This window comes from Micropterus salmoides, unplaced genomic scaffold, assembly GCF_014851395.1.
Source record: "Micropterus salmoides isolate LMB-PRFRI ecotype aquatic unplaced genomic scaffold, ASM1485139v1 Ms_hic_scaffold_2, whole genome shotgun sequence".
Lineage (NCBI taxonomy): Eukaryota > Metazoa > Chordata > Actinopteri > Centrarchiformes > Centrarchidae > Micropterus > Micropterus salmoides.
The window spans coordinates 19,804,499-19,923,810 of NW_024041150.1; the positions used below are offsets into that span (position 1 = coordinate 19,804,499).

At 40.1% G+C, this 119,312-nt stretch overlaps 1 protein-coding gene and 5 non-coding genes across 7 annotated transcripts; 1 reads left to right on the forward strand and 5 right to left on the reverse strand.

The window, feature by feature from the left end:
• Positions 1-53,109: 53,109 nt before the first annotated feature.
• On the forward strand, positions 53,110-118,953 carry LOC119913364 (meiosis 1 associated protein). 2 transcript variants are annotated; one of them, XM_038732775.1, is made up of 12 exons: positions 53,110-53,298; positions 56,072-56,335; positions 56,469-56,666; positions 69,843-70,014; positions 106,224-106,379; positions 106,900-107,059; positions 110,303-110,444; positions 112,271-112,334; positions 112,461-112,603; positions 114,612-114,727; positions 114,996-115,077; positions 116,810-118,953. In XM_038732775.1, exons 2-12 carry the CDS (start codon positions 56,072-56,074, stop codon positions 117,035-117,037), a joined length of 1,725 nt encoding a protein of 574 aa, XP_038588703.1. In that variant the 5' UTR covers positions 53,110-53,298; the 3' UTR covers positions 117,038-118,953. The 2 variants fall into 2 exon arrangements, with proteins under 2 accessions (XP_038588703.1, XP_038588704.1); XM_038732776.1 differs by having other exon boundaries at positions 56,472-56,666.
• trnaa-ugc lies at positions 57,359-57,430 on the reverse strand. The gene has a single exon. It is a non-coding gene; the product is annotated as a tRNA-Ala (tRNA).
• Positions 57,799-57,870, reverse strand: trnaa-cgc. The gene has a single exon. It is a non-coding gene; the product is annotated as a tRNA-Ala (tRNA).
• On the reverse strand, positions 58,664-58,735 carry trnaa-ugc. Its single transcript has one exon. It is a non-coding gene; the product is annotated as a tRNA-Ala (tRNA).
• trnaa-cgc lies at positions 59,130-59,201 on the reverse strand. The gene has a single exon. It is a non-coding gene; the product is annotated as a tRNA-Ala (tRNA).
• On the reverse strand, positions 91,531-91,602 carry trnaa-ugc. Its single transcript has one exon. It is a non-coding gene; the product is annotated as a tRNA-Ala (tRNA).
• Positions 118,954-119,312: the final 359 nt, after the last annotated feature.

Below are 119,312 nucleotides of genomic sequence, written 5' to 3' on the forward strand. Positions count from 1 at the left end.
TTGGAGATGAGGGCACTTCAGAAAATCCTAACGAGCGCTCACCCCTGACTTTTAGGTCGCTGGTATATTTATCAGTGTCATTGTGGAGGTCCAGTCTGGGTCAGTTACTGTTTAGACTGACTGCAGTGCATCTGGCATGAAGGGAATAAGGAGGATATTGAAACTTTGATTCAGAAAATACGATAAAATCAAAGTTTTTGAAATCTATCAAACTTCTCTGAGCTTAGCTCAGCTGCCCCCTTCTGGACAGGTGAAGCACAGGCTTAAAAACTAAACACACTGGAAAACACCGTCTGTAAATGGGGATTTTTGCCAGAAAAGGGTATCAGTAAATAAGGTGTTATGATAAGCAGAAAAAAGACTAGGCGAGATGCACAGATGCAATCAGATTTGATTGAAGCTATCAAAGCACTGGCACACACTGGTTCGAAATGAAACACAACATTTGCATAAATTGGGCACACAGATTGGCATAAATTAAACAGAAGCACCAACCAGAGAGGAGTATGGCCTTAAAGGGATTGCCACGGCTGCTTATCTGTCCCCGCACATTAATATTCAGACCCTGATGTAAGGAAGCTGCAATCCGTGACCCTGCACTACTTCAGTTAATGTGTGCATCAGTGTGCATGCCTCTCTATACATTGACACAAGTCTCCACAAATGTGTCCTTTTGACTGAACAGTATGTGTTTGCATGCTTGCGTGTATGTGTGCACATATATTATTTTTTTTTTTTACAAATGTGCATGCATGTGTGTCAGCCAAGACCAGACAGTGGGTTAGGTCAAAGGTTTTATATATGTCTATTTGCGCATGCGTGTCTGCATGAGTGTGTATGTGCGTGTGTGACTAATGGTTGGGGACCACTGGTTGAGCTGGAGGGATTGTTATGGGTGAAGAGGATGACAGAAAAGGAAATCAGACAGAGGAAAGAGATGGAGAGAGACAGACGAGCCACCACCTCCAGCAAATGTAATTATATGGCTCAGAATCACCGATCAGCTTTAGGCCAGGCGGACATGCACACACATGCATGTGGCCTTGCCCTTGTCCTTGAACATCAGGGCAGACAAAAGAGCGGGGACTTTGTTCAAAAAGGTGAAATTATTGTTTGTTGTGAAGTCAGTCCTGGGATTAAATCTGGACAAATGTATAGCTGAGGTAGGCAATTTTGCTGGGTAAGTGTGTGTGTGTGTGTGTGTGTGTGTGGGGGGGGGGGGGGGGGGGGGGGTCAGAAAAGGCCGGGGACTTGCCTTGAGGAGCAGAGGGGCCACATCCACTCTCACACACAGAAACTCATTTAGTTAACAGCTTTCATTTCCCTAATTAAACCCAAGATAGAGTGTACCCTGATTTTCTCTCCCTGTCTCTCTCTCTCTCTCTCTTTCTGCACTCTCTTACCTCTCTCGCCCCGACATCCCTGTTTGCCATCACACTTTCCACCTCTCCTGCTCCATCCGCACACATTCTCCTCCCTCCCTCTGTCTAAATCCATCCATCAAGCTGTCAGTTAAGGCACCACATGAAAGCATGGAGCAGATATCCTGTGCAGAACATTTGAGCATTTGAACCACAATGTCCGACTAAAACAGATTACAAGGCGAGTGTGGAGTCAATCCCCACCCTGTGTGATATTCACTACTTGGTGTTTCTATCGCAGCTGGCTGGTTGCCAACTGATTTACCCCCCATCTTTACCTCTGCTGAGGAGGAAATGGAACAAACAGCCCAAAACCTTTTCCACTAATCCTCCAACAATGGATTCTGCTGTTTAATTGAGGGCGGAGATGGAAGGGACGCAGGCAGTGGGTCTGAACGGCTGTACTGAGCCCAGGTAAGCCTGGAGATTAGGATCAACACTAAAGTTAAAGCATTTGATTAGTTTCTTTCCACCCAAATGATCCATGAGTGTGTTTATGTTTGTCCAGGTTACTCAAGATACACAGAAATATTAACTTACCACTAGAAGATGTCACAAAGTGGATCATATGTAGATAAATCAGTCATATACAATGTAACCAATAAATGGATTCAACTATTCCTGCTCAGAACAAGACATTGAGACTACCTCCCCTCGGTCATTGCATGAAGCATGAATTGTAATACAGGTGTTATTAAGGAGGGGATGTAGCTCATTGGTAGAGCGCATGTTTCGCGTGTATGAGGTCCTGTGTTCAATCCCCAGCGTCTCTACTTCATATCTAAAGAAGAATTCTCACATTGGGTGGGATTCTCAATAGGGTCATACACAACATGCAGGGGTCTCACCAAAAACTCAAATTTATCCTTCCACTGCCTACAAGATGAATAAAAAATAAATAATTGAAAGACAGACACTCTCTTGCAAAGAACTTACTATGTAAGAGCCTACAACTTCCTTATTTATCTGCTATCTGTATATAGAAACGATATAGTAAAACATGTGTGGAACGTCATTGTTAACACTATGGTTGAGTTTGGGTTGGATTTAGGCCCAAAATGGCTTGATAAGGTTTAGGTAAACATAACAGTATGGGTTAAAATGACGTTGAGGTTTGGGGAGCTTTGTCGACATGGTCACAAATAATAACCACATGGTCAAGGTCTATGAGCGACAGTGGGCGATTTAAAAAATCAGCAATGACTTACAGTTGAAAATAGGAGATGAACAGCTCTGTGTAGGAAGGGGGTTGGGAATCAAATTTTTTGTTGACCCATCCATCCAAACCTCCTTCCTACACAGAGTTTGTCCCTCTACAACAAAGTCACCTAACTACTAACCTACTATTTTAGAAGGCTAGAAGGCTTTGTCACTTCAAAGCAAACAAACATGTTGTTTAGGAGAACTTGCTGAAACTGATGCTGTCATTCTTCCTTGGAGGAAAGTGTCCTGTATATTTTCTAGCTTTGGACAGAACCAGGCACATACTGTACATGAAAGTGGTATGTTTTGCAGGTATATGGGGTGGGTTCATCAGTCTTGCTCAGAAAGGAGAAAAAAGGACAACCTCCACTTTGAATAAAGGTTAAATAGTCAATGCTTATAAGAGGGGATGTAGCTCAGTGGAAGAGCGCATGCTTTGCACATATGAGGTCCTGGGTTCGATCTCCAGCATCTTGACTATTTATCTGCATAGCTGCTGTCGTGCTTCCAATCCAGGAGAGATGCTCTTCTTCTGGTCACACAAGAAGTGCATGCACAGTTGAAAGGTGCTACAGTTGAGTACTCCCTCCAATGAGAATTAATTCTGAAGAACCTACAGTCGCATATTCACTGTTGGTTTTGGAAGCAATGGCCTTCATAAATCTTAGTTGTCCTTCAAATGATTTTCATTCAACAGACAAACTGGCTTTATGAATACAGTAATATGAAACCTGACAGTTTTGTGTGATGTAATTTAATCTTAAACTTTGCTCCTCATATATGTCCATCTCCTTCAACTCCACTCCTCTCATGCAGGTTATTTCCTTAAGCAAACACAGTACAGGGGTAAGATGAAATAAAAACGAGGGGATGTTTCTTTTGTTCTTATGACTATACAAGAAAAAATGATCTCATTGCTATGAGGTTGGCTGCTTATCTACCATCCCACCTTGTTTTCCTCCTGTGTTGTCTGGAAGTTTCAGATCCACAGAGACACAGAGCGTCCCTGTAACCATAGTAACACACTTTCACTCCTGTCTGCGTGCGCACGGTGCGAGAGGAGAGAGAAAGCTGCTGACTGAGATTAATCTGAGCAGTGTGAGGCATATGAGGGAGGGACATGATCTTAAAAAAGCATTTAACTCGTGGTAGAGAGCGAGTTAACAGTTTTTGTACCAAATACGTTGACTTTGACATTGACAACAGTGGTTTTTAATTGTTTTTATAAAAATGATTGCTAGAAACAACTCAATAGTCACTGAATATTGATAAGTCTCTGCCACCTATACTAAATTCTACGCCCTTGCACGCATGTCATATTGTATCTAACATAATTAGGAGCAACCAAAAAAATCATCATCTCATATCTGTCTTCTAGTGTCTTTAAATTCTTGGGTAAAAAGGCTCACAGCATTCCTAAATTTTATTTATCCGTCAACCTGTTTTATTTTCCTACATAACATGAACACTGACTGAGGCATCCAAGAAACATAGATGATGTTGAGAGGCTTCTCCTGTTACAGATGCACCTGCTGAGGCGTTGCAACATAATGCTTGACACAAGAGAAAAAGCTGCCTTGTATCATCACATACAGTAGGTTGTGTATGTTTTCAGTGCTAATAAATGTGTCTTAATCTGTCAAACATTAGCTCATTTGCAGGCACTTCTTTCATACAGTCATGTGGGAGAGCTCTGTGTGCGCTATCCTTCCCTGTGATGTGAATTAAAGATGTTCAAACAATGCTTACCAATTAATTATTTACATGTCATACACAAGTGCAATCTAGACAGAAAACACATGACTGCACACAGAGTAGACACACACATATCCATATCCTATTAAAATGCCCATTCTAATTAAAGGGATAATTTCAGCTATAATTAACCTCTATGTCTGTGGTGTAGCCATTCTTTAGTATGAGCTGAAACATAATCATTACCTTCATCCTTCAAAGAACCAAGAAGTGCTTCGTAAGATACACGTGCTACTATTCAATAACCACTTAAATTGAATACTTAACTTAATCATCTAATGCAGTGATTCTTAACCAGGGGTACTTTGCCATTTGCAGTGGCCAGAGGGTACGTGCAAATAAATTGACTTTGACTTTGAGTCAGCTATAACACCTGAACATTGTGTAAAGGTTCAGTGTGTAAGATTTAATGGTATCTAGTGGCGAGGGTTCCATCTGTCCAGTCTACCACTGTCCCCTAACCTTTCAAAGCGTGTAGGATAGCAACAGTGGCTGACGCAGCACAAAAGGTGTCTTTTCTGAGACAGCTGAGAGTGGCCAGTCAAGAAATGAGGTTTCTTCAGGTATATTTATTAAGAAATTATATATAGTTATTAGTTAGTTATTCTGTAAAACCATATGTTATTGTAACTTGGCCACTGACAAATAACATCGAAAATGTAAGCCAAGAGTGTGAAACACTGTCGCTGTTTCTGCCACACATTCAATAAAGTTTATACAAACATAGACATTCTTTCTGTAATAAGGTATCCTCTTCAAAACTGCCCACCATCAATAATATCTGGCCCGCAGCTCGATTATGGTGCTTTGATAGCGGCAAAACATATAAATTAATAAATGCTTTGATAGCGATGCTGAAATAGATTTCAGTCATTACAGCAACAGTTACTCACATAATCACTTCCTCTTTGGTGGTTTTGCTTAAATAAAAGCATGAGAAGCTTAGTTACTGTAATGCTTTATTTTGAGTTGAACTGAGCTTTTACTTTGAAAAATTTTGAATGACATTAAAAGAGTCTGTAGCCTGCTTGACACACCTCTGAAAGAGCCATCAGAAAACGTGATTCCCCTAAATGTCCCCTGCCTGGAGATTCTGGGGAAATGCAAAAGAGTCTGTAGGTTGATGGATGAGGATCAAACATCGAAACAAAAACAGTGCAGCACATGCCCTGATCTGAGAAACGTTTGCAGCAGAATCCATTTGGGTTCCTTGGGTTGTGAGTTCTGCACCACACTGAATGAGATTACCAAACAACGTATTGATGCCAGTCAATATTATGACTTGTATTGTCATCCACTATCTAATGGTCGAAAATATTGTTCTGATGCAGAACTTATTTGCAGACCCCTGCCGTATATTATTACTACTTCTTCTTCTTCTTCTAACTTAAGTATTCAACATAGTGACGAGTGTCTGCATTGCCTGAATTCTACCAGAAGTAGAACAAAAAGAACAGTGATGAAATCTGTAGCACTGTTTGTCCGTTTTCAGCTACTGTAGAAACATGACGACGCAACGTGACAACGTCCATGGTTATGTTTATTATGTAGGATCAAAAACATAGTTTTGGATCTTATATTGAATTTCTGTCAATAGATCCTCAGAAATATTACACACTGAACCTTTAAGAGGGCATAAGCACGTGAGCGGAGAAGCAATGAGAAACAGTTAGCAAAGAGTAACGGCTGAACAGTTTAAATAGATAACTAATAAACAAAATGGATGCATGGATAAAATAAATAGCTAAAAGTAATGGATAAATGTTCAGCTAAACATAATGAAGAAGTGGTTAGCTAAAAGTAACGGATTAAACAAAAAACCTGAGGCAGACACACCCACAAACCCAGAAAACTACTTGCATATCAGTCCTGTTGCGACAATGAGGAAAGAAAAGTCATAAATACATGTATCAGTCTCCTAGTGGCAAAGAAAGGTAAAATGTAATTACCCTAACCTAATTCCTCCTGTGTGGCATCCTGGTAGATTGATGCCACAGCAGATGGTGCTATCAATTATTGAGCCTGTGAAGACGACTCTGCCCTCAATCAGATTAAGTAGATTATGCCAACATCAACTCCCTTATGATCCAAACTCAGTTTCAACATAGATAAACAAGATGAGCGCCCCCCAATATCACAACTCCCCTTCTTTAAACAAAGTCCCACCTTTTCTGTCTTGTGACTAGTATCTATCTATCTATCTATCTATCTATCTATCAAGATATTCTTCCAACTGGTACTAAGTCGTTATCATCCTCTGGGTGTATTTGTGTGTGTTAATATATGCAATTTTCACATCTGACCTAAATACACTACACGTTGAGCTCTCTGAACGTTATCTGACTACATACCACGATGGAGTCACTGCCAACGTACTCAGCGTTCCACCCAACCCAATGCAAATGTCCCCTTAATCCTGTTAACCCACTCTAGCTGTGTGGAGAAGCAGAGAGAGTGTAGGAGAGAGCCCAGGGGCAAGTACGACATTGTATCCCTCCATCCCGCTGAGAACTAATTGAAGAAACAAGTGCTTGGTACAAAGTGAAGCTCCTCAGCTCACTGTGACATTAATACATGACTAGTGTGAAAAAAATAAAATGAAACAAAAATTACTCAGTGATCCGCAGCATGTAAATCTGAAAAACAGGATTGTGAATGTGGGGGTGAAGAGAAACAGGAAGCAAATTTTAACACCAGCTTACACTATGTTTAAGTTGAGGTTTACCACTTCTTACATAGTAAATCATCTAATCCACAGGCGCAGTACGTGAGGTCCAAGAACTTCATATACATGAAAAAAGGTCCTTTGAATCACTGCACTTGCAGTGGAAACAAAAGTGGATTAGACAGACAACATTTGCTATTAATTACAGCTTGTAAGATTTGTTTCATAGCGTATACAGCATATTGAAAACAGACTGAACTCAACAGATGTTTGTAGAAAAGCTTACAGTAAAATGGCAATGTCCTTCTGTCTGTCCGTCGGCAGTCCACCACTTTGGTCTAGACTAAAATAACAAACAACTTTTGAAAAGAAGCCATTAAATTTAGAACAGAAAGTCATAGTTCACAGACAAATCAATTTTATTTATTTATTTATAGAGTACAAATTCATAGCTTAAGTTATCTCATTGCACTTCATACAGAGCAGGTCTAGACCGTACGCTTTGTAATGTATTCATAGAAACCCAGCAATTCCCTATGTATCCTATGACCTACCTTTCTTCTAGCGCCACTATGAGGTTGACAGTTGTGGTTCCGGGTGAAATGTCTCATCCACTATTGGATAGATTGCCATGAAATTTGGTACAGACATTCATGTCCCGCCCATGACAAATTGTAATAATTTGGTAATCCCCTGACTTTCCATTCATCAAATCAACATTTCAAATTGTTCATCTCTACCTACAAAACTAATGATAACATGCTAACAGGCTAAAGTTGGTTTCCATGCAAACATTACACCTGCTGATGCTAGCAGTATTAGCACTGAGCTCAAGGACTGCTGTGCAGCGTCACTGAGCATGGCTGTAGAACACAAACGATGATCTTTTACTGGTTTTAGTTTAGTTAGTAATTTCAACTCATAATCACTATCACTGTATGACTGGGTTGGTGAAGGGTGGTGGGTCACAAGCTGTTTACTTATAAATTTGTGAGGGGATTAGGGGGCATTGTTTCTTAATGATAAAATCTGACCTTTGAGAAGGATAAGACAGGTCTGTTGTGTGCTAAGCTGTTCTTGACAACATGTTTTGCCCCTCATCAAGCTGAATAAAAGGGTCACTGAAAAGATGTGAGGTGGGTGGGGGCACACGCAGCAGTTAGAAGGTCTGCATTATTTACAGTGGGAATAAATGTACATTTCCGGGAAGAATGACATTCAAGATACACAGTAACACTATGGTAGATTTCATGGCAGATTATTTAGTTCAGAAACATGCTCACAAGCACAGTTTCCAGTGCTGGGAGATAAACTGCTGTGGGTGGCTGATAGCAGACAGATTTAAACCCTTTGCGCTACACACCACCACAGCTTTTGACTTCGGCTGGGGTTGCCTCTGTTTGCTTTATCACTGTGCTGCAATGTGGGCCCGAGCAGATGTGGAATATTCCCATTTGAGAGGCAAGAGATGCTTTGCTGAAAACGTTCAAGGTCTTTCAGTGTGAAAGCATTTATTGTTTGAGGGAGAAGAAAGCTGTGGCTGTACTGGAGCCAGAGCTGTAAAACTGTAGAGTCCAGCTTCAGTGCAGACTCTGATACCAAGACCAATTTTCTCCAAATGACCTGTGTTAACATTCTCCCCAGAAGTGAAAAAAAAATCCCACTATAGAACTTTGTTCATCCTAATAATAGAACAGATTTTTGTAGTCATGTTATCAGCATGTCTAAAAATATTGGCTTTCCCATCAGCCCCAGGTGTATTTAGTTTAGCGTGTTAGCAAGCTAAACTTGGTAAGCATTTTACCTGCTTGGGATCAGCCTGTTAGCACGGTTTGTTTGCATGCTGGTATTAGCATTCAGCTCAAAGCACTGCTGTGCTTCAGTACAACCTAAAAGAGCTGGTAGCATGGCTGTAGACCACATCTTGAACGGTATACTGCCTGTTTTGGTTTTACATTTCCATATGACAGCTAAATTCCTACATTGAGCTCCACATGATGTATGTTTTGGAGCTGTCTTGACTTTTTTGTGTTCAAATGCATCTGCTTAAAAAAATGTCCGTAAGCTCAAACATTTGTCTTCAAACACACTGTCAGTTGTCACTCAGCATTATAGTGAGAAGAAAGACTACAGCATTTTAAGCCTTGCACACTCATTTACAGAAAAAAAATCCATCACAGTGAGACTGTTTAAGATCACATTGGAGTAATTACACAGCAGCCAGAGCTGAAAGGATAAGAGATTATGATTATATGGAAGAAACTGATTATTTCATTCAGTTGATTCAATGGCTGATTACACAGAGTATACTGCTCTATAGATCACTGATTAAATGATTAACTGTGCATATGTGCGGCTGCTCTAATAATAATCCTCAGTCTGACATGTTTAAGACTAGCTAATATGTCAGAATGGCGTCCAGTACTGTAACTATTATTCATATCCAAGGTCATTATGTGTGTGTGTGTGTGTGTGTGTGTGTGTGTGTGTGTGTGTGTGTGTGTGTGTGTGTGTGTGGCGGCATTGAAGTTTTTGTTTTGTTTGTTGTTTAACATAAACATGGATGTCCATACAGTGTGAGTAGGCTCTTTTATGTTGTTTGAGGGAGACTGATCCTTGCCCTACTACTGTACTACTACTACTACTACCTACTGTAACATACAAGCTCATTAATATTGTATTAATAGTTTTTATTTGGGGGATCCAACTGAAGTAGATCGGCAACATATTCAGTTATGCAAATGAAAAATTTAAGAATAAAGATGATTTTACAGTAAAATAGACATTAATTATGTTTTGCAAAGCCTTTGATTTGAAGACTTTGGTTTGCGGAAATACAAAACCTTTGAGGCTTACACCATACAATGATTTGAAGGCTGTAATGTAGAGTAACATTTAGAGTAATAGATTTTTTTTACTATAAAGACACATAGAAAGCAACCTGCCCCCAGAAAGTTAAAGGTAGGCCTATTCTGTGAAGTTTTGGCGTTATGGTTATGAATGGGTTCCCGTTTTGTTGCATAAAGGATGCATATGCAAATCAGCAGTGCTTTGCACATTCCTACCATTTCTTTTGTGTTATTCCACAGCACGAATGTTTACAAGAAAACTCCACAAGGCACCTTTACCAGACTTTGAAAAGCCCAAAAAACAGAACAATGTGAATTTTAAAAAAGTGGATTATTTGATTGAAGGCTGAATTACAATACAGTGAATTTACTGGCGGCACAGGTGCTCAGTGGTAGTAGAGAACTAATCTGTCCGAATTGCTGTGTGTTGTTAATACTTATCTGCATACTGTTCAAGGATGCTTTCAGCAATGTCTTTCACTAAGAAATATGTTGTACCCATAATAATCAGTTTTGGGTTTATTAATCTTGCTCATAAAGGTTAACACATTAACACCGCCCCTCTCTTCATTTGAGGCATTTAAAGGCTGAATTATGATACAGTGAATAAAATTTCTAGAATGGGGATGTAGCTCAGTGGTAGAGGGTACACTTTGCCTGTATGAGGTTCTGGCTTCAGTCCCCAGCATCTCAATTTCATATCTACAAAGAGTCAAAATGCTAATCTGAGCTCTGTTTTGGACTGAATACTACAAGAACAGAATGCTGAAGGGTGTTTTATGTAAACATTCACCAAAGATCCTCGTACAACCTACTAAGGGAATGATCGATCAGCTTCTCTGGTAAGAAAGTGACAATGTAAAGTCCACATGACTTCTCGGCCTCAATAGCCTTGATTGGGATTAGTTGAACCCAGTTGTCCTCCCATCTTCACCAGATGCACTGTGGAGTGATGAATGCTTAGTAATATGAAATGTGGATTTTGTGTGATGTATTTTCTTGGATTCTTTGGTTATATAGGTTTGTCCCTGGGAGCCCTTTACTTAAGCAAATAAAAAAAGTGGGTTGAGATAAAGACAATGTCGGTGAGACTGAAGGAAGAAGTAGAAAGAGAGGGCAAGGAGTGAAGATCTGGAATAAGGACCAGAAATACATGGAAGGAGGTAAACTGGTTTGTTAGGCCCATGAAAATGAAATGAAAATGCTGGGAGGGATTAAAAATGTTAGGCTGAGAACACACTAACATCACGTCTATTAATAAAATTTATGGTTCAGTATTCAGCACATGAATATGGATTAATAATTTCATCAGGAGGGATGAGTCCAGCTGGGTGTCTGCTCACATGACAACAGCTCCTTCATTTTAAGCTTTTGCAACCAGGGGTAGAAAGAAGAGGTAATTAAAAAGGTAGATAAGGAGTGACAGGAGGACAGGAGGGAAGGGGAAGAAAGTGGCATTTGTGCCTCCCAAACATTTGCTGACTGACTAGCAGGAGAGGAAAGGCCTAAAGTTTGTCTAAGAGCTTAAAATAGATATAGCAAAGTGGGTAGAGCAAATAAATCATATGTTCTTTAAATACTGTATGAGATTAGAGAGTACATTATAGAACTCTAAGACCCTTTTAAGAAAAAAAGGTTAATTCTCCATGAGGACAGAGAGTTGGAGCATGTGGACAAAATTGTCATCAGCTGCTGCATTTTATGTGGCTGGGTTTTTATTATGTATCACATCTTTCTAACAAAAGGCATCCTGGCCAAAACCAGTGGCACGGAAAGCTGGTAATGATATATGGGAGAGCATTTAACACTGACTACCAGCCAACATATATTGTGTAGTATGAATATGTGACTCCAGTTGGTGTCTTATCTTGTGGGGGTCTCAGTTACCTGCTCTCACAGTGATCACAAAAACACTTTATTAAGTTGCTTCAGATGCTGTCGACTCATTCTGGAAACACACAGAGATGAAAGCTTGACAGCAACTACCCCTGGCTGCTGATGTTTGCGATACACCTGCCTCTACTGCATTGTGATGACAGTTTATCTCCCATGAGAACAAGCCTGAAAAGATTTTTCAGACAATGTCAGGAAAGATTCAGTTGTTTTTCTTCTGAGTGTATGAACACGTAGTTTCTCTGGGGTACATTTAACCTGACAGACATTGTTGCTGGTGTTGCCCCTTGGGCAAAAACTAGTGAGTATCAATCTGTTCAGGAGGAAAGGGGGGGAATTGTCAAGAAGTATTACATCAGTTTAGCCAGTCATTCTCTCCCTTGGTTGTCTCCATCACATAGACAGCTTCTCCTGAACTTTTCTTCGGGCAGAAATTGATATGGAGACATTCATGAATAGATTCATAAGTGCTTTCATAAATGCAGCTTTTACCCATATCTGATTTTTTAAAAAGCCAGTACAATGGTATAAAGCTGTGAAATTGGTTTGACTTTTCAAGATATGGTAGCAATACCAAGTTCCATACCCTTGCTTGATGAACTCCTTCTACTGCCTCTAACACTATATAGTTTTTCATCACGGCTCTGATGTCCTCTTGATCTTGTTTCACTCCCCTCAGTCAGTCCAGCTACTGAAAGCTTGTCTGTACCTGCTTCTTTCCCGCCTCCCTTCTTTCTTATCCACCCCACCTAGGTTCTGAATTCAATAAAACAGGGTGAAGAATGGCAAGAGATGAAAACAAACACTAAGCAATTAAATAAACGTGGATCAAATTCAAAAAAATTATTTACAGTAATAAATCTTTAACATAGGCTACAAGTTTCTAAAATCTTTTCTTCCACAGTTATAATGTCGTTCCACGTGATCAGAACTGATATGTGTGTGCTCAGATCTGCTCAGGTGTTAGACATATTGACACATAAACCCATGCCACAGACCCATGGCAGTAAAATTAGAAGCTATTTGACCCGATTAGACTGAGTAAAATTTGGACCAATTAGTCCAACTTGGCCCCAGGTTGGGCCTCTTTGCCACAGACCCACGAAGATGTCCTCTTCAAAGAGAAAGTAAGTAAAAGTGCCCTTCAAGCAGAAACAAGCAATTCTGGTGTTTTAATTACTCATGATGCCGGTCACACACAGTCATTGCTACAAGAAAATACCCATCTTCTGAATGCCTCCAACTATGTGTTAAATATTTGCTCCTGGCCTCACTCATTCAAGGTCTCTCCTGTATTCCAGCTTCCATTTGTCTCCATGTCATCATCCCTTCCTCCACCGCTCCTCCAAACGTGGAGTCTCTCCTATGCTTCTCCTTTGAGCTCCTTCAACTCCCTGAAGACAAACAGACAGGGAGGCAGGCTTTGGGGGATGGGGTGATGGTGGTACTGATGGGGGATGGAGGAGAGGGTGCGAGAAGAACAGTGTTCCCAGAATGTCAACACCCACACATGTGCACATGGACTTAGGCACACACACACACACACACACACACACACACATGCACTGGAGAACCAGCTCTATAACCACCTTACCCACTGGCACACACGAACACTCGCACATAACTGCTGCCAGTCTTTCCACCCAAAACCCCCTCTGAGGCCCCTCTGTGGTTTAATTGGTGTAATGATATTTGCATAAGGCTGTCCTGTTTCAGCTAACACACACACACACATGCACACACAATCCTGTTTTAATAGGCAGGATAATTGAATATGGGTCCCCCACTAGTGCCCTGAAGGGTCTATCTGTATATTCAGCAAAGGATCAGCACGCCATACGTTTACTTAGACAAATAGGAGAGCGTTTGCCACTAGCTCAACTGTTAATTATGGACTTCAAAGGTTAATAGACTTGACGGGAGCATTTGGGGGTCGTCATCTTATAGATGATTAAGAGAGGGAACATCATGTGTCCAAAAAAACTGAGAATGAAAAATATCCTGGACTTCATCGACCCAGTAACAAAGTTGTTGCTGGACCTTTTTTCATGTTAGAATCCATGCAAAATCCATGAAAAAAAAAAACTCTAATTAAAAAGCAAACATAATGAGAGCAAGGCTTGAAGTGGAAATCAACTTGACATTCTTCCCAAGAGTAATTTTTCCCCCTGATTATTACTAGGTTGCAGCTTAATGTGTGAGACTGCATGAATGCCTGCTTCTTGTTCAGAATGAGCAGCAACAAGGGCAACATAATTACCAGCTAAGCAATGCAGCCGAAGATGCTGATAAAAGTAGTTATATCAGACATTTAGTTGTTTTCTTTATAGCTGCAGTAATTGGAAGAAGCCTTGAGGAGGTCCATTAAAGGAAGAAATTATTCTATGGGTAATTAAATATCATATTGTACAGTATTTTTATATTTTATGATCAAATCAGTGCCTTTATATTACTTTTATTATCACATCACTCTACATCAGATTTGCTCACACAACAATATTCTAAGGTTGCATGCCAAACTCATTGTAAATTAATATATGTAATGTACATGACTGTAAACATACAGTGTAGTTAAAGGTGTCTTATCTCACTGTAATCTAATTCATGTTTAACACTGAAGTTTATATATATAGCTTCTTAAAAGCACATTTTCTTATCAGATTTAAACTGTCAACATTTTCATTGTCCAGTGGGTTTATACAGGGTTTCATATGACAGACACTCCATTCCTCCAATACACTTTACTTATCTGTTCATCTATTTAAGGAATGAAATTGCCACCATACTAAACTATTTAGTGCTTTCAATAAAAAGTGTAGCCTGTGAAGAAGGCCAGCATGTCTTTGAGGGTTTGATATGATGTCAGGGAACTTTCCGAAAGCACAGATAGGTTAAACACTCACGCAGCTAAAGGCTTTTGAAGGTGTTGGAAACAATCATACATTAGGCAGCTGAAATGTGGTCAAGCCACATGACGTCAGCAACAAAAGATTTTGCTACTGATGAATGGTAAAGACTTCCCCACCTTGACCTTTGCAACACCCACTTTAAAAGGTCATCAGCTACACTGCGCAGCTAATGAAAAGGAGTCAGCTAGCACCAAAAAAAGGCCAGCTTCCAGCACAACATAGCCTCCAACACAAACTCCACTCCACTTACACTCCATGTAAGGATAAAAAAAAAAAGAAAAAGAGTTGACTGAGTTGACTCTCATTCTATTGGACAGGTAAGCTAACATTACTGCAAAGCACATGAGAGTATTGTGATTTTGTGTTTTAGTTTGCTAAAGTTAGATAACATTAGCTTGTCTGCTAACGCCAACCAGTTGCTAGATACCTGTAATAACATAAAACTTTCTTAAGTGGACTACGTTGATTTATCTAAACGTCGCTGGCTAACCTTGTCTCGTTAGCTCACTAACGTTATCCACTGCAAGTTACTACAGTTGTATCACTTGTCACATTACTTCACCAGCTAATGTGATCCATAATACTGTTCTAGGTACCAGTATCATGTCAAAGAGATGATTTTAACTTGCAAAAAATGATTTAACGTTTTTTAGCTAGCTGCAATAAATAATGGTAAGCTATAATTATACATGAAGTGAATACAAAAGACAAACTTCCAGGATAATTTCAAAAAGTGGGGTCTTTAGAAAGAGACCCAGTAACGTTTCTTACCACGGTCTAACTGTGTGGCAACAATCTCATTTATAATAATTAGTTTAAAGTAACTGTTCCTTTTCATGTTAGTTCCCTTTTAATCATTTTAAGAGGTCTGAAGAGGTAAAACTAAAGTATTTCACAGAAAAAGCCAAAAAAAAAAAAAAAAAGGCTTCCTCTCCCCTGACTTTGTGATTTATGTCGTGTCCCCTCAGAATTATCTTATGAAACTTTGGAGTTGTACAAGACCCCAGGTTGGGTACCACTGCTCTAGTTGGCACTCACATTGTTGAACATGCTCATGGCTCAGAGGGAACATTGTGGGTTAACCTCTTACAGACTCCTGTCCAGGTTTTTCTCTCTCTCACATGTCCCTGCTAGCCTACATTACATACTGTACACACTGCTGGTGTATTACTTGCTTTTCATGCGAGTAATGTTGAGCCAGTGATACAGAAGCAAGAACATTTCCATTACTGTAAAGTACATGCAGTAAAACACCTTAAAGATTTTAATCCTACAATCAAGTTTCTTTGAAATGGTCTTAATAATAACAAATTGACATCCAATCTTCTGCACCTCCGTGATTTTGAAATGAGCTCTAATTCTGAGACACCAGTTTTACAGTTATTACTTTTTTGTTTAATTCTCAGAAACCTTTTCCTTTTTTGGCTTTGTTAACCACATCTCCCTTCCCCCCCTCTCGCTCTCTCTTTCTCTTTCATTTATGAACTCACCTCACCTACGCTATCCATCCCTCCCCCCTCTGCTCCTCCTCCTCCACCTCCTCATTTTCCACACACACCAAACCCCTCGCCTAAAAATGAAATCTGATTTTCCTTCTCTCGCTCCCTCTCTCTCTCTCTCTCTCTCTCTCTCTCTCTGTGGATGAGGGTCTCTGGGTCTTTTGTTCATCCACCCGCTCATGTGGCCTCCTCCGGTTGCCATGGCAACCGGGTGTATACATACTGTTGCTCCAGGAGAGAAATCGAGATGGAAAAGAGAATGGGATGCAGAAATGAGAGAGAGAGAGAGAAAGAGAGAGGGAGGTTATGAGGGATGAGGAGGAGTCAGAATCAGTGGAGAAAAAGAGAGAAAAGGACAAAAAGAGGTAGAAATATGGAGTAAGGAGAGAGGAGGAAAGGGAGAGAAAGGAAAGAGGGGACAAAAGGATACAGAAATGAATGATGCAGGAATGAGGAGATGCAGATATAATTTTCCTTACTGCTGAGCAGATTTTTTCCCAGCTCAGATTATTCTCCTCAGAATGAAATGACTCTCTAATACCAACCCCAAAACAAATTTATAGATGTAATTCCTATTTCAGTGTTCGGCAGTTCTTCATTTTCTTGTTTGGCAGAAGATAATAGATTTTTTTTAGATGTCAAGCAAAGTTTTAATCTAATCTTTTGTCCTGGAACTCATCTTGCATGTTTCATATCAGCGACTAATTGTAATACAGGAATAAAAGCTTACTGTGCACGTGGCAAAAGCGCTTGGTATCAGAGGGTCAGCAAAGTAACGAGAACGTAAAATGCAGAGAAAAACAACCCCTTTCTTTCTCATCTTATGTATGGGCTCTTTAAATACATGCTTTAAAGTTGTTTACACCATAATCAGATAATTACAAAAATCCAAAATGTGTAATCTAAATTGGGAAGAGGGGAGGGAGAGAGACATTAAAATAAATCCCTATATTCTTATATGTATATCTTAAATTGGATAATTTGCAGTAGAACATCTCATTTATGATAACACTGGGAACATAAAACACAAACGGGAAAACAATAAACGAGGACAACATGGAATGGAATTACGTTGAATCAGGGAGGAGAGAATCAAAAGGAGAAAAAAATGGATTGAGAAATTAATACAAGGAGAGAGAGAGACAATAAATATCAGCATCCTTGTCCGGGAAGCATCTTCCTCCACCCAGTTGTCTGTGTTTGCTGTATTAGCAGCCCTGTAGGAATCCAAACCCTGCAGACAAGCAGCCATCTGCCATCTTGGCTCCAGTCCAATGCTGCTCTGTGGAGCCAACATGGCACCCAGTCATTCAAAAGAATTACATTCAAAACTCACAGTCAAATAAGACATGTTGTAGAACATACTAAGACACACAGACTGACAGAAGCCTAACTAAGGGTCAATGACTTGCTGTACTAGTGGTGTGGAGAAAAAAAAAGTAGTTGCTGCATTTCGAGACACGCCTGTTAAAAGTTAGCTTTGTGTTCACAAACTGTAAAGGTTTTGCCTGTGAAGCTATTCAGATTAATATAGAGATGGCAGCTGTTACGACCCGGCTAGTTAAGGAGAGCAGTAACATATAATGGTGATTGGAAATGAGGTGGAATACGACAAATGTAAATATTCTGGTTAATGTCAAGTCAGGGTTCGAATTATAATCTGAGCTTCTTGGGGGTCTCTAACCTACTAACTAATGTTACTGGCGGAGATAAATAAAGAAATAAATAATAAGGAGAGAGAGATAGAGAGAGATGATAACTTATTATGTGATTGAACATTTCCCTCTCTCACACGCAAGCAAATGCACAAACACACACCCAGCAGTCCACTACTTGCCCCAGATGTCTTTGATATTGCAACAAAGTTTAAGTTTCAATAGCCTGAAAATTGCCATCAAAGACTACTACTCAAGGAGAGTCATATTTCCGCCCTTTCTGGTAGGTATAATATTAAAGTGTTATTATTTTATGCACTGTTGTCCGCCGGCAGCAATTATATCTAGCATTCTACTAATTGGAGGATGCATCAAAAAGCCAATAATACTAAACAAATAAGCTGCAGTCAATACAGAGTAATACAATAGCCTGAGATACTGTAGCTGTCTGAAAGTCCCCATTTGTCCTTCTTGGAAATTCCAGCTTGGAGGCTAACATAAGTGTTTTTTCCCCACTCAGCCCGAAATTAATCTTAGCTAACAGAAAGCCTCAACAAATATAAATTGTTAACACACTAAAGTTATTGGTGTCAGGAGATGATGTAGCTTGGGGACAGCAGCACTATTAATCAAATTACTGCTGGCATTTCAGACATGGCAGTTCTTTTGAAGAACCTCTCATGTACGCTAGGCTAAATGACTGACCTCCTGCCTGACTACATGGGATAGGACGCAGACTTGCAAATCATGTAATATGTCTGTGCTAGGTGCAAACACAATGAGCAAACATGCAATGCTGTAACAGCCGTGTCTAAGCAAGCAACCTGGCAAACGTTCTTTATATAGCAATTTTGAAAGCATTTGAAAAAAGATGGAAAGAGGGGGATAAAAGAGAGGGCGGATATGTGAATGTTAGGCTAAAATGAGATGGCTTCAGCTGCAGCCAACTTTTTCTCTAGATGACAAACAAGGACACGAGGTGAGCGTTAACGCTAGCTGACAAGTCTTTGGTGCAACAAGATGAACAGGAGTCCATTGGCTGGTTTGTGAAGTTGGGACCAGTCTGTATGAAAGGCTGGTGACCTGTTTATGTGGAGGATGATTGGCTGAGCAGAAAGCCGATAAGGGAATGATGAACAGCCCGAAGGAGAGACGGAGAAATATAGAGGAGCTATCGGTATCATAGTGATTAACTATGCCAAATGCACATACATGCACACACACAGAACTGTAGAGGGATCATGGCATGACTATCTGATCTCAGGCTAAGGCTGAACCATCCAGACTCATTGGCATCATTCCATCTCTCTCACCCACACACACACACACACACACACACAGACTCTCTTCTGGCTGTTCTCCATTATAAAAATTGCTACTCCCTCTCATGCATATACATACCCACATGCTCAGAAGTCACCAGTACATAACACTCTTTCAGAATGAAACGGTATAGAGGTTCATCCTGTTATTCCAGAAATATTTTAATTTTAATATTTAACTTTTCTGTTAGAATCAATACCAATTATAACTAGAGAATGAATTTTGAGAAGAAAATGCGGTGTGATTGCAGGCTACTGACTCGCAAAGCTGTGAATGAAGGAGCAGCTGAACAAGTATGAGAGGTAGGAACAGGGGGAGTGGTACAAGTACCTTGAAGTGCAGGAGGGAAGGTTGAAGGAAAATAAGACAAGACAAGTGTAAGCACAGAAATTAGCAGAAATGTGCTGAAAGAGGATGAACTTTCACAACGATTAAAGGAGAACAGTCTAATGTTTGAACAGAGTTGAAAATCACTTGACGAATACGCAAGCAGTGGAAAGGTTTTGACGGGCAGGTGATCGAATGTTAGGAGCGGTTGCTAAGTGGTTGCTATGGTGTTACTGATAGTTGCAAGGTTGGTACCAAGTTGGTGCTAGTTTCTTTTAATTATTAATTTCTCTGTTGAAGCCATGTATAATGAATAGATGTGAGTTGCTGTCTCCCTCTTCATCAGTCAGCACTGTGCACCTTCTTATTTTGTCCTATTATTTTGTGTATTTTTATTATACTATACTTGTATATATACTTAGTAATGACTTTGAATGACTATGATCATGGCACCTAAGGAGTTATGATCTAAAAGTGAAACTCCAGTAGCCTAGTTTGCAAATCTATGTAAAGTATTTGTATTGCCCAAATGCAAAAAAAGTAACAAGAGGAAAACATTTACTTATTCAGCAGAACATAGAGACCCACATTTGTCAAAGATCTTTATCCAATTTCTCTTCTGAGCTACATTATGTACACATCATGTTAATAAGATGTTATCAATCCTGCAGGTTTGAGTCTGGAGTTCTCAATGAAAGGATGTATTTAACTTTGGGAGTATCAGTGAAGTACTCAGATACTTTTGTCCTATATTCAAGATTTCACTTAACAAAGCAAAAGTATTACCAGCCAAATTTACTTTAAATATTGAAGTAAAAGTTCTTGTTGGGCAGAACAGTCCCTTTCAGAGAGTTATATAATTATATATATCATATCATTGGAGTATTGTTACTGACACTTTCAAACATAAGCAGAATTTTAATGCTACAGCTGGTGAAGCACATTTTAACTACTTTAGGACTTTAGTATAAACTATAGCGCAATATCACATTCATTCATTTCATCATATATAACTGGTAACGGTGTCAGATGAAAGCAGTGGAGTAAAAAGTGCAATATTTCACTCTGAAATGTAGTGGACTTGACATATAAAGTATCATAAAACTGAACTACTCAACTTAAGTAAAGGTAGGAGGAGCGAGAGGAACCTGATTTTTTTCACAGGTTATGTGTCAAGATGAAGTAACAAACAAACAAAGTTACCTACTGAACCTTGAAGTAAATGTTCTTTCCATCAAAGGAGAGTATCTCTCTCTTTACCAGGTCAGAGGGATTATATGTGTCCCGTGTCCAGTATCTATATAATCACAGATTACATGTGATTACACAACACACACAGACTTGTGTATCTACATAATCCAAACATCATTCTTCTGACATGTGGTGAAAGTCAGCAAATTTCAGTCGTTTGTCTTATGACTGACACTGAGACAGATTAATTCAGAGTACTTAATCACCTTAATAATAATTGTGTGCATTTGTGTATGAGCGTGTGAGTTTGTGTGTTGTTGCACTAATGCCTCAATCCATGCAAAATCCACAATATGTTAAGAGAGTTCACTCTTAAGTCAAATGCTGCATATCGATGGTACATCTGTGCGTGTAGACATCCATGAATCAGTGTAAGCATACATAAATTATGCGAGGATATACTGTTCATTATTGCACATTATGTGTGTGTATATATGTGTTAATATGTGTCCACGTCTCAGCTGGTGTCATGTGGGCAAACGCTGAGGGGGCAGTATCCCTCAAAGGGGATTGTCACATGAAATAGAGAGGCTGTTAATATCGCGCTGTATGCATGTGTCCCGGAGTGAGGGGTCTATAATCTGCTGGATTAGTGCCTGTGGATTGAGACTGAGATTAATTCAACACCAATCAGAGGCTCCTCCGGCAGAAAGCCATTAATGAGCGTGTGTGAGGTCCTGTGCTTTTATTAATGGCATGGTTCAAGTCCTAATCAGGACAGAGACAACACTGTATCTGCCCTCAGTTGGAAAAGCAGTCATTTTAAATTTGGCTTTAGGTGTCAGAAAAGGGGTTGGACCCTAATTTGTGATCACAATGAGTGGCCCTCAGCAGCTGTTTTCAGTACAAATAAATATATTTTGTAGCCTGCAGCCGAGGATATTGTCACTGAGATTAAGTAGATTCACCTCAACTGTCCAAATGTACTGTATGTGTGGCTCAGCATATTGATACTGGCTAAAAGCAACAAGAACAAAAAAACACATTGTCTGCTCCAGCTAAACAAGGCTTAGCATCGTCAGTACCTTCACTCTATTTAAATTGAAAGAAGAAGACGTTATTTTACTTACATGATGCAACCGTATAGGCTTTTTTTCGAGACAGGTCCAACTGCAGGCTGAAGCCTCAACGACACTCCGACTTAGAGAAAAAAACATAAGCAACGTCACTCAAAAGCACACGAGAGAGAGAGAGAGAGAAATGCCTGTTCCATTTTTCCTAACTCTAATAAGACAGGCCAACACACACACAAACACAATATTCTCATTCTTGTAATCAAAATCTTGCAGGAAACACACTCTTTTTTTACATAAACTATAAATCAGTGATCTAAAATGTTTTTAGAGGTTTAAATTGCTTACTTTCATTCTCAGGAGAAAAAATCTTTCTACATTTCAACATGGTTATTTTGCCCTCCTTTCTCTTACTTTCCAAATTTCTCCATCCTCCTCTACACACACACACACACACACACACACACACACACACACACACACACACACACAGAGCCCCTCCATTCCTCAGTTTTGACCTTTAAATACACTGTCAGGTTTTTTTTTATATCTTTGTTGAGACACAAACTAAATCTGAAATCGCCTGTGGGCTCCTGTTCACAATCTCACAATCAATGCTTTCTGACATTTAGTGGGATGGACGAGGGGGAAATGTGCGTACAAAGAGTGTGTGCATGCATTTTACTGTGTGTACAACCAGCCACCAGTAGGTAGACAGGTGAGGTCAGTTTTCCTCAGCTCACGTTCTAACCAATCAGGGTCGACCCTCATATCTCAAAAGTACCTCATTATTGCTCCTGAGACAGTGAATTTATTTTTACAAATACTGTGAACAGAAAATAACTTTAGTGTAAATTATTGTAAATCCAAGGGTAAATAATGTTATTTACCTATCTAGCTATAGCTTAGTATGTATTTGTTTAATTTGCTAATCTAACTAATGTGTTTTTTGGCCTTGTTGTTTACATAGACACACAAAAAAGATTACATTAATTTTCACTGTGAAAAGGCCTTACAGACAGCTGGGACGTGGAGGCAGAGCATGCTGCAGTCTACTCCTACAGCTAACTAGCACCCACAACTGTTTAGAACTTTTTTAAAGTGTTTTATTAAAAAACAGAAATTAGCAACAACAAGCACCAATTCATTGTAGATATGTGACTTTGGCAGGTTAGACAATCAATCAATTCAGCAAACGATGCATGAGTTTGGGGGCCCCTGGTGGCTGCAGGCCTCTAATCAGCCGCTTAGTTGGATTATAGGAAAGGTCAGCTCTGTAACCAGAAACATTTATTTATTAAAGTACACATTTCATAGCAACCTACCCAGTGAGACTGTAAATCAAACACAGCCTTGTTGTCACTTTCCTATTTTGTACTGCTGCTCTGTCTGCACAGTGCAATTTACGGGAGGCCAAGAATAATTTTCAGTCAAGTTTCTACACAAGGTGACATTGGCCGTTCAGAGGGCTGTCCTGAATGTTTGTTTTTATCTTTTAAAATGCACCGTCTATAAATAGTGTCAAGACAATTTCATGAAGCTGAAAAGCCATCTGATTACACACAATTATACACCGCCAAAATCAATACACAGCTGATCTAGCTACCCCAGCTAATGGAGGGCAAAGTAGCTGAAATTATTGACAGTATGTGTAGCAATAGTTATACTGTCAAACAGATGCAAAGGTGTTAGCACACAGGACCTATAGGAAAATTGAATGGGCCTTCTGAATAGTCAATAGAGTGTTAAAGCACTGCAGAGCCAACACTGTCAAAATCAACTTCTGCACTCACACACTCATGTACAGCAGTTTACAAATTGACAAGCTATGTGGTGTCCTGTGAATGAAGTGAATATGACCAAGTGTATCACACATAAACACACATTTCCTCTATGTTGCTGTCTGTCTCCTAATATGTGTGCAGACTGACAATCTAGTGCCTGCTTTCCCTTGACCGAAATGTTGGCCACACCGGAGAGTAATAATATACCAGCATGATTGAATGTCTATTCAACTGCAGAACTGTGAACGCCACTTCAATCAGCAGTCAACAAGGTCATCATCCCTGTCACGGTGGGTTCAGGACAGCGGCTTGTCAACAGTGGCTGTGATGGCTGCCCACACTGTCAGACGAATGAAGGAGATGATGAGGATGAAGGTACCCTCCAGAAATGACTATTTGTATCTCATGAATCTGATTTAGTCACAAATATGCATATAAAGAAGGTGCAGTAAGGATAATAAGTTGGGTAAGTTTACTTTGCTCAAGAGAAAGTTTGTGTGCTTTAAATTACTGATAATTTGTCTGCTTGATCAGAGCATACAAGGAGCAACAAAGACAGAGACTGAACGTTCGTGGATTTTAAATTGAAAATGTACCAAAAAAAAATACTGGTTTACCATCCAAGGATATTCCAACTGTGTACTGGTTCACACAGATACAGAAAGTCTGAAAAAAACATCTTCCAGAAAATGACGTGTATTTTTATTTTCACAACACAACCCAGTCTGCTCTTTCTTGGAAACAGTCCTCTGCTTGCCTCAGGCTGTCCTCAGTGTCTTTGTACATTGACCATTTAAAGGTCAGGATGTGCTCTGGGGTTGAGTTCCCTGAGGAAATCAAAGTGCAAGGTCCATTTGTATTGTATGTTTTACATAGTTGTATCTGTGCTTATGGAGGAATCTATAATAAGGGAGGTCGTCTGAACTGATAGTTAATAATATATAATACCGGTATAACGGTCTATATGCATTACATTGCACATAGTAAGAATGCATCTTAGTTTTTTCAAAGACTTAAAGGAGAACTACAGTTTTTACAACTTGGTGTTATTTAGTAGCTCTGACCAGGGGTGCTATGATGAAATTGTAAGCACCAGAGAAATTGCTGAAATCTCAGAAAACAGCAAGACTGCAGAAAATTGGTAAATGTGGCAACAAGCACAAGCAGTCAGATCAAACTAGTTGTCAAGGAATCGCAGGTTAGCCAGAAAGAGAAAAAAAAATTTAATCACAACCCAAAATGTCTGTCTTTTACATCCACCATTGCTTACAGCCCGAATTCCTGCTCCAACTTTTACCTGTCATACTTGTCGTAGTTGTTGTGTGTTAATTCACAATGCACAATGAGGAACTCATTCTCTAAAAAAAAGCTAATCTGGGAAAACAACCTGTATTATTGTGCTTTTGGCCTCAATGGGACCTCTTTATCTTGATGTTGCTGCTTTCTGAGAACTCAGCAATCGCTTTCATGAGTACAATATTACCAATACCGATAGAACCCATGGCCGGTCTAACTGAAATAAAAGTCAAGTTGTAATAAACTGTAGCTTTCACAAAGTCCTGAAAACATCCAATGAAATCTAACTGATGGAAGGTGGACGAAGCAGCCAAACACAGAATGATGATGTGACTCATTACCTCGCAAAATGTAAATTTGGATGGATTTGTTGGATTGGTGTGTTTGTCCAATCAGGTGAGGTAAAGCTTTGTGTCTGAGTGAAGGGGGATTCCTCAAATTGAGCCTCACCAGACCACAATGATTAAAAAGAAAAGTTGTTGGCTTTATAAATAGTGAACTGTCAGGAACCAAACTGTTAAAAAATAAAAATTTTGTTAACCCATTGGAAGACTTCCCTTAAATGTAGACAAAATAACCATGAACAGCAGCATTTGCTCTCTCTGAGAGTCTGCATTATTCTAAGATTTAATCTATTTAGAATTTGAAACACCAACTAATACTGTTAAAAATACACACATCTATGTTATGGCTCAAACTACATCCAAATAACAGCAAACACATAGGTTTCAAGGTATTAGTGCATGTCAGACAAATAAGCATACTGAGTCAAATGTCATCTGTCTAGACGGGAACAGAATCACCAAAACACAGTGGCAACCCAAAACCAGTCAACTGAGACACTGATGCCTTGAAGCCGCAATGTCTCATAACAATGGGATTAAAACAGCATTAATACCCTTGTTCAAAAACAACTCTCAAGCCTTTATATCCCTTTTTAAAATCCTCGATTCACCCCAAAAAACACTTTCCAAGTAATCAGCTGAAGCGCTGGCGCTTTTTATTAAAGTTCAGTGTTAAATACTGCTGTGATTCATGTTCCTTTTAAGAAAATTATGCAGTAATAGTTAGAAATTATATTTACGTCAAATTTTTATTGTCAACCAGACAGTCTTTCAGACAGTACGTGATCTTCTGCAAGAAGGATATCATTGCTTTTGCATGACACAGCAACTTAGTCATACTGACAATAGCCTCTACATTTCATTAATTCAAACACTGGCATAACCCATCTGAGCCTATTACTTGTTATTTGGACTTTCAATAGTATCACATTAATCCCTCTCACAGACCCAATTGTATCTCTCGCTCACATTGGATCAATGAGGTTGATTTAATTCACAGTCAGGGCAGTCAATACCTGTAACTAATGCTAATTTAGATGTAAATTATACCATGCAAAAAAAACATGCACAGTCAAGGTCAGTAGTGTAGGCTCTACCAAACTGTGATCTTGAAAATAAGATGCTCTGTATCCACACTCGAGGAGTTAAAATAAGGCCCATGTTTTTCTTTTGTTTAAAAAACAAATCTGGGAATATAACAGTCTGTTTTGAATATCAAACAATGAGTGGAAATTAGATTTATTTAAAAAATACATATAACTGTTATTAGTGTAATTACACAAAATTACATTTTAATAATACCATTTCCATAACAATTGAACTGTTGTTTTTTTCAATGGAATCTGGTGCAAAACCAACTGCTCACTAATTTTTCTCTTCACTTTCTCTTGCTGGGAACATTTTCTGAGCTTATCATCATGATAGCATCACTTATGGTCTTCACTGTAAAATAGGGGGATCCATGTCTCCTGGAAGGAAGAAAAACAAAAATTATCCTGGTTAATAGTGAGAGAAAATCCCTTTAAACCAATGTGCTCCGTTTAAAAATTGCACATATTTGTCCTTAAATAATCAAAGAAATCGATAACAAGGCTAAGAGTCTACAGCCACGTTAGCAGCTCTGTCAGGCTACACAAATCGGTGCTTTGAGCTAGATCTGCTAGCATGCTCCCAGTGACATTGCCAACATGCTAATGTTCATGTTCCTCTTAGTTTACATGTTCATTTTTATAATTAGCATTAAACACAGAGTACTACTGAGGCTGACGCGAATGTCATTAGTTTTGCAGGTATTACAGTAAACCAAACCAAAGTATTGGATAAATGAAGATTCAGACCCGATGAGGCCATTTTCACATTAAAGTCAAATTTCACACTGAGCTGGAAAAGCAGCTCTTACTGCAGTAAAAAAACTCAGAGATCCTCTTTAAAATACAAAGATGCACATAAAAACCAACAGTTCGCAGGATAGGTGCTGGTACCACTGGAGCCTCTGTGGTCACTTTAATTGATTAGCTGGCAAGGCAATAGCTAACACACACCATACTGAATTTGAAATAAATAAACCGGCTAACTCTGTCTTGACTGATTGTGTGTGTGTGGTGTGTGTCGGGGGGGGGGGTCTAAGCAAATCCTCAAGCTACCAGCAGTGCAACCCTCTCTGACCTTAAAACACGAGTTTAATTCCCAAAGAAAAGCCTCAAGTGTCCTGATACACTCTCCAACACACATACACACCACACACATGCAAGACACACTCTCTCCGGCGTGGGAACAAGCCCTCTTGACAGCAGACAGGAGAATGCTAAGGAGGGAGTGTGTGTAGGTGTGTGTGTGTGTGTGTGTGTGTGTGTGTGTGTGTGTGTCTCAAAGAGTGTTTGTACATTTTGTGTCCCTTCATTGCTTGCTCAGTCACCTGCATGCATTTGATCACGCATCACTTCTGCTGTGTGTGTGTGTGTGTGTGTGTGTGTGTGTGTGTGTGTGTGTGTGTGTGTGTGTGCGTTTCAAAGAGAAGCTCAGAGGACAGCCGTTAACAATGATATCACTTCGGCCTCTGTAAATCTCTTTCTACCTCCCACAGGGCGATGAGTGGTGGGAGTGAAGAGAAGAAAACAGGGGTGTCAGGAATGAAAGGGAAGCCTGTTATGTTGTGAGATGAGTGTGTGAGGGAGAGGAAGGGAGGGATGAAGGAAAAAAAGATCATAAGAAAGAAGCGCTGCTGTTGGCATGGTGCAAGCATGTAAATCAAGGTTGGAAAGGACAGAAGAGAGACTTCAACAAGAGATCAGAAGAGACTCTGACTTCCTGTGGTCTTTCTTTGTTTCTTTGACAATGTCTGAAAAATTACAGCTGTAATTTTGCATCTACCTAACAAGGACGTCAAGCAGATGTGTGAAATGTGACCACTATCTGTAAGAGCCAAAATGGAGGTAGTGTAACGTTGTTTTAGTGCAGGAGTAACAACTTTGACATGGTAAGCCACATACAGTTTCCTATCAAATGTCAATATTCTTTTGTTTAAAGAGAAAGGATAGTAAGCAAAGTACTTCTGGAGTCCCCTACATCCATTGGTGCTCTTGAAGGAGTGAAAAGTTTGTTTGTTTTTTAAAGGAAAAGGTATGCTTTCATCAATGGGTATGGTGTGGCATAGAATCCAATTCTAGACACAGAAGTGGATCGTTAGGTAAATAAAAATCATTACGCCCTTATACATATAGGCTAATACATTAAAATACACCAACCATGATCACAATCTCTGCCGATCCTTAAAACTCTAATCAATATTTTCATATGAGCAACGGATCAAATGACGACATGTAAGGAGTCGCTCACCGAGACAAATCCATAGAGAATTACTGCCCAACTCTGCAGCTGCACTCAGATAGATCTTTGGTGTTTTAGTGTCTTTCAGCTCATTGTTTCACAGCCTCCTGCTTTTTTGGTTCGGTCTCACCGCTCTCATCCAGGTGCAGTGGGCAGCTGGTTCGAGTAAAAGATCTGATAAATCAACAGTAAGCTACTTGGCCGCCACCGAACAGCAGACAAAGTCAACATTTAGATCTATTAGCTAAAGAGACAGATATTTCTCAAACAGAACATAAAGCAGAGTTCATATTTACACACATCAGGTGCACAAACAGATTCCAAAAGCTTCCAAATGCTAATGTAGCTCTATCTGCTGGGTGTGTTAACAGGCAACTATTTGTTATCATGTTCACCATTTCAATTAACCAAATGCAGTATTTTTGTGCCTAGACCTAACCAAACCTTAAACAAAGGTATCTGATCAGAAAACAGCCATATGAATAATTTCTTTAATGTTTATTTGCAACAGTTATAAGTCTAACTCAGATTCAGTAGGGACGCTAGGTCAGAAAACCCTTGTATGACTCGCATTGGAAGGCAAAGAGAAATAACACATGTTGTTGTTTAGTTTGGAGGACTTGTTGCCTTCTCTTGAAAAATTAGAAAGTCCTGATTTTTGCAGAACTCGGTAGCTTCCGCGTTCTGGAAAGGTGATTTAGCAAACAGAGAAAATGTCCTTGGTCATCCTTTCATTTTCTTCCCTTTTCCTCTCATCTTTGTCATCAGGAAAACAGCACACGAAGCTCCCCAAGAAGTGGAACAATTTCATTTTCTTTGGACAGACCACACTGATCCCCCACTCTCTCATTTCTACATTGTATTCTTTTCTTCTCCCACTTTCTCTCCACTCCACCTTTTCTCTCTCTCCCCTTCTTGCTCTCGCTCTTTCATGTTCAGATCAGAGAAGCCTGCCACTTATCACAGGAGTCTGGAGAGGCTTTCCAATAAAAGCTGGCGTTACATGCCTGATTTAACAGGGCACACACACACAAAGACCTCTCTATCTCTCTCTCTGACTTTCTTCATCACGTTCCTGACTGTAGGATACTATTTATTATCTTCCTTTTCCAAACACACTTTCTCCATACAGAAATAACGTCACTCCCTCTTGGACTCTCACTTTCTTTTGCACACACACGCGCACACACTGGCCTGCCTTTACTCTTGTTCTCTCACAATGGGATTAGTGGTGTGATTCCTCCACTCCTTTTAAGTGGGCACGCCACCAATCCACTTACGATAGACTCAGTTGAATACTGAAAAGAGTAAAGAGGAGAAAAGAAGGGATGAGGGAATTAGAGGATGAAAAAGGAAGAAAGATGAATAGGAGATGAAAGGACATGTGGCCGGAAGAAGAAATATGGAGTGAGGAAGAATGAAAATAGGAGATGGATATGAAAATCAATATTGTTTGTGTGTTTTAAAAATTAGAAAACACTTTTTAGAGACAAAATCTAACTCCATGGGAAAAAGACAGGATGGACAGATGCAAGGAGGACAGCAAAGAAAAGGAAGAGAGCATAAAAAAGAATTGGCGACAGAGTTATTGCCAGAGGTGAGGCAATCGCTGCACAACTCTAACAAGTGCACACACACACACATACACACACACACACACACGAGTGGACCTGTTGCCAGGGTGACAAGAGGTAGCAAAGGCCCCGCCCTCCCCGCTGTGTTTCACACAGTGATGTCATCGGTTGCCGCTGGCGCCGGGTGGGCCCTTGGCCAATAGGACAAAGGCACCGGAGGGCGCAGCCTGTACTTGTCTGTTGTTTTTTTTGCTCTCTCTCTCTCCCTTTTTCATTCATCAGGTGCTCTCTTGCCCGCCCTCTCATTTTCTGCCCCTCTTTCTTTTTGACTTATTCAACTCAGTCAGCGGGCGGCTGCAGAAGTTGAGGCTTTAGTTCTTTTACTGCTGATGAAGAATTTAGCTGATTAGACTGGCTGGGAGATTTTTTCTCAGCTGGAGAGGCTACAGCAATTGCTCAAATCCAAACAATGGTGGGGTAGGCCACTCTAATCTCCCATAAATATACTCCTGTCCAGCTCTGGGAAACCGTCTTGTCCTTTCTGCATAGCTTCGCAACAGCAACTGTAGCAGCAGTTTGCTAACCCACAACTTAGCTAACGTCAGCTGTGTCGTTGTTCACTATATATCATATATGGTATTTGTTGTAGTATTGGCTTTCTCCAGAATCAAATACCCCACCTTGAAGGGAAGGCTGTACATTTTGTTTGTTTGTTTTGATGGTCCATTCCCCATCAGAGCATTTTTAATTTTTCAAAGCAGGTTTCATTTAAACAAGACTTAAGCTGGACATACACTGTAGCCGGTTTCTGAACGGATTTTTGAGCCACACAACTAATTTTTTTGTCAGGCCGAAATTCAGCTTTGTCGGCAGTCAGATATTCGGATGAATTTCTGACATGTCAGAAATGTTGTTTGGCTGTCTCACAGTTGAAGCAGAGCCACAAGTCGAGTCCTCACTGCACCTGTGTGAAGTGGCAAACAGAGCGTCTGAAAGTGTTATGCAACACAACACTGTCAATTTAACAATCTATACAGTAAAATGTAGCTAGTATACCTCAAATGCTCTCTGCAAAATAACCAGGCCATACTGTCCACGTCCATGTAATACAACCGAAAAATCGAAAAGAATCATGCAAGAACAACTTCATCAAATATGCTACATTAAGAAATAAAAAAGTTTTTTTTCTACAAAGTATTGGACAAATTGAATGTTGAACTGATTATGAAACTAGATGAAAAGTCAGGGGATTACCAGAGTTTGCAAACATCATGAATGCCTCAGCAAAGAGATATTTCACTGTGAACCCCAAATGTCAAGCTGCTGGTGGCGAGAAAAAGTCAAGGGATCACCAAAGTCAGTAGCCAAGTTTCCATCCAAATGTAGTGCAGCTTATTTAAATGGGCATCTTTTTGTAGATCGTGTTTTGTGTTTACAAATGGTAATATGTATTTGTGACTCATAGTATGTGCATTTAAAATGATATTGACTTCAGTTTACCCCCATACTTGCGGTATTGCCGCGAAAAAGCATTTTCCCCATAGGCCACCATTATAAAAAGAAAAATCTGTAAAACTTTTGACAGAACACCTCAAACTGCAGTGTCAATTAAGACTCTTTATATTATGAATTTTTGATCCATGGAGGTTTTCTAAACATTCCTTGAGCCGAGAAAAGCAATATTTAAAATCTGTGACATAATAGCACTGTAAATTCTATGGGCTGAGCGGGAACTCACGGCCAAGAAGCTAGAAATCTTTTTGTGCCCTCTTTGTATCCAATATCCAATTTCTAATAATACATCCATAGTGCCACCCCTCTGTAAGCTTCCGGAAGTTGACCAATCAGAAGAAAGTGGGCTTTTAGGAAGAATGGCCTTAAAGAGACAGGAGCTAAAATAGCTTATTTCAGACAGAGGACGAACAGAGGGGTTGCATAAAGGGCCAGTATAAGATAAAGGATTGTTTTTGTGCTATGAGTCATCCAAAGCTACTCTGCGGGAGTCACAGAATAAAAATATAGAGCTGAAAACCTTTTGTGACTTCTTGTGGTTGTGTGATTAAAAGGTGATGACATTTGACTAAATGTAACCAGACCCAGTGCTGAATCATTTCTTTAGGGATGATCATGTGCAGTTCTTGAAGGACACATTACATATTTTTTTGATGTTCTGCTGATGGAGGCACAGCAGATGTTTTTATGGGCCATTTTGGAAGGCATTGACCAACCTATTTTATCTTTTACATGTATGAGGAGCCCTTGAAGTGAATGGAGACCAGTGGTTACCTGTAACAAAATCAAAAGTATACCCCATGTCTAAGCTTGGAAGTTCATTTTTGACCTTTGCAGCTGCCTTTTCAGAGCTAATAGTTTATTGTCTTCATTCATAACTGCATCTCTATTTAACCATTACCGCTTTCCTAATCTAACAGGGGGATGAAAGTGCTGCCTCACATTTGAAACAATATTTTCTTTGACTTCTAAACACACAGGCAGTCCAAGTGTTTTTTTCTTCTGACCACCCTCAGCATTTTCTTCATCCCTTCATCACCACCACCTCCTTAAATACCCCGTCATCACGATGGAGTCTGATCACCAAAGACTTTCCACATTCTTATATTTATTGCTTAACATGTCAATAAATTATTATTATTCACTCAGTCCAAGTTTCTCTTGAAATGGCAGTAAGCAGCAGTTATGATCTCATATGTGATATGTTGTCCCCTAAATTATTGGAGTGTGAATTTGACAGTTGGTGAGTAGTCTCAGCTCTCACACATTGTCCCTTTAATTGCTGTTGTGCTTTATTATATGTATTATTTTTGATGCAACCAAGTGAGAGGAAGCTGATTATATGTATGGAAATCTCATACCTAAAGTGCCTCTTCCATTTTCTTTTATCTTTAGAAGTTTGTTTCAGTGTCTGCGTGCTCCGGCTTTTCTATCTGGTTTATTCTAATATGTTTTTGTACTTGGCTTAACCTTGTTTTTTTCTTAGTCTTATGAGAATCTGTCCCCACTTTATACCACCAGACTTTATTTCCATGTGTTCCTGCTACTGTAATCACATTTTATTGTGATGAGTCTCTCCTCTGTGCCATTATCTTGTGTTTCTACCGTGCAGAAGGGACTACATCATCCAGAGTGTGTGTATATTGGTGAAAATGTGTGCGTACCAGGTCAGTGAATGGAGCCACTGGGGTGAGACTGATTGCTAATTATTGCATTGGATGTTTGTGGCATGTGGAGAGAGAATAAGATAATAGGAGGAGCAGACATCAGAGAGGGCTGTCTAAGGCCGGTACCTGACAAACACACACACAGACAAACCAGATCTCCTGCTCACCCACATACACTCTCCACCCTCTGTGAATTTATGGTAATAAAATATAAACTTTTCAGTGACAACCAAATGGGATATGACTATAGTTTTTTTATATGACTATAACTGCTCCGACCTCTAACAAAGTGTCCCAGTCTAAGAGGTTAAGTGTCTTAAACGCAATTGACCTGAACTTGAAAGACAGAAACTTAATTTTCAACAACATGACTCTCTTTTTCAAATGTGCAGTCCACTGTTGTGTAATAGGACAAACAAATGGTTGTTGACCCCGTTGACAGCCCCTAGTAACACTTTCCTCATCACTAAACAGAGGCAGGAAGAGGTATGGCCAGAGGAGACCCCTACAGGACCTTCTTCCTGTTTGAAAGGTAACAAAATGTGTGTGTGTGTGGGGGGGGGGGGGGGGGGGGGGGGGGGCATAACAATTATTGTGAGAAATCTCTAAACTGACAGCAGACCAAGGTCAACCTGAAAGTACATCCTGTCAGGAGACAAAGGTACTGGTATCAAATAGCCTATTTTGGCTTACTGGTTTTGTTTTTAGTCTTGAAGTGCTGTTGAAAAGGGGCTAAATTATGTGGTTTAATATCAGCAGAAGATATTCTCATTTCAAGCTTTTGGAGGTGTGCATAATTAGTCTAAGCTAATGGCATGGATAAAAAAAACAAAAAATTTGGATTTTAAAGGGACAGAAGCAGGCAGGCAGAGACGCAAAGGTATGACAGAGATGAGAAGCTAGCAGCACATGATAGCTACTTCATGTTGAACCGGGAATTCATAGGCTTTAGGCCTTTGAGTAGGGCTTTAAAACAAGACTATGTAACTTTACAAAGAAAAAAATAACACATTGTTCCTTTTGCAAATGAAAAGTCTGATTCTTAATCATTACAACTCACATTTTCTCAATTCCACACACTCATGGGTTTTGCTACTATAGCCTTACTTGGTGTGGTAGTAGTCACTGGCTATAAGACTCATCTGTACTTGGCCTACTTAACTGTGTTTTAGCAAACTTTTTTGTTAAAATATTCATAAAATACTTAGAATTAAAAGAGGAAATGAGGATAGGGTATGTTATTAGAAATAGCGATCACAATAATAAAAAGGGGTTGTACTTGTGAAAATATAGACGTGTTTGTTGCATAAAAAGTCATTTTAACAAATGAAAAAAACGGTGAAGAAAAACATAATTTTTCAGAGCTTTAAATCAGTTTGCTGACTTCTAATCATAGGCAGAGTGCATTGAATGAAATGATACATTTAACCTTATGTTCTCTGTATTCTGGAGGCAAGTGAAACCAACGCGATTATGTTATTTATTGCACAATCCCCGCTTTAGACGATGAATCTATACTGTGAGCATACTGCAGTCAAGACATACATGAAATATAACATTTGCTGGAAATAGGAATGTTTCACAAATCCTCATCCTGGCACACTGATAATGCTTGGCTGATAAAACGAATCTGACTCCCAAATTATCCAGAGGATCACATTACTGATTAAAACCACTTTGGACTGTGTAAATGAGATTAGAAAGTATTTTAAATAAACCTAAATTGATGCAAAGGTTTTCAAAAAGTTGCACAAGTCCCCAGTGCCTCTTTTATTACCAGGCCATATCTGATAAACAGACTTGCTTCAACACTTAACCACTGGTACAGGACTGACATGCTTCAGAGAGGATCTGGCCTGCTGAGGAGAGGCTGATCAATAGATAGGAAACACAAGAGATTGCATGTGCAAGGCAAAAAGTTTTTTTTATACCACTATCAATACCTTCAATAATCAACAATCCTTTTTTTCAATACCAGTTTTATAAAAAATACATTAGACATTACAGTACAATCACTCACACAAAGGAGAAAACTGTTCTTAATCTGCGCACTTAACTCAACCAGGATAACTGAACTAATAGAATATCTGTACAGTTTTGGACAATATAAAATATAGAAATAACTGTCAAAAGGAACATTAATAACAAACAGTATGACAGCAATATGCCATTGTAGTATAGAAGGAGAAGAGAATGACTTTGTAAGTGACATTTGTGGTACTGGGAAATAGTGGCAAATGTGAGACCTTCTAGTTTCCTTGTCCTAAAGAGCAGCCAGCCCAGGTCTGACAGCGTCAGGAGAATTTGTTTGTTCCATTTGACATGGAAGTCGAAATTTCCAAGTCGAAAATTTCAGTGGGAACGCACCTTAAATCAGACTACCAACTCGGAAAGTCAGGAGAACCTAACCAACCCCGACCTCAAAATCCAAGATGGCTGCTACTAGAATCAACAGTAGTGGAAGCTGTTGTAATTTACTGTTTATCGCACTTCTGTCATGGTTGGGTCTCATTAAATCAGGCATACACACAGTCCTGCCCAACTTACTTCTGTAGACACGTTGCTGTACACTTTGACAAAGCATCGGTATCTGACACACAAGGTACCCTTTATCTGTATGAAATGCCTGTTTAATATGTAGTTAACATTGTGGAATGGTCGCTATTTGGTCAGGTTGAGGCATCATAACTACTTGATTAGGTTTGGGAAAAGATCATGGTTAGGGCTGAAATAAGTACGTTACATGACATAAGTCATGTATGTAACTGTATGTAACTGTATGTAACGTAAAACTTTAAATAACTCAGCTTTTTGATTTCAAATGGCAGATGGGTTAAACTGGAGTTACTTGAAGGCCCATGGCTTGTCATACGGACACTGGAGGGTACGTTGTGCGTCAACCATTAGGAAGTTTGGGAAGACTCCCGAACGCTGGTCAGGAGTTTTTATTTTTCCATTTCTAATGTATTACTTTATGATCCTGTCACTGTCTCTGTGTCTGTCAGACTGGGACAAACTAATACTTTCAATATTCAGGGGGGATTCGAGGGTCCCCTCCAGACTTGGAATGATCCTTGTTTTTGTTGAAATCTTATTGGCACAATGGCGGGTTTGTATGACAAGTGCAACAGAGATGGTAAATATGGCCAAAAGAAAGAAAGAGGAAAAAGAAATGGGTGGTGCCAAAAAATAAGAATTAAGACGGAAAAAATGTTGCTTCTAGTGGCAGCGCCCAATTAGCGGACCTTTTCCGAGGTGGAAAGGTTGCTGTGGCAGGCGCAGATAAGGCAGGGCAGGGGCACAACTGGTGCACGATTAGTAATGGATTTATTATACACTGAAATGATTTATATATGTATTTATATATAGGCACAAAAGGCCTCTCCATCTCAAAGTCACAGGCTGAATTTCACTTCTAGTACATCCCTGGCATCAAATACAAATGCTTTGTCAAAGTGCCGGAATTTGACGCAATGATAACGAATGATAACGCGCTGCCATCGCGGCTTCAGGTTATCCCAGGAGAGGATATATTGTTGTCTGTTGAAAGGCAATTAGATTAGATCTGTCACCGCTTGACAGGAATCAAAGGCTGCAGACATGAAAACAATGTCATATGACAGGACTAGTGATACACTGCTGTGTCAGTATCTGAACCGCATCAGGAAGAGCAGAGTTCATTGCAGACAGCATTACTCATTGGGAAAGAGGGAAAAGGGTAAAAAAATAACGTGAAGAAAGGAAAAGAAACTACATATTGTGGATGGTTGTAAATATATGTGTAGCAGTGCTTATTTGGACTTGCTGTGAAAGGAAGTGCAATTATACAAATTTACACCATGGTGTTCATGCAAAATACTGACTCTAAAGTTCAGCTACTGGTTCCCAATGAGACCAAAAAAGTAGTACATAGTAAATGTAGTTAACATTTGTGTGGATTTGTGGTGAGATTTATGTCTCATCACAAGAAATTTTTTTCAGGGGGAGCACCCCTTGCCCCCCCCCCCAATTAATATTATTAGGTTAATAATTATCAGTACTAATTATAATAATCATAATAAATGTATTTATATGACCTATGATATTCAATAATTAAAATATATCTCAGTGATTTATAAAATAAAAAAAATAGTGAAATGGCAAGTGTAAAAGACAAGGTTCAGTTTACCAAATGGCATAACAAGTTAGCAACAGAAATTGAGACAGTTGATAGCGTTGCTGTTGGGGGGGCGGATTTCTGGGCCTGGCAACGACCCTCGTGTAACTGTTTAGTTGTGTTGTTTAAGTCATGTGAAGTAGGTCACGTGATTTACAAAACATACGTAGGTCCGGTTGTGGTATACTGTTACATGGTTCCTCCAGCTTCTAATGACTATGGGGACCTCATTAATAAAATGGAGATCAATTCTGATCTTTAGTATAACTGACGCAGAAAAGCACGTTTGAGAAGTTATATATAAAATCTTAGTCTTAGGAAAGTCTAGGCTTGATGTAAATGATTTTCCTGCTTGTCATGTAGGGATGCTTATGCACCCAAGCCTCTAGTGAACTTTGCATTAGCTTGATGAACAATGTGATAGGAATTATCACCCTTAAGCTACATGTTTGGCTTTGTTTGTCAACCCACTATTTTGTCCACTTTTTGCTTTTCTCTTTTGGACCATGGTTATTCTTGACTAAACCCTTCATTGTGCTAGCACTAAATAAGTGATTGAAAGGCAGGTGCCGTCAATTTTAAGTTCATTTTGGATTTATAGATCACAGGGTGCAATTGGGCTTCTGAGGATCTACGAAAGCAAGGTTTTTTCATGCTCAGTCTTTTTTATGAATCAAACGTAAGCATACCATTGGGAATCTTAAGACTAAGTACAAGTATGAATCTAAGAACAGTTTTATAAATGAAGCCCCTGGTCCCTGGATGCAGGTTTAGTTTTAAGCAAACACACATTACAGATGGTTGTAATCAAGGATCAAGGATGCATACCATTGGAGTCATGCACACACTGCCTCTTTTACAGAACTGGAAGTTACTGTAGAACACAGTACCAATAAGGTAGACAATATATCAGACTGAGTCTAACAAAGTCAGATGGAGGTTATTGAAAATTTATTGAAAATTTATTGCACACACAAATACATACTCTGATTTCCATGCTCTTGTAATTAAGACAAAATGCCCCATTAGTTATCCATTAATGACTGAGACAACTACATGTCCAATCAAGTGATTTTGTCCACTATTCATTTTTGGTTTCTATGGCAACAGACCATATTGAACCTCTCAACGCTTGATTAACAGTGAAGAGTGTGCACCATTATGTACTCAATTACAACGCACACCATCAATTGTTAACCTAGAGCAAAATTAACATGCTAACGTATTAATAAACACAAAAGACACATGTAATATTTTTAATCCAATTTATCTTTTAATTCAAATCAGTTCAGTTCTATTTACTTTGCTTTACTGGTATGAATGAGTATGGTTACAGTACATTTATAGTATCTAAGTGAACTGAAGGACACTTGGATTTTCGCTTGAGGAGTTGGTTGGGATGATGGTTAGCCTATGGGGCGGGACTTTGATGTGGTAGACCAGAGTTTCCATCCATATGGGACATATGTGGTGAGATTAAGGCAACAAAAAGACTTTGGTTAAGATTAGTGTCAGAATGTTAGTAATAGTGTAATAGTGAAACAGTAATAGTGTTCTTAGGTTCACAGATCCGGGGTCCAGACAGGGGCAGAGCAGGAGACAACAGGCAGATGGCGTGCAGCTGCAACAGGGATGAAACAGGGAAATACAGGTGGAGGGCCAGGACAGTGGTGCTGAACAGGAGCGGAGGACAACCTGGAGGTCGGACCAACAGGCTGAACAGGTCAGAAGGATGGCCAAGAATGCGATGACAACTACCGAGCCTCTCTGGATGCGAGCAAAGAGGACTGAAAACCTCTAGAGACTGGGCAGGAGGCAGACTACAAGACTGGAAACCAAGACCAGAGTCCGATGGCTGGAGCACAAGACCAGAAACCAGCAACAGGTCAGCCAGACTGTGGACCAGCAACAGAGCAGCAGGATTGGAAACTGGCAATAGGGCATCTGGGCTGGAGGCCGGCGACAAGGCAGCTGCTCACCAGGATCAGGGGAACTGTGCTGGGGAATGCTGCAGTTCTTGCAGAGAGTGCAACACAGGAGCCAAACTCAATTGTAGCTCAGCAGGGACAGAACTAGGTACTGCTCAACAAAGTCAAAGAATTGCTGCAGATCAGCAGAGTAGGGCTTTGCTGCGGTTATTTATGACGATAGTTTGACACCAATATAGCACATGAGACTTAATGAACTCATCCTGATGTGCCAATGCCAAAAAAGTTGTGACTGAGTGAAGTGAAGGTTGACAGGGCTGAGGTATGAAAGTTTGATAGAGAGCGAATAAAACAAGAAACCATAATCGGACTGGACATCAGGAACACAAACTGGCGCGTTTGATTATGCACCAGCCCATCCTATTCCTCAAAATCCATACCAATTCAACTGTTAATCAAGGTTTTGCAGCTGAAACGGTAAGACAGAAGACAATGGGGATAAGATAAGGTTCGGCTTTTGTTGAGTTATGTTAAACTTTTTAAAAAGTTGATGCACTCATCAATGTCACTTTTCATGAACCGACCAATCACAGCGTAGATGGGGCAGAAAAACACATAAAGGTTGATGTGCTTGATGCAAGATGCTTGCATGTTGATTGTTGCTTGAACCCCTCGCTGCTCCAGAGGCGTGCGACCTCTGACATGTAAGTCGCTTTGAATAAAAGCGTCAGCTAAATGAATAAATGCAGTAAACTTGTCGGAGGACATAGTTGAAAAAAACTCTACCAATGCAGTAAAATCGTTGGTTTAACTGACGGCCTTGCTACTCTGGTATTTGGCCTTTGTGCCCTCAAAAATATGTCAACACCATCGGCCATAGTGGCCTTGCCCCTATAGCGATGAAATCCCAGGCCTGCTTATAGTTAAACGTATCTTTCAAGATATGTATTTGCTGTTGAAAATGAGTACCATACCAACATACATTTTAGGAGACCGGCTTACACCAAAGTGAGCCAATTACACTTATAACTATCTCGGTCAGTTCAGAAATAAGTCAGTAAGCTCAGACAACAGAGACTGATCCAAAATATTGATGATGTTCTAATCATGCATACAGGGATGTGATAATCATGTTCTTCTATGTTAAATGTAAAATTTGTAAGACGTATAATCAGGATTTCTTTAAATGTTACCAAGCAGAAAAATAATTACCAAATACATGAAAGTACCTACAAAATAAATAAATCGAATATAGAATCTAGTATTCGATGTCTATGTCTATGAGTGGGGGAAAATACTACAGTATTGAAATACAAAAATGGTCCCACTAAACAAACTAAGTGATGAGTGCATTCTGGAGATTTTAGAAAGACTAAATAAGTAGAATAAGTCCTTATCTCTCCACACTCATTTTCTGTATTTCAGTCCAAGCAAGGTTATTAAAACTGGCCAATAGCATCAGTACCAAAGAGACCAAAGGCATTCAGCTCTATCTATTTTGAGATGGCTAAGCGCCTAGCCTAGTTTTTCTTTGGATTTAGCAGTTTTTGGCCCAAAGCAATTAGGCAAACTCACTAGCCCTGTCAGCAAATGCATTGAATGCAATCCTGCATTGAGAAATCACTGGGCAGATTTTCTACCTTTCTGTCTCCATTCAACATGTCTTTTTTCTTCCTTCTTTTTACTTCATTTTCTTTTTCCTCTTTTGATGAAATGACAGACAGAGCGATTAACTGCTGAAATCCAGGCCCCCTCACACACACACATACAGTGACACACACAAAAACTCAAATTCATCATTCATGTTTCATGTGAGGGGCGGTGAATAGTGCCATTTGGAGAGCCCAATTTCCATGACAACAGGTCTGAGGATTAGGGTGAAAAACTGTCATTCCAGAGCTATTGTCAGAGCACCTTGATTCAGAAGAGCACTTAAGAGCGAAGGGAAGGAGTAGAGGACGGGGGTGGAAGTGGAGGAAATTGGGTCGGTGGGAATGATCAAGGGAGATTCGGGGGAATAGGTAATGATCCTGCTGAAGATCAGTTTACCTCCATATCCTTACTCATTGTAAGTCACTATGAATTAGAGGTTAACACCTCAAATGTAAATGTATAGCAGTAAGATGTGAAAAGATGAGAGGGGAAGATGAAAAGAATCAGTGAAAAGAGAGAAGAGGTGGTGGTGCAGAGGAAGAAAAGGGAGGAAGGAGGAGGGGAAAGAGTTCATTACAACAGCATCCAAAACTGTCCCTCCAACAGCCCCAGCTTTCACTCTTTGCAAGGTGGTTAATGGTGCCAAAAAACCTGCACCATTGATTTCCAGTTTCCTGCCCTTGTGTCTTTGGTTGGTTTGTGTTTTGTGTTTTGTGTTTGCCGGTTGATGGCTCTTTGGTTAATGTATTCATGTTTTTACTGTGTTCTGGTTGTCTTGTTCTATTTTAACTGCTGCAAAATGTGTTTCCATTGTGGTGACAGTTAGGTAATTATTAAGGAGCAATGTGAAGTGAGTCCTAGAATCAGGAAACACATGTTATAATGTCAAATAAAATTTGAATTGACTTACTTTTTATTATCTAATTTGCCAGAGGGATGTTATCAGTCCTTGTGCTGAGAAAAAACATGCAAGTTGGGTCAACGCTTGGTCCGTTTTCCAGCAGAAACAAAACAAAACTTTCTCAAATAGTACACTAAAATGTGCTTCTGAAAACATTTGAGGCGGGAAATAGGCATTGTATTAACATATTTTGAATGATATTTGATCAGCACTGCCATGTGTATTAATTTATGACAAAAGTACTGAAAGTGTATGGTTATGTAATCCATAAATTAGAGTTCATGAAGTATTTTCTGTCTTTTAATTTTTATTTGTGTCAATCTTCTGTGTCAATCCTGTGATAACCTTCAATTACAGTAAATTGCTTTAAAGATCCCCTCCAGACATGTTATATCAAAATACTACATAAAAGTACTCTGCCTTTAATAATATTTTTTGTCTGATATAAGAACCTCATTAAAATTGTTTAAACTACAAATCTACCCCTTCTCCCTCATTGAAAAATCCAGAAACAATGAATATGCAGATATTTTCATTTAATTTCAACTACTGGAGATGTTTCCTACTTCACTGAAAAGACCATTCTCAGTGTAGGGGCGTTGGAGGTTTCCACATCGCAAGTTGTACAACGACTGGCTTCCTAACTAGTTGTATTGTCAAGAAATCATGTTTGCATGTGTGTATCTTAAACTCAGATTTAAGGTGAGCACGGAGAAAGTTTTTTCAGCAGACAAATATCAAAACAGTCTTTTAGTATCAAACTCTACATCATTCTGCACAATAAAGCTCAAATATCCAGGTAAAGTAACAACATTGAGGGTTGGTATGACAAGATCATCAGTCCTACAATAACTTAATGATGAACCAATTAACTAATTTTGAACACATATCTGACTTAAACATGTGGCAGTAATACCACTTACAACTGTGTCCTAAAAAGGACTGATGCAGGTAGGTGGAAGATGGAAAAAAAAACATGGTGTTCTTCTTCAAAACATAATATGACCATGAAAAATTCTCAGGTGCAGGTACATAAATCTCCAGGGGACCGGAGGCAGGTTAAAGGAACACCATGGCATTTTAAATTTCAAGTTTCTTTTGCTTCACCTAATCTTTCTTTGACAGAAGGATCGCCTCCCACAACTTTCATATTCACTTTCATAGCACAGCCAGAAACCACAATCACCTTGTGTGAGCATGTGGTTTCTGCTATGGCAGCTTGTCAGTCTTTCCCTTTTCTAAAGTTTATAACTGGCTTTATACATTTTGAAACCTATGTGCAAAAGCCTGTATGTATTTTTTTCATAAGAATCTGACAGGTTCTCTTACCTTGATCCATATGCTTTGCTGCTGCTCAGAACTGATTTCTTTCGTAATGCACGAATCTTCAACCTGCCTGTTAAAGGGATAGTAAGTGATTGTAATTCAACACACTTGTTGTAAAATTCAGCTAATACTTCTATTGCTAGCTCTCCATTGTGTGTGCGTTTTGTAAAAAAATCTGGATTTCCTACCCCGCCCAGGCTCTGTGAACAACAAAGAAAGTGGTATAGACCTTCGCCACAACATTGTTCCAGCCAATCAGCAACAGGCGGTATTAGCGCTCACTCACAGGAGTGATGGGGTGAGGGCGGCAGCGATGAGAGAGAGTTCTATACACCGGCACATTTGAACATGCTGGACTCCAGACACTGTGAAGTTGGAGAGATGGCCCAGAAACAGCCAAAGATGAAAATGTCAGAAGAGCATCAACAGAGAAGTTGGGATGATAATTGTAGTTATTGAAAAACAGGCTTAAATAAAATGTACTCACCAGAGAAAATTAACAGCCAATTCCTAATAAGCTTTTTCAGCAGCGCTGGTTAAATTCACACAGAGCAGCGTATATGAGTCACCTGACTGACAGGTTTCCATGGTAGCATTTTGTCAATTACAAGATAACCCTGCACTAAAGCATCATTGTCTTTTTTCCTCTATAGCGGACCATAATTTACAAAATGAACATCACGCTGCATTTACAGAAACTAGCGACTGAGACGGTAAACCCATTATGAAAGTTTTTACTGAGGTAATAAATCAGGTGAGAAGTAGCCTCATTTTGCTATTATTCACAAAGGGACCGGACGTCTCTTTGCAACCAATGGAGTTGCCCCCTGCTGGCCGTTAGAGAGAATGCAGGTTTAAGGGACTTAACGCAATCGCCTCACTTTTCAGACCCAGAGGTTCACCCTTGATTTCAACGCTGGAGAAACCTCAGAGATTTGAAATTTGGGAGACGGAGCTTCTAAGGGAACACTGAAGGTAGGGGTGTATATGTTAGGCAGTTGAGTTCAAAAATCAATCATCCTTCTGCAGAATCACTTTTTCTCTGTGCTTGTAATTCAGCACATTCTCTTCTATGATTCCCGGCTTGGAACTATGTTTGCATGGGTGAATGCAGCCTCTCTCCAATTAGCTGTTCCTGAGCTCCTTCTGCATTTAGCAGCATGTTCATTTCAAAACAACTGCTGTTTTTAAATGACTCTAATCAATACTTATCTAATCAATACTTTTTTTGTGTTTGCAAACTGCTATTAGTTAGTTAGTAAAACATTGCGCCCATAAGTAGTGCATTTCACAATACACGTACAAAATATCAATTGCCCTGTGGTCACAGAACCTAAATTGCATGGGAGAGACTGGTATTGCTATTCATTAGTATAAAATGGCAGAATTTAAGATGCAGAGTTTATGGACTGATCGGGTGCCTTGCAATTGTTAGAAATTATGCAAAAACGAATATGCGCACGACATGAATCTTTAAGTTATGATCAACAGGAGAACCAAGATTCATGAATATGTTAACAAGGACCCCCTGCTGGACACAATGGTCTATATATAAATAAACTGACACACAGCAACCTGATCATTATAGAGCCCCAAGGAAGACAGTGAGCTGATGGAAACACAGAGCGAGAGCAGTGACATCGTTACCATGATGTACTCAGTGTTTCGAAACACAAGAGCGAGAGAGAGCAAGAAATGACGTAGTCCCATGCACATGAAACGTACCACCTGGAAACTGCCTTTGGATACAAAATGTAATAACATCAGGCAGATCTGTCACTGGCATTGATTATGTAACAACCGATCATTATTCATTTTTGGTGGTTTTCTACACTTTGCCCCTTTCAGAAGGAAATGAAGAAAACACATACACAGGCTTCAAGTCATTAACATGTCAGGCCACTGCAGCTGACACAATCTATAGTCTATGCTGCTGCTTGTTCCTTTTCTGAATGTGGGATAGAGAGTCATAGGAACAAGAGTGAATTGTTGGAGAGTCACATGACACATCGGAAGATCCGATGAGACCATATATTGCTGTAACAGTTACTGTACAGAGCGATACTCTCTTTACTGTCCCTCTGCAGAGACCAGCAGGAAGTGCTTCCTGACATCTCAACATGCACATATTGCAAGAGGACACAATGAAGACCAATGTCCACTTTGTCATATATCAACAATGTAAGAGTCTTCCATGTTTGGGCCCATTTCACCACATGAAAGATGGTATTCTGAGCTAGAATTATGTTTTTGTACATGGTTTGTACCAGACCAGCCACTGTGATAACAGATGCTTGCATGGGTCAGAGTTGACTTCACTCATTCAGCATGCGGTCTGAGGAAAGGGGTGGACAGTTCACTAAAAATTAACAGTCTTATATAACATTTTAAATTCAGGCCTTTTTTTTGTACAGTTGACTTGGGGTCACATTTATTAATGTGGAGAATTACTATTAAATTACCTTTTGAGTCTGAGTGTGTTTGCCACGAATTCAATAGCACTGGATTAATACTGATGCAATCCTACTGTATGTCCATTTCATCTACATGTACTATTGGTCTGAATGTGGGAGTGAGGACTGAAATAATAACATTGGCACTTGGATCTTCAACTTCTTAGTGATTCAACATGCATTAATTACATTAAGCTTAAAATGCACCACATCACCAATTTGGTTATATAATGCTGATATAACGAGTCATAAGGATATGATAAAATAATTATTAAGAGACATACAGGACCTGACCTGAGAATAACATCATCTAACACATAGCATTAGCGCTAGAGATGTTGATGTTCGGTCCGAGATGAGTCATCCATGTTCACGAGAACTCTCTAAGGAGTTTGTTTTCCTCAAGAGAACATCACTCGTGTTCTAGTGGTACATTAGGAACACTGACTTATTGATGAGGCTGCAGTCACAAGATTATCAGCAGCTTCTGTTGTTTGGTTGACAATCTGTTTCCCCTGCCATTTTCTCACGCAGATGACGCAAAGCCTCTTCGAATGAGCTCACAGCAAAGATGAAACACCAGCTTAGCTCAGATGACACTAGACCTGCAGACCTTTCGAGGGTGTTGTGGTGACGCGGTGCTGGCTGGAAGAGAATCTGCCTGTTGCCATTTATCAGTTACATGTGCATTTGAAGTGTTGAACAAATGTAAGAGAGCTGCTTCACTAGGGAATGGGATGGCTGCAGACCAGCTAAAACTCAACATCCATCATCTCATTAGAGGGGGGAGTGTCCGCAGGCTTTCAAAGTAAATTAGATTGGCAATTGATCTATAATGGATAATTACATTTAGCAGTCCTTAAATGGTATCAGTTACATGTTGAATAAGCCAGGCAGAGAGCTAAAGAATTACTTGTTCTAACAGGAGTCACCTACAAATGCAGTTATAAAAGAAAGAACATGCAATTGAGAAACCAAAAGCAACTGCAATCAAACCTGCAGTGGCATATTTTTTTTCTCCGCCAACTTTGCTATGGTAAACTTGTTAGCAAACATTTGCTTATCCAGCAGGTATGTAGCAACATTAGCAATCAACATTATCATTTGGAGTTGTGTGTCTAGAACAGGCATGCTCCTTTGAGCTCTGTTTTTGGTCTCCACCAATTCTTTAGGCAAATATTTGTCCAGTGGTGATTCCTGGAGACAGGGAGACTGGGTTAGAGAGGCAGGAAGGCAAAAAGTCAAACAGTAGCAGTGTTGGGCAAGTCACTCAGAAATTGTAATATATTATTATTATTATTATTATTATATAATTACTTATTATAATAATATGCTCCTCAATACAGCTTCTTACTCAAAAATGATTTTAAATACGCCTAGTAAAAATTTGGAACATCAACATGTGGCGGTCCGCGTTGATAATTATCCAAATTATAGGCTAATTATGGGAAACACTGCTTTCACTACTCCCCCTGGTCGCACAGAGCTTACAACAGATGACAATGTTATTTGCATCTTAGACTGTGACACAATAATGGCAGTAGGTACTTACAGCTGTGGACACAACGCCTCTCCCCCTCGTTCTCCATTCTTCGTTTAGTGTTTGGCTATCAGCATCATCAACAACAAAGTCCGGTCTCGCTGAGCTGTTGCACAGTCATGGACTTACGTCAAGGATGGTGTGTTCAGTAACGAGTAACGCAGCGTTACTTGCCTTAGTAACTAGTAATAATATTACTGTTTTAGAAAAGTAATTAGTTACACTACTTAGTTACTGAACAGTAGATGAGCAAAAGCACGAGTCACAAGCAAGTTTTGAGCAGGAACGCATTGCCAAGACTTTGGGCCCAATCCCAATCTCCACCCTAAAGCCTTAGTTGATGTACATTAGTGCTAATTTGTGAGATGCTGCAAGGGCCTGAAATGGTATAATGAACAGCACCGCACTGTACAAATATCACGTTACCTTGACCGACTGTCTGATTTGAATCTTTTTCCAGATTAAATTTTAAATTACTTGTTGACAAGAGGTAATTTTCAAATAATCTATTTACTCTGGAATTATCAAAACAGCACAATACATTGCTTGTATTTGCTCCTTCCATGTTTGTTTACCTTTTTTTAAATGCAGGCTTCCCCTGGTTTAACATCACAACACTATGAACTGTGGGTAATTTCCTCAGCCAAAGTCTGCAGAGATGGAACTAGGGCTCAAAAAGTCTGCGAGAGAGTCTCATGCATTTGGCGATTTGACAGTGGGACGGCCCTAAGCCCTCAGAGACTTACCAGGAACGAGCCTCAAAGTTGGTGAGTGCAGAGATTTGGATTCAGTCATACTAGAGAGTGATAGACTTGGCAATCTGGCGGGGACTGGATGTCTGGTCTCTTCTTTTGTAAGAAGCTTGATTGGTGTCTCGTCAGTGTGAGTGTGTGAGTGGCGATTACAGACAGGTGAGGATTGGCGCCAAAATAGGAGGGCCAGGTATCTCCCACAGGCTCCACTGGAGAGGAGATAGGGAGAGAGAGGGAGAGAGAGAGAGAGAGAGAGAGAGAGAGAGAGAGAGAGAGAGAGAGAGAGAGAGAAACAAAACTCAAATGCACCAAGCAATCCACATTCACCCAAATGCAAAAATACAAAAACTTACTCTCCCAAACCGGATGTCACAGGCAGGTGTCATGGCAGGAGAGTCGTGGCAAACTGCTGCATTTTGTTCACCAGCTAGTTACTAAATGTGTCGTTCTATTGTTTGGGGCTGAGCAGGAAGTGTATAGTGGGTTCATCAGAACTTTTTTGTTGAAAGCCACCTGTTGTGACTGGAAACTGAGCTGATGAGAGCAGCGAGAAAAACAATTAGCTAAAAGACACCATAAAGCTCTGTAGCGCTAAAGGGAACAGCAGAGTTGGGTAATAATTCTTTGTGGGTTTGTCACTATAAGCGACCCCTTTCACGTTACACATAGTCATTAGATTAATTGCTAATATATAACAACGTTAAGAAATTCTGGTGCCTACAAAGTCAGGGCTCTGTGCTCTCTGACCTCACTACAGTGGCCAGTTGTGTAAATCTCTTGAAAATGTGCTCTTGTATGGACATGGGAGCACCACTTAGAAGCACTCAGACATTAATGGCCTTTGGTAATATGAACTCTAGATCAGGAAAGAAACTGATCTTTCTGTTGTCTGGGAATCATCTGAACTGATTGATCTTGTACCAATAAGGACCAGAACATCCCCTCTCTCCCACTGAAATCTATGAAACTAAGCGAAGCAACAGGTCATATTTTTTGCGATATAGACTGTTATCTGACATTGATGCTCTCTTTGTTAAGGAAGACATATTGCATGTCACAAAAAACCAGAACTCTCACAAGGCCATTAGGTCATAAAGGGTCTGCACCCATCCTCTTACTGTAAAACACTCCCATCAAGGTAACTGACCATTATATCCATCCACCCTTTTAGCTACTTCAGCCCTGTTCTGTTCTATTATACTCTGTAGAAGCAGTAAACACAGAAACCACAGTAAACAGGTTTGGCTTTGTGCGCTGACGTACAAAGCCTTGCTTCACGTGTACATGAATCTACACAATCACACACACACACACACACACACACACTTGGCAAAAAAGCATTCCAGTGCAGTCATTTTCCCACCCAGATTAGGACGAACACTTAAAGTATTAATGCTTACCATCACTAAGCCCAAAACACACACACAAACTTCCGAAAGCAACAATTCCCATAATACTCACCATTACATTACGACTGTAACAATAGGAAAGGATTGGCTCCGAAATGGGTCTTATGTGGATAAAAGAACAGTGGTTTGTCCCTATTTGTACTTCTGAGTCTCAGCAGATTTAGCTACTTTGAACATTTTCCTTTTTCAGAACTCAAGGGTTCAAGCTACCTAAATTTAAAGCTTGGAATATTTCTAAATAGAGGAAAATATCATTTCAAGAAATAATTTTGCTCTGGAGACAGCAATGACAGTGTCTGATTAAATTGTTCTTAAAAAGACGCCCCTCAGAGCTGCCAGCAGTAGTAATATATAATTAATGAACTCAACAGTTACACTTAAATAAAGAATTTCAAATAAGGCATTTCAGTGCAGAAAAAAGAGAGCGTCTGACAAAGCATCAAGTCAGTTGCTTTTTTCTGCTGAGGTTAAATGCCTTGGTGGTGTTTCAGGTAAATCCTTTTCCACACAGTTTTTGGCATGCTTACGCTTGTGTTTTTCTTGTCAGGTAGAATTTAGCTACTCTTAAGTGGCAATATACAACACCCTGCTGTGCATTTCTGGCAGATATCTTCATATTCTCATTCACTCATCAGGGCTGCTGTAGCTGCTCTATCACATGATTCAGAATGGTGAACACTTTCCTCCTGTCTTTTTTTCCCTCAAGGGGTACAGTCTAGTTTTCAACATAAACAAAATAAATCTCTGAATCTGCATTGTGAGATTTTATTGGCCCTGACTACAGAACCTAGCAAGCAAATACTTGCAGTATGTTCAGTGGACGTCAGGTCTCTTGTGAGGACGGATGCATCAGAGGTGTACTGTGCTATACTGTAAACAAGCAATTTTCACAATTCATTTTTACTTGTGCATGGACATAATGGTCATAGTAAACGTGTAATAAGCAGTGTGGATATGGGTAACTAACTAACATGTTATAGCTCGTTTGTTTTCACACTAATCCCATGTAAAAACCACAACTTTTTACACTTTTTGTATGGATTAAACATAAAATTATTCTAAGGGATTCTAAACTATTCCTTAAAGATAAATTGTCTGTAAGCTATATAAAAATATAGGCATATATTAGCGATGGGGATTTATAAGCAGATGAGCAAAACAATGATGTGAATTAAGAAAGAAAACAGGTGTAATAAGAGTGACTAGCACCAAAATAATGACATTGGACACAGCTCTATTGTCTGCTCATTAAAAATTTAAGTCATGAAGTTTCTGCTTCCATTTGACCCTCCTCAAATAAACTACTAGGATATGATGAGGGGATTTTCTAATTTCATGCTTCTGTTTCTATTTTAAGGAATTTAACCAAAATTCCTCAAGGCAGCAAACAACTTAAAACAACCGACTTAACATTGATTTAACCTCCATCACACAGTGAATAAAACTGATCCCAGAAGTAAAAGTAAAAACTGTGCAAGAGCCACACTGGATTGAAAAAAGCAACTAGTGTGCAAAATAAGTATTAAAACTACTGGGCAAACTTTCCCCCAATCCCTCTGAGTAAATCAAAAAGGCATAGCGGATTAGTACACTGTCGCAAAGCTCCTATTGACCTAGAAGTATGTGTGTTTTTCACAACTAAATTAGGAAGCACATGTGTATTTTATTACGTGTGTGTGTTTGTAAGTGTGTGTGTGTGCGTAAGAGCGCTTAAGCTCCAATCATATCGGTGCACCTAATCCCTTTACATGGGCCTTCATACTTGAGAATGAAAGCTCACCATCGGTCTCAGTTGAAGATCGTCAGAGTGAAATCAATGCATTCCTGGGTTAATCGAATGCATGGCATATACATTAGAGATAAAATTAGAGCGTCAAGCACTGACAGGCAGGTGGGAGGAGGAGGAGTGAGAGGAGAATGAAAGAAAGAGAAAAACTGTGAGAGGGGAACAGGTGCGTGTGGACACGATGAACAGTTTAACCACAAAGAAAGGAAGTAAAGAAGGGAGGACGGCGAGATGGGGAACTGCCAGTGCCTTTAAGAATCAGATTTGGGGAAGAGAAATTTCTGTTCTGAAAATCCTCAGCCACCGCCCAACCGCAACATTAAGCCCTGGTGACACACACACTCACAGGCACACTCACACACGTACAGGCTGTGCTTTTAAATCAGGACTTCCACCGGGCACAGATTCATCTGGAAATGATTTTGCCAGGTACAGAGAGTTGGCAGAAGTTAGTTGTTTTTTTTTTTCTCACATGAAAACCTCGTCTTATCTCCATTAAACAGATGTACATGTTCCTCATCGCTTCATGTCAATCGCAAAGTAATATGTTGTGTGTGTGTGTGTGTGTGTGTGTAAAAGACAGAGACACAGAGAGAGAGAAAGACAAAAAGTGATGTGGCTGCGCATCAGTCAGCTCTCATTTCACAACCCAGCATTCACCAAAGCCTCTTACACAGGCCACAGCACTTAACAAAACCCCTTCATACACCACACACACACACACACACACACACACACAAATCCAAAATAATTTCCCCCATCGCCAATTCCTTTCATATCTTGATTGTACCTTTAGGGCTTGGAAGGTCTCACACACAAACACACACACCAATCCACCAACACACCAGCGCTGACAAACTAGAAAACTTGAATCGAGCAGTCCACGCATCAGGAACAAATTTCCATATCACTCTTTTATTCTGTCCCTGGGTTCCTGCTCTTGGCCTCTCATTTATCTTTTTCTCTATTCATCTAAATGATGAATGGAAATAAACATGGAAGAAGGACAGGACAACATGAAAAAGTTTTGAATGAACTTCAGATTTCTAAAAACATATGTGGATTTTATATTCCCTTTCAAACATCAAGAGAGAAGCAGTGCCTTACTTTGTGTTGTGGTGCTTTTCTGTCTTTGTCTATGTGCAGGCAACAGATGCTCAAGACATCCTTGTGTATACTACTTAATTTTAAAAACATGTGAAGATCATGATAATCTGGGTGAGTGACTTTCCAGTGCAGTCCAACTGTTTCCAAATTGCTTTGCCTTTATCTGCCTGGTTACAAAGAAAGTCCTTCAATAAATGAAACTATAAAATAGGGCTGTAATGTGTATTTAACAATTTATTATTCAGCCAATTATTTCCACAACTAATTTGTTCATTTGGGCCATAAAATAGCATAATATAGAGACATAAGTTCATCACAAGTTTTAGAGGCCAAGGTGATGTCTTCATATTTCTTAACAACAGTCAAAAACCCTAAAGATATTCAGTTTACTATAATGTCAGACAAGGAAAGGCAGAAGAATCTCACATCTGAGAAGCTGGAACAGAATGATCAGTCATCAAATAACTAAATTATATAATAGACTAAATGTTTAAGGTATTCAAAGAACATTTTAAATGTATGTTAATATAAAAAATATATATAATAATATAATATAAAATAACACTTAACTTAGCTTTCAGGTCAGTCTGATGCAATAACAGTTCTACATACCCTGTAAAATTGACAACATAATTGTTTTTATTCAGCAGTAATTAGTCAAAGCAAGCTGGAAATTGTGTGTTTAACTTAAATTTTTACAATATTTACAAAGTAATTTAAGCTGTTGAGTGATACATCTTACTAATGTATAATCTTTGGCATGATGGTGCTGGCGCCACTGAGCAGGCAGAGCAGAGGCAGCAGACAGAAGCTGCTTCTGACTTTTTTTACTTACCACTTCTGTTAGTGCTAGCTACAGGCTAGCTAGGAAACTGTTCATTTAACTTGTTAGTTATTTGTCTAGTTAGCAGATAACGTTTGTTGTTTTGCTTGTCAGACCTTTCTGTGGATATTGTTTCAGTATTTACTTTTATATCACTATTCCAGAAGCCAACTGAGGAGGAACTTAACCCAGCTAAGGTAACAGCTAGCTAAAGTCGGCTATACTGTAATTTAAGCTAGCTAAACTCAGCTAAAAATTGAAAGAAACATAGCTAACTTCTGATGAGGTTGATTTAATGTAATCTAAATGTTTTTATATACTATTTAGCTTTCAGTACTATTACATAGTAATATTTCTTGCCACTTAGCGTTAATATTTTTGTCACTATAACTTTATTCAGGTCTGGCAGCATGTCAGGTGCTTTGCTGTAACTACCTCTTACGTTACCTCTTAAATTTTTTTGCTGCTCTTTTTGTTTTCATTCATGTAAGACACTGTTGTGTTACACTTTTTCAAACTTTAATATAACTTAATTTTGATGCCAGTGTGGCTCATTACACATACATGTGCTTTACAGTATGCCAGTGAATGACTTCATCTGAACAAACACCAACCCAATAAGGGTGTGGCAAACAGAAGCTGTATTATTTAGGTAATTGGATTGCATTTATATATGTTAACACAGAGAGAGAGAGAGGTGTAAGAGATGATGCAAGATCAAAGGTTGGGTGAAAGATGTGCGATCTGGGTGGTGAGAAGGACAGAATTTGGATTAGAAGAGAAGAACTGAGTCGGAGACAGATGAGAAGGGCAGAAGATCAAACGGCGCACACACTTTAACACAATATGCCCTCTATTACTGGTAAACTAGCACTTCTCTGTGAACATAATAACAGAGCAGGGTTTCAGGACAGTGGATTTAAGAGCATGGGTGATAAAGAGTGCTCAGAGCTCAGCTTTCGATCGGAAGGGATTAGTTCTGTCAATGGCTTTTGCTCTGATAAGAGTAGTCCAGGCCTTGGGGTGTTTTCCATAGGACGTGATGTTGTTTCTGCCTCTACTTTGAGTTTACATCTGGTGTGGTGCTGTTGGTCCATTAGTCTTTGTGTGTGTGCAAATCCTGTGACAGACAAATGATGTAAGGCAGGCCTAGTGGCAGATTTATGGCAACATGATGACAGGAAGTTGAAATACTCCATCCGTCTTTAAATGAATTCATCACTCAGATACACAACAGGATTTGTCTTCTGTAAGTCCTTAGAAATGTGGTACCCAAACCTTGGACACGGGGCTCATTAAATCATTTTGCTTGTGTTTATTCTATTTATATCTCCAGTTCCAGCCTGTTTTAAAGTAGTTGAGCTGGGAATAAATATACACAAATAGTTGTGCACAGGTATTGGATTAGATAATCGAAGGTATTTTGCTTTAAGATGGTTAGGTCTAGGGCTGCAAGTAAAGACTATTTCCATAATTGATGAATATGTTTTTTTTAATGTTTGTATAATTTATTCTATAAAAGGTAAGAAATGGCAAAATATATTAAATTTACAGTAATAAAATCTAAATCCTTATATTTCAGAAGCAGTGAGCAGTGAATGTTTGGCATTTATGGTTGAAGTAATTTTTCATCAACTTTCGATAAACTAATGGCTTAATCTTTGCCTAAACTTTGCATTTGAGTCTATTATCTGTATGACTTGGTCCTCAAAGCAGCTATATAACAGTAGCAGTTATAACAAAAAGCTCCCAAAACGTGTATCATTGTATCTCCTAGTTTCATATTTCAGCAGTTTCCTCGCACTCTGTGGTCCTGCCTGTTCTCGCCCACAGTGGTGTGGAAATTAAATGACTAATTGTACAGAAGTCTGTCATAATATGAGCTCATTGAGGTTGCTAAATAAGGGTAGTTCAGTAATGATAATGCTAGTGGTTGGACACAATAAAAATTCACACAGGCATATGGTAAATGTTAATGATGATGACGAGGTTTCAGACCGTGTGATCGACTCTGTGAAGGATGAGGGGTTTTCCGCTCTCCGTCCCCTTGCCACATCCTCTGTATTGTATGACTGACTCTTGCCTTTTGACAGACTCACATGGGGCCCCTTCCATCAGATGAGGCTTTTGAAGCTGTAAATAGGTCACTGAAACACGTGGATATAGGCAAACTGTTTATCAAAGACACAAATCAAAAGCTCTTTTAGATCATTGTAAATTAAATATCTTTGGACTTTGGACGGATGTGCCAGTATAAAACAAGCAATTGGAAGATGTCACCTTGGGCTCTAGGAAAGTTAAAACATTTCCCTGTATTCCAACATGCTTAATGTGATCAGTTTTCTTTCTTCTGCTGTGTTTTCCCCGCAGGGATCGTTTCGGTTATAGTCTGGTCCTTGCATCTTAACAGTGTAAGGCTGCATTGTCTGTTTTAGTGGACTTCTGCCAGTGCATCATTTAGCTCTCATTTTCAGCCACGAAATATCCCATTTCATTATTGCACAAAACCTACTTTAGTAGTCACTTTTTCACATTAGCTCCTCAGAAATCAGGAAAACCCCTGAGTTATGTTAAAACCGAACAATTTATAACCTAGATTCTTACATAATTTTCCATGTTTATCATAGACTATTTTATTCATTCATTCACAGCGGTGCTTACTGCTCATGAGTGTAACTAATGTACTTTACTGTTGTTGACTGCATGGGGTGATTATCATTACAGGGCTATGGTCTGTCATTATGTCCATGTTTTCTTTTTGCTTATTTTGGTAATTAATGAATGGGTGAGAGGGGTGCTGCATTTGACATGTGAAAGTAGGACTTTGCATAATTTTTCTAACAAAACATGACATGTAAGAGATAACCTTAAGGGCAGAATACGTCATACGCATCATTGGAATAAAATGTTCCCTTAAAAGCTTTTACTCCATTATTGAAGGCTGTAGTATTTTGTGTTTGTTGCTTTTAGATGTCAATGGACAACAGAAAGAGGCCAGCAGGTTCCTCCAATTCTGGCAACTTGGTTTACTGGTCTTCCTCGTTTCCACGGCAACCTGCCAGGGTCCTGATCGTGGAGGCACTGCCACCCTGGTGGTCAGACACCTGTACGGTGCTCTGTGATGCTCTGGATAACTTCCTGTCCCTGGCCTGTAGTCTGGATGGACCCTGTAGGATACCACTACTGAGCCTGTATGCCGTCAGCAGGCAGCAGGAATGTCTTCTGCCCTTTGTGGTAAGATAGATGAAGGTGAAGAGTTTCTAAGAGCTGTCAATGCTTTCTCTCGTTCCTCCTCTCACCCCTCTTCCCTTCCCACTTTATCTCTCACATAAATTCCTCTTTCTTCTCTGTCCTTCTCTATTTCTAGCAGGTTCGTGGTAACCTGGCCAGGCTACGTTCATGTGTGGAGGAGCTGAGGTCCATTCCAGGTGAAGGTTGCATCAGAGGAGCAGCCAGAGGAGGCGAGCATCTGCGACAGGCCGTGCTGGACAGTCTGCAGCAGTTTAAACAATACATCAGACATACTAGTACTGGCAACCAGGCCAGCAACAATACGTCTGTCGAGGTGAGCAAAGATATACTCTCTACATGCACAACAAACATGACAAGAAAATGATTTTTAAAAAAAAACATATTTTAAACAAAATAAGTTGTTGGTATTTTTCAGTTAGCTGCATTTATGTGGGGTAAAATTTGGTTACCTTGGTTTTTATCTGCAAATTGTGCTTATAGAAGCAACGGCACTCATGTTGCCCCTCACAATAAATTTGTACAGAAACTAACAAAAGCAAAACAAAAGAGACTTGTGAATCATCCCGATGGACTTTTAAAAAGACATGCATCTCTGGTTGACTGTAAATGGCTGCAGAATTAACCTATCACAGGCTGAAATAATACTGGTGTAAATAAAATCAAATTTGGTGTGTTTTACGAGGATTTCCAACTGTTTTTGAATACAGTGCTGAAAGCAAATGTCAATCACTCACCGGTCTGCACATTTCATGTCACAAAGCTTAACGTTAAGTACTGCTTCAACTGCGGCATAAGAACAAGTGATGCTGGGAATTAAACCCAGGACCTCCAACATGCAAAGCACACATTCTATCACTGAGCTACATCTCCCCACTGTTAAAATGAGCCGGCTACTGTTCAGAACGATGGAAACAATAGGAAAATTGATGAATTTGAATGGTCGGTAAAGAACAACGTAACGCTTCAGCAATGATCACTTCCAGTTACCAGCTCTATAACTAGAAGTGGAGATGCTGGGGATCAAACCCAGGACCTCACACATGCAAAGCATGCACTCTACCACTGATCTACATCCCCTCACAATGTGTTATCATCCTTACCCTCTACTACAAATGTTGAGAGCTGACTGCCTCCTTTAAGGATGTTTTCGGTTAGCAGGTATTCAGACCCCAAAACAACCTGCATTAAAACAGAGAAGGGGGCAGCATTGTTGCCACTGGACAGTGGAAGTCCAGTGTGAGTAACAAATGCATTTAAGAGCTGAGGAAAAACTAAACATAAAAAGTGCTCTTAGAAGTGGTCAAGTGTTTAAGCTTCTGTGCCAAGGCTTTTCAGTGAATTATCATTTTCCAGTGGTCAACAATGCTCTGCTTCTTCCTTATAGGTGAAGGAAGGCTTTAACAAAGAACAAGTCTGAACTCTGTGCATCATTGTGCCACAAGAAGTGGAGATGCTGGGGATTGAACCCAGGACCTCATACATGCGAAGCATGCGCTCTACCACTGAGCTACATCCCCTGCCAAAGCTGCCTTACCCTCTACAACAAAAGTTGAGAGCCGACTGCTTTCTTTAAGGGCCCCTAACACAGTTGGCCAGATAGTTTTCAAAACGACATGTTTGCTCTAGTCACCCTGCGATGGACTGGCGACCTGTCCAGGGTGTACCCCGCCTTTCGCCCAATGTCAGCTGGGATAAGCTCCAGCCCCCCAGCGACCCTGTACGCAGGATAAGCGGCTGACGATGGATGGATGGATGTTTGCTCTAGTGTTTTCATTTTTCTAAAGATCGCAATCTAAATGGAAACATTACCAAGGAATTTGCTGAATGTAGTGGAATTGTCCATTCAGTTCAGTGTAGTGCCAGAGCAAATTGATGCCATTGTAGTCAATGTCAAACAGAAAGTGCTGCATCTGTCCTGCAACCTTTCAGCTCTCTGAGCTCACGCCAACGAGCCAGTCTGATATTGACTCTTGTCCCTCTCTCTTGTTCTCTTCCTCGCTTCCTCCTCTCAGCCTCTGCCATGATATCCAGACTGAGAATACCGAGGTAGCTTCTTCCAAAGAACTTACATTGTACATTAAAATCCAGCTATTTGAGTCAGGATAAGGCCAGTATCCGATATCAGTTTTGGATCTGTGCCATCCTTAATAAATTCCACCTGTGAACCAGGCAAAGAAAAAGCATAATCAATGTAGCTTTCTTTGATCAGTGTCATCTTCACTTGATGTTAATGTGAGGAAGATTTATATTTGTAACAAACGTAACGCTTCAGCAATGATCACTTCCAGTTACCAGCACTATAACTAGAAGTGGAGATGCTGGGGATCGAACCCAGGACCTCATACATGCAAAGCATGCGCTCTACCACTGAGCTACATCCCCTCACAATGTGTTAGTACCCTTACCCTCTACTACAAATGTTGAGAGCTGACTGCCTCCTTTAAGGATGTTTTCGGTTAGCAGGTATTCAGACCCCAAAACAACCTGCATTAAAACAGAGAAGGGGGCAGCATTGTTGCCATTGGACAGTGGAAGTCCAGTGTGAGTAACAAATGCATTTAAGAGCTGAGGAAAAACTACACATAAAAAGTGCTCTTTGGACTCGCAGTGGTCAAGTGTTTAAGCTTCTGTGCCAAGGCTTTTCAGTGAATTATCATTTTCCAGTGGTCAACAATGCTCTGCTTCTTCCTTATAGGTGAAGGAAGGCTTTAACAAAGAACTCTGTGGTTAATGCTGTACAAAGTCTGAACTCTGTGCATCATTGTGCCACAAGAAGTGGAGATGCTGGGGATTGAACCCAGGACCTCATACATGCGAAGCATGCGCTCTACCACTGAGCTACATCCCCTGCCAAAGCTGCCTTACCCTCTACAACAAAAGTTGAGAGCCGACTGCTTTCTTTAAGGGCCCCTAACACAGTTGGCCAGATAGTTTTCAAAACGACATGTTTGCTCTAGTCACCCTGCGATGGACTGGCGACCTGTCCAGGGTGTACCCCGCCTTTCGCCCAATGTCAGCTGGGATAAGCTCCAGCCCCCCAGCGACCCTGTACGCAGGATAAGCGGCTGACGATGGATGGATGGATGTTTGCTCTAGTGTTTTCATTTTTCTAAAGATCGCAATCTAAATGGAAACATTACCAAGGAATTTGCTGAATGTAGTGCAACTGTCCATTCAGTTCAGTGTAGTGCCGGAGCAAATTGATGCCATTCTAGTCAATTCTTTTGCTCACACCAGAAGCATCACAGCACGTCCCAGAAGCGGCTCTCCGCTTCGCTGCGCGAAGAATAGGCAGCTGGTCTATTTTTGACAGAAGACGCGTCAAGGAGCACCGAGCAGATGAGCCGGGCAGGGAGTCAGACACAGAAACGGCAAAGAGAATGCGGTCGATTTTCAAAATAAAATACCATGTACACACTCCCGATCGTATATCAACAATAAACACAGTTAAAACAGACCAAAAAAGTAACAATTTAACAATATAGCCTTCTTAACCATGGTAGAAGCACAAAAATCAAGGACAACTTACCAAATCAACTAAATCTAAACAATTCAGCAAAATCAGGCAGGCAACATTCTTATTCTGAAATACTCCATGTGTGAAATTCAGCCCTGCAGGGAACTGGGGGAAAACGGTTCACAGAGCGCTGTGATCGGTTGTAGAAGCACACCAAATGACAAATAAACAACAAGTCAACAACGTGGGGCAGGCTAAACACTCTGCTGCTGAAACACTTCCAGTGTGAGTTGACGCCAGGCTGAGGACAGGTCAAAACCGTGGCGCAACTGTAATGCGGCACACATACCACCTGTGTGAGTCTGGGGTAAGCAACATCAACTCGAGATTGATGAGTGAGCGTGCTAGTGAGCGTGTATAGGAAAAATTTTAAATGTCATCAAGTACGCTGTGATGAATTTAACTCCTTTGAAGTTCTCACTCTTAAAGTTGGAGGGCTGCAACCTATCATATTTGTTATAATTTATTGCCCCCCAAAACCGCCTGGAGGATTTTTATCAGAACTTCCTGAATTTTTATCTACTCTGGTTTTAAATTATGACAGAATTGTTCTTTGTGGCGATTTTAATATTCATGTTGATGACCCCAACAATGTTAATGCAACTGACTTTTTAAATATGGCCACTTCTTTTAACTTCAAACAACATGTCAAAGGGCAAACACATAACCGTGGTCATACACTGGACTTGGTTTTTACCCTGGGTGTCAGCATTTCCTCTGTGGAATTAGTGGACATGACCATATCTGACCACAGATGTATTGTTTTTAGCTGTGATTCGCCTGTTACTCATGCCGCCTCACCAAGCTCCGTGTGTTGTCGCATCTTTAATGAACAAAGTGTTTCCAAGTTTTGCGCATTCTTTCAGAGCCAAAGCCAACACCTGTCTGATTCCAACACCAAAAATCTGGTCGATCACTTCAATCATATCTGCTTGTCGTCACTAAATATTACTGCTCCTCTAAAGGTTAGGCCTACGTCTAAAGCTAGTAAGCAACCCTGGATAAATGACAGCATTCGCAGCCTCAAAAGGGAATGCAGGAAAGCAGAGCGCAGATGGAAAAAATCCAGTCTCCAAGTCCATTACCTCAGTCTGAAGGATTTATTAATTAACTACAATAAAATGGTTAAGGATGCAAGAACACACTATTTTTCTGAACTTATTACTACACATAAACACAATCCCAGGTTTCTGTTTAAGACTGTGGATCAGCTGGTAAACCCAACCCCTCCTTGTGCCTCAGCTGGAAGTAATGATGACTGTGAATTGTTTTTATCTTATTTTACCAATAAGGTGGTGTCAATCAGAGCCTCTATTACCCCCGTGGACTCTTACTCAGAGGTCCCTCACCAGCAACAACAGAGTTTTAACCAGTTTTATCCCATCGACTTGTCTGAGCTTTTAAAAACAGTATCACAAATGAGAGTGTCCTCCAGCCCACTTGATATAATACCTACAAAATTTTTACTGAAAGTAATAGATTCTGTTGGGCCCCATTTGATCTCTGTTTTCAACAGCTCCCTATCTACTGGTTGTGTCCCTGATTATTTTAAAACGGCTTGCGTGAACCCACTTTTAAAGAAACCTGGTTTAGATCCCTCCCTCCCACATAATTTTAGACCAATTTCAAAACTGCCTTTTATTGCAAAGATTCTAGAAAGAATTGTGTCCAAACAGCTGCTCACTGTGCTGGAAAATAACAAATTATTTGAAAAGTTTCAGTCTGGTTTTAGGAAGTACCACAGCACTGAGACTGCCCTGCTTAAAGTCACCAATGAACTTTTAATGTCTGCTGATGAAGGTATGTGCTCAGTCCTGGTACTCCTGGACCTTAGCGCTGCTTTTGACACCATTGATCACAACATCATGTTAGACAGACTGAGGCACTGGGTGGGGATCTCTGGTACTGCTCTAGAATGGTTTTCATCCTACCTGTCAAATAGGAAGTTTTGCGTGTCTGTAAACAACTATGTCTCTTCATTCTGTCCAGTTAAATATGGTGTGCCTCAGGGGTCGGTCTTAGGACCCATTTTGTTTTCCTTGTATCTGCTTCCCCTTGGACACATTATCCATAAACATGGCATTTCTTTTCATATTTATGCTGATGACACACAAATATACTTGCCCGTCAGATCCACAGACCCTGGAATGCTGAGTTCACTTAACAACTGCCTTTGTGAAGTTAAAAAATGGATGTCAAATAATTTCCTCCAGCTGAACTCAGACAAAACAGAAATCCTGGTCATCGGGTCTCAGCAGATGGCAAATCAAATACTGCCATCTGCTGGTTCCCTAGTAAATCACATTAAGCCTGTGGCAAAGAACCTTGGTGTTTGGTTTGATAGTAATTTAAATTTCGAGCAGCACACCACAAAGCTTGTTCAATCATGTTTTTATCAACTTAGAAATATAGCTAAAATTCGATCTATGTTTACTTTTAAGGACCATTTTACACGCCTTCATCTCATCACGCCTGGATTATTGCAACAGCCTTTTCACCTGTTTAACCCAAAAATCTATTGATCGACTCCAGACTGTCCAGAACTCAGCTGCCAGGCTTTTAACCAGAACAAAGAAATATGACCACATTACTCCTATTTTAGCTTCATTACACTGGCTCCCAGTATGTTTTAGAATTGACTTTAAAATTCTATTGATCACTTTTAAAGCTCTTCATGGCCTCTCGCCTTGTTATATTTCTGACCTTTTAGTCCCATACGCACCAGCACGTACCTTGAGATCCTCGGGCAGAGGTCTGTTGTCTGTTCCAGAGTCTCGACTGAAAACTAAAGGGGAAAGAGCGTTTTCTGTCAGTGCCCCGAGGCTCTGGAACAGCCTGCCCGAGGAAATCAGGTCGGCTGAGTCTGGGAACTCTTTTAAGTCCCTTCTTAAAACATACTTTTATAGGAGAGCTTTTCCCGATCTTATTTGACTTTATTTTATCCCTTTTATTTTATTGTATTTTACTAATTTTATATTAAATTTTCATGCTCTTATCTTTTTTGTATTATTCTTTACACTTGTTAAAGCACTTTGTAACTTGTTTTTGAAAAGTGCTCTACAAATAAGGATTATTATTATTATTATAATAACTGTTAGCTATCAGCTAAACCTCTGTCTGTGGCTCATTTTGCTCAAGTTTGCTAACACAGGCAAACATGAAGCAAGCACAACAACACAAGACACAGAAACCAGCTGATAACTTATTACTTTCCAGTCCAACAGAAAGCGCACTGAAGAAGTCTCTTGGATAAGGGACGAAACGTCTTCTAGTATCTTCAACCAAGTCCATTTGCTCTTGACCTCAACCTTTGTTGGATTTATAAGAAACGTAACGCTTCAGCAATGATCACTTCCAGTTACCAGCACTATAATAACAATACATGGAAATGCTGGGGATTGAACCAGGACCTCTTACATGCAAAGTATGCACTCTACCACTGAGCTACATCCCCATATGATTTCATTTCCTCAACTGCAGAGGCAGAGAACTGAACTGAGTGTTAGATAGGTTTAATCATAACATGCAGTAACCAACCAGTTTTGCACAACCTTATTGTATATGAAGTAATTTCCACAAAAAATGTGGCTGTTTCTGTCTTTCCATGTCCATTATGAAGGAGCATGTCCTCAGCTGCAGTCTAGTTCAGACTGAATAGACCTCTTTGATATTCAAGCTTTGCACTTAATGCAAATGTAGGGAAGAGGCTCCACTTATAGCTGTTAAATGAGCGCTCTTCAGGCCCAATTCAGTGTATTTAGCAGCTGCAAAAACATATTGAATTAGGAATCTAATTTGCATTTTTAAAAGCTTAATAAATTATTTGTTAACAGTCCATTTTAGTGGATGGGAACTCTTCATATCTTGTATCCAACAGTCCACTCAAAACCAGCTCATGTACGTTTCAAATGAAGTAAATGGGCTCCATTCATCTGCTGCTGAGCCATCTGTCTAGGACGAGTTGTAAAAATGACATCAGTAAAGCTTCAGTAGTTTTCAGTGCCTTCCAGCTAGAACATCCAATCCGCTATCGCAAAGTGTTTAAATCACTTTCCTTTTTGTGTAGTACCCACTTTTGTACAGGCTATGTTCAAATAGTTTCAAGGCAAATCCTTGTCTAATTTGTTTCCACTTGCTGATTTACATTGCTTCATTATGACTCAAGGGGATGGAATTGTTGACATCAATAGAAGATTGTAGCTATCACTTTGATGTAGCACATTTACTGTAATAGGACTATTCATTCCTATTTATGTTGCTCGGAACCAGCTTTGGGTTAATATTCGTAAATGTTCCAGACTCAAAACTTGAGACACAAATACAACTTAGATGTCAGCTAATGACGGTTTAGGGGAATAAAACTATTAGCTGACATTACTGAAAGTATCTCATTTGTTAGATTTAAATGTTGGACATATGGGGGGAGCCTATTGAGAAATGAGCCAGTCACTGTTGTTCTTGTTAAATTTGAACAACATGTCCTCTGGGTACAAGGCTCTGGGTTGTTGGTGAGGATTTCTCAAATCCAACCAGTTTTATTAGGAAGCTCTGGACAGATTATTACACTAAGACCCACTGTTTCCGACAGCAGCAGATATGAATAGCACTATTAGGAAACAGAAAGACACTAAGCAGAGATACTGCCCTGTGTGTGTGTGTGTGTGTGTGTGTGTGTGTGTGTGTGTGTGTGTGTGTGTGTGTGTGTGTGTGTGTGTGTGTGTGTGTGTGTGTGTGTGTGTGTGTTGTCCTCTATGATGTGCGTCAGGTTTCAACAGCATATTCTTCTTTTGGCCAAACAGCAGGAAGCAGAGAGCAGAACCCGTCAATAATCCCATTATAATAATCATTATTGGTGCTACTGTTAATGCGATTTAATGGGGTGCTCAGCACCAGCCTAACATTAGCTTATCTGTTTTCCCTCATTAGGCATGTAAATGCCACCGAAAACTATTTTCATCTCCTTCCATCATCAGACATAGAGACTACCTATTTTAAGATGCTGTCTTTTGAGCAAATCTACAGCTAAAATCTTCATTATCAAAAAATAATGGATTAGTGAACATTTTACAGTGCATTACCAGCAGTTGTGTTCATTCATAATGCCATGCCGTGTGACATAATGATAGCTCAGTTGTAGCAAACATTACTTTTTGCAGATCATAAGGCAAGAGGACAGTTAAAGCTGTGTTTTTTCTCCTGAAAAGGATGTGTAAGTGAAGAGTTGTGTCATTATCACAGATGGTATGCCACTTTTCTGTTGGGGTGGTGATTTAGTGGTCAGTGGTTTTGAGATCATGTGTTTAATTTAGTAACAGTAATTTACATTATGTCATGTCCCTCAAGTACAACAGAAACACAACAGTCAGACGCAAAGAATGCCTTGCTGTGGGAATGTTGTGGCCCTTTCTTCTGAAGATAAGACAGCTTAAAACATGAACTCTATATTTCATAACGCCAGTTGTACCATTTCAGAAGTGAGCTGTCGGGAGGAACAGCTATGTGGCTTAATAATAGTGAAATAAAACCTAGTTATGTTGTTTTATGTTGTTGGAAAAGTGCAACAGTGTTACCCTCCATGGCTGTGCATTTGTTCTCTTCTTCAGTCTGATATGCAATCTGATTATGGCTGCCTTGGTTTCTGAAACCAAATTTCAAATACATTTTAGGTATGCTTCAAAAGACCAAATTTGAATGCAACCACATATGAAGGAAAAAGTGTTTTAGGTGTTTTGAATTAACTCAAAGGCGGGGCAAAGAGTCTGCTGTCATGGAGAGGACACGACACGATTCCACGACATGAGGAAACGTAACGAGAGCGCACACGTGTGCTGGGTCAAAAACAAACTGAAGGCAAAAGTCAGACAAAAGATCTGCACACTGTACTGATAGATCCCAGGAAATTTAATTTAGCAGAGCAACCTTTCAATCTAACAGAGATCTTCGTCAGGGGTTGTCAAGTAACAAATTATAAAGTAGAGCTGGTAACACTTTCTGATACTCTCACATAGGGGATGAAGCATGCTTCTATTGAAAGGGTAAATACATAAAAAGACATTAAGATAATTACAAGAAAATATGAAAAATTCTGTCAAATCACATTAATCGTATATAGAAGAAACAACTGGAATAGACACTACTATATAGAAAATCACAGATAATAAGAAAGGAAGGCTGTGACATCACTGACCAAAGATCAAAACATCACTATCCTACTTGCTGATAAGGGAAGATGCACTGTAGTCCTAAACACCGCGAACTACCAGACCAGGATCAACATACTACTCACTGACATGAACACATATGAGACACTGAGGCGAGACCCCAGCAGCGGATACTAAAAAAAGGCCATAGAATATTTAGAACAACACCTCCAGAAAGAAAATATCATCACCCATGATGAACAATATTACCATTTGTATCCTGGAGAAGCCATTCCATGTATATACGGACTGCCCAAGAAACAAAGCTGTTTTCTAGCTTTTCAGCGTAGCTCCTCTTTGCTGCTATGACCTCTTTAGTCAGCGTGTCCCTGGCCTGGTTATACAGGACTCTGTTCCCACTTCTGAAGGCCTCCTCTTTGGTCTGATGAAGCTGCCTGAGTTTCGCTGTGAACCAGGGTTTTTGGTTGTTGTATGTGCAGAAGGTTTTAGTCGGCACACACATGTCCTCACAAAAACTGATGTAAGATGTCACAGTGTCAGTTCATCCATGTCAGTGGCTGCAGCCTCAAAAACACTCCAGTCAGTACAGTCAAAGCAGGCCTGTAAATCCACCTTTGACTTGCTGGTCCATCTTTTCACACTCTTTACAACAGGTTTAGCAGATTTCAATTTCTGCCTGTATGTTGGGATAAGATGAACCAGACAGTGATCAGAGAGTCCCAAGGCTGCACAGGGAACAGAGTGATAGGCGTCCTTTAATGTTGTGTAGCAGTGGTCCAGTATGTTAGTGTCCCTGGTGGGACACTTAATATACTGTCAGTACTTTTGAAGTTAACGGCTGAGGTTTTCTCTGTTAAAGTCCCCGAGAACAATGAGCAGGGAGTCTGGATGTTTTTTCTCCACATTAGTTATCTGGTCAGCCAGGTGTAGTAACGCCTCACTAACACAGGCCTGAGGTGGAATGTAAACGGTGACCAGAACAAACGATGAAAACCTCCGCCGTGAATAAAAAGGTTTACAGTTTATGAATGTCTCTAAGTGAGGGCTGCATGATTTCTTCAACACTGTGACATCTGTACACCAATCTTCGTTTATATAGAAACAGAGACCGCCTCCCCTTGTTTTTCCCGTGAGCTCCGTTACGTTATTAAATCCCGGTAGGTAAAGTGCACTGTTCGGGATGTGCTTGGTGAGCCAGGATTTGGTAAAACAGATCTGCAGAAGTCCGAGTTAGTTCTTTTGAGGAGCAGCAGTTTGTCCATTTTGTTGGCCAGAGAGCGGTGGATAGAAGGGAGCGCAGTGTGAGAACCCAGCTGTCTCAGTTTAACCAGTGCGCCAGCACTCTTCCCCCTTTGGCGTCTCCGGTATACTGTACAGAACTACTGCTCCTCAAACTAATAAATCCGAGAAAGTTCCAGGTTCAATAAAGAGTGGTGGAATAGTGTGAGCAGTTGTGTGACGAAGTGGGTTTGCTCACCACTTGTCCTATATAGGCCATTACCTTCTAGTTTATACATATAAGTGTTTATTTATTTTGTAATTTACCATAGCTTGTGTAAAAGTGCACCACTTACTATCCCCGGTTGTTTGTGTTTGCATTATGTTACAGTCGACAGCAAAGCATATGATAAGTTAGAGTAAACACACAGTCATAAGGAAGTTTCAGCTCCATTTTATTAGGTTGCAAGTTTAAACATGGTTTAATTGTTTTCCTGTGTTAATACTTACAATTGTTTGTTCCTTTGTTCAGTTCTACCATGCAGGAATATTGTTTGGGGAGGGGCCGGCCTAAGCATTTCCTGTTTTATAGGAATAGGTTGGTCATGGATGACTTCACAAGGGCCAAACCAAGAAGAGGGTTTTCTTTCTTTATAGGAAAGTATCTTTTGGTTGTTTTTGGTTATTATAAATAAATGTGTGAATAACCCTGACCTGTTTTCTAGTCACTCTGAGCAGAGTGAACTGGTAACTAAGTTCCAAATGTTAAGAGATTTCTAGGTATTAATGTTATGGAGTAGATCAACCTGCATCAGAATGGGATGGGCTGAAGCAGTTGGGTGTGAATTGACCACCCTATATAAACAGTGGGATTTGTTCTCCCAAGGGGGAAAGAGGTGAGGCTGTGCTGCCGTGAATGCGTGCCTTTTGTCAGTGTTGTTAAAAGTTTAATGTGTTATTTTTCTTAAGTATTTTTGTTTGTTTGATTGTTGAATTATCTGTGTACTGCAGACCACTGTAAATAAAATAATCACCTTTGCGAACATACGATGTTTGAGTCTGCCTACCTACCACCTTCCTAGCCACTCTGGCCAGGCTACACCACAAGTTGAAAGTCCAATATTTAAGAGCTCTTCTCTGGTAAGAAGCAGAAAGAGTCTATTAACAAAACACAAAAAGCACTACGGAGCGTAATCCAGAGGCAGCCGTCTGCGGCGCCATCTTGGTCGAACGAGAGGGTAGCCTGTGGATATCCTAAATGGAGTTTTTGTGAAAACAGCCACAAGATCCAAGAAAAACACCAACACTACAGGGTATGAAGAAAAGAAGAGTACACAAGAGAAGAGAATGCAACAACACTGTGATTCCACAAGTGTCTGGAGTATCAGAGAAACTCATGTGGATTTTCAACAAATGCCACATCCCTGTGTTTTTTAAACCTAAGAACACGCTAAAATAGATAATAGTCCACCCTAAAGACCGCATACCCAAACACACGGAAAGCAATCTAGTTTATGCTGTCCAATGCAGTGAGGAATGCACGGACAAGGATATTGGGGAAACTAAACATTTACACAAACACATGGCTCAACACAGAAAGGCCAGCTACTCAGTTCAGGTTTTACTTCATATGAAGGATAAAGGACCCTCTTTCATGTGGGTTGAGACACCGTCGCTTAACAGGGGAGCCACTTATCCATTACATTAATTCATTTAGCTGACGCTATTATCCAAAACGACTTACAATTGCTATATACGGCAGAGGGCGACAACTCTGGAGCAACTAGGGGTTAAGTGTCTTGCTCAGGGACACATTGGTGGATGTGTCACAGTGGAAATTAAACCCGGGTCTCTCACACCAAAGGCATATGTCTTATCCACTGTACATCATCACCACCCCCACTTATTACTTATTATCCCCCACTCACAATGCTGTCTTTTCATCTCTTCCAAGGAAACTTAACAAACGTTCACTTTTGGCCTCAAGTAAGAATGTCAATGATGGTTGTTCAGACTTGGCCTCGGGTGTCTCCAACGACCATAACAGCTTTCGTTACAAGGCCAGGAGCACTAACAAACCAGCGGTATTGATCATCTTGACAACGACCCCACAGAGGTTAAACAGCTGAGTTTCTATACCAGACAGTCAGAGCTGAAGAAGTCTCGAAACATCTTCAAGTATCTTCAACCAGCTCCAGTTGCAATTGATTTTAACCTTCCTTGGATAAGAGAGGATGAGATCCTTAACAGACCAATTTGAATAGAATTTGTATTAACCCATATACAGTATATTCCATCCATCCATCGTCAACCGCTTTTCCTGCGTACAGGGTCGCGGGGGAGCTGGAGCCAATCCCAGCTGACATCGGGCGCAAGGCGGGGTACACCCTGGATAGGTCGCCAGTCCATCACAGATATACAGTATATTGTTACAGGAAAATCAATCAAAAGTTCAAGCACTCACTGTAGATGATAAGGGTGTTCAGGATAAAAATATAAAATGCCTCTTTTTTCAGAAGGATGTTATTGATATCCCTTCTCTTTCTGGGGGTTTTCACACTTCCAATTCCTTTTCCTCATGCTGTAAACACAGATTACTGTGGTGACCAGCCAGCTAGGGCGGGGCATTGTTCACAAGTTGGAGATGGGCCTCAAAGATGCTGACCTGGTGCCTCTGAAGCGGCTCCTGGTGGTACAAATCTATGGAGTAGCAGAGTGGGGCCAGGAGAGCCCTTCACCTGAAGCCACGCACACTGAGACTGAAGGTAGTAAACAAAAACACAGTACATGCAGACGCAAACATATATGGTTACACACTGGAACACAAATGGACACATGATTATTAGATAAAGTGGTCTTGCAAGGTTGGTAAAACAAACACACACACACACACACACACAGCAAGGACAATAAATACCCACAGTCAAACAACTTGAAAGAAGTCTGCTATCTATTTCTTGAACCAACTTTCCTCCCCCTCACTTAATGATCTTCAATGGAGTTGTGTAGCGTTGACCCATTTATCACACAGCATGTTTCACTGCTTATATCTACAAACTGTTCTATCTACAGTCAACACTCCAGACACATGTCACAATTTATATAACTTGGCTACAATCCAAACATTTGTCAATCCTCTAATCAAGATTACTTTCATAATGATATGTCATTCTTTGTAATTACAAGAAGGTTCAAGTATTGTGGTCTGGATAAGTAGAGAGTAGAGTGTGGATTGGATAGAAATGAAGGAGAGGAGAGGAGACTAAGAAAAATAGAAACAAAAACTAAGAAAAATATTCAGGGACGAGAGAAAAAGTATAAGAGAGATGGATGTGGTACATACATGCAGGGAAGTCTTTCTTGTAAAAGTATTTTGGTAACATCTGAAATATTTATTCCATGGTGATAAATAGTTATCAGTGTCTCTATCGGCGGGGAAAGTGACAGGGCTGACTGCAACTTTGTTTTCTCAGAAGAATTTGATATGTTGCAAACTTGATGCTAATGATGTTGTGAGTTTTAACTCACCTGACAGAATTATGTCAGTTATGTAATCCGCCTTGTTTGTTGTCATCATTCCCACTCTGTATTTTTTACATAATCTCTAAACTACAATGTCCCACTTCTCCCAAATAAACGCCCTAGTCCCCTTGGAGTCAATCTTTGTTTGGTGAGGAGAAACGTCTTCAAGTGTCTTCAACTAAGTCCAGTTTAGCTTGATTTTAACCCACACTGGATAACTTTGACCTGGGTAACTTGGTTTGGAGTGGCCTTTCAAAAACAGAGACACAGCATCTTGTTCCTCTATTGTCAACCAAATTAAATGAAAGCATAGAACATGGATAAATGGCGTGGAGTATGGGATATTTTTGCCAGTAGAATCTGAATTTTAATTATTTAAATCTGAATTTTAATTGCTCAACTTGAATAATCGCATTAAAAAACTGAATTTGAATAAAATAGTTTGAATTTATATTGTTTAACTTGAATAATTTTATTGAAAAAATCAATCTGAATAGAATAATTTGAAATTGAATTTATTGGTTTGAAACTGAATTCCAATAAACTTGAAACTGAATGTAATATTATGAAACTCAATTCAGTTTCACCTGACACTGTATTTAAAACCTCACTAAAAATGAATTCTTTATGTAATGGACTACCCAAGATACACAAAGAAGGAGCCCCACTCAGGCCGATTATCAGCAGCATTAACTCGGTCACCTACAACATTGCCAAACACATTTCTACTATCTTAGCTCCTTTGGTGGGAAACACGCCTCACAACATCCAAAACTCCATTGACTTTGTGAACAAAGTTCGAGGACTAAAACTGGACCCAGATGAAACCATGGTATCCTATGACGTGACTTCTTTGTTCACCTGCATCCCCACTATAGAAGCAGTAGAAACCGTTAGGAAACGGCTAACACAAGACAACACCCTGGAAAATAGCACTAGACTCAGCCCTGACCAGATCTGTAAATTACTCGACCTCTGTCTAAACACCACCTATTTCCAGTACAACGGAGGATTCTACAGACAGAAGCATGGCTGTGCCATGGGCTCACCGGTATCCTCGATTGTGGCAAACATCTACATGGAAGAAGTGGAGAACAAAGCCCTCAACTCCTTCAGAGGAATATCACCGAGCCACTGGTACAAATATGTGGACGACACCTGGGTCAAAATTAAAAGCCAGGAAGTGAAACCCACACACACAGACCAATACCTGCTCTTCGATTCACACCACCCACTGGAGCACAAGCTAGGGGTCATGAGAACACTGCACCACAGAGCGGAAAACATACCAACAAGCGTCCAAGCCAGAGAGAAGGAACAGAACCACCTGAAGGGGGCACTTACAGCCTGTGGATACCCTAAATGGACCTTTGTGAAAACAGCCACAACATCCGAGAAGAACAAAACTACAGGGGAGGAGGAAAATAAGGTCAAACGCAACAACATTGTGATTCCATACGTGTCTGGAGTATCAGAGAACCTCAGGAGGATTTTCAACAAACATAACATCCCTGTGTTTTGACAGATGCTGGTACACCCCAAAGACCGCACACCCAAACACAAGAAAAGCAATCTACTGTATGCGGTCCAGTGCAGTGAGGAATGCACAGACCTTTATATTGGGGAGACTAAACAACCACTACACAAACGCATGGCTCAACAAGAAGGGCCAACTCAGGTCAAGACTCTGCAGTCTACTTACGTCTGAAGGACAGAGGACACTCGTTTGAGGACCACCAAGTGCACATTTTAGAGAAGCTAGATGGTTTGAAAGAGGTGTCGAGGAAGCCATCTACACCCGGGTTGAGAAGCCTTCATTGAACAGAGGAGGGGGTCTACGCCATCACTTATCCCCCACTTATGGTGCTTTCAGACCAAAAGCTTCAGAACGTTGTGTGGAGAGGGCCAGACAGAGCGGGCGATTGAAAATCTGCTGGCCGGCTGAGAGCTGCTAAACTTGGGCTAGAGGGGCAGGGAGCAGCGCTCCAGCTTTCAGACAGATAAACACCCGTGGTCGGACTGGACTTTGCTCACAACTACGCCGTTTGCTCGAGGGAGGAGCTCAGAATAAACTGCTTTTATTAAATAAGCTTTTTACTTTAGTTTATAGGATTACAATGTTGATTTATCTTCACTCGAGCTTCTCAGCAGCTAGATTCCGTGCACATCCGGTTCCAGTGTTGTTAGCGTCATTTGGCACTACTTCATATTTATATAAAAAACGGACAAAACTGGACATTGCTGGGAGAAAAGAAAGTGAGGAGTTTGAACTACCTGGTGAGTTAAGAAAACATGTGTATGTAACTTTAGTCCAGCTATCGTTGTACTTTACTGTGACCAAGTTAGCATAGCATAGCTCTGATCGATCCGAACTCCATTCAGAAAACAAACATTTTAGAAGTTGTTGTCCTGCTGTCTGGCTGACAGAGCATGAATTCATATGTTTAACAAAACTGCATCATGTTTTAGTTATTTCAGCATCAGTTTAATCCGTTTATTGCTATTTAATCACAGCAAAATGTTTACTTTGGGTTCATACAGCTGTAGTAATGGCGAGTTGTGTTTATTAAAATCGCCTTCTCGCGTTGTGTGTGTGAACACTTGCAGCGAATGTACTCACGCAAGGAAAGCGTCGCGAGGCGACAATTCGCATTTGGTCTAAATGCAGCATTACAATGCTGTCCTTACATCACTTCCCAGGAAACTCAACAAACGTAACCTATTGGCCTCAGGTGAAGATACCAACATTGGTCGTTCAGTCTTGGCCTCGGGTAGTCCTAATGACTGTAACGACGTTGCAGTCGTCCTGCAGCAGGGCTGGGATGTCGTTACAGCAATCAGGAACACTAACGAACCAGCAGTATCGACGATCCTGGCAAACGACCCCACTGAGGTTAAATAGCTGAGTTTCCCTACCAGTCAGTCAGAACTGAAGAAGTCCTTTGGATGAGGGACGAAACGTCTTCCAGTATCTTCAACCAAGTCCAGTTGCCCTTGACTTTAACCTTCGTTGGATAATTCTTTATGTACTTTCACTTTCAGTTCTCTCGATTCTTATTCACTTCTCTCATTTCAATTTCAATCCACAAGATTCAGTTTCAAGGTCAAAGACAGTTCTAGGTTGTTCAGGAAGAGCAATCGAGTGCAGATCAAGCCTGCATTCTTTTCAACAGCCAGCAGGGGGCAACTCCACTGCAAAACACTAAACACTTTTTAACTGACATCAGTTAAAAAACACTTTCAGTAAACACCTCTGTAAACACTTTCCTAATGCGTTTATGAACTTAATCGTCACTTTCAAGTCCTTTACTAATCAGTATGATGTTCAGTTCGTAATTTTGGTCCCATTTAGGGGAAAATAGCCGATAAAGCAGAGTATAGTTTTAGGTGGGGATACCTTATCGGTACTCAAGCTGAACAGCATCAGTTTCAGCATGGCAAAAGTCGCCATTCTCAGGATTGTATAAACTTATATAAGAAAAAGATTTACGTACAAGTGATAGGATGCCTGTTAGTTCTGGTGAATGTGGCACAGTTTATGTTATGTTTGCAGTAATGCTATAGTTTTGCTGGAATACCCATACCATGTGCAGTGAACTGAAGAGAATGCATTTACGGCCAGATTAACGGAAGCCCATCAGGACAAAGTGTTACCATGGAGCTATCTAGCTTGGTTTGCAAGGTGCATCCATAATTCATGTTAACTGTGATTTTAACCAAGAAGCTTATTTTGGCTTGCGAAAAACAAGAACAAGTTTTTTTCAATGGTGGTGGTTAAATTTAGAGTGCAGTAGATAGTAGACTGACAGGTCGCCATGGTATCTATTTGTTAATCACAAGGTAGCCTAACAGGCATTCTATCACTTGTATAGTTATAGTGTCTTGTTCTGTTTGTATGGTGTTATCATTTATATGGTTGAGAAATAGCCTAAACTTATTCTCTGGAATGTAATTTACCTACGGGTATAAATAAAGGAACCTGAACCTGAACCTGTATATACATCTATTTCTTAAATAAGTTTATACAAACCTGAGAATAATGCCTTTTGTCATGCTTCACCATGCTGAAAACTGATGGTGTTGAATACCCATAAGGTAGTCCCACCCTAAAGCATAACCTGCTTTATCAGCTATTGTCCTCTAAATCGGACCACAAATTTACTAAATGAACATCATGCTGCATTGAAAAGGACCCAAAACTGACTATTGAGATCACCTTGTAATTAAAGTGTTTACTGTGGTAATAAATCCGGTTGGAATCTTATTTTGTCATTATTTCTGGTGGAACTAGGCTTCTTTTTGCAGTGGAGTTGCCCCCTGCCGTCTGTTGGAAAGAATGTTGGCTTGATCTGCACTTGATTGCTCTTCCTGAACAACCTAGAACTGTCTTTGACCTTGAAACTGAATCTTGTGGATTGAAATTGAAACGAGAGAAGTGAATTTGAATCGAGAGAACTTAAAGTGAAAATACTTGAAGAGTTGAATTTTTAGTGAGGCTTCAATACAGTTTCAGTTGCAACTGAATTCAGTTTCATAATATTACATTCAGTTTCAAATTATGCTATTCATATTCAGTTTTCCAATACAATTGTTCAAGTTAAATAATATAAATTCAAACTATTCTATTCAAATTCATTTTTTTAATGTGATTATTCAAGTTGAGCAATTAAAATTCAGATTTAAATAAGATTCTACTGACACAAATATCAGCCCATACTTCATGCAAAGTGTGGTTGTTATAAATAGTAATTTAAAGAGAAAGGTGGAGGGTTAAACACTCACTTACTAAAGTGAGTTTATGTATTGGGTGTCTATGTAGGCTTAATCAGAAGAAAGAGTTCTGAGCATTTTGTGTGTGTGTGTTAGTGTGTTTAGTCTGACTAAAAAAATGTATATAGAAGGAAATCTACAGGAATCACCAGGTGCTTGTCCCTGCAGCAGCTCCTCTAGTATAAATTCCTTTGTATTGTATTCATCTATCAATATGAGTGCTTATTCCTGTGTCTCTCCAGTGTCTAATAAAAAAACAATTGCAAAAGCAGTTTGTATGTTTGGAATGTAGCCTTGGAGACATGGTAATGTAGCACAACAGTTTGATGATAGTGAGACTGACACCCTTTTAGCTGCTGAGATGCCACTGGGACTAGATCACTGCGTTCCTCCAGTGTCTCCAAATGTTTATAGCACTGAGGAAGCATAATAGTCACTTGAGCTCTTTGATACTACGGCCTACACTCTCTTCATTATGTCAACACCAGTGGTGCTACTAGAACACTGAGGGCCCACATAAAGCTCTTTTATAAGAAATGGTTCTTTCCAATGGAGAAAACATGATTGTTTCTACCATAACAATTTCATATATTATATTATATGGAGGCCGCCATATTTTGTTTTCATGTTTCTACCCTAGCCGACGACAGACAAACAGCGATACAGAGCGCATTTCGTCATCACGGCGTTCTTCTTCTACTTGTATAATTCCAGCAGTGTAGAATGCCCGTCACTACATTGAATACGTACAAAGAAGAAGAAGAGGAAATAATAATAATAATAATAATAATTATAATAAACAGACTCTGAGCACTCTTCTGGTTTATTAGAAGTAAGAAGAGAAGTGACATTTGGACAAATGAGCAATCACACACGTGACAGCCTGTGGATCTTTATACCATGAGGCCAGACGTGGATTCTCCTAGATGGAAGGCTATAATGTGGGACAGATGTTTTCAAAGAGGTGCTGAAGTTGTCTGTTTTCTGCTGGACAGGTAATTAGGCTACAAGATGGCGCTGAGTATAGCTGCCTCGGTGTTCGGTGCGCTTTGTTTTGTTTTGTTTTTGTGTGTTAATTCAGTTTTCGGCTGTGATTCCCAGTGCTCTTTCACCAGGGAGGAGCTCATGAACATCAGGGGAATAACTCCAGCGGATATAATTCCCGCTTTTCTTGTGTCATCAGTGGAATTATTGGACATTTTGGTGAAGGGTGTCGTTCGCGCTGTGAAGCGCCGCAGGAGAGGGAAAAGAGCAGGGTCACTTGTGCGTCTTCGCCGGCGGGGACTCCGCACACCGCTACCAGCAATATTTCTCTCCAACGTGTGCTCACTGTGCAACAAACTGGACGAACTTCAGCTTCTGGTGGGGAAAAACAGAGACTTTTATTCATCTTCTGTTCTGTGCTTCACGGAGACGTGGCTGTGTGAGCTGATACCGGACTCCGTGCTGCAGCTGGCAGGCTTCAAACTGTACAGAGCGGACCGCGACACAGAACTCTCCGGCAAAACAAAAGGTGGAGGTGTCTGTTTTTATATTAACAATGGCTGGTGTACCGAAGTGACAGTGATTCAGCAGCACTGTTCTCCTGATCTGGAATTTCTTATCATTAACTGTAAACCGTTTTACTCCCCACGTGAGTTTGCTTCATTCACTCTGGTCGGTGTTTACATCTCGCTGCACGCCAACGTTCAGGACACACAGAGCATGCTGGCCGACCGGATACTGTGTGTGGAGCAGAGAGACTAAAGAACCAGTTCTCTGCAAACGATGCCTCTTCTGTCTGGAAGGGGTTCAGACAGATCACAAACTATAAACCCAAAGTCCCCCACTCCATAAACGATTCTCGCCTGGCAAATGAGCTGAACCAGTTCTACTGCCGCTTTGAGAGTCAATCGGACACCGTCCCCCTTGACTCCTCCGCTCAGCTTCAGCCTCAGTCCACCACATCTTCCCCTCCCTTCTCAGAGCTCCCTCCCCTCCTCTCTGTTGTCCCACCTAAAATCCATCACAGACCCTCTCCTGGACCCTCTGCAGTTCGCCTGCAGAGCCAACAGGTCTGTAGATGATGCAGTAAACATGGCCCTTCACTACATCCTCCAGCACCTGGACTCCCCAGGAACCTACGCCAGGATCCTCTTTGTGGATTTCAGCTCTGCTTTTAACACCATCATCCCAGCCCTGCTGCAGGACAAGCTCTCCCAGCTGAGCGTGCCTGAATTTTTTTATCTTAAAAGAACAGCTTCATAATCATTTTGATAGTACACAAACTTCTAATAGGGAGAATGGCGACTCCGGGCACCACAGCGCCTGCTATTGCGCTATGCAACACTGGAATCCCAGGCAGGGCACGACAATGCCATAATGCTTTACGGCAACATGTCACACAACAACACGATGCATCAAGCGGAGTTAAAACATTCAAAAATGTATTTAAGATTAGCTAAGCTTTAGCTTTAGCTGTTTCCCACAGCAGAGAAGGGCTGACATCTGGGGTCTTATTAGCAGCAATAAAAACATTCCTCTGTTTGGTAATGTAGTCAATGAATGGTGGACTATTCAATAGAAAGGGGTGCATCAATGGCAAAAGGAGGAATCAGTGTAAGGAGGGTGGATGCGCAAACTTACATGAGAGTGGTCAGAGAGTGAGCCTATGCCAATTGAGCACTCCCTTACCCTATCTAAAACCGTTTTGGAAGAAGAAATCAATTCATGAAAATGTCTGACCACCATATATGACCACATTACTCCTATTTTAGCTTCATTACACTGGCTCCCAGTATGTTTTAGAATTGACTTTAAAATTCTATTGATCACTTTTAAAGCTCTTCATGGCCTCTCGCCTTGTTATATTTCTGAACTTTTAGTCCCATACGCACCAGCACGTACCTTGAGATCCTCGGGCAGAGGTCTGTTGTCTGTTCCAGAGTCTCGACTGAAAACTAAAGGGGACAGAGCGTTTTCTGTCAGGGCCCCGAGGCTCTGGAACAGCCTGCCCGAGGAAATCAGGTCGGCTGAGTCATTGAACTCTTTTAAGTCCCTTCTTAAAACATACTTTTATAGGAGAGCCTTTCCCGATCTTATTTGACTTTATTTTATCCCTTTTATTTTATTCTATTTTACTAATTTTATATTTATCTTAAATGTGTATTTTAGTCTTTTCAATGTTTTCATGCTTTTATCTTGTATTGTTTTTGTATTATTGTCTCTTGGGTATTATTGTCTTTACACTTGTTTTTGAAAAGTGCTCTACAAATAAAGATTATTATTATTATTATTATTATTATTATTATATTAGTTATTCTCCAAATGTCAAACAGCTCTAAGTCATGGCAGACTAAGGCTCTTCCGAGAGGTTGGGCCAGATTTAGGTGGGGACAGGTCAACACTTGGGTCAGGCACACAATTAAAGTCGCCCCCTAATACAACATATGGGGTTGATACTGATGAGACCTCAGATAAAAGCTTAGGGAAAAAGGCGGAGTCATATGAATTTGGGCCATATATGCAACCTGAGAATCTGTTCCCCATAAAGATAACCTGAGATGAGGACATAGCAGCCATCATTATCTTTTCTAGTTGTCTCTAAGGTAAATGGGAAGCTGCGGTGGATTAATATAGCTACACCTCTGCAATTGTTATTTGTGTTATAAGACAGAACACCTGTCCCACCCAGGACCTCCTCAGCTTGAGATGCTCCAAGTTATTCAAGTGAGTTTCTGACAATAAGGCTATTTGTGTTTTCTCCTTTTTCAGAAAGGCAAGGATCTCTTGCCTTTTAATGACAAGTTTGAATCCCTTAACATTAAGGGATACTATTTTAAGATGATAACATGAAAAAAATAAATAAATAAAATACACTTTTGTGTGATCTAGTGGGAAGCTTTATGGCACAGCAGAGGGGCTCAGCATTTATACCACAGACAGATGGATAATTTAACAGCTCTGTGAAATATAATATTTATACATAGTTTGGGGGCTTTAGTGTTAGGCATGTTGTCTGGATATTGTTACGCAAACTTTTAAGATTGTAATAGTCAAGTATAGCTTGGTAGCAGCGGGAGCTCAGCAATGGTCGACTGCTCAGGGTGACAACATCATGTGACCAGCAATGGATTTGTGAAATAAAAGGCTGCAAGACAGACGTGGAGCCGGCATTCTTTCTGTTGGACTGGTAAATAATAACTAATACCTAGCTGTTTTGCAGTGTCTTGTGTTGTTGCACTTGCTTGATGTTTGGCTGTGTTAGCAAAGAAGTCCACTTGTTAGTTTTTGATCGTAATGTTATAAGAAATGCACATATACAGTTGTCCTTATTACGGTAATTTATACTCCAAATCGCAGGAAAAAAACAAATCTTACATAATGTTGCTTTAAGATACCTCCTTAAATATGAGACTATTCAGTCTTTTTGTATGAAAACCAGTGTCCTGAATTTACTCTGTATGATATTTGAGCTGGTAACATTACTCAGAGTAACAGCACATTGGATTTTGGATGAAGTTCTGTAAGAATCAGCCAACATTTAAAAGGAAATGGGGTCAGCACTGAATCCAAGAGCTACACTGACCTCAGAGCTCATCTGGCTAAAAACCGAAGCAGGCTCAAATCAAAGATAAGAAGTTTAACTGTCTAGCCAGTATAAATTCTGCTCAGACTTACTGGATGCTTGCAAAGGTCCGGAAATTGTGATAAAATGTAGTTTTGGCACTGCTACCCAAATGTAACCCTTGGTGAAAGTTCGACAGGTTGTTTACTGTGTGAAAATAAGAAATAGATCAGATACCTGCCGCTGAGCATGTAACCCCCAAGGGTAGAGCCACTCAAAAGTGACAGTGTACATGGAGATACTTCTTTTTGATTTTCCATTTCCTTTCTCATTTTCAACTTTATTATCATTACCATGAAGGGACCTTGTAGCAAAAGTTTACTAATCATCCATGGCATGTAATAAGTGTCCTGAATGGCTGAATGACCCATCGTCCAGTTTATTCCTTCAATTTGGAAAGCACTTTGTAGTTTTGGTTGTGAAAAGGGATCTGTAACTAATCTACCAAGTCTGATGTTCAAATATTTAGGAAGCAATGTGTATTCTGGGAATACTGTGGAATCTGGGTGCGTTGTGGAATCTTAATTGTGTCCGTGTGTGTAAGATACTGGGTGGGAAAGCTCTGTGAGGGACAGATCTCGCAAATAGTCTCACTTAACACCAGACTATTTATTTTAGCTGTGTGTGTCAGTCAGTCCATGGAGTGCAGCATGCTGTAGGAAGTGGGTGGAGTATCCATTTTTCATTTTGTACCAAAGCGAGACTTGGAGCAAAAGCCTCAACTAATGTTTTCACTCTCTGTCTGTGTCTCGTATAGTTGTCATGCGCTTATTTCATGGGGAAAAAAGGGGTCACAACCTCATCTGGAATATAGAAATGTTATGTCTCTACTGTGTGTGGTTGTTACTTATACACGGCAGCACAGTGTAGCTGCTTGATAGAAACATCATGCAAATGTGTAATTTTTCAAAAAGTTAACAGCAGTTGTGCTTAAACATTTTGGTTGGTGTGCTTATAGGAGGGGTTGAAACTTGGTTTTGGGGTTAAGGTTAGAATCAGCTTGAGGTTCAGGTCAGGAAAAGGGTTGAGGTTAAGCATGTAGGTGTGTCGGTTGAGGTTAGGGGCGAGGAAATGCTTTATGTGAATGAGGGTTCTCACAAGTATAAAAGTACAAATGTGTGTGAGTGTCTTTAGGCCGACGCCTTGATAAGCATCCTGTTTGTTGAAACATGTATCCTTTAGTCCCCGGCCTGTTGTGTAATTGTACAGTTGAGCACCAGGCAGAAGAAGAAATGGGTCACAGAGCAAGAAGAGCAGAGTGAGAGAGAGACAGGGATGATTATGGCACCAGTGGTTTTGGGTTTTGAACAGTTGTTGTTGACTCAAATGGATTCAACAAGTTGTCCCACACTGGATACAGCAGTTCCTCAGGGATCTTCAGCGACAAAAACAATTCATTTCCATTGTTTAGATTCATAGGAGAAAAAATAAATTACGTTGCTTTTCCTTAGCTACATCATCAGTCATATTGAAATTAAATCTGTAAGGGTTGCAACACAGATACACTGTGTTTTGTGAGGATAGAGTTTGAAATATTATGCTTAAACAGTGATGATATAATAATTGTAAGCTTTGTCGACCATATTAAATTTCAAAAAGTGAAATGTGCTGCAGTTTAGATTTTGATCATGAACTGGTACCATTTATCAAGAGTAGCATATATTCTCAAAAATCACCTCATTCAAAATATCTCATTCTGATTGTTCTCATAATCTCAATATTCAAATATTTGAATATTACACTTTCTGCAAAAACTAGTAGTTGTAACTGCTTTTTTCCCCACATGGTAGGCATAGCGGTTTCATAAAAGCCAGACAGATAATAACTGTTGCAGATAAAAAATAAGATTTGTAAGTATAGACGCAGTTCAGTATTTTAAAAATAACACTGCCTGGCCAAAAGGGGATGCTAGGATGATCGGTCATACTGATTGTCCCCGGGGGTGTACACATTTTTCAGGGTTGACATGCTGTATTTAGTCTCTTTTGACCCCTCAGCATATTCCGTTGATGCAATTAATTAAATGTAGTCACTTCAAAGCTGTTGGCTTTACAGCCGTCATTTTCTGAAATGTTCAGACCTCAATAATAAGAGGAGACGGAAGCAGAGGCAGAAGAGAGCGGGGTGGAGGGTGAGAAAGACAAAGATACATACATAAATAAAAACAAGTGCCGATAAAGTGTGCTATAAAAAAATTAAAAGAGGATCAGACGGAAAGGAATGGAGACCAGACAGGTGCTGATGACAGTAACAGCAGGTAGGCAGATGCCCACTGGCCCACTGCCTGACTGAGGCCAAGGAGATGGGGTGACATCACCTGAGGCTGACTATTGCTGGCATTAACCCAAATATATTTTTAACTACCAAACCTGTGTGTGTCTCCCAGAGATGGGGACTCAAGTGTCAGACTCAGACTCGAGTCCGACTTAAGTCGCACACACTGTGACTTCAGAATCGACTTGAGACTCCTCCTCAAAAGATTTCAGACTCGACTCGGACTCGAGGTGCGGGACTCGTGAACAATGTTTATTTTTAGGAAACGTCTGGTGAGCTTGCTGTTATTCCCCTCCCTGCGTTACCTATAACCTGCCTACTTAACACATAGCATCTGCTGCGCGCAGCCACACGTGAGAGAGGACAACAAACACCGGCAGATGCTGAGCCATTCATCATAAACTTTGGCTTTAAAATTTCATAAAACAAGACCCAAACAAAGACGCGCTGAACGTAAGATAGGTGAGTAACCTGAGGTTAGTAAACATGTTTAGCTCAGTATTGGCCATCTAACGTTTGTTGCTTCTTGCTTTAGCTATGACTTACGGAAGGTTTACTCCGGCTGTTGTTCGTTATGAAAAGATGAATGAGCATTTGTTTACTTGCCAAACTTGCGATGGTTGATAAACGTAATCATTTACATCCTGCTGCCATCATGTTAATTATTAATGTTGGCTGCAAACAGGTTACAGGTTTATTGTTGATCATGTAACGTTAAAGTTTTACTTAGTTATAAAGTTACACTGGTTTGAGAGGCTGGGGGGATGTGTTGATTTATAGTAGTTTATAAGCTGGGAATACTTGTAGACGTATTAGGCTACATGGTTGTGCTCTGTAAGTGAAAAATAGGTTACAGGTTTATTTTGGATCATGTAACGTTATTTAGTTAACGTTACAGTGGGTTTGAGAGCCTGCGGGATGTGTTGACTTACAGTATTTAATAAGCTGTCATTAATTGCATTGCACATTGCATGGTTGTGCTCTGTAAGTGAAAAACAGGTTACAGTTACAGAATTCCTTATAGCTATGCAGTTTTATTAGTAACCTGGATTGAGTGTTTGGAACTAGGGCTGAAACAATTCATTTATTAAATTGATAAAATCGATTAATAAAATGCATCGACAGAAATTCTTTACATCGATGCTTCGTTTAAGCCATTTAACTATACACCATAGTGTTTCGCACGGACATTTATTACCGTCACACATTGCACTTATGCTGTGAACACGACGTGATTATAATGGAGCTGTTTGCAAAGTAGAGGAAGAGAGAGAAAAAAGCGAGGGACAAAGAAGAAAGTGTCCACAGTATGGAATTATTTCAAACTAAAGAAAACAACAACTCTGTAATGTTACCGTCCGTCCACCATAAAACAAAACTTATGTCGCCTTGGCAACAGCACGACGGCAGCTGAACAAAAAGCAGCCGGTGTTCTGCCAGCGGACCACAGACAAGGTAACAGTAACAACAACTTTAGCATTTAACTGAAATCTTGATTGATTGTTGAGTTGAAGGCTAGCTAAAGTAAGCCGCAGTTCTCAGCTGAAAATGTGCACACGTGCGTTTGTTGTTCTCCTTTTTGGGCCGTGAGTTGTAACCTCACAGTCAGGAGTTAACTGGGTGTCGGGGAGCTGCACCTTTTAACTCCCCTCCTGCTCTCTCTGAAGCTCAGACAATCCCTGCTACCTGCATGTACTAATCCATCCTTTCACCTAGATTGTCTTTATTATCGCCATCTTTATAATAACAAACAGCTGTTTCGTGTGCAGGATCGCTCATTTCCCGTTTCACATTTCACTTGTGTTTTCTTGACAAAACGTCAGCTCCTGTAGTGTGTGTGTGTGTGTGTGTGTGTCCCTGTCACCGATCAGTCACGTAGTGTGAACGCCACAACGACTGCAAGACTGCCGTCATATGACGGCAAGTTTTGTGAACGGCACGGCCATCGGCCGACGCTGAAAGTCCTGTAGTCTGTACAAGCCTTTAGTATAACTTGTATAGCACTCGGGAAGCTTCGAATACTAAAATCATCGTTAGCTGCACCCTATTTGGAACTGTACTAAATAGAGACAATCAGAGATTTACCCGTGAAAGCTGTCTCATATTAATGCTGGAAATAATATATTAGGACATGTTTTGTTACAACCAGTGTTACAAGTGTCTTTTGTACAAAATTGGTGAAGGAAAAGTCCAGACTGTAACTACAGTTGGGAATGCGGGGGGAAGAACCCAGGACCTCAAACATGTAAAGCATGCACTCTACCATTGAGCTACATCTTCTCTTATGTGTACAGTAATGCATATTAACCCAGTGTCCTATATTTCACAAGTCTCCCGAAGGCACATTGTACCCATGTACATACAATACATACATAAAATACACATATGACAGTTGTCAGGTTGTCACCATAAGACGAGACTATAGTGGATGCAAATCTCTCCGCACACAAAATTATATTAATTAATTACCAAATAAAGTAGATTTTAATTTCACTCCTCTCTGTTTATACACAAACTTGTTCTCCCTCCCTTGTACCATGTTTCTTTCTTTCTTCTTTCAGGGAGTCAGTTAAGAGACATTTGAAAGTCAGTATCATAAATCAGTATGACATAATTTTCCCTTCCCAATACTGCTGATGAGTCATGGTTATGTTATGTCAAGTAGTCGTTGAGCTGTGTGTGATGGGAGGAGTTCTTCATGTTTGCTTTTAGGGAAGCTATTGCCAAACAAATCACATTGTAATTAATTAATGGAAGCTAATGAATGTACATGTCCATGATATATCTAAAGCCTAGGTTTTGTCAGGGGTTATACAGTTCTGTAACTACCAGCTGTGAAGAGGATGGGGATGTACTAGCTGCAAGTATGGTGTGCCGCTCATTGATTGAATGCAAAAACTAAGTATTTCAAAATAAATACAATAAAACCTGGCTGCGTTTACACATGGAGCGGACAATACGAAGGATGAATTGGGTCCACTATTTATTTTGCATGCCAAAGGAAGTTCCTGACAGACGTAGCAGTTTCATACTTTCCTCCCTCCAGACTAGAGAAATACGAATTCTTGTCCAGCTTTGCAAGTCCTTCTGGGAGCTTTTGCTGTGTGTATGTGATGTGAAGTCATTACAAAGAGATGGAGCATGTATCTCTGTCTCCATATTGTGGTTATGTGTTGGCGCATATGCATCAGACAGTTTCCATTCAGGCTTGATTTCCAAGTCATTATTTAAAGTCTTGTTACACTTGGTGTTATTTTTGTAAACAGGCATCACACTGCAATGCAGCTTCTAGACATCAGTGTGGATTTAGCATCTTACAAGTACACTATGTACACACATCCATGCAAGAACACACCAGACAAAAGTTATTTTTACTCTCAGGACAGAATTTTAAAAAGCAGCATCTGTTTTGGGAGGAAGACATGGTACTTTTGCAAAGTCATCATCAGAACTAGAGGACACCCACGGTGACAGACACCCATGCACACTACACCGTCTGGAGCAGCTACAGTAATAGATTACTATTGTCTGACTGTTTCCCTTGAACACCTGGTCCTTTCTCCCCTGAGCTGTCTCTCTCTCTCTGTCTCTGAGAGAAAGGTTCTCCTTTGCTCCCTAAACTAGAAAGAGAATAAGCGGATGAGAATTTCATCATCATTTTTTTAGTAGTTCAGAGCAGAGCCCTCAAATCTGGGCCCTAGCCTGGCCTGTGTCCGACAGTCTGTAGCCCTGTACTTTACTCTCTCACACCCTGTTTTTTTGTGTTTTTTGGTAAAATGTGGTGAAAAGTTTGTTTGCCTGCTTTTCATATCCTGCAGCCCTTGAGGGGGGTGTGACGAGATTTTTCGTCAGGTTAGAAATTTGTCTTGCAAGACTCACACAAATGACATTTTTAACATGCTTGCCACACATCCAAAAAATGCTTTCACACTATAAACCAGCCATGGTTCAGTTTGATCCTGACCAACACCACTTCTAGACAGTAAATGAGGAGAGAGAGCTACAAAGATACATTTTGGATTGTTTCACAGCACAAATAAACATGCCCACACACTGCCGCACAACCCTTCAGCTAGTTGCAGCAATGGTCTGAGATGGATACGCCGCGATGACTTGACAGACCATTCACTGTATCTGAATTTGCAGAAACACTCGCTCTCAGCTTTGTGCATTTGTCCAATGCAACTCACCAGGCTCACGAAACTCACATTGTTAGTTTAAACATGTTTTAAAAACACCATATTTTTTTGTCACATTGCACATTGCTGCAGCTCCTCTTTTCACCCTGTGTTGAAGGCTTCATTTTAGCTACAGAGTGATACATCTTGTCTCTAAATGATCTTTGTTGGGAGTTGCACATGCGCAGTTCCTAGTTAAGGACTACTAGCCAATCAGAAGCAGAGAAGGGCTAGCAGCCCTGAAACGGCTTCAATTCAGCTGTAGGCTACATGTTGCCGACTAGCTTGGCAACATGGCAAGAGTTTCAGAGTGGTGAGTTATTAATCTGTAACAAAAGTATCTTTCATCCATAAAGTTTTAACTGAGCTCTGTCTCTACATCACATTAACAACTTTATGTCCATTGACTGCCTGGAGGGTAGCTGGTGTTTGGAAGGGAGAGGAGAGGTGTGTGCTGCAGCTCAGTGTTTTTCCACCAGTGTTTTTGAGGGCGTGTCAGAGTAGCCGCTTGGCGAGCGTTATATGATATAAATTTAGCTTTCTTCCCTGTGACAACACAGGGATGAAAAGGAAATGGCTGGACTACAAACGAGCTGTTTTCAAGCAGTTCAGTGCAGAGTTTTCTGTGGGAGATGGGAACTCCCTTTGGGCTTTTTAAACGTTGTCTTCTCTTTAGATTGGTCAAAGAAGTTCAAAAGCCTTTATGCTGATCTTAGAAATACTTAATTTAGGTGGAGATTGAACACGGGACCTCACACATGCAAAGTGTAAGGAAGTCTCCCCATTATGGACTTTTGTCATAGTGTGTCATCATTCAGCCAAGAAAGGCTTTGGGTTACAGTGTAGCATGTCTAAACTAGCTATGAATTTTAATAAATTTATGAGAATTAATACCCAATTATGAATTTTAATATTCAAAAATATATTAATCCATAAATCCGTTTTGAAAAAGAAAGGGCACCACCGGAGTTGTTATTAACCTAGAGTCTCTGAACCTCTAGGTAGCTTTTAATAATTATACAATTATTCATCACTTAGTTAATAATCGCTCAATTATCTTCATCAATCAGTCAGTCTCATATCTAAAGGGTCAATTCTCTTGGCAGGGACGTAGAAATAGGCACACACACAATTCCTTGATTACAGTGAATTTATTAACTAACTAAAGTGATGTAAAAGGGTGGTTAAATACATCGATTGTGGGAAGCATTTTTCTCATACGGCAACTAACGAATGCAATTAGATGATAACTCGTTAAATTTGTCTAGGGGTATAAAGTTTTCATATGCTGGACTAAAGAAAAATGGATTAGCAACTATTGGACGTCACTGACCACAGAATGTAGGGTTTTGGTCTTGTGTTTCTTCCTGCCGGGTTGCTGGTAAACGGCCTCACACTGGCAGAGTCCATGCGTTCTCGGTTAGGACAACTTAAAGCTATCGGCGAGCCACGTGGGGTCGTCCGACCTCCGTGGGCTTAGCTCGACGTATAGAGCTTAAAAAGAACTGGGTTGCTCTTGAATTAACTAGTGTAACTTAACAGACTGATAACTTTTAACAAACGAACAGAAAGAAAATAAAAACAAGTAAAATTGCTGTTAAACGAGGGAAAAATTGATGTCGCGGCACTTCGTGTGTGTAGCTTCAAGCGAAACAAAGACTTCGTTGCGCTGGTCAAATTCTTAGGGCGTTGCCGAGAGAGGCACGTCGGACGAGTGCCAAAGCATCCAGAGAGCAGAGTGGAAGAGAAGAGGAGAGGAGAAGAGCCAGAACGACGTCGTGTGTCGCTCTTTTGTTGTCTGGGGCGTGGTTCCCCAGGGAGCAGTCCTTCGTTCCCGCAGGGAGCGTTTGCGGTTTCCCGAGGGACTGCCTTTCTAAACTTCTAATGTCTATAAAAGAAAAGAAAATCTATTTGCGCGTATTATAATCAAATATTTTCCACAATCAAACCTCAATGGTCAAACAGTTGTACCGTTCTAAGTTAAGCATTTGGTAACAGGAAAACAATTATCAAATTATTCATGATAAATGAGTGACATTTATACATTAACGGCATTTCCGACTGGTATGTAATACTTATTTCGTCCACTTGGGGGAGCTCAGGTTACATGAGGAAAGCTTAGATTAATCCCAACAATCTTTCTTTAGGAACTGGGGAATTTATTTATTTAGCCTTAAATTCAAGCAGGCAATTAATAGAGTATAGTATGACATTTCTTTATCATCATTTCTAAAGGAATTGTGGGAGAAAGTATTGTGAACAAGCATTGGTTACACATAAGATGAAGGAGTGTCCTTAATCTTGCTGAAAATAAAAACACTGCAAAAGTAATTTATTTAGATTCTTTTCAGCAATAATATCAACAACAGATAACAACATGGTAACATAACTACTCAAATAGAGGCAAACGTAATCAAGTAACTAAAAGATTATTTAATTAAACAGTTAATGCTTTGAGTCTTTGGAGACTGCAGTCTTTGTTTACACAAAGTTCAGGGCGGTCCGTGGTGCTCTGGATTTTGTCACATCTGGGTGTGACAAGGAGTATCCCTTTGATGGGTTAATGAAACACAGAGCAAGGTCAATTGCCACATTTACGTGTGTCTCCAAGGAGAGTTCCAATAGGCTGTTTGTAATCTCCGGTTAGTTTCTTTGTCATTTTAACAATTCAGGCACCGAGACTTATCTCGGCTGTTGCCAAAGGTGGCCAGTTTTACGATCAACTCCAATCTGATCAAATCCACACTGTTGTCCACTACAACAGCTATGATAGGAGTTGTGGGGGATTGAACCCTGGACTTCGTACATGCAAAGCACACTCTCTACCACTGAGCCCCAGAATGGAAGCCATAGCTGTAATATGAGAGTTTGGGCCTGGCACCATCATTTTTGTTATCATAAGAATAACAATTTACATTGAGTGTGTATATTAAGTTTATAGTTATGTGTAAATCCAAGGATCTGGCATTGTTAACAAGGTTCAGCTTTCAAACTGACAGCCCCTGTTTTACATAGAACGTAGGCTAATGGAATCTTTTCATCTTTGTAGGAACAGCAGCACTTGTTTGAAGTTGAGAAAAGTTACTCTTTTTAGAATGAAAGACAAGGCATGGACGGCATAAAGTGAGCCAGCTAAATTAGGTTGCGTTGTATGTACATAGCTGTTTTTATATAACACTAACCAACATCAGTTTTAGATATTTCTCTAATTATAAAGGGAGAGAGCCGTAGCAAGAGCCATAGCTATTTATCTGTAATATTTGGCAGATAAATAGATGCTAAGGGTGTTTAATTTCAGATTTGTTTATTTGCAGTGGCACATAAGCTGGTGTATTATCCTTAGAAATGCTGAAATCCTCGGCGATTTGACTTATGTTATCACTATTCCATAAGTCATCATTTCCACTATCAAGAGATAACAAATCCATTTGAGATAAGCTGCAGTTTAGGAAGAAAAGATATGTCTCTGTTTTGGTTAACTTTTCGGTTGCATCTTCCCAGGATCTAGGTGTGTGGATGGTTTAGTTTCCCCTGCTGTGTGTGGCATTTTTGTGTCTTTTCTAGCATTGTGCACATAGTGGACTAATCCTCTGTCCATTTACCTCAGCTTGTTAACAGTTAATATTACTGTTATTTATTAGTTATTTGTATGTATTGAGCAACTATATAGTACATAAGTGCAGTATGCATATACAGTGCAGTTGCATTGCATGTTTTCCTGTTGTGCAGTGTTTCATTTGTTATTCAGCATTTCTTGTTGCTGTTTTTCAGAAGATTTTTAACAAAAGCTTTCAAAAAGTGATGGAGACATTGTGATTCTGACCTGTCCACAGTCCCGGTACGCAAGAAAATGTCCCGGTACGCCAAAGAGTAAAATGTCGAGGTGCCAGTTCTGCGTACCGGTGCGTTCCAGCCCACTTCAAGCACTGTGCTTATAAGAAAATCTTATATTTATATGGTGTCTGCATGTACAGTTAACACACAATCTTATATCTAAAGACATAATCAGGGACTGTAGCAGTCTGTGTGTAAAACATCAGTTTGTCAAGTCACATGACTTCTTTACAGTATTTCAGAACTGCAACGAGCAAAGAAACAGGTTGTTGCTAAATGAATGTAGCCTTGTTGAAAACAGCAGATCTCTTACTCTGTAAATGAGTGTGAATGTCAGTGAACTACAGTATGAATTTGCATATGAATGATTTCACTCATAGGAAGTTGTTCCACCATCAAGAATACACTTATTTCCACTGAGACACTTCTCTCTGGAAAAAAAAAAAGTATCTCGACATGATACTGGGCTGCCGTAGGCTTGACAAACATGTCATATTGCTTTTGAACTCCTGTAATGGAAAGTGACACCATTCCTCCAGAGAAAATGTCATCCTTTGGTATTTTATACAAGCTTATTATGTATGAACAACTGTGACCTCTCTTAAGAATACAGTTGGAGATGCCCAGGACCACGTACATCTACAGCTATGTTAGCTTCCTTTATATATGTTACAAGTGGCATGTGGCTGTCACGCCATCTTTTAAGGGGATAAAACAGCCTTAAGAGCCTGACATATTTTAGAATGTGCAACATACAAAAATACTGAGACTTTTCTTTTTCCAAAAATTTAAATAATTCATTCTGATTTTCAATCATTGAGAGAAAAATCCCTTTGAGCGGCTCTTTAAAATGCGCAGCCCATTCTTTGTGCATTCTGATCTCTGCACAATATTTCAAAAACTAGCAGGACTGCACTCTAAAAGAGCAAATGTTCAGCAAAAAAGGACAATTTAGGGACAACTCTGCAGTGATTGGAGAGATGTGGCTCTTTTTGCACACCTATCTGTGGTCAGGACAGTTTTAGGGTGATTGAATTCTTCTGTGTCCCACGTTTAAGTTCTGATCACATCAATTATAACCAAAGGAGCACGAGAAGTGGAGATACTGGGGATTGAACCCAGGACCTCATATATGCAAAGCATGCGCTCTACCACTGAGCTACATCCCCCCTCCTTTGTTTTTGTTTGCTTTCACCTTTACATACCTGTTCCTCTGTCATTGCAAAACTAGTAATGTGTATGTATTAAAATGTGTGTCCAAATAAGTGTGCTTGTGTATTTGTGTGTTTGTAACCCTTTCATCTTTTATTATAAGGTGCAGTATTATGAAAATCCTCATGCTACTCAAAACTCCCTTTAAATCCCTTTCAAACGGCTGCCAAAATCTGTTTCCTTGTCCTCATATTTTGACACATAGTCATTAAAACAGTTCTAGTCTTTGTCGCATCGCTTCCCAGCTTTGTCAAAGCATTTATTTCATTCAAATACTTAGTTTGCAAAGGCTCCTGAGAGTGACAACAGTCATTCCATCCACTCATATTTTGTCTGAAAAAATCCACATTTTGAGTAACAACCATATTTCAGTTCACCATCCACAGAATGTGGAATGTAGTTTTTTTACTTGTGGAGGTTATGTATAGCCCCATCAGTGATCTATCCTCCATCCATCCGTCTCACATCAATAATCTCCTTTATTGCTTCTCTAGTTTAGCTCTGAGCTTTTATTTCCTCACACACAGACCAAGACAAACATACCCGGGCTTTTCAGACAGTGTGCTCCTCCAAGAGTTCCACAGCTTTGTGACAGTCCGCATGGGAATATGTTGAACCCAGACCCCCTAAATGATACCAGTGAACCACATTCCCTACTCTTGCTGTGCATCTTAAACATAGATAATCATTTTCCTCAGCCAATAAATGCTAAAGAAGCTTGAGATTAAAAGTAAATGCAGAGATGCTTGGAATTGATCCCAGGGCCTCATTCATGCAAAGCATGCACTCTACCACTGAGCTACATCCCCTTAGTTTATGTTTGATATGTTTCCAGTTTAGAAAGGAGATGGCTGTCACACATCTTTTGAGCTGACAAGCCTGAAATACAGTTTCTTTTATAATGTGCGAACTACAACAGCATCAAGAAGTGTTTTATTTTAAAACGTTTAATAATTCATCCAAACAAAAGAATAATTGTCTCTTTAACTGAGAACATTTACAGATAGAACCGCCATTCCATTATTATTGTTTATTTGTGGTTTTCTGAACATCTCAAAAAGATTTAATATGGAAAAGTGCATTGTTAGCAGCAGAACCAGACTGAGAGATGAAAGGCTCAGGAAACCTTTGCAGGTGTTCTGAGTTAATTAACTGATTATGGCTCCTCGGGTCAACATTTCTGTATTATAAATTCTTTATTCTAAAATTTTTTTGTGATAGTGGAGTTTGGATTTCCATGATGTAAGCTGCAATCATCAAGATTAAAATGGAAAAAAGACTTGAAATATTTCAATTGAGTGTAATGAATCTCGAATAAATTAAAGTTTCTCTTTTTGAATTAAATTACAGAAGACATTTTTTTTAGATGCACCTGTTTGTACTTTACTTTTGAAAACAGTTCATCAAAATATATTGAACTTAAAGTTACCATTGTAGCCATAATGTCTGTACGGAAGGTTGTTAATTTAAACTCAAAACTAAACTAAATATTTATCTTTCTCATGTACTGGTGAAATATCCAACTATTACTGTTGTACCTACAGTATTACTTTAACTTAGCCATTATTACCTGGGAGCAGTACTTGCACCTCTCTTTATATTACAATAGTAGTACTAGAAGCCACTACTAAACCAAAGCACTATGATTTTGAATCTTATTAAGGATGCATGATTCTAAATAAAATGGGAATCACATATTGAGGTCCTTAGAAATTAATAAACAATTCTTATTCATGATTCAAATAGGAATTGTTTAGATTTATGAAGAGGTCATTTAAATGTAAGTGCTGCATTGTTATTGTCTGTGATTCAAATAAATGCTGCAATCCAGAGCACTAAATATTACAATTTTACAAAATCAGACGAATAAGAATTCTCTGCTGTTTTACATCTGTAGTGCGGCAGGACGACTGGTTATGAGGAAAATAGATTAGAGGATGTTACAGTTGTTATAAATGACTGCAAATCCATATTAAAAAGCACAAATAAGAATATTAAATTAGAACATTACTCAAATTAAAACAATTGTCCATTAAACCATACGATGGGTAAAAAGAGCTAATCTTGAGTGCTGTTTTTTGTTTTGCCTGAGACGTGTGAGCTAAAGGTAGAAGCAGTCTAAAAGCAGACTCATATCTTGGACAAATAGCTCTTTCAAACAGACACCCCATCAGCGATTCTTGGATCAGTCTCTCAGTAGAAAAGGATTATAGCCCATTATATCTCCTCTAATCCTCTCCCTCTCCTTGATATCTCCCTCTCTCTTACTGTTCTTCTCTTCCCCTCTCTCTCCCTCCTCTAAAGCTGTCCACTGGACTGTCATTTTTTTCCCCTCTGAATCTTTTCTTTTCTTTTGCTGGCTGTCTGTCCAGTTTGTGTGAGAGATAAGTAGCTTTTACAAGTGACAGTTGTTGTGGTTAAGACGGAAAGGATAGAGATGTTTGTGCTTATGTAACTGAGCGTGCATGTGTCTGTTTTTGTGTTCTTGCATGTTTAGTTTTCTGTTTGCTTATGAATGATTGTACTGCCTCGTGTGTGTCGGATGTGCTTGGCTACATAAATGTCTGTAAATAAGTGACTCCTGAATATATGCACTTTTTTTTTCTCTTTCGTGTGTGTGTGTGTGTGTGTGTGTGTGTGTGGTCCTTGCCAGTCATATTCCCATATAATTTTCACCTTTTTGTCTTTTCAATCATTCTCTGCTTCACAGGATCTGCGTCCCTCCATCAAAGCGTGACAGAGACATGAGAGGACTTTTTCCTCTTTTCTCCTTTTCTCTCTCCAGCTACTTCCAATTACTTCCTCCTCCTCCTCCCCTGCCTCCCTTTTCTTATGTCTCTTTTAAGGGGCAGAAAGAAAAGAAATCATCTGCCATGTTTTTGTCCCCACCTCTCTCTCCTCCCTCATACTTTGCAGACCGTCTGTGCAGTATCCCATTTCCTCTCTGCTTTGATCTTGTTCTCATGTTATCTCTCTTGTATTACCATAGATTTATGATGTATTAACCTAGATTTATTGTACTCCCCTGCCTTAACCACTTTTTTAGATTTTTCTAAAGGTGGGTCTGCTTAGATACAGCAGATACAGTTACTAAACTCCATTCATTAAAATGCTACTTTCATACCAATCTGCCTCTGTTTTACTATAACTTTTTAGGTTGCCAAAAATCTTTGAAACATTTACTTTATGCATGAAATTAAGTTATGTTTAGACACCTAAAACAGGCTCCATTGTGTTTGATTAGCATGTTAATGTTGCAATGATAAATGCACTGACGAAACAACGCAGAGGGGAGCCTGTTTTCAGTCTATACACTTTAAATTAGGTCACAATTGAATGTATACATGTTGCCAAGATTGTGGGTGTTCTGTATTGTGTAATCATGTTAACTGTTACCCTGCCTGCAGTGCTGCGCTTTTTTATCTTTGTGTCTGCCACCTTGAATACGTAATGCTCTTTTTGTTTAGAAGTGCTTTCCTTCTCCTTATTTGCCTCCTTCGGAACACTTAAGCCATTTCCACACCCCACACAGTTGCACTTGGATCAGCATACATCCCCCAAATCCATTTTGAGTCGCAAGAATAATGACTCTGAAAATGTAGCCTATGTCCCTTGAGAGGAGCGTTATAATCCACTGGCCCACAGCCAAGAATTATAAAACAGTAAACCGAGTCTTCATCCTGAATGCTCACATTGAGCCATATTTCATGTATTACATTACAATAATAATGTGAAACGTCATTGATCCCCAGAGGCAACTTCTCTCCAAGAGTTAAGACCTGCAGAGCAGAAACCCTGGAGCCTTTTCAAAGATGCTGTGGCGGAGCCAGTGTTCACAATGTGGTTGGATTAAGTGTGGTCATCCAAATAGTGAAGGACAGTGTCCCTGCAGCCTGACCCCAAATGAGACTAAAGCCTTAATCTCCTCAGCCGTGAAAAAAAGATTCATAGTCGTACTGGGCTCCAAATAGCATTTATGTCTATGACATATCTACTCTAGCATAAACATAAACTCCAACTGCACGTTTTTTCTCGCAAGAAGATTTCATGAAAACGTTTGGAAATAGTCCAGCAGATAACCCCGCATAAAAAATGGACAATTTTTACACTTTGGTTTTTGTGAGTATTAAACAAGCGAGATATGACGTGTTAATTAGTGGGCTTTAGAGGTGCTGGTAAGCAGTTTTAGCAAGCTGTTTCCGCCAGTTTCATGTCCTTATGCCAAGCTAGGCTAAGCCACTGGCGGTAGCCTTCTATTTAACTGCCGTGGTATTTATCTTTTCATCTAACCAGAGGGACTAAATCATTGTTTTGCAAGTCACTATTAAGTCTCAAGTCTTAGCACTCAAGTCCCAAGTTGAGACAGGCAAGTCCGAGTCAAGAACAAGTCCTAAAGTTTGAGTCCTAAACAAGCCATAATGTGCTGTTTACCAAATTAAATACCATTTACAAATGAAAAAAATATTATTGAATAAAGGCAGGAGCGCAGTTTCACACGAGAAATGTCATGTAATTGATATAAATAATAATAATGTCATATAATTGTATGATTTAAATAAAGTGTTGAAGCGCCGCACACAGTATTTTTATGTCATAATTTATATTTGGACTTGGGGAGGGTATCGAGTCTTTTCGAGTCCGTGTGAAGTCATTGGTGTGGTGTTAAAGTCAAAGTAAAGTAGAAAGTTCTTTTGGATTTTCATCATATCAATTCATCATCATCATTTTGAAGTCATCATATTTGTGACTCGAGTCCAAGTCATGTGATCTGAATCCACACCTCTGCATCTAACTCTCTAAGACAAGTGAATTTCCCAAAATGTCAAACTATGCCTTATGTCTTATACAGTAGACAGGTGCCCATATGTACATTTCTGTAATCATATCAGTTATTAAAGGATCCCTTCCTAATGCACAATTATTTACTTCACTTTCTTCTTACTTCAATGTAAATGATTAAGGTAAAATTCCACAGTCCTTTTCTGAAGTTAATATTGCTGTCAGAGTTGGAGTGAATATCAATTTGTTACTTTTCCTTCCACTGCAGCTCAACAAGGAAACACTGTATGGTTTCCTAAAACTTTGCTATGTTTTCTGTATCTCCCTTCAGTTAATTAAAATATCTTAATAAGTTTAGTAAGATAACAAATTGTATAGTATGTCGCCCTGGGTGTTATGAGTTGTAGTTTTTCCCTGTGAGTTTCTGAGTTTTTTGCCATTGTTTGATGTGTCCTTCTGTTTGCCTGTTTCTCTCGTTCCTTGTCCTTGGTAGTTTATGTCTTGTCTTTTATCTTAGCTCTTGGTCCTGTGTTTATTTGATATTGTGTTTATTTGATATTGTCATGGTTTAGAGTGTTATTGATAATTTTGTTCATTCGCTTTAAGTTTTCTTAGTATCTGTCTAGCCTCTTAGTGTCTACTCCTGGTCCGTGTACTTTGATATTATTTTGTCCATGTTGCTCTGTGTTCTGTTTAATCTTAGTTCAGTCTGTTTTCCCTGTTAGTTGTAGTTTTGGTATATTAGTGATCTGTCTGCTTATGTTCAGGTTCAGTCACTTATTCTCTGTTTCTTCCTGGTTATCATTAGTTTCCCTATGGCCTTATTGGTATCTGTCTGTTTTCCCCTGCTGTCTCTCTGCCTGCCTGTGTCTTGGTAGTCTCATGTCTGTCACCTGTGTTACTCCCGCCCTGCTCGTTAGTCCCTGGTGTATATATGTTGGTAGTAGTTCGCTCTGTCTCATCCTGTCGCCTGCCTATTCCCTGTGTGTTCGTTGGATTTTGGATTTTCTCTGTTGGATCACCTGCTTTGTTTGTTCCTGTATGATTTTGGATTCCCTGGACTCAGCCACTCTTTGTAATTGTGCTCGCCTTTAGTTTGTTGAATAAACCCTTTGAACTGTACCTCCTCCGCTATGTGTTCTGCATTTGGGTCCACCAACCTTCTCCACACCACAAACCATAACACTGGTAGTAACTAGAGGATATTATTGATGGTACTTGTGACCCGTTGAGGTAATTCCAGCGTAAACTCAACCCCCATAGGGTGTTTATTAACACCACTCTTACATTTTTGTGTAATTGATTCTGTGTAAAAACAACTTTCCACCAGCCTTTCCTCAGCTACTATTACAACCTACAGGCATTCACCCCAGGGTCACTCTCTCCCTCTCAGTCTCTTTCTCTCTGTTTCTTTCATTCAGTTAATTTTCCATCACAGTCAGCTAGTTCACTTTAGTGTGTGGTGGGTGAAAGTGCACAGAGGTGCTCTCGGGAGGAAACTCCACCCAGACCTGCTGACACACTCGCACACATGCAGTTGCAGCTACTGCAAAATGTTGGCACAAACGGAAGCACACATCACACACACACACTCATAAAGTCCACAGCAAGAATGTGGCAGGAATGAGGACAGAATCTGCATTTTCTGTTGGAGCCATTGTGGTATTTATTTACATATCTATAAATATGGTTTAGCATGATTGATAATGAAGAAACACGCGTCAATTTCAGGAGTGCGTTTTATTTTGCCACACACACATACGATGCCAAGGTCAGGCTGTTAACACCTCTGTGTGATGTTAGCAGAGCAGCAGGTGGTCGTACAGATGGAGACTGGTATCACTCTTCACACCAGGATGTGGAACCCATTAATCCCACACTGAGAGGTGGCTGGTTCCACTGCATCATGCGCACACAATTTTCTTTGTCTAAGCCCTCCTGAAATCTTGTTTATCTGTCTCTTTATCTCTATATAAATCTTTTTTTGCTTAACTGTTTAACCATTTTCAGCCCAATTTCTCAAAGGATAATGGGAAACTAAACAACCATAGATCTAAAGTTTAGCCTGACAGAAACAAAAAAATGTGGGCAGAACAAATATTTTGATGTAAGTTGATACATTAAAGGTTGCAGTCCTGTGGATACATATTTTGCAGCCAAGAGAGGTGTTTTTCTTTCTTTCGTTCTGTTTCTGTGGTGTGTTCAGAACCATAGATGCTTGGGTTGAAGAAGGAGCAAGAGAGTGTGGAGAGAAGAAGTATAGAGAACACTAAGGAAAGGGCTCCTCGGAGGGGTTCACAGCTATTAAACAAGTGTTGTTACACTTTCTTTTGTCCATTCTCTGACTACCCGCATGTGTCTGCTACTATCTTGCTCTGTGAGTCATATTACTCTTCTGTCTTCATCACCTCTCTCCAGTTAGAAAAGATTGGAGGTTTAGATTGTATCAAGCCCCTTTCAGGCATACACTCCTTTACGTTAATCTGATGGCAGTTTACTGTAATATGTCGGTCTCATGTCTTAATCAGCATCATACTCAATTTTACATAAAAGTCGCGACAGCAATCTTACTAGGTCGGACCTAGTAACATTTCTGCAACACAAGTCGGAACTGAATGCTGGATTAAGGTAGCACAGGGTTAAACATGCGTCAGAGAGAGAAATGTGCGTCTCGTACTTGTCTTCTAAGATCACATGATAAGATAACAGGCAGCAGAATTCGCTCTCTAATATCATTAAATCGTGAAACTAAAGCATAAAAGGCAAAATATGTTCTATCCCTGCTCCCCCTCGTGCACCACATGCAATATCGTGCTGAATGAAGTCGTAAGGAGCATCCACATTTATGTCACCTGTGTGTGAATGACAAAAGGTTGTCACTTCATTAATAGGTAGATTAGGCCAGAAACATTACGTATTCTGTGTCAGAAAATTACTTTACTAGAAACGATTCAAAAGAATTGTGAGATTATTGTGGTGAAAAATTGAAGGCAAAGTCATGGCTGTCCTGTAAGAACTGGGTTAGCAAGGTCAAGATCTTTAAAGTATATTAAAATAAATGTTTGTCTTAGCCCTACTACCCTCAAAGATATAAGACAAAGAATGTACAGCTGTACTTCGAGCTAAATGCTAACATCAGCATGCTAACATGGTCTCAATGACAATACTAGCAAGCTGATGTTTAGCATGTATAGTGTTTACTATGTTCACCATCTTGGTTCAGCTCGTTAGCATGGTAACATTTGCTAATCGGTGCAAATAACAGCACAACACAAATAGTACAGCTGAGGCTGATGGGAATGACATTTGTTATAACGCTTAACAGACTTGGACAAGTTAAAATTTTGACCAGTTATTGCAATACCTCCTGACGGGACCATGGATGTCTGCACCAAATATTATGGCATCCTACAGTTGTTGAGATGTTTCAGTCTAGACCAAAGTGGGCCCCCGACCAACCAAATGACCAGCTGATATTGCCCAAAAACCACTCCTCTCTCTTTCATGGTCATTCAACCCATCGCCCCTCTTCACTCTCTTTTTTTTTAGGTCTGCTCTGTCACCATCATCTTGCCTGCTTGTTATCTTTTTTTTGTCTGAGTTCACACTTGCACATGACACTAAACATCTTTTAAAAACTTTTCAGTGTGTGGGAGTCACTATTCAGTACAACTGTGATAAACTGTTGTCATTATCTTCAGGAATGTGTACTTCCTAAAAAAGTAGGCTACTGTAAATCATCCTGGCTTCCTTGCCTTCTCTGTAACCCTCACATCTGTTATAGGCCTCTGTGAACACTGTCTGCAGAGCTCCTCTCATCCTCTGTCCTTTCTGTCTTTTTCAAGTGCTTCAAAAGTCATCCAGCTGTCTCAGTGTCCTCTTCCATCTAACCCTCTGCTATTTCCAGATTCTGCTTTAAACCAGGCAGTTGATGTCTTGCCATCACTTTGCCGCTCTTCTGCTCATCATGCAAACTGTAACGTGATTTCTTTGCTCTTCTTCCCCAACAACCAAGGTTTATATCATATGTTTAATTAGTTTTGGCGACAGGAAATGTCTTATGAGGAGCAGGAAAATGGAGTGATGAATTTATCTGTTATCTAAACATATTTTCATTTAGCATCCACTTGTACTTTACATATGTATAGAGTCAAAACACCAAGGATGTGGAAACGTACCTAATGAGCCGTCATAAACACTTTTCACCTTCTCTCAAGTATTTGTCACCATATCTTTTCGTTTTTCCCCCTCGTATCTTGTTCCTCTTCCTCTATGATGACAGCCAGATAACTTCTGGTGCTGCCCCCATGTCCTCTTGTCCTTTTCAAGTGTCTGTCTGCTTTAATTGTCTCCATGACCGCATGGCTTTATCAGAAGTGACTGCAAGGCAATTAGGTCACGCAGCCGCTGGTGTGTGGAGTGCTTGTGTTTCAGACCAGATGATCAATGTCCTATTTGTCACAGTCTCAAACTACATCAATGAGCTATTCATCATTAATGCTCACACAGACAGATAAGGACAGCGTGTCCTCAGTGTCGCTCTGTAAGTGAAATGTTGATGTCGGAGGGGAATTCCACAGACGGACATTCATCAACGCTTCCTTCATGTTTATGTACACTTTGTGAAGTTTGTGTCAGGGAATGCATTAGGTTATTGCCTCACCCCCTATAAAACTGACATGTTGGTTCCAAGTAAGGATTTATTTGGGGGATAATTCTGTTTTATTTCAACTGGGGTGTTATTTTTGTATCAAAGGTTAATTTCTGAATATGGGAACAAGGGTTAACATAAGTCAAAGTTAAGTTTAGTGATATGACAATAGTTAAAAGCGATAACTATCGTAACTGACTTGCTGATGGCCAAACCTACAAAAATAAGTTGTAATAAACTTGAATTATCCTTTAATGATCTCCGTAATGGAAAGTGAAGTGAATTTTCGCCTCGCGTCACTTGTGCGAGTTTGACAGCTGAATCATTGGTGTTTACTCGTATTATGTGCGCGTGTAACGCAAGTAAACACAATCTGGTTTACTACTGCGATATGAAACATAAATAAACATGTTTTTTGTCATCCGACATGAATTGACGCTATTCACGTTGCATGGACTTTGTATGTAATCACGCCACGCCAAAAAATTTGCTTCGCTTTCTGTGTGAACACACAGTAAGTATCCACTGAACTGAAGTGAGAAAGAAGCTAATTTCCTTCCAGCTCCAACTCCTCTGCTCCAGTTGTTTTGAATCTGTTTTCTGATCTCAGTGGAGGGGCAACAGAAATGATACGTTATCAATAAAATGCTATAATTTACATGGAAAAATTAATATTCTTGCAAGTAGGTAAAAGATCAAGTAATAGGTTAATAACGAACAAATAAAACTGAGCAAAGAATTCCAAAGTATTGATGTTTTACTGTGGCTAACTTCAAAGTAGTTTTCCATTACCACCATTACTCATCTCAGTGTCCATTATCTGTATCAGGTCAAGCTGATCTTTATCTAAATGAATGTGTGAAAACATGTTGTACAGCAGTGCTCTGCTTCCTCTCCTGGTACTGCATTAACTCACAGCGTCACTAATTTCCCCGCACAAGCTTATGTTACATTGGTCTATGGTCATAAGGATTCTGCACATTTCCTAATGTACAGAGTAAAAGCAACCATTACTGGGCGTGGGCCAGAGGGGGGGAAGGTCAGGAGAAGAAGCACCACAGGGATGGTCAATAAGCAGAAGAGGCTGACATGGAGAAAAACATAAATTACAGGAAGCAAGGGATGTAGTTTTTTTTTTTTCAAAAATCTAGTTTGAACAAATGACAACTAGCATGTGTGTTGATCAAATTAATTTAACATGATTTTGGAATCAGAGAGATCATCACAGATTGAATATTTATGTATTTTCCCCACAGTCGAATTTCATGTTAAAACTGGCTCTACCCCAAAATAACCCACAGTCATTCATTTAACAAAAAACAAAACCTGATGTCTCCAGGGAAATTACAGCAAAATTGAAGTCATTACATTTTCATCTAATCAATTTGTGTGTTATGGTTATTTGTGGAGGTGAACCACTCACAGCTTTGCCCTTTTCAACGTCTATTCAAACAAGCAACAATGCCAGAGATTCAGCAGCCACACAGCTCCACTAAGGTGCCAACTAAAGCAAAAATATTAAAATGATTGTTGGTGTCTTAGGTGGGTGCATCAGCATCATTCAGCATCTGGAATCACAGATGACTCATCTGGACAGGAAAAGCTCTCAGATCATTAGGCCGGTGGAGACAGAGGAGAGATGCTAATGTAAGAGCACGCAGGCAAGGCATTAGGAGCCATCCTTTGAAGGATGTGTATTTCTAGAGATGTGATGAGTCAGCAACAGGAGTTCCTGCAGTTAAATGTTGCAACAGTTGCAGTGTAGAGGCTGCGAGGCAGCGTGGTCGCCTTGTGTTTATAGAGGATGTAACTGAAAAGACACAAGTTCTCCGCAGCACCTCGAGCCGCTATGGCATGCTACTGTACTTGCATACTCAGATGCAAATAGGTGTTATGTTAATAAATATAAAGCACAAATCAATTGAATTAAAGAGCAGAACAAGCTGTGACATAACCGTGACATATCTTCACCTTAAAACGTTACAGTAATATGTAATAAATATATTTACGCATCCCGCAGACATGGAGCATGTTGTGAGTCATGTTTTTGGCCACCTGATGAACGTAGGTCCAATAGTCACTCTCCTTCCGCTTGTGTTTTGGTCCCCACCTACTCCTGAGAAAGCTAAGATAGCTGGCTAAAATGCTTCACTTTGTCTGTCTGCTGTGTGGTGCTGGGCAGGTAGTGTACAGTTGGTTTACGCTGAATCCAGCTGCCTGCTGCATCTGGAAATAATACTAATGAGAGTGCTGACAGTGATCTAAAACAATGAGCAGAAAGATACAAACGCTTTCAGTGAACTGTTGATAATTATCCACACTATAAGCAAAACCTTTCGCGCTACACAAAGACACTGGACTAATAGTTAATATAAAAATACTGCTCAGTGCAGCATTAAATGTCACACGATGAAAACATGTACAGGTCATAGAAGACTCGTTTTCAGGCCTAAAACTCTGAAGTGAGTTTTGTTGCTCCACAGATTCAAATTTAAAGTGAATATAAAGGAAATGCAGATTTAATTGCTCTTATATAATGAGAGAGAATAAGAATAATAAGAATGCACACACAATACACACAAACACACACTTAATGAGATTCGACTGCCACTCTGCATCCTCAGCATGCATGTCACACTTCATCTTCTCACATATGCACACACACACTCACACACACTCACACACTGGACGTGCTGATGAGAAGCAGGAGCACAATTAGACTTGTAGGTCAGAGGGATGGGTCACTTGATCTGGCTCATAATTTAACAGTTTCTTAATCTCGTATTACTAACAGAGCAGAAAGAGAGGGTGTAGACCAAGAGAACAGGGGAAGAGAAAATGCATGGAGAAATGGCGTTGGGAGAGACGAATGATAACGCCTAATTGATTTATGTAATCATCCATACCTTCGGTAAACACACTTAATGAACTCAGCAAAGATTCAGAGGGAGAGACATCTGGAGGAGGATTTAGCCGTGTAAACACATTCTTCGTGAAGTCAGATAAGCCTGCTGGAGAGACACAGACTGCGTGGCATCCCTTCAGCTCCTTGCTGTCTCGCTGAACGCACACGTCGAGGTTAACTACTCTCACCTGCTGCATCTTCCTCACTCAGTAATGTATTGCTTTGTGGAAACCGCACACACACACACAAAATGGACTGTCTTGAGTTATTTATACTGCTGTGAGAAGCAGTTCACCTCATTTCCTCTCTTTCTCTCATCCTCGTCGTCTCTCACACACAAACAAACACACTCCACGGTCTAATTTCAAGCATTTCTGACAGCGTGGTCCATCTTCCCTCACCCATCCATCTTTTCCATATCTCATCTTCGCCTGGTTTTCCTCACTCTCCCTCCTGCTCTTGCCCTCTGTGTACTGTAATGTAATGTGCTTTCTTCCCTTCTCTTCATATCTACACCAACTTGCATATTTCTTTCTCTTGGCTATCCCTCTCGCTATCTCACTTACTCTGTCCTCTTCAATCCATTCCTTTTCCCCAGACAGACATTATGTGAGGGAATGGCGATTGATTTTCTAAAAACCCGTTTTCCTCCATCTCAGGGTTTTTTCTCTATTTCCATTAAGGCAAGAACACACCCCTTCTTTCTCTTTGCTGTCCTCCCCCTTTGACATTTGTGCGTGTCGTTGTAAGGTTGCTTTTCCATAGATTTCTCTCTCTATATATAACTATTTTGGGCTAATGTGAACGATCCTGGCTTCTTTCCTTCACTTGTTTTCTCTGCAGCCACTCTATCTTCGCACATTAAGGTCGCAATGCCAATATACAGTAGGGATGAAGGTCTTATTAAACTGCTGATCTGAAATATCAGCGAATTACCACCAGCTCTTTAATCCATATTAAGAGCAATGTGACCTTTGTGTCAGAACTGCCTTTACAGTGTGCTTTTTGACACATGAGAGGAGAAGTTGTAAAGCAAAAGTGTTAGTACATGCTTTGTCAGCCTCTTAAATGTCTCTCTCTCTCTCTCTTTATTCAGCCTTCTTGCCTTCACTCAGCACGGATCTGACTGCAAACGTTCATCAGCAAAAATGTAGCAAACACAATTCTTTCCCCTCAGATGAAGTACTTATTTCTGGATGAAGCACTTTTGGAAACTTTAGCCCAGAACCAAAAATAGCTTCCATACTGTATCTGCCGCTTGACAGATGAAAGAAGCAGTGACATATTTTATTCCAGGAATTTAAAGTTTCTCATTTTCTCCCTAAAAGTTCCCGGCAGGGAGAGTTTAAATACTTTGTCTATTCTTCATCCATCTTCTCTGCTCTTTCCTGGTCTTATCCCCCATGTCTGTCAACCTCTCCTGCGTCTGTCCCCTCCCTCGCTGCTACAGTGCCTCCTGATCCTCTTCTCTCCCTTCAGTCCCATTAGTTATCTCCTGATGCTTCATTAACTATTAAACACCAGATAGAGGGAAGAGGAGAAGAGGGGCTTGTTGTGAGGTTTGTGTCTAGTTTGCAGTAATAAATGGACATTGGGGCATGACAGCAGCACAGAGAACAGGATAGGAGGGTGGGGCAGATCCACGGGGTCTCTTTCTCTTTTCTGTAATGATAAGTGCAAGTCAGGCGGTGCAGCTGCTTTCTGTCCTCTGGGGTGAGCTGTCATTGTTAGTACCAGAATATGAGAGAAGAGAGAGAGATTTGCAGTAACAGCAATGAAATAGCAACAGATTTTAGACCACTAAACAGGCTGCTTTTTCTCTACATGTACTGTCTCCAAACTGCAGCCCTACTTCTTCCCTTCAGGAAATCAGGGACACACCTTCTCATCCAGTCAAGAAGGTTTTTGGTTAATCCAGAGACACTGAAGCCTTTAGATGACGAGTTTAAAGAGTCTACAGCGTCTATCGAGTAGATGAGGATGTACTGCAAATATAATTTCCTGAATTTTGCCTCCATCTAGTGGTCATCGACAAAAATGGTTGATTTTCCCCAAAGAATATACTTATCAACTGAATGGCAACATTTATTGTTAAAACAACAAGGTCGTTATATTGAAGAAGGTCAAAATAAATGCAAAAGTAAAAAAAATAGTCAAATATAACAAATCTCAAAGTAATGACAAATTATATAGACTATAGGATAATAATAATAATACTGATGCCTCTGTGTGCCCGTTGACAGACTGTCTGATGTTGGGAACGGACGTCGACCTGCAGCAGGTGGAAAACAGTGTGTTCGCTATGGAGATGGTATTGAAGGCGTGGCTTCAAGAGCAGGGAGGCGACGGAGAGCACCTCCACCTCCTGTTGCCCAACCCCCTGGACAATCCCATCCCAGGTACAGATACTGCACACAAACATACCTGTGTGATTTCAAATGATTGTGGGACTGTTGAGCGTAATACTATGAGAACATGCAGTTTACTTCGACACAGTTTCAATACAAATACATAGGCAGCCAGTGGTTTTATCACACATTACAAATAATAACAAACTGCTACTAAATACAGGAAAAACATACTAATCATGTACGTGTGTAGACCTTATGTTATGATTCTGACCTCATTTACACCTGTTATTGATATGCAGTGTGGATCTGGATATCATCTCTTGTTAAATGCATGTTAATGTCAGGTGGATGTGCATCCAGAACGCATTACTATCTGTACTCACCTTGTTTGTTGACAAATCTGCCAACTCCACCACCTGCATATTGAAATCAAATCATACACAAGAATATAATCACCCTTACCTTATTAGTACCAGGTGTAAATGCTAAGATATAAATACAGGTGGCATGTTATAGTAATCTCCGATGTCTTTTCACACTTTGATATGACTTTTGTCACCTGCGTAAGTGTGTGTGAAGTGTGACATGCAGGAGCGTCTGATAAGCCCCGCCCTCATCCCCCTGAACCCCAACCTGGGAGTGAAGACCGAGAGCGTTCGGGACTTTCTGCCTGCTTCTAAGGGACAAGCCAATCAGAGCCAACCGCCACAGAGACTGAAAGCAATCAAGTGAGATACAGGGAGGGGGGGGGGGCTTCTATTGCTTTTAACTCAGATATATCCACATGCTTTTTGAGCTTCAGTTAAAAGGAATAACAAAATAACAATGCTGAAATTTACGTTTTTCTCACAACTACACAACCTGTTGAAAGTGATTGAAAGCGCGGGCTGTTAAGAGGCCAGGAAATGTACATGAATGGCTTGAAATGAATGCTGATAATTTCCCCCACCTTTTGCATGTGTTTGAACAACCGTAGTCTAACCATACCGATGATCAATTGCATTATTGTTGCTTTGGAAAATGGATTTTACTGTAATAGTGATGTGGTTGTCAAAAATAACCCCAAATGAGGTATAGGAGCAGCAAACAAACTCTGTGATAGACGACAAGTTTCAAGGGAGTGTCTCGATGTGATGTCTGCCTTCACCATGTTTCCAGTCACATGCATGCTTCCTTGTCTTTTAGATTGTTGGTGTGTGTGTGTGTGTGTGTCTGTGTGTCTGTGTGTGTGTGTGTGTGTGTGTGTGTGTGTGTGTGTGTGTGTGTGTGTGTGTTGTTACGTCAGCCATGTGTAATGTGTGTATTCAGTAAAACCCCAGCTGTCTATGAATGGCTCCATTCTGGTAGCACGGAGTAGTGGAATATTTCTTAGATGAAACTCTCTCTCCCATCACATCAGAGTCTCCTTTGTTCTGCTGGAGTCATCTGCTCTGATGCTGGAAAAGAGCTGGGCAGAACAACTGATCCATGCCTGAAAGCTCCAGTCGAGAATTTTTCAAGACAAGCAGTGCCTCATTACACCTGCTACAAGAAGGAGTAATTATGAAAGCTGTAAGCAGCGTTGAATAAGCGACTCTGAATCTGCATTAGTAAGCTGCATATTGGACAATGTATAGTTTAGCTACAGCACCCTGTTTTATGGCAAAACATGCAAATTGTTTGCCTTTTGTTTAGACATTTTTTCTAAAAGACATTAAATTTAGAGAGAGGAGAGAGAGATTATTGATTAATTAATTAATTATCAATTAACCATTGATTCTTAACATTATAAAAGGTTACACGTTGAGATTTCAGGCACTACAAACTGAAGAACTTTAGCTTCGCCAGCTAGCATGATCCGTACTACTATCCTGTGTACCACCGGTATCATGTCAAATGTGGTGTGATTTGTTTATTCTAGCCTGTAGTGATTAAAGGCAGGGCAGCCAGCTAACGTTCACAAGGAGCCACCGCTGTTTGCTTTGCAATGTTCAATTTAGATTTATTGTCATTTTACCAAAACTCAGGGATGCAGCTTCTCCACCGTCTCAGTTGCTGTAACTTATGTGACCCTCATAATAGTGTATAATAGTGTTGGTATTGTGGAAAACAATGGGAAACAATGGTGGGAGTTTACCTGAGATTCCAGCATGTTGTGTGAAGATGTCTGCCGTTGAGTCTGTCTATAGCCGCTTTCAATATTGTGCCAGCTTGCCGCGCTCTATGAAAAATAACGGAGTTACGGAGCCGGAAAAAAAGCCACAGTCAGCATGCTGATGTTTCCATGTTTATTGTGGGATCTCTGTATCAAAGCGGTTGTGTTTCAGATTTTGCTCACTCATGAGTTCGAACCGAGCAAAACTACATATTGCCCCTTTAACAAAACATTCTGGGAGACTGGATGAATGAAACCAAAACTCAAAACAAACAACTATCTCGCCATGAATATAACTGGCAGAGTCTGTCTTCACTGTCAGAGATACAAAGCAGAGACGTATGAATGAAAATTCATTGTAATTAATTAACTAATCGTAGTTATCACCGCAAAGGCTCCTGTATATAAAGTGTGGACCACACCATGAAAATGTCATGTAAATCAAACGAAGATTGTCACACAAAGCTTACTTCCTGCTGTCTGTAGGCGCTGCAATTCCTGTAACACCTGATTGGCATATAGTCTATAGATATCCTAAGACCAGGACTCTTGTCAAATATGTGGCTTTTGGAAAAGATTTCACAATTTAGAGTCGAGTTACCAGTTACTAATAAACCAGTTAGCACTTCCACTAATTTTAGAACATTGAAATTCACCACATCGCCACGTCAATGGCCATTTAAAAAAGCCCAGAAGAGCCTCATAATTTATCATCGCAAACATCTTAAGATTGCACTGCCCAAATTTGAAGTCTATCAGATGAGTTCTCTAGGTCTGTATTTTCGAAACATTTCATTTTCAATACAAAATGGCTGACATCCAGTTGGGTTCAGGGTTTGGCTCCAGCAGGCTTTTTTATTGTTTGGAGGTGACACAACTGCCTCCCAAATTCTAGGTGAAACGTTGTGTTATGCAGGAAACCCAAAATGGCTGGCTTTTTTAGGCACCCTAAGCCACTCAAAAACATGTTTTACAAGCAGAAAAACCATTACATTCGTATTACCAATAACAAAAGGTTTCTAACACTTCTGTGCTAGGGCCCTAATAATTTCTCTTTTTTTTTTTTTTTTTACATTTTAAAAAGTTATGTAATATCAATCTAACTATGATTATTTAGACTTAACTATGATTAACTAGATAATGATTGGCAGACTTTCAAGGTGTGTAAATTACAGTATATAGTGTCCTTAGCTTTTATTATATTTCCTTACAGGATCCGCAAAATGAATCCAAAGTTATTCTGAGGGTAAACTCATTTTAAATGGCTCATGTAGCATTCTTGTGTAGCTGAACCAAATGCATTAAGTCAAACAAATTCCAGTAAGGTTTGTTTGATGACTCACACCACAAAGAGCAGCAAACCGGAGTGATAATAGAAAGCAGACATTCAGACCGATCCTAGGCAAACAGTTTCTTCTTCTTCCCTGATTTGCATTAGTAAAATATTTTCAGGAGCTGCAGGATGTAATTTGTGTGTGTGTGTGTGTGTGTGTGTGTGTGTGTGTGTGTGATTTGCATACTGATGAGTCATGATTAACAGCAGTGACATATAAATGGAGGTGGGGGACGGTCACAGGGATGATGTCATTCTCCGTCTCCAAGCTCTTGATGATTTGTTATGTGTTTGCATGCAGCCTGTGTTCTACTGGAAACTATTTCATGAGCTTAGAGAAGATAGACGACGTCTTCTTTGTCATGAAATGTTTTTCTCTACAGTTTCAGTGGTCTCACGCAGAACGCTTTGCTTTGATTGGAGACGGTTATTGTGGAGCGAAAAGATAGTGTGTCCTTCATTTTGGGTCTGCGTGCTAACCAAGGTTTTGTGCGTGTGCTGCAGGACTCTTCGTGCTGACGGAGTGTGTGAGAGTGTGTTGTACGGCCTGCCGCTGGTGATCCGCCCCACAACCTGCTGGCAGCTGGACTGGGATGAAATGGAGTCCAACCACAATATGTTCCACGCTCTCTGCCACACACTCAGGGTGCATGACTGTGAATTGTTTTAGAGAGCCAGGTTTCAGGTGTTATGAAGAGCAGCATTGTTTATTGAGACTGGTAACAGCATACAGCATGCGAACACAGTGTAGCACCAACAGCAAATCTCCAGGATACTTCCTGTCTGGGTGTATTTATCCTTTCTAGACCTACAGACAGGGTTGGGAGGGTTACTTTAAAAATATAATCCAGTACAATTACTAATTACTTGTTTAAAAATGTAATCAGTTACATAATCTAAGTGCCAAAAAATAAAAGTAATGTAATCTGATTACTTTTAGTTACTTTTGGATTACTTCAATGCCAAATAGGCAAATGAAGACAAGAGAAGTATCAATGATGTGTTGTCTGCTCAGTGTATTTTTAGAGAAACATAGAATAACAAAATTTCATATTCCCAAAATCCAAAAGTTTTCATATGATGAGCTATGGCAGTATCTTGCCCATCAATGACAAAAACATTGTTTTGTAGGTATTGTTGATGATATTTAAGTTTGACATTTGGGAAACCATTTTACAATTTTCATTACTCATTCTGCACAGCACGAACAGCACCGAACACAGCCTCAATGACCAACAGGGAATCCAGTAACTTACTGAGATGATTTACAAAGAGCTTCGGTGTTAGCTTTGCTTTTTGCTAAACTGCTAACTGTTGCCTATCTGCCTGTATCTGTGGCCGGTTACTTCGGTAGGTTAGCAGTGCTGCTAGCGGTCCTATAAACTTCATCAGCCCCAGGTTGCCAAGAGCCAAATGTTGTAAGAAAACAGTCACAATAACACTGCATTTTCTGTTTCATGGAAACTTTCTGCTTAAAGTAATCCCTATGAGTAATCCCAGATTTTACAAAATGTACCTGTAATCTGATTACGTCTATTTTTTCTGTACTGTAACGGAATACAGTTAAATTTTTTTGTATCCTGATTACGTAACGCCGTTACATGTAATTCGTTACTCCCCAGCCCTATTTACAGACGTTCACTAAGTCTCCAAATAAGTTTACTTCTCTATACGTGTGTGAAGATTCTATTAAATATAGGTCAAAAGAAGACACTATGCTTAGCTGAAGTTAACCTAAGTCACATTGTGTGTCATTCGAGCCACATGCAACACTTTCTACATAGAGCCAGACAGTCTGTCTGTAATGAAAAATAAAGGTAGTCCTGACCTGGGGTTACCTAGGAGTTGAATCACAGAGTACATTCTTATCAAGACAGCTGCATCATTAGATCGACCAAGCATAGAAACAGAGTCTGACCTGAGTCACTTTTGGCTTACTCAGCTCAGCAATTGAGTACCCCTAAAATACCTTCAATGAATTTATTCATCCTTTGACAATTTTCTTTACAATTTAGACGTTTTAGATTTTATCAACAGAAATGGGCAAAATATAACATTTATAAACAAGCATCAGCTTCTGTAAAAAAAGAAAAAGAAAACAGTAGAAATCCTTGTTTTATTGTGGATCACATTATAACTTTATGCAGTTTATCTGTATATATGTCTGAGCTTTGCAAACCAAGTTCCTTTTTAACTTTTAAAAAACAGCTACTAGGATAGTAATACTTAAGAGAACAACAAAACACTAGAATTATAACAATTTACTAAATAAAAATCAATATAGATTTTACATTAACGTGAGTTTAATATAGTTTCCATCACTTTCCTCTTCTTCCTTGTGCTTAGCTGGATCACTGACCCTCTGATTGGCTCGAGTTTACTTTTTGCACCTTGTAAATTTCTCTGTCTTCCTCTGTGCAATACAAATGAATGAAATTGTTTGATGTTGGATTTGTTTTGTTTTTATTTCAGAGTCGTGACTTGTTCCTGCTGCTGCAGGTGGAGCTGGCACAGAGGTCCACAGCTGGAGGCTCAGGTCCATATAAGTGTGTGTGTTTGTGTGTGTGAGAGAGAGAAAGATAGAGAGTAATGTTGCGAATGTATCAGTCCTTGTGAGTGCACTTTAATGCCCTCCATATGTATGTTTTTGTGTACAACACAGGTGTGTATTCTCACTATATCCTCCAGCCATCCCCGTCTCTGTCCCTCCTCCTGAAGCCGGTGGTCTCCAGAGAGCTGCTGCTGCCCTGCTCACTGCCCATCTCAACTCAGGAACCTGCACTCCATGCTATGCAGGTTATACAGGTTAGTTGACCTTTGTTCATTGTAAACTTGCCACAGAAGTATCAGACAGAGAGCAGAAATAGATAGCTTACCAATGCATATCCAGGAACTGAATTCAGGGCTGATGAAAAACAATTTCACATCTTCAAAACAATTCTTTATTTGACTGTTGAGTTTATCAGTGAAGTAATTCTCTCTTCCCACCACAGTAAGAATATCACTGCAATAAGCACTTCTGATAAAAGATTAAACTGTTGAATAAAGGTGTTTCTCTGAGGTAATATCTGGTCTATGGATGGGATGTAGATCATCTCATCTGAATTGAAGTTGGAACCAATAACAGAAAAAGGTATACATCTCTGCAGTCATCTAGAGATATCTATACATATTTATAGATATAGCATAAGCAATTACAATGACAAATTCAAGTTCTGAATTCTGCCGCCGGAGCTGTGGAGTCTGGATCTGTGGTTGCGGGCCACCTATTGCTCCAAGAGTGTATGCTTCATTTTAACATTGGAGGGGGGCGCATATTAAGCGGGGGAAACACTTCATTTCCTGCATTCTGGTGATTTTTTTCTGTATCAGTGTCTGCTTTTTCTGCTTCAATTTATGGTGGAAATGTTTAAAATGAAATGTTTATTTATGCAACAGGAAACCCAAAATTTAGGTGGCAGTTGACAATTCAAAATATATGAAAAATAGAAGGAATAAGATCCAAAGAAGGTTACATCAAGTGACTACTGGACCAGATTGAAGATACATGAAGAAGTTTTGCCTCTTACCTAAGAGGCTTCTTCCGTACTGAAGAACTTGGATAACTGTGACCTGGATGACTGAGAATCTTCACAGACATAATGAAATATATTGCAGTAAGACGTCAACACACACATGCAGGCATGATTTTGTCTTCCCTCCTCTTTTGTGTTTTTTTTGGGGAAGTAACCTCTTTAAATGTGCATGTGGCACCAACGATTACATATATAATCACATTAATTCAGTTATGAACTCCTGGATTTTAGTAGCTCCTGTGTTTCAGCAGGTTTTCTGCTCATCTCTACCCCATATGTGTTCTCTGACATGTCAAGAAAAAAGTCTACAGACACAGAACCGTACGGGACTGTACTGGATGAGACACATGCGCTGCTCTTCATCAGAGGGGGGGGGAACGAAATATTCCCTGCAGACCCACAGAAATGTTAACTTTCAGCTGTTTGGGACTGCCTCCGACATAGCGAGGAAGTCCCAAACAGAGCAAAGGTGTCATCAAGCAAAGGGCACGCAGAGACAGCAGTGATACAGAGCTACGGGTCAGAGGAAAGGCGCTACATTGCAGTCCAATGTTTAAATAACTTTAAACTGCCTGGAAATACTAAAGCACGCACCTCCTGCCCTTCTCCTTCTTTCTCTCTCGAGGCAGTTAGCAGCCCTCTATGTTCTACTCAAGGTTTCTACTGTAACTGAGTGTTTGCTCTCGGTGGGGATTGTTGGGTCTCTGTAACTAATATTAAAAAGACTGTGGTCTAGCCCGGGACCCTGCTTCAGATGAATGAGATATATCAGATGAAATGAAAACTGCAATAAGATAACATCTGTTTTAAGTTGGTGCTGTTAACAATATTATTAGTTTAACTGAAGTACTTTGTGTGTGAGAATAACCAATAAAACAGTGTATTTTAAAAGAAAACACTAATTATAGTTATCACATCACAACAAATCTACATTATTGTTTACTATTTATTATTGGATTTTTATCCCATGAATATAATGGCTAAGAACAGAAACACCTTTAACTCACTTCAAAGCACAGCTGCAGAAAGGACACAGTACTTGATTAATTTCATCAGCTTTTATATTTTAATTAAAGTACACTCACAGTTTTAATTCAATTTTAGAAGGAACTGTTTGGTATTATTGTTTATCCAGTATATTCTGGGCAGGACATGCTGACGATATCTATATTGGCTCTATGCTCATATGTGCATAGCTGCCTTGTAAACAGTTTGTTTTCCATCTGTTTCTCGATCAGGGCTGTCTCACTCAGCTGGATGAGGAGTTTGTGTTCAACCCTCTCTCTCTGAGCAGTAACCTGTACCAGCACCTCAGGAGTAGAGGCCTGCTCTCCCAGCCACGATACCCATACAGGTCAGAGGGGGCTGCCGTGATGATGCAACCAAGCATGCAGATATGATGCAAATACATCTGTGTACCATTTCTGATGTTAGAACAGTGGACTAGATTTATTATTAACATGTGATGGATGCAGAGGCCACTCCGTCTCCACAGTGGAGATAAAGGCTGTGATGATAATATGGATGATGGTTATGTAACACATTGTGATTGTGATAACGTAAGACTATAGATATAAGTGATAAAGATGGTAGTTATAGGGACATGATATTGATGATTCCAGACTGCAGCCAGCAGCTGCCCACAGAGACCAGCGTCAACCACTAGAGGGCCCTAAACCCACAGGCAGCAGGCAGCTACGGCAGGTAAACACACGGCAGCTTTATGACAGTGTAAAGGTCATGATGTGCTACTCCTATAAATGAGCACAGTGATTGTGACATGAGTGAAGTCGACAACATGAGTTAATAGTTAATATATTGTCACTCAATGTAAATTATTTGACTACACGAAGCAGGAAGAATATTTTTATAACCCTCATCAAGCTTGAGTGCGGGGAGTGTGTGCTTTACGAATGCAACTCCCTCCTCACTTTTCACTTCCATATTTACTCAATAGATGCCAGCACTTACCATGGACAGGCAGTTTAGTACATAAATACACAAACACAAGCATAAATCAGCCCTTTATATGGCATGTTGCATTGATCAGATTATGGGCCAGATATTCATCTGACTTGGAAAAGAAAGACCAGCAGGTCCTTTTCATGGAACTAAAGGTGAGATTGATACATTTGAGGTCATTTTACCTCAATGTTTTTAACAACCTCAATGCTGACAACACTAGTTAATCAGAAACAGCGGAAAGTAGGAGTTATATCTGTGTATGATGTCTGGGACCAGTTTAAATAATCAGACATGACCATAACCTGCAGTGGTGAAACATTATAACCACTGGTGGAAGAAGTATTGAGGTACCACAACTTAAAAATATTCCAGTACAGAAGTATTCTCAGCTAAAGCTAAATCAACCAAACTAAACCCACCTATAAAACCCAGAACAAAAAGTAAACAAAATAAAAAAAAGATAAAACAAAAGGTATTCAAAATATTTGGCTGAAATATCCCTTTGACTGTTATTATTATTATAAATCATATAATTTTTAACTTAGTTACACTCCACCACTGATTATAACACAAGAAGAATTACCATGACTGAATATACAGGTGCATGAGAATGAAAATCATAAGGTGAGGTTTATGGAGCCAAAAACAGTACTGTGGTACTTTCAGGTCTATTTTTAAAGTTAACACTGTTTTCCCTTAGAGTAGAGTATATGTAGGCTGTTTTTATATCACAAAAGATTCGCCTTTAATGTTTTGACCAATTTGCATTTGTTACATGATTCATCAACAAAATTCTCAATATAAGAGGGGTGTCTTTCCAAAAGTCTGGTAACAATTCAACTACTGCAAATGTGTCAGCGAGTATTTAAAAAGTGGCTGCTGTGTTGCAGACAAGAATCCCAACATGTCTCATAACTTGTGGTATAACTCATAATATACCTGACTTTCACACCAGCGATCCTTTTGTCAGTAGAGTATGTTACACACAGTGTCTCACTTTGAAAGATCTTAACAGTTCATCCCTCCATCCTCCATGTTAATTTGTGCATCAACTCAAGCCGACTGTGAGCTGAGAGTATGCTGGCAGTGTGACTCATCGGGGTTGATAAGGCTGCTGACATGCAAATAGTTCACTACAGCGGCAAAACACACAAGAAAATGTTTGTCCGCGCTGCTTATGTATGCTCTGTTCTTTGGCAGACTCTGTTCTCATTCACTGCAGTGGAATTTAGCCCTCAGCTCTTAACATAGGGTTTGTATTTACCCCGTTACTGCAAATATCTTCCTCCTCTCATCTTTCCTCTGTAATTCTTTATCTCTCTTTGGTTCCACCTCCTTCAGAGCCTCCCCCTCTTTTCTTGTCTCCCTTACAGCTCAGACTGTATTATTCTACTAAAGTTTAAATAGCATTCTAAGTAGCATGAAGACGTTCTGTTTTCAAATGTAAATGGTGTGTGTTGTCTATACTCAGCCACAAAACCAGGGTCGCCAAGTGGGAACGAACAGCAAAGTCAGGGCCACTGTGGCTCCCTTCCCCTCTTGCTCCCCCCACTCCTCCTCCTCCTCCCTGGGACCTCCTCCTGCTAAGGCCTCTCGTCCGGCTCTGACACTCCTCAGCAGCGGCAGTGGAAGCCACCGGGCCGCAGGCCCTGCTCGACAGGAGGAAGAGGATGATGATGACTCCATGGTAACGCAGTAAGAAACACTGGAGGGTGGGTTCAAGAAAGTGGGCCAAGAGAGCAAAAACGTAACACGGAAGTGACGAAGCGAGAGAGAGGCGGTGTACTACATCCTCAACAAGTCACTTCAAAGGGTTTCTCCAGTGAGTTGCAGTGTAGCTTAGTCAGCACACACACACACAGTTGGTCTCCATTGTAAAGTTTGTGAGTAATTAAGCAGCTCATTAAGGCTTTAAAGACTTTGTAAAGCCACACACTAATTTGCACATAGACATCGCACACAGCCACATGTGTGCGAACACACACACTATTCTGCGCTACACGGGGGTATTTACAGCTTCTTTTGATACTTGAATTCATCTATATTTGCTCCCACCACACGAACAGTATTAGCTAGATCTGAGTTTAACAAGCCTGTGTGTGTTTGCGTGTGGGCTTGTGTGAACGTGTGAACGTGTGAGAAAGGAAAGTTTCAACTCGCAGCCGTCTGCAGATTGCTGAGGCTGCAAAACTTCAAAATCGCACAGCATGGACAATGAAAAGGCAGGAGAAAAGATGAAAAAGAAGGGAAACAGCAGGACAATGGAGGCTTGGAAGAGGCAAAACAAAATGGATGGGAAGGAACAGAAAATAATAAGAAATGTCAAAGAGGAACAAAAGGTGGGTGGGGTGGGTGATCAGAGGGAGATTAAAGGACATCCAGAAAGCTCTGTATGACACATCAACATAAAAGAAATCGGTTCAAAAATTATGATTCAGGCATAATAAAGCAGACATACTGCAGCTATAGTGCTATAGTATAAACAGACTTATAGCCAAACACACACATATGCACATTTCATTTCCATTTGGCCCTTAAGCCCCCGTCTGAACACAGCTTCACTGTTTTAATGAGACAGAGAATAAAGCAGCAGACAGAGGGGGCTCTCTGCTCTCTGTCACCCCCACAGCTCGCTCTCTCTCTGGGGGTTGAAAGGCAGCATAAGGGCAGTACGTCCTTTAAAGTAGTGAATTTGACCATTTTTCCACACTGAAAGGTTTGCGATATAGAGAGGGGTCGATTCGAGTTCACCAAGTATCATCACTGTATTACATTCAGTGACATTTAATCATTCATGCATATACGCACATATTGGTCAGTTAGACACGTCCACCGTCACTATTATTAATGTATTCCTGGTCAAGGAGCTTTGTCATCCACACACACAGGCTTAATCAGTCTCCCGCCATTCCACCCCCTTGTTGAACCTCGTAACATTAGGGACTACCCAGTGGCAAATGACTTGTCCTGTGATGTCACAGGACTTCCGCATTCACAAATTACATCTACAACGATCCTTTTGTCTCTTGTCTTGAAATCCAAAACTACCCACTGACATTTTACCCACTTCTCTCTCGCTCTCTGTGTCCTTTCTTTAATCCTCCCAAATTCAGAGCAGCTGAGTCAATGGATGTGAATTTCATACATTTGTTCAAAAAGCTGAAGCTAAAGTTCCTCTGTTTGACCCGGACGGTCTCAGCCACACTCCTCGTTAAATGTCACTGCTACAGATTGATGAGGCGTGACCATCAGTTAACAGAAGTGTCCCTATTTGTGTGTGCAAATACGTTCAGAGTTGAATTTTACTGGAAGTGTCTCGCTAGTCAGGAGATTTTTCAGGTTTTGGCAAGTTTCTGACCCATATCAACTGTTCTTTCTTTTCCCAGAAAGTCCTTTGTTCATTGTTGTTTTGTATTCCACCACACAGACATCCTTATCTCATAGTGTTGACTTTCTCATGTTCCTGTTCTGCTTTCATGTTCTGTGTACTGACTGTTTTTAAATCTAATTTATTATCTGAGCTGCAAAGGAAATTGTCACGGATCAATGTCGTTTGTTCACTTTGTTAAATAATTGTGCATGAACTGTGGGTTAATAAATTGTATCCTAAAGTAACATTTTGGGAGGAGGAGTGTTATAGTCTCTTTTCTGTGAGGTAAAGAAGCCTGAGAAACGATGAACAGCCACTGCTTTACCTGCAAGGTCAGGGCCGCTGTGTAGAACTTCATCAGGCTGCTAGTGCTGTGAAGAGGCACATGAATATGACTATGTAACAGAGATGCTCACAAGTCTTTGAGCTAGAGTCCAAGTCAAGTCTCAAGTCTCTCGTGGTTATTACGAATACCGTATCACCTGCTGCGTTCAATCCAGGTTGCTAATAAAACTGCATGGCTATAAGGAATTCTGTAACTGTAACCTGTTTTTCATTTACAGAGCACAACCATGTAATGTGCAATGCAATTAATGACAGCTTA

Coding starts and splice junctions, on each gene's coding strand:
- LOC119913364 (XM_038732775.1), top strand. CDS start 56,072: ATGTCAATGGACAACAGAAAGAGGCCAGCAGGTTCCTCCAATTCTGGC. Junction 56,667..69,842: donor GCAACAATACGTCTGTCGAG/GTGAGCAAAGAT, acceptor CTGTAAACACAG/ATTACTGTGGTGACCAGCCA. Junction 112,604..114,611: donor ATGCTATGCAGGTTATACAG/GTTAGTTGACCT, acceptor TTTCTCGATCAG/GGCTGTCTCACTCAGCTGGA.